Here is a 119,045-nt window from a genome sequence, read left to right on the forward strand (position 1 = left end):
GAACAGTTTTTAGTATGTAAATAATCTATGTGTTTTTTACTGGGACAACTTCACATTTCCACAGAAAGCAAGCAGATTCTTTTCCGCACATCAATCAGTTGGACCTCGTGTTTTAACATGTTTTTATCATGACAAAGGGAGAAGTGACTGTCCTCTCTTCTCATGTGGGATAGGCGAAACCACACCAGTTGACTCAATGACAGACCTTATGATACAGTGTACATGCGTTCACCATTAGGCCATCCAACCCCCACTTATAGATAAGAACTTTTGATTTATATTCGTATTTCCTATTGAAAGTTTTTGTTATTGTAATCAAAATATTGTAGGACTTGTCACTGTTATAATTGTTCATTTATATTATATGCATGATTATGTATTTTACAATGTAAGGTCAATGATAAGTAAACACTTCCAGTTGATCAGAACACATGGAAAAATCCTACCTGCCCCTTCCTAGATGGGAGTTAGGGTTAGTTAGCTGGCTCTATAATACTGACCACTCATATCTGTCATTGTTTTAAATAAGTATATACTATAATATGATACCAGTCTCTAGAGATTGTCAGAAAAGCCTACAAAGATTGATATAAATATTCACATGTTTATATTATTGTCAGTTGTGTTAGGGTAACATAAGGACCTAGAATGAGGTCAAAATTCAAATAATTCATCTGTTGAATAGATTATATTATTTCTTAATCAATTATTTAATTATAGATAAGAGATTTTGATTTATATTTGTATTTCCCTAAACATCATACAAAATTTAGTTTTTCTTATAAGCCTATATTAAACAATAATTATATATTTTTATATGCCCATATTTTTATGTTACAGAACAAAATTCAAAATTCAATATTTTCTTAAACTTGGAACATGACCGTTATGGGAATTTGAATGGGGTCAAAATTATTTCGAAAATTTCGACATACATGCATCTTGTGATTTATGGGTGTGGGGGTGGATCTATTATGCCTGTTGGTCCGTCATGCTACAAGTCCAAATTTTAAATTTTCCCTTTTCCTTAAGCTTGGAACATACCTGTTTATGGTAATTTTAATGGGGCCAAAATCTTTTCGAAATTTTCGACTTACGAACATAGAGGTTGGTAGTGGGGTCGAAATTTTTACGTGTAACCACATTTATCTTTTTTTTTTTATATACACCCACATATTTTAAAATATTGTTTAATGTAAGCCAACTGATAAGTCATCAGTTGAAATAGATTATATCATTTTTTAATCAATTATATACTTATAGATAAAAGGTTTTGATATATTTATTCGTATTTCCCATTGAAAGTTTTTGTTATTGTAATCAAAATATCTGATGTTGATATAGACAAATTATAATCGTGTTACTGCCAAAATAGTGGGTTTTATTTTTTAATGAAATTGTAGGACTTGTCACTGTTATAATTGTTCATTTATATTATATGCATGATTATGTATTTTGCAATGTAAGGTCAATAGTGAGTAAACACTTCCAGTTGATCAGAGCACATGGGGAAATCCTACCTGCTCCTTCCTAGATGGGAGTTAGTGTTAGTTAGCTAGCCCTAAATACTGACCACCCATATCTACGTCATTGTTTTAAACAAGTATATACTATAATATGATACCAGTCTCTAGAGATTGTCAGAAAAGCCTACAAAGATTGATATAAATATTCACATGTTTATATTATTGTCAGTTGTGTTAGGGCAACATAATACTTTATAAGGACAAAATTCAAATAATTCATCTGTTGAATAGATTATATTATTTCTTAATCAATTATTTACTTATAGATAAGAGATTTTGATTTATATTTCCCTAATTATTATATATTTAGTTTTTCTTATACGCCTATATTAAACAATAATTAGATATTTTTATATGCCCATATTTCATGTTACAGAATAAAATTCTATATTTTCTATTTTCCTAAACTTGGAACATAACCGTTATGGGAATTTAAATAGGGTCAAAATTATTTCGAAATTTTCGACATACCAACATCAGGTGATTGGGCGGGAGGGCGGTAGATCTATTATGCCTGTTGGTTCGTCATGTTACAAGTCCAAATTTTAAATTTTCCCTTTTCTTTAAACTTGGAACACCAATTTATGGTAATTTTAATGGGGTCAAAATCATTTGGAAATTTTCGACACACAAACATATGAGGGTGGTACTGGGGCCGAGGAAATCTTTACGCGTAGCCGTAACCACATTTTTATTATCTTTTTTTTTTTTATCTATACCCACATATACTACCAACACCACGGATGATCGCCCCTGAACTGGTAGACCAAGAGTTACCACAAGGCGATAAGACCGCCATGTTGTGCGACAGCAAGTGCAGAATCCCTTCACACAGGCATCTGAGACAGCACGTCGGACAGTGGAAACACACGGAAGACCCATCAGTACCGATACAGTGCACCAATGTCTCACCAGAGAGAAAATCCATTACCGTAGACCTTACTGTGGACTGATCCTCCCCCTTCGCCATCGACGTGACCGTCTATAGTTTGCCCAACAACTCCAGAACTGGCGACACAGGCAATGGAGAACTGTTCTGTTCACAGATGAGTCGGTATTGTGTATCAACTGCAGATGGCAGGACTAGAATATGGCGTCGACATGGCCAGCGTTATTCTGACCAATGTGTCATGGAACAAGACACATGGGGAGGTCCAAGCATAATAGTTTGGGGTGGAATCGGCCTGAACCAGAGAGTGGGTCCTGTGGTGTTCCAAAATCTTGGTCCAGGGAGAGGAGGCAGCATCACAGCAGTGCGCTACATCGATCAAGCTCTCAGACTCCACGTCTACCACATTTCACACGTCATCGAAACAACGTTTTCCAGCATGACAACGCCCCTGCCCACACCACCAGAGTTACTTGGGACTTTCTACAGCAGAATGGTGTCAACATCTTGCACTGGCAAGCCTTTAGTCTGGACTTAAACCCGATTGAATATCTTTGGGATGAAATTCAGGAGACTTAATAACGTACCGAGACCAAACACAGCCGATGGATTGCGCCAGGCTTTTCTGAGAGCATGGTTCCAGGTGCCAATGGCGTTCATCAATCGTCTGGTCCACTCCATGTACAGATGCTGCGCTGCTGTTATTAGACACACCCGATACTGATTTATAGACTGTGTACAGACTCTAAACCTTCCCGTAATGTCTTGGAATTGTGATGAATTAATCACTAATGTGTCAACATACTGTTCACAAAAAATTGCTTTGATCCATTTAGTAAGTCGTATTCTAGAATGATTTGATTAAAGTGCCAACTGATAAGTCATCAGTTGAAATAGATAATATCATTTCTTAATCAATTATATACTTATAGATAACAGGTTTTAATATATCTGTATTTCCCATTGAAAGTTTTTGTTGTTTTTGTTATTGCAATCAAAATATCTGATGTTAAATTAGACAAATTATAATCTTGTTATTGCCAAAATAGTATTTTTTTTTTTAATGAAGTTGTAGGACTGGTGTCTACTGTAATAATTGTTCATTTATACTATATGCATGATTATGTATTTTGTAATGTCAGTTGTGTTAGGGTAACATAATACTTTATAAGTACCTAGAACGAGGTCAAAATTCAAATAATTCATCTGTTGAATAGATTATATTATTTCTTAATCAATTATTTACATATAGATAAGAGATTTATATTTGTATTACCCTAATTATTATACATTATTTATACGCCTATATTAAACAATAATTAGATATTTTTATATGCCCATATTTTTATGCTACAGAACAAAATTCTAAATTTTCCATTTTCCTAAACTTGGAACATGACCGTTATGGGAATTTGAATGGGGTCAAAATTATTTCGAAAATTTCGACACACATACATGTTGTGATTGTGGGGGAGGGGGTAGATCTATTATGCCTGTTGGTCCGTCATGCTACAAGTCTAAATTTGTAAATTTTCCCTTTTCCTTAAACTTGGAACATGCCTGTCTATGGTAATTTTGATGGGGCCAAAATTAATTTCGAAATTTTCGACATCCAAACATATGGGGGTGGTAGTGGGGTCAAGATTTTTACGCCAACCACATTTATTAGCTTTTTTTTTATCTATACCCACATATTTTAAAATATTGTTTAATGTAGGCCAACTGATAAGTCATCAGTCCAAACAGATTATATCATTTCTTAATCAATTATATACTTAGATAACAGGTTTTGATTTATATTCGTATTTCCCATTGAAAGTTTTTGTCTACTGTAATAATTGTTCATTTATATTATATGCATGATTATGTATTTTACAATGTAAGGTCAATAGGGTGAGTAAACACTTCCAGTTGATCTGGGGACTTGAAAAAATCCTACCTGCCCCTTCCTAGATGGGAGTTAGGGTCATTTAGCTGGCTTTTAATACCACTCATATCTGCATCATTGTTTTAAATAAATATATACTATAATATGATGATACCAGTCTCTAGTGATTGTCAGAAAAGCCTACAAAGATTGATATAAATATTCACATGTTTATATTATTGTCAGTTGTGTTTGGGTAACATAATACTTTATAAGGAGGTAGAACGAGGTCAAAATTCAAATAATTCATCTGTTGAATAGATTATATTATTTCCTAATCAATTATTTACTTATAGATAAGAGATTTTGATTTGTATTTGTATTTCCCTAATTATTATACATTATTTAGTTTTTCTTATACGCCTATATTAAACAATAATTAGATATTTTTATATGCCCATATTTTTATGCTACAGAACAAAATTCTTAATTTTCTATTTTCCTAAACTTGGAACATGACCGTTATGGGAATTTGAATGGGGTCAAAATTATTTCGAAAATTTTGACATACATCTTGTGATTGGGGGAGGGGGTAGATCTATTATGCCTGTTGGTCTGTCATGCTACAAGTCCAAATTTTTAAAATTTCCATTTTCCTTAAATTTGGAACATACCTGTTTATGGTAATTTTAATGGGGCCAAAATTATTTCGAAATTTTCGACATACAAACATATGAGGGTAGTAGTGGGGTCAAGATTTATACGTGCAACTACATTTATTATCTTTTTTTATCTATACTCACATCTTTTAAAATATTGTTTAATGTAGGCCAACTGATAATTATATACTTATAGATAAGGTTTTGATTTATTTTCGTATTTCCCATTGAAAGTCTTTGTTATTGTAATCAAAATATCTGATGTTAAATTAGACAAATTATAATCTTGTTATTGCCAAAATATATAGTATATTTTTTTCAATGAAGTTGTAGGACTGGTGTCTACTGTTATAATTGTTCATTTATATTATATGCATGATTATGTATTTTGCAATGTAAGGTCAATAGTGAGTAAACACTTCCACTTGATCTGGGGACTTTGGGAAAATTCTGCCCCCTCCCCCCTCCCTAGCCGGCTCTCAATACTGACCACTCATATTTACATCTTTGTTTCAAATAAATATATACTATAATATGATGATACCAGTCTCTAGAGATTGTCAGAAAAGCCTACAAAGATTGATATAAATATTCACATGTTTATATTATTGTCAGTTGTGTTTGGGCAACATAATACTTTAAAAGGACGTAGAACGAGGTCAAAATTCAAATAATTCATCTGTTGAATAGATTATATTATTTCCTAATCAATTATTTACTTATAGATAAGAGATTTTGATTTGTATTTGTATTTCCCTAATTATTATACATTATTTAGTTTTTCTTATATGCCTATATTAAACAATAATTATATATTTTTATATGCCCATATTTTTATGTTACAGAACAAAATTCTAAATTTTCCTAAACTTGGAAAATAACCATTAAGGGAATTTAAACGGGCTCAAAATTATTTCAAAATTTTCGACATACCAACATTATGTGATTGGGCGGAGGGCGGTAGATCTATTATGCCTGTTGGTCCGTCACGCTGCAAGTCAAAATTTGTAAATTTTCCCTTTTCCTTAAATTGGAACATACCAATTTATGGTAATTTTAATGGGGCCAAAATTATTTTGAAATTTTAGACATAAACATATGGGGGTGGTAGTGGGGTCGAGATTTTTACGTGCAACCACATTTATCTTTATCTATACCCACTTATTTTAAAATATTGTTTAATGTAGGCCAACCGATAATTATCAGTCCAAATAGATTATGTCATTTCATAATCAATTATATACTTTTGTTAATAAGATTTTTGCCTGAAACCACATTTAATATTTTTTTTTATCCATACCAACTTATTTTAAGATATTGTTTAATATGGTCCAACTTATATCTTGTTTCTTAATCAGTTATATACTTATAAATGTATTTAAAAATCATTTACATATAAAATAAATCATTTACAAATACAATATTTCACCATTGTTGTTTTTACTGAATCTGTAATTTTGCTGTGAACAAACTGGCATTAGGTGTAAATTGAGATGCTACGTAAATTGAGATTCTAAAATCCATCCACAGGCCATTGCCGATTATGGGCGCCCCATAAATCTGAGTGACACTGTTTGCACACCCACGGCGTGATTGGTTTTATGAACGCCTCGCCAAACATGTTGTTATAAGTGCCCCCCCCCCCCTCGTAAGGAATAACATGATTACCACAACTTGATCGAGGGGGTGTCCAAAGCTGTGTGATCTGTGGGGGGCCCATAATGACATGTTTGGTGGCGCGCCTTATAATGACAATATAATGATTGTCGGGCTGCACATAATGCTGACTGAGATTGGTTGGGCGCCCACGACTTGATCAATAGGGTGCATCATCCTGGAGGGGCGCCCATAATGCCGAGATGGGTTGGGTGTCCACGACTAGATCATGGGCTCCCATAATATAATTAGCGGGGCTCCCATATTGCCGAGTGAGATTGGTTAGGCGACTACGAATTAATTTGGCACCCAAAATGACGTGATAATCTTCAAAATTCAAACAAGTCGCACTCTAATGGCGTTTTTGGGCTAGCTACGGGCCGGGCCTGAAGTGTGATTTCGGTAAGTATTTAACCGGATCCGGTAAGCTGTGGTCGATTCCGGTATATTTATGTTGGTGTCGGTCAATTACCCCTAAGTCCAAATCAAATAGTCAGTCGAATAAACCAGTCGATGGCTTATTAATGCGATAATTTCATATTTTCTAAGAAAGTCAAAACATAATTATTTCTATGTCTTTTGCTCAATAGTTTGTCAACTCATTATTATATGATCATAGGTATTATTCTCCCACTTAAAAATCTTTTGACTAAGGAAATAATAACACAATTACCTCCCTTGTTTTTCTATCCCCCCCCCCCCCCCATGGAACAGCTATCTTCAAACGTTTGAATTTAAAGTTGAAAATGATATTTTTGCAAATTTCTCAACTGACAATAGTGAATTATAGGATTATTCTTTAACAAGGTAGGACTGTTTATAGATACATCTATTTTAAGGCTTTATTTTAATAAATTTTCGAGAGATGGATAGAGAACAAGCTAACAAGAAAGCAATTTTTCCTACAATCAAGGGCTATAATTCAGGAAATTACAATTCGATATGCGCAATTATCGACAGGAACTGAGATCTTTGTGTTATAAACTTATATTTCAAGTTTCAACAAAATCGGATAAAAATTGTGACCTCTATAGGGTCCACAACCTTGATATACCATATTTTTACGCTATTTGAGAACGAACGGCAACCATTTTGTCTGTCAATTTTGGGCTGATTTTTACGAAATTCGAACTCAATCGTCCTTAGGGTGTAAAGGTGATATATTAATACGTTTTTTTAAATCGGATAAAAATTATGACCTCTATAGGGTCCAAAAGCTAAAAACTCGATTTTTCGTACAATCAGGGGCCATAATTCAGGAAGTTACAGTCCGATATGCGTGAATATCGAAAGGAACCGATCTTTGGGTTATAAACTTACATTTCAAGTTTCAACAAAATCGGATAAAAATTGTGACCTCTATAGGGTCTGGAACCTTGATATACCATATTTTTACGCTATTTGAGAACGAACGGCAGCCATTTTGTCTGTCAATTTTGGGCCGATTTTCACGAAATTCAAACTCAGCCATCCTTAGGGTGTAACGATGATATAATAATACGTTTTTTTTAAATTGGATAATAATTATGACCTCTATAGGGTCCACAAGCTAAAAACGTGATTTTTTGTACAATCAGGGGCCATAATTCAGGAAGTTAAGGTCCGATATGCGCGAATATCGAAAGGAACCGAGATCTTTGTGTTATAAACTTACATTTCAAGTTTCAACAAAATCGGATAAAAATTGTGACCTCTATAGGGTTCACAACCTTGATATACCATATTTTTACGCTATTTGAGAACGAACGGCAGCCATTTTGTCAGTCAATTTTGGGCCGATTTTCACGAAATTCAAACTCAGTCTCCCTTAGGGTGTAACGGTGATATAATATGTTTTTTTTAAATCGGATAAAAATTATGACCTCTAGGGTCCACAAGCTAAAAACGCGATTTTTCGTACAATCAGCAATCAGGGGCCATAATTCAGGAAGTTACAGTCCGATATGCGCGAATATCGGAAGGAACCGAGATCGTTGGGTTATAAACTTACATTTCAAGTTTCAACAAAATCGGATAACAATTGTGACCTCTATAGGGTCCAAATCCTTGATATACCATATTTTTACGCTATTTGAGAACCAACGGCAGCCATTTTTTCTGTCAATTTTGGGCCGATTTTCACAAAATTCGAACTCGGCTATCCTTAGGGTGAAACGGTGATATAATATTATTTTTTTTCAAATCGGATAAAAATTATGACCTCTATAGGGTCCACAAGCTAAAAACGCGAATTTTTGTACAATCAGGGGCCATAATTCAGGAAGTTAAGGTCTGATATGCGCGAATATCGAAAGGAACCGAGATCTTTGGGTTATAAACTTACATTTCAAGTTTCAACAAAATCGGATAAAAATGGTGACCTCTATAGGGTCCACAACCTTGATATACCATATTTTTACGCTATTTGAGAACGAACGGCAGCCATTTTGTCCGTCAATTTTGGGCTGATTTTCACAAAATTCGAACTCAGCCGTCCTTAGGGTGTAACGGTGGTATAATAATACGTTTTTTTACATTGGATAAATATTATGACCTCTATAGGGTCCACAAGCTAAAAACTTGATTTTTCGTACAATCAGGGACCATAATTCAGGAAGTTACGGTCCGATATGCGCGAATAACGAAAGGAACCAAGATCTTTGGGTTATAAACTTACATTTCAAGTTTCAACAAAATCGGATAAAAATTGTGACCTCTATTGGGTCCACAACCTTGATATACCATATTCTTATGCTATTTGAGAACGAACGGCGGCCATTTTGTCTGTCAATTTTGGGCCGATTTTCACGCAATTCGAATTCTGTCGTCCTTAGGGTGTAACGGTGATATAATAATACGTTTTTTAAAATTGGATAAAAATTATGACCTCTATAGAGTCCACAAGCTAAAAACGCGATTTTTCGTACAACCAGGGGCCATAATTCAGGAAGTTACAGTCTGATATGCGTGAATATCGAAAGGAACCGAGATCTTTGGGTTATAAACTTACATTTCAAGTTTCAACAAAATCGGATTGAAATTGTGACCTCCATAGGGTCCACAACCTTGATATACAATATTTTTACGCCATTTGAGAACGAAGGGCGACCTTTGTTTGTCAGTTTTGGGCCGATTTTCATGAAATTCGAACTCAGCCATCCTTAGGGTGTAACGGTGATATAATAATACGTTTTTTTAAATCGGAAAAAAATTATGACCTCTATAGGGTCCGAAAGCTAAAAACGCGATTTTTCGTAAAATCAGGGGCCATAATTCAGGAAGTTACGGTCCGATATGCGCGAATATCAAAAGGAACCGAGATCTTTGGGTTATAAACTTACATTTCAATTTTCAACAAAATCGGATAAAAATTGTGTCCTCTATAGGGTCCACAACCTTGATATACCATATTTTTACGCTATTTGAGAACGAACGGCGGCCATTTTGTCTGTCAATTTTGGGCCGATTTTCACGAAATTCACGGAAATGTGGGCGTATCCTGCCTGGCAGCCGCTGGTTATCCGATTATGTTGAAACTTGAAATGTAAGTTTATAACCCAAAGATCTCGGTTCCTTTCGATATTCGCGCATATCGGACGATAACTTCCTGAATTATGGCCCCTGATTGTACGAAAAATCGCGTTTTTAGCTTGTGGACTCTATAGAGGTCATTTAATTTTTATCCAATTTTAAAAAACGTATTATTATATCACCGTTACACCCTAAGGACGACAGAGTTCGAATTTCGTGAAAATCGGCCCAAAATTGACAGACAAAATGGCCGCCGTTCGTTCTCAAATAGCATAAGAATATGGTATATCAAGGTTGTGGACCCTATAGAGGTCACAATTTTTATCCGATTTTGTTGAAACTTGAAATGTAAGTTTATAACCCAAAGATCTTGGTTCCTTTCGTTATTCGCGCATATCGGACCGTAACTTCCTGAATTATGGTCCCTGATTGTACGAAAAATCAAGTTTTTAGCTTGTGGACCCTATAGCGGTCATAATTTTTATCCAATGTAAAAAACCGTATTATTATATCACCGTTACACCCTCAGGACGGCTGAGTTCGATTTTTTGTACAATCAGGGGCGACGACAATATACGTCCACATGAAAATGTGGGCGTATAAAAAATGTGACCTCTATATAGGGTCCACAACCTAAAAACGTGATTTTTCGTACAAACAGGGGCCATAATCCATGAAGTTTCGATCCGATACATGCCAATATCGAAAGCAGCCAAGATCTTTTGGAGATAAACCTATATTTCAAGTTCCGTCAAAATCGGATAAGAATTGTGACCTGTAGAGTGTCCACAAACAAATTGTGGCCGGACGGACAGGGGCGACGGCATAATACGTCCACATGAAAATGTGGGCATATAAAAATATGAAATTACAACTTTAAAATTTTGGAATGAAATGAAATGGGGTTTAACATCCTACTGTTTTGCTCCGAACTGGGCTAATGAAGACTGGCATACGCCATACAGTGTGCAATGAGGGGAATTTTGCCCGGACAGCGGCACTATGGCCTACTCTTATATCGAATTCCAACTGTCAAAAAATTTTGGAATAGTTTGTAATAAATATAAGTTAAAGAAAAAATGCACTAATTCCAATATCGTTTATCATTGTTTTTGTCTATTTTTTATGTTCCCTCATGTTCAAATTTGATTGTTCAAATTAAAACTTTAAGGTGTTATCTTAGTTATTGCCACCGCTGCTTAATAAAGTCATGCTTTACTTTTTCCCTCGCCATATTGAGCGACGGGTTTATTTGACTGGATTATTCGATTGGTTTATTCGACTGGCCTTATTTACGGACTCTATTCTTTTCAAGGTGGGGGAGAAGGGGCGAAAATATTAGTATCTACATAGTTCCCCTCATAAGGTGCAAAACCCTATTTTCCAAAATAATTTTTTTTTGGGGGGTTGGGGGGGGGGGGGGAGAGCACCCTATCAGCGACCCCAGAAGCCCTTGCCACACAAGTCCCCCCCACCTCGCCATCATTTTTGGGCTAGCTACTGGGCGGGCCTGAAGTGTGGATAAAGTCCTGAGAGATTTGATATTTTCCGCAAATCATGGGTCACCACGCCCCTGGATGGATCACTTATCTAGTATAAGACCACAGAGTAGTAGAAGAATGATGCCAATAATGGAATCGAGTGCCGTAGGCGCGAAAAAACTTCAGATAACAACGTATATATGTAACTAAGCTTTTAACTTTGGGATACTGGGCCTGAAAATTTTAGTCATTTTTCTGGCATTTGAGTTCATTGATGGGGGCAAATTCTTGTGAATGAGAGGATATGAAATGGGACAGAACCACGAGGCCTGCCAGACAATTCTGCCTGTTTTGTGAGAGTTGACTGAACATTAAAGTTAGAACAGTCTGTCGCCCCACGACACTCATTAGTGGGAGTAGTAGTGCCACTAGGCACTACTAAAAGGGTGGTTCACACCCGTGGAATTGTAGACCACGATGAACAGACACAGGAGTGTCAACAATTTATAACCATATTTAAATGTTGGCATATAAAAAACACAGAGGCATATCGATTTCGTCAGACATAATATAATGTACACACCACAGCTAATAAACAGTAGTATGGATCAAATATAACCAAAATACAAAATATAAACAACTATATAAATAAAACATAAAAACAAATCATCATATTATACAGATATTATAAGTAACAATATGACATACAGAAATTTGTTTGTATCATCTAGCTGCTTATGCATAATTGATAAATAACATGTATGACTCACCAATTAATAACAGTGAAGTGGAGTGGGGTGGTGTGGTGGGGTAGCTGGGGCAAATTTTACCACCATAGACTGGTAAATAATTGGCCGTATTTGCTATAATATTTCAAAAATAGATAATGTAAAATGAATGTGTTAAAAATTTCATTCAAATTACTTTATTTTGTGCAAAGTTATCATGGTTGTAGTTTTGACAAGATGTGTGAACTGATCATAACCAGTCTTACCTCGTTTCTCCATTTTTAAATTAAATCAATAAATAGCCAAACCGTTCTAATCAACTTAAAATCAGAGCTATCCATGGCATTTAGAGGTGATTATGGTCTTGTCATGTTAATAAATGTCTAATTTAAGGCCCAAAGAAAGACCTGCAATAAGCAGATTTAGCTTTTACATAATGCCTGTTTAAGCAATACTTAGAGTAAGATGCCCCCATAACTGCTTTGCTCCCAAGACACTGAAATTTAAACAGCAAAACGCTTCAAAACAGCAAAAATGTTTCGACACCAAATATGAGTTGTCAATAGGAATTAGAAATTAAGAAATATTTAGGATGCTTCTACTGATAGCTAGGGATATATTTTAGACAATTTTAACAGGAAAACAGGTCCCACACCTACAAACATTCAATTTGGCACTTCCTGTGGCAGCAACTAAACAGCACTTGGGTGTCATTACAAAACTTTTTCCACACTGCTGCGACTTTCACACCACACCACACCACTTCTCACTAAAATGCCTGGGAACTGACTAAGTTTCAATTTGTATAATATTATATGATTTCATTAAACTCTAATATACAACTGAAGAGCCCAGGGGAAGAACGATCAAAGTCACATTTTTGTCTTTTCGCATAAAAGGCAAAACAGACTTTTGGACGAGAATGCAAGACGCGAACAGAACGAGTGATTTTAATAACAACTTTAAAATGATGTTTAATATAAATCATAATTACCAGAACAACAAGGTTAAATAAAGGGTATGATGGACTTGTATTTGTTTGGGAGGCCACTTCAGAAGGGCCTTGGTTCGATGTGACTCCGATCGTTTTTACCAGAAATTGATTGTTCCACAGAAAGCTTATACAATTTGCTATCAGATGGCACCATTAACTGGGGTTCGTTGAAAAAGTGACTTAGATCGTTCTTCCCTGGGGCTTTTCAATTGCTATTGTTAATATTTTACTGTTTAGAATGTCAAATCAGCCTAACAATAATAAGTTTAACAAATCTAGATAAATTCATGTACAAATTGGCAAATAAGAACAGGTGGTAACAGTAATAATATTCAGGGCCAAATTCTTCTCTCTAGTATTGCACATAGTAAAAAAAAAAAAAACCTAACCATAATGTTAATACGACAATGCCGAGATATTAAACCACATTCTTTTTGTTTCCTGTCCTGATTAGAATGAGAAAGCATTCGGTAAAATAACAACCTTCATTATAACATCTTTTGTCTATAATTATCGACAGAAAGTTAACTGTTAACACTTTCTGGAGTTCTTTTGTTTTTGTATGTCATTATGCTGATTATCACATATGGTGTAAATAACATCCAAGCAAGACTTTTTTTGTTATTCATCTGTGATTTTAAACTACATCTTCCAGTATGGAGTGGAATTCACAGTAAAATTCTAACTCTTAACCTAATGTTCAGGCCTATGCTAATTTGCATGTATAGTCATCCAAATTACCATATTTGCATGTGTGAATGCTACTATTTGTAGGTAATAAAACTACATGCATAGCATTATAAGGTTAACGTTATGTCATGAATTCTGTTCCATATAACATTTGTTACCATTTTTCTTTAACTTTTTTATGGTTGACTATATTATTGGGCCTACATATTTATCACTAAATATTTATTTTCAGAAAACTATGAAAGAAATAAATAAACTATTTTCTAACATGCTTTCCAATGCCAAAATTTTCTAATCAGTACACTGAAGTAATGTAACTACGCTAAGAATATTTATGTCTATATCACATTAAAAACTTGCAATCTCCCTCAATAATAAATGTAATATAATTGACCACGATTTACCAATTTTAACCCATAATCTGATAGTCAATACTAGAAAATTTCAGTTAAATTACATTATTCTGAGCGAAGTTATAAGTGTTTGAAGTTTTCACAATATAGTCTTGATTGTTGAGTACTGTTGCTACGATAATAAGCAAAGTCTTGATCATCCATTTTTACAAAAAATTATTAAATGGCGATTGGGTTTTAGTCCATTCACAGCGATCTGATGTCCAGAGAGTTGATATGGACTTGTCAAGTGAAAAAATGCCCAATTTCTATAACATTAGAAGCTAGAAAAAAGACCTGGTCCCAAGTTCACAAAGCATTCTCAGGCTTAAATTAAAAATTTACTCAAAAGTGTTCATCTTATTTTAACTAAAATATAGCCCTTTATAAAACTTTTGTTTTAATATATCAAATACATCAGTAAGAAACTATGTGCAAAGTTTTGTGTTTCTGGATCAAGGATATTTCTCATTTAAACAGTGATTGAAAGTTGAGTAAATTCTTAACTTAAGTCTGAGAATACTTTGTGAATTCTGGGCCTGCAGATTTAGCTCCAACATAATGCATCTTTTTACTAACTATGTAATGTATACACAGTTGAGTAATTATAAAGAAAGGTTATAGATTTATAGAAGACTGATAATGCTGACAAGTGTATCTTACCTATTACCCTTAAAGATGCTACCCTAGGACCACAAAAGCTTCATTACCATGATCTGCTTTATGCTTTTTTAAGATGGTTTCCACCAACTAATACTACCTATATTTAATATATCAGAGATTCTAAAGAAGCTGAAAACGTAAATAGTTCATGCTAGACAAACTGATGCTGGACTAAATTAAAAAGATAATCCCTTCGAGTCATTGGCCTAGTGGGCTACAAATCTTGTTCTAAAGATGAGGTACCTAAGGATATCCTGGTCGACTAGGTATAGGGGGAGGGCCTGATTTTGTTTGTTTAGATTCAGATGCACTCGGAAGTTCATCAGGTAATAGTGGAAACATTGATTTTTTTTTTTCTGAATTGTGAAATCTTGGTTTTGGACATGGAGCTTCAGATGTAATATTTGAATCAGGTATTGCTGGGGGACTTATATCAGGACATGAGTGGTGTGGAGATAAGGGCTTAAAATTATCTGTGGAATGTGTAGGGTTGTCCTGATGTAATACTGTTCTAACAGGTATTGGTGGTGGTGGTTTATTCATGTAATGAGTTGGAATAGTACTGGTATCAAATGGATCTACTTGAGATTCTCTGCCTAGATTGACAGGGGCATCAAGGGAATGAATAAATGCAATTTTTTCGTCCATGTTGTGTGTTGAGCTTCTAGTAGGTGTTAGGCATGATTCTGATATATGAAAAGGTGCAGTACTGTTCAGGGGTTGTGAGTCTGATGTCAGTTTCTCCATACTTCGAAATCTCTGTTTTGGTACAGGAATTTTTATTGTATCAGCTAAGTTTCTATCATCAATATTTTCATCAGTTTTGCTTCTCACAATTGGTTTCTGGTCAGGCAACCCCATAGAAGCTTTAAAATAAAAAGTTTTAAAAAATCATTTATATCAGAAAGCTAATATTATCGACAATACATTCAGGAAATATGCATTATAGTTCTACAAATTGTGGTGTGTTGCATCATAACGGGTCAGGGTCAAGTAGGTAGTTCGTAGTTAATGAAAAAAAAAATTGCTCTAATCATCCTGGGAGCCACTGTGGCTCATTGAGTAATAGGGATTTTCCGGTGTGGTCCCCGTCTCCCTTGCCATTAAATGTAGTGCTGTTGTTCTGGCAAAATTTCCCTCATAGCACACTGTATGGTGAATACCCCGCTTCATTAGCCCAGCCAGAGCAAAACAGTTGGGTGTTAACCCCAATTAATTTCTAATCATGCCAAGTGATCTAGGAGTATAACTGAATATGTTACATCTGGTGTAATGTAGAAAAATAGAAACATGAAGAAAAAACGAAATAAAGGTATAAATTCCATTTGCTTGGTTTTGGTATCAGTATGTGTCTATTATTGATGTCTAGTCTCAGCTAAGACTGACAGTGGTGACAGGAAGATAAGTAAATTATTCCATGCTTGACTGCACGGCTTTTCGACAGTGATTTCAGAAAGTGACTTTTCTGCTGGTGGGTGAATTAGGCGACCTTACCCTGTTTTCATTACATTAACGATATGAAATGATAAAGTTTCTAACCTGTAGTTGGTTTTCCATGCATTGAAATCCGTTGTGGTTGAATATTTGTGCCACTCATTAGTTTTTCAATCAGATTCCGTGCTTCTGCTTCATTAGAAGCATGGCCCTGGTGCATTGCACCCATTGGAAGGCCAATAGATGTGACCTGTTAAAAAATATTGCTGTATTAGTAAGGAAATAAACATGAATTAAATAGGACTTTCTGGGATATCAAAATAGACTTCCTAAATAAGCTGTAAGTGGTATGAGGAATTTTAGGGAAATATACACCAACATCAGCTAAGTGTGTCGCTAATGAAACATTTTCAGTACACTAAAATCTGATCAAGAGTAACAACTCATTAAGTCATTATCAGAAATCATTAGAATTTGTTTGGCTTCTAGTTCTGCCCCATGCTAACGCTTAGTATACAAAACATTTAATAGAGCTGGTTCTATTTTTCTCGCGTTCTCTTATCTAATGACATTTAATTACTTTATTGAATTGTCAGGTACCCTCTTACAGTCCCATATAGCAACTTTTGGTCTTGGAAGGAATTATTAGTGAGCAGAAATTTGGCTATGTATCTGTTATCACTCGTCACATCAGTCAGTTATATAGAGAGATGACTCGTGTTTTCCTTTGGCGTTCATCACTTCCGATTCAGGAAACCTGTATTACTCAGCTATCGTAGCAATGATCTCTGTGTTAAAATTATATTTGGAATGTGTTTAACCAGCTCTATCACATATGTGATAATGACTGGCACCAATATTGTCCTTTAACTATCTATGTCACACATTACCCAGAAAAACCAACAGGTAGAATGATTGCAAGAAGTTCACTTAACCAGACAGGGGAGTTGAAAATATACAATGACAAAATTAACATACCTGTTGGCCCTTCTTCATTTTTGCTGAAGGCTGAGGTCTTAGTGGTTTGTGTATGCTGGGTGTATAGCCAGGTCTACTTGGAAGTCCTAAAGATAGAGAATATCCAGAAAATCAATTATACAACAACAAAAATTCTTTAAAATAACTACTATTAATTACTTTTCTTCCATTAATGTTTTAAGTGCCAAAAATAATTCCTCTGGATTCCTTCAAAGTTGAAAATTTAAATTAATTACCTGGTGCAGTAGATGGAGCAGAAGTTGGAGGACCGCCTGGTGGGCGTTGAGGGGCTGAAGGTTTTGCAGGTTGAGTAAATGGTCTAGCAGGGGGCTCTTTTCTAACAATCTGAAATATGAAAATATATCTGTAATGGCATTTAACATCTCGTTAATAGTTTTAGACTAACATACAATGATTTCTTTACTATGGTTATGTGTGGGAGAATTTGGTGCTCCTAATTCCAACTTTCAAGGAATCTTTTACAAATTTGTACACAATTCTAACCTCTGAAGATGACGATACCAAACTATTTTGGGATGAATCTGTCACTTGTGGTCCAATTTGACTGGAAAGGCAATTATTTGATTGTTGTTGAGTAGGTGGTCTCCCTTTTGAATCTGATGTGCCCTCATCAGATCTCGCTGGACTACTGCGACCTGTGAAGAGCAAATAAATATATAGAAAAATTACAAGACTAATTGGGGTTCAAATCTGTGTGGCAACAGCCATACAAGAAATTTTTCCACTCTCTGATAAGATGAAAGGTCATTAATTTAGGGCAAATCAAGCTTTACAATAATACACTTACACACAAAAGTTGACATTGAAAGTCTTAAAGCACTAAAAAAAGTCCAGAAAACTGAAATTAATTTTAAAGTCAAGTATCCTAACTCCTATAAAAGTGAGTTGGTGAAGAAAAGTCAGGAAAACTAAAATTTATGATTTTTGTTAAGTCCATGGGTCATAGATGGGTGATGACAATATACAGTCACATTAATTGTTGGCATATAAAACAACATTTGTAGTAGGGGCAATAACTCAGCATAAAATCGATCTATGACTCAATATGGTTATTTCTTAAGACCAGCTCAACAAGTTGGAAAAATATAAAATCTCGAAAACTAGAGCATTTACAAAATATAGGAGTATAACAGTACTAAAAATAAAAATAAAAAAAGTGAAAATCGACCCGTTATTGAAAAAAATTATGTTACAATATATAGCTTTATCTATGTAGAGTTGTCTAAAATTCAATTAAACAAAGAGATGTAAAAGCTTACCTGAAAGTGGTGTATTAGAACGTGAAGATACAGCATTTGTAACTGTTAGATTTTCACTTGAAAACTCATCATCATCATCTACTATAAAAACAAAACAGAAACCCAACATGTATATAATGCCTTGCAATGAAACCTATTTCCATTTTGTCGTCCAAGCCACAATTATCAAGAGACCCAAATGCCTTAGTTAATTGTACAAAGGATTTTCAAGGTAAGTTTTTAAGCAACCTTAATGTTTATTCATAAGTGAGGAAAACCCATTATTTTTGTTAGCTTATTTTCTGTCCCAGTTGAACTAATGGGATAGACTTCAAGTCAGACAGAAGAGTATCACAAAATAGGCTCTGCCATGTACTGGAAGCTTGCTGTTAAAAGCCAGTAAAAGTCAATTTTATTCCATTTACCATCTTCCATGCTGAACTCCTGAGATGGTACATCAAAATCATCACCCAATAAACTATATGTAAACATATTGCACATGGCTTCCGTATTTTCTGAGCAAAGCTTCATTTCTTCCTCTATAACAGCTTTCCAGTCTTCTGTACGTAATCGAACACTGATTACACCAGCACTAATCTACCAAAAAAAAAGAGGATATTAATTCCAGTAAGCAATATCAGGTAAATACTAGTTGTGCAATGGATTTTATTTCACGGGAGTTGATTTAAAACACACAGGTAAGTTTATAATAACCAAAGTTAAGTAATTTGTTCACAATCGAAGAAATCTACACTGGTTCGGACAGGTTTAATTGATTCCCATCATATGCAATATTTTTTATCCAGAAATCATAAATATCCTATTTCTATCTATGATCCGCTATAAAACTAAAAATCTCTTAGCTTATTTCTAAAAATATTATAATGAACGTTTGTCAATTTTAATTTATTTCCATTCGTGTAATAGTTTTTAAACAACTACTGTGATTCATTTTTTATTTAAACAATATTTTATTTATTTAAATTTACAAAATTTACATAATAAATACAGGATATGATAACAAGCTTTATCAGCTTATATAAAATCCATTACTACAGGAAATATTGCTTGAAACTTACAGAATTATTACTGCCATAATGTAAATTTCAGAATTTCAATACTATAATTTGATCTTCTCTTAACAAATTAGTCTTTCACTGAATATTCAAATTTTGGTTCTGAATAACCTTTGAGGCAGATGATGAGTTTAAAGTAAGGTCCTCCTAGGGATGCAGATGATGAGTTTAAAGTAAGGTCCTCCTAGGGATGGCTCAGTTACTTACCACTTTCTGGTCATATTGCAGTGCCTCAAGAGCACACCGTCCCCTACGATAAATAATCCACATCTCTTCCCCAACAAATCTGTTGAAAAAAAAAAAAATTCAACAATCTTGTTTCCATATTAATAATAATGACAGGTTTCTTATTGTGTATTAATTTTAAATCAACTGGAAAATAACTTAAACCACTAGAGGATCCACAAGATTTTTAAAAGTGATCAAGGGTCATAGCTCTGGTAGCAGTCATTAGAAAAAGCTGAAGATCAATAGGATTCTTTCTTTCATGCACTTATACTATTTAAGATAAATCAGATCATAACTTTAGCCTAGTTAAAATACAATGAATTTAGGCTCACCTGACAACAATTATTTCTCCAACTTCATTAAATATTGCAACAATCTCATCTACAATTTCATCAGTTATACTAGTTCCTGTTGCCATGGAAATAATGACAGTACCATCTGGAGGTCCTTGCTGACTAATTACTTCTTGCAATATATTTCCTTTGATTTCTTCTTCGGCTGCCAAGACCTCAATATCAAACATTGCTATAACTGGTCTGGAAAGAAAATAGTATTTCCTTAAAAATATGTTCACTCGCTAAATTTTTGTATGCATGTATATTTAATTTATACAACCCTATTGTAATTTTTCTTTTATTATCTCCTTCGTATCCCCAGTGGTACCATTCCATTCTTCTCCACTAACCCCTGGGTCCATTCAAGGTAGAAAAATATATTCAAATTGGCCATGATAAATTCATTGGCCATGTTGGTTGACAATACAAACCAATAGCAAAACAGTTTACAAACCAGTCTTAGCATTACTATTTAAATGCACAGATTTGGCAAGAAACAACAATAACTTGGTGGAGCATGTTCAGTCATCTTTCCTTGCAACAAAATGTGATATACTTCCCATTTCATTCATTTCTATTTATAGAATTTTTTGATTGGTCAATAAAAATCATATAATTATCTAGGGTGAACAAAATGAATATGTATCAACCCCATAAATGTACCCAGGGGTTAGTGAAGTAGAACAGAACGATACCATTTGGGATGGCCATGTATCCTTTCAAGATCATTGTATCTAGAATGTCTTCACAGTGGCTAAAACATTTTTCCAGCAGGCAAAATTCAATTGTAATAATAAAATTAGTACCTTTCACGAATCTTTAAATCATTTTCCATAGAAAAATATCAGGATAATAAACTATAGAAATATCAACAACCTGATTTAATCAAAACTGCAACTACAGTCCAAAATGTTATAGGTTGCCAGGACAGGCCAATTAGATATGTTGCCAGCAAGCATGGAAATAAGTCACCTGTACCTGACAATGTCCGACACTAATTCAGACTTTGTCAGACACAATCCCTCTGATGTCAGTTATTATGTTCAGCACAGATTTTTCTTTTTTTCTGTGTTTTTATTGATATTTATAATATGTGTTTGGCACAAAGTTCAAAATGTCCAGTACAAGTTCAATAGTACCTGTCATTTCGTCAGATACAACTAGCATTGTTATTTCCAGGCCTGGTCGCCAAGTAAACTATTAGTATCCACAGACAATATATAGGTAAACTTGTGTATACGCACATAAATAAAGTAGACAATTCCTTGACATAATATACCTTCAGTTCAATCTCTCTTTCATCATAGTGTGGATTTGTAAAAAGTTTTATAAATGTGAATCATAGGTGAGTTTTTAAAGGTTTTTACAGTTATCGTTCCCAATGGAATAATGTCTCTAAGATGGCTGCTAGGCTATAACTCTTTTTAGCCCTCATTTGTCTGTTTAAATGACTAAAAGTTTTATTGACCCTTGATCATATTGCCACTTTGACAGATCTAGATGTACATAACTATATGTTATTGAAATGTGAAAGCATACTCACCGATGGTCCGACGTGCGTAATTCTGCCCTAGTATATAATATTGGCTTGTCAGAGTCCAAAGAATGATCTTCCCCATCTGTTAACAATAAACATATTAAATTAATAATGGAATTTTTAACTCATTTTTACTTTAATAGTTTAATTTAAACAAGCCAACAGTGAGGCTGATGTCCCCCACCGAAATCCCAAAGTAAACAGATGATACATATGAATTATTTGCACATTTATCTTTTTCAAAAGTATCGAGTAATCAAACTGATTATCTATGCTTAGTCTAAGCATAAAATGTTCACGATCAAACTCAGGTTTTGAAGTACCTGGTAATGAAACTATACACTAAGTTTCATCACTCTTCATCAGTTAGAATCAAATTTATCTTGTCTAAAAGCATTGGCCAATGAAATTGCTTAGCTCTGCTTAGCTTTAACGGTAAATATTAATCATTGAACTCAGTCAAGAAATTCGCCTAATGAACATTTATACCAAAATAATCGAACTTAGTCAATGTATTGATATAATGAATCTATACTCAGAATATCATCGCTCTCACCCAATCAGAACCAAAGTTATCATGTTCCAAAGTCTCAACAAATCAAACTGTTTCTCTCTGCTTAGCCCTTGTGGAAAATGTACATAATCGAACTCTGTCAAGGCATTCAACTAATAGAAACCTACACCAATTCTGAACATACTACCTCAATTATTAGGCGATTTATTGTGTTCCAAAGTATCGATCAATTAGATTGAAGTCTCTACTTTGCCTAAGCAAAGGTATTGATGTAATGAAACTATATATGAAGTTTCGCCACTATCACTCAATTAGAATCAAAGCTGTCCAACTCCAATGTCTCAACCAATCAAATTGCTTATCACTCTGTTTACCCTGAGCAGAAAAAGCTCATTATTGAACTTAGTGAAGGTATTGATGTAATGAAACTATACACAAAGCTTCATCATTCTCACTTCATTAGCACTAAAATTATAGTGTCCTAAAGCATCACCAATCAAACTGCTTATCTCTGCTTACACTAAGCAGAAAATGCTCATCTTCAAACTCCATCAAGGTTTTCACCTAATAAACGACTACACATTGAACATTCTACCGCAATTCGAAGGAGAGTTATTGTGTTCCAAAGTCTTGACCAATCAAATGACTTATTGCTCTGCTTATCTTGAGCAGAAAATGCTCATTATCAAACTTAGTCAAGGTACTGATGTAATGAAACTATACACCAAGATTCATCACTATTACATAATTATAACTAAATTTATCGTGTCCCAAATCATCAACCAATCAAATTGCTTATCTCTGCTTACCCTAAGCAGAAAATGCTCATCTGCAAACTCCATCAAGGGATTCACCTCATAAACACCTACGGCAAGTGTGAACTGTAAACATTCTACCTCAATTAGAATGAAAGCCATTGTGTTCCAAAGTCTTGACCAATCAAATTGCTTATCGCTCTGCTTACCCTGAGCAGAAAATGCTCATTATCGAACTTAGTCAAGGTACTGATATAATAAAACTATACACCAAGATTCATCACTCTCACATAATTAGAACTAAAGTTATCGTGTCCCAAATCATCAACCAATCAAATTGCTTATCTCTGCTTACCCTAGCAGAAAATGCTCATCTGCAAACTCCATCAAGGCATTGACCTTATAAACACCTACACCAAGTTTGAACATTCTAGCTCAATTAGAACGAGAGTTATTGTGTCCCAAAAAGTGTGACGGACAGACGGACAAATAGACAGACAGACGGACGAACCCATTTTAATAGTCCCCTGCTTTCTTTGAAAGGCGGGGGACAATAAAACAAAAATATCAATCTTAGAGAATCTCCTGGCTTGGATTTGATTTTTCCCAACACTTAAAGATACATTATGTAAGATTTAGATAAAGAGGTAGCAGCCATTCTTGCTATAATAGTTTGAAAATAGATAACGTAACATGAATAATTAGAAATTTCATTCAAATTACGCTATTGAGAGTAAAGATATTAGCCTTTGAAGGTTTGACAAGACGTGTGCAATAATTTCAACCACCGTACTGGTTGTTCAAAGCTAAGTCTCGCTCCTCTTTTTTTTAGCTTAAATTAAAATATGGCTGAACTGTTTTAATCTATTTGATATCGGAGAAATCCGATGCCATTGAGAGTTGATTATGATCTGGATAACTTAATTAATTAATAATTTAGAAAACATTTCAGGCCTAAAGAAAGATCTGCAATAGGCAGATTTAGCTCTTGCATAATGTAAGAGCTGGCTTGTTTCTACTGTTTGTAGAGGATGCTGAATGTTTCAAAACTTTGTATGGAATTGAAACATATTTTTGAACTGATATTCCTTTCACAATATTTTAGTTTGCAATCGATTCAAAATCCCTCAAATGAGTACACATAATAGAACCCTTGACAGTTGGAATTCAAAATAATTCAATTAAAAATTTGATGATCAATTGATCTACAAGCATAAATTTGATAGAATATGTTTTTGACCAATGCCGGCCTGAATAATGATTAAAATAAATATTTACCTTGTTCAGGTAGTACATTTCTTCGCCGCCATAAAACTCTGTCAGTCCAAGCTGGTGCCCGACATTTTTCACTTGTATCATAATCATCACTAAACAGATCATATTTATAGGTTGGTGGGAAATTAGTTTTTGCTTCTTTGAATCCCTGGAATGTCTGTATTATAAAATAAACTATATATATAATATTACAATTTAACAGTTATAAGAATATGAATGTCTACAACATAAAAATCTTTAATTAATGTCATCTTTGTCCTTAATAATTGATTCTATGATTTACAAAATCTACATATGTTTTTAAATTATATTTTACTAATGTATATATAATCTTAATTAAACTTATATGTAGAAAAAAAAAAAAAAATTTTGTAACAAAGTACTGTTTAACTTTCATCAAATTGAACGGTCATCTAGGTGCTTGAACTTTATGACCTCAACTGCTTCTTGATAATATATATAATATTGACCTTTTAACTCTGTATGTTCTTAAGTCAAGATTGTCTGTGTTGTAGTTAAATATGTAATTAATTTAATATGTTATTTATGGGCTGCACATGATCTGTGTGCAACACTCGGCAGGACTTCAAAGGAATATGCACTGGTCAGTGAGCATGCCATGACAAAATAAAAGAGACAATTGAATGTATGACCATGAGCTTATCTATGATCAGAAGGTATATAACTGAAGACAACTAGAAACGATGACAGACCGAGCAGAAAAGACAAACAGAGACGGAGAGGCCGGCGTATGGACTCACCCGAGTTCAGCCGCTGCCTTGGCAGAGGAGCAGAATGGTGGAATTAACATAGTTAGATGTGTTCCTGTCGTAGACTAGTTCCTTATAGTTTAAGTTCCTGTATTGTTGTGGTATGTATGTAACTGTTATATGTTCCCGTTGTAAATAAATCCTATATTTACTAAACTGGTCTACTAGTACTGTTATCACTAAGATAGTGTTACATCTTTTCTAACTCAAAATTTAGAAATGAAACATCAAAGTTTACATAATTTTAGATCCTGAGTTGATATTTGTTTACATTTTATTTATATCTTACATCTCCTTTAATAGTGCCTAAGGTATTGCTTATAATTTTTGCAACAAGACAGCAATTACAATCCAACCCCCCACCAAAAAAAAATTGATGACACTTATTAATTACTTGCACATTTATCTATTCTTAAAGCATCAAGCAATCAAACCTGAGCAGAAAATGCTTGTTATCAAACGGTTAAGGTATTGAAAAAATTCGAAAAGAATCTAATTGTCTTCTATCAAGTTCACAATCGGTTTCAAGGTAAACAGTGAGATAACTATACGGTTTGCAATGGGAAATTTGAGATTTTTAAAGGTTTTTTTTCCTTATAACCAAAAAAACAAAACTTTCAGTCACTCTGACCTACAGACTGGTCACACGATAGTGTGGCCTAAATATCAATTTCTTAGTGTATCATATATGTAGTGCTCTTGTTTTACATAGGTGCTAAATGGAAATGTTCATTATTACTAATATTAGCAACAGCTGATGATCGGTGATTCATTGTTTTTATTTTATCCTTACATAATATTTGATTTACAATATATATAGGAATCTGGCCACCATTTTATAAACAAAATGTATTGATAAAATCACATGTTTAAACAACTCTGATTACTAAATCAAATACATGTACAAATACTACAATTAACATAGCAGTAAATTCATTATTATTCTCTCTGATTATTATAATTTTAATGAGACAAATTTTGAGTATTTTATAGTTTCATGTGTACTTCTCTTTCAAAAGCACGACATAAACATTGTTCGTTTAGTAAAAGTTTCAAATAGAGGTACATTTTTTTCATATCCACATCGACGATTATGAAAATTTTACAGATTTCCCAAACAACCTATAATTTATGTTTCAGCAGTATGTTTTTACTCTCCATGTGAAGATAAGACACAATATGTTTTATAAATTAATAACAACACTGTTACTTTAAAAGAGTTGAGGTTTTCAAATTTTGAAGAATTTCCATAATTCATTTACCCTTCCTTGTTCTCTTTCCTTATTCAGCTGATCACATTCCTGCAATGGTTCTAACTCATTATTTTTCACACATTCCTTAACCTCATCTCCTGTCATATCAATACGATAATTAAAATCTCCACACCAAAATACATAATCATGACTTTGAATCGAACGGTCCTGAAAATATAAAGAAAATCCTACAATGAAATCAATTATCAAACTATTAGCAGAACTTCAAGGTGGATTGTAAACTACAATTTTGGGAGGGGCTATTGGTCTCTTCCATGAGCTCTTGGAAGAATTTAAAGAGTTATAGTTATTTGAAGGCTAATTCCTAGAAGTTCTAAGTCTTTGTATATATTATTTGCAAGAGAATAGCATCTTCTATTCTACTGGTCAGTTCAGTGGTTTAGGCATATGTCCTTATACAGTATTCTGAAACAATCCCCAAAATTTATCAAATCTATTTAATTTTTAAAGTGTGGTGCAGGTTACCCAGTCGTTATTGTTTGTATTTTAGAGGAGAGCCAAAAAAAGCTCCCCTTAATCAACAAATTGAAAAAAATGCTTCCCTAAAAAAAAGTTCTCCCAGTTTCGATGAGAAAAGTGATTTAGAAATTAAGGAGAGTGATCTGATATAAATGAGAATGATTAGTTATGTTGTGTATGGGAAATGGTTCTGAAGATCAATAACTGCATGTTAGGGGGTCATTCCTGGTTTCATAAATGTAAAAGAGAGCGAATTTTAATTTTATGGGGAGGAGCTCGAGAGCAATCGCTTGCCTTAAAAAACAATGACTGGGTTACCCCCACCATGTCTTAGTTGTTTGTGAATAGAGCTGGATAAAACCTGACAAGGTCATTCTTTGGAACGTTCCAAAAGCATTATAAAAGGCATACTCCTCGCAGTGTTTCATTTGATTAGAGCTAATCCCACTTAACACTGCTGTAAAGGAAGCAAATTTCTGTTCCAAATTATGACTGGTCAATAGTCCGATTAACAACCAATAGCTAAACAGAGCTCCAAATTAAACCAAATATGTTTACATAATATTACGTAAATTTGGCCATTAAGCCTCCAAGTGATATTTCTCAGTCATTAGGCCAGTGATGAAGCTCGATGGAAACCACGGGGTTCCATACACTTGGTCATCTTCAAAAACAAAGACTGAGCCTCTGCCAACTCAAGTATGATCAACATGAAACTTGGCACACTTAGTGTTTGGACAATTGTGCAATGACTGACAGACTTTGATTTTTCATGATGACCTGAACCCTGATAGATGTTTCCTGGTTTATATAATGGTCATACTTGTTATTACATTTACGTACCAGTGTCATACAAATGAACTGTAAAATAGAATTTGATCAGTAGTAAACTAAATAAATAAATTTTAAAAAATAAATACTTTTAAAATAAAACCTCACCATGGGGAAAGACATTCTTCTCATTATTTCAGTATAATCAGCATTTCTATCATTCACTTGTGACTGACCAGCTGCTAAATGAGCACATACAAAACAAATAGAAGTCGAATGCATCAGAAATCGGATAGCTACTCCTCCTTTGTTGCCTGTGGCACCACCGAAACCAGTCTTGACCTTTTCTACTGCAACATCTCTAGTATAAACATAAATCGAATAATATTAGGTTTTTCCAAGTAGCAGTACTAGCACTCATTATATTATATACATGTACCAAGGAATAATAGTCAACCAAGGAATAGCATAGTCAACCAAGGAAAATGAAATGAAATGGGGTTTAACGTCCTACTGTTCTGCTCCGACTGGGCTAATGAAGGCGGACATATGCCATACAGTTTGCTATGAGGGAAAGTTTGCTTGGACAGTGGCACTACAGCATACTCTTATATCAAATTCCAACTGCCAAGGGATCTTTTACGTGCACACCAATGTGTACACAGGACCACAAATGAATAGACAACTGTCCTTGTGAGGCCACACTGGAAAATCTTGATGAACTTTCTCGGACAACACCAGGAGCGAACCAGTCAACTAAGGAATAGCATATAGTCAACCAAGAAATAGCATTCTACAGTAGATATCTCTCCTTAGGAGATATCGCTTTACATGAAACAAATCTATACTAAAGAATTATATTTATTCATTTGTCTTTTTTAATATAAAAAAATATCAACACTTATTGATAAAGTAAAATAAACTCGGCAAAGTCTCGATCTTTTTTACAATATCGACTTGTGTTGAAATTTTTTGATTATCAAAAAAGATTCGTAGGGGATTCTCTTTTGAATACAACAGGAGCACAGAAGGATTAATGTACCTCATCCATGTGGCAACATTGTATAGCATGTGTGGCTGTATAGAACAGGACATATGTTACTAATTTTGATTTGAACCTCTTGTGTTTATGTTTCAAGCCATTGTGGGTTGTTCTTGACTTTCTTGAAATGGTAAATGTCTAGACTATAATCGTGCGAGAAATCACACCTCAGTTGCATTATGTGTCGCCCATCACTTCCAGTTGATTCAGTGGTGCATTTTCATTTCCCATTGTTTAAAACCTCTTAGAATATATTTTTGTAACAAATATTTATTTACAATTATATTTTATACGTATTTTAACAACCCTTAATTTGATAACGTCAAAATGGCATTAAAATATCCTACCTAATATAAGGAGCTAAATGTGGTCTGATAAAGACATACAGAACAACACCAACTAGTTGTATACTGGTTAAAACTACATATTTATAATCACGAGATATTGTTTTCATTAATTCTTTTTGCCATTCTTGGGCATTAGTTGTACTGAAAAGAAAAATATGAAGTTAGGTAATCATATCTAAATGAAAATATATAGAACTTATATCATCAACTACATCACCCCTTCAAAAGGTTGGCCTAAAGTTCGCTTGTCATTCGTTACACATACTCTGAATAATGTGAACCCATAAAGATCAGGTTGTCGTTCATAAAAATGTCCAAGACAAACAATGAAACACAAACTGCAGTAAGTCACAGATATGGGAAAGCATCCAGTTGATGGCACGAAAAACATATTACTGTGACACCATTGGTAGACTGTTACATATTGCAATTTTAGAATTCAATAACAGTGACCATCAAATGAATTTAGTCATGTTAATATGGAAATCAAGCTTTAAGTAAGCTTATCTAGTCGTTCTGAATGTTTATTCTGTTTATATCAAAAACCATTTTTACCTTGCTTTCATGATATTGCTTGCATTGAGATCAACAATTTCCTGGAAACCTATAGCATAGATATCAGCAGGTGTAGTATAGTCAATATCGTCATCTATATCACCTGAAATAACAAAACAATAATCTGCTTATACAAAATTTCTAATGAATTTTAATAAAACATAAATGATCTAAACGTGTCAAGTAAAATGCCATTATTTTTCCTGATCATTATAATCTTGGGGCTTTGTAAAGATAAAACTATTGTCATAAGGCATAAACAACCAAAACAGAAAATTTGGGAAAAACGAATGTAGTGAGTGTTATATATGTATATAGCCCCTTTTCCTCCCTTTGCAAGGCACTTTTTATACAGAGAGAGGCATGCAGTTTGTTTTCACGTTTCAAGTCATGATTACAGTGAGTTTTACTGTGTTTTAATGTATGTAAATCAGAGCTTGAAATGTGTATTAATGAAATAAAGTAATGTAATCAGTTACAAAACACTCATCGTCACTCATTGGGTCACCAAAAAGTTCACTGAAGTATGCAAACCAACATCAAAATGTGAAGAAATTTCCTATTTACCTTGTCTGAAAGTTTCAGCTCAAAATATGGAGTTGTTTGAAAATGATCACCAAAACAGTTTATAGCCTGGGTTATTAATGCAGCAAATGGTGAATCAGATTTCGATACAGACTACAGGACAACAATGAATGACGATGCACCATTTTAATACACTTTCTATTCTACATAACATAATTTGGTGAATATAAGATGACATTTGATGGTGGTGAATAAAATAATGACATGACAATTGATGATTGACTGAAAATATAAAATAGCTTTCATAAGTACAGTCAACAGAAATTTGACTAACTATTATGCAACAATTTAAATTTGATGATAAAATGAACAACAAAGTACTAAACATTTGTCAAAACAAACTAATGATGATAAAAAAAACTGTCTATAATATATAACAATGCTAGAAGAATATGACAAACTAACAGCTAAAACACACTATTTGTCTAGTTTTTAATTTTTTGATATATACAGTTAGGAAACAATTTCCAGAATTTACAAACATATTCAACATTTGTATCAATGACCTCTCCTAATGACCACCAAATTTCAAGAAAAGATATATCTTCGTTGTTGAGTTACGGCAATAAACATTTTTTAGCGTTATGCCGTCTCACGTCAATAAATTGTATTTTGAAACTCGAATTAAGGATATAAATGCATGCTTATACAACATTTCCTACATTGGTAACTCAATTGAATTATACAAAGAGACAGTGTATGACTAAATTACAAAAACCTGTTTCTGTCAAATTTGCTGAATCACAGGGGGACATGTGCATGAAAAACACTGAAAATTTATAATAAAAATGTAATCATCAGTAATATTATACTTTTCAATGTGCAATTTTTTAAAATCTAAAATATTTTTTCTTCATTTATATTCACCTTTTTAAGGTTATGGACACTACTACATTGTAGTGTCTGTAACCATATAGTGGCCATACAGTGACCCATACTTAAAAAGTGTATTTGTAAAAGTATAAATTTTGATGATCAAAATATTGAACTATTGATACTTAGAATTGCAAGGCAATTTATTTTTTTCACCCTGATGAGACACTTTTGTCATATATTCAGTGTAAAAATAACGGTTTGGTCATACAAGTCGCAACATGACACTCATAGCATCTAAACGTAAGAGAGGGCCTTTACCGAACGATCATGTACAACATGGCATGTGCAACAAAAGGACAATCTGAACATTTCTAAAATCAATATCATAATAATTAATGCACTAAACATATAAAATGAAATCCCATAATAACCATAATGACAACAAACAAGCAGCATCATGCCAAGCAAGACTAGCCTAAGCAGATACAAGTTAGAATTCTACAATCTGTCTACTTTCTGTTATATAAAACGCAGTGAAGTTTATTTTATATATAAATTATTTATGGCCCCAATTAATCTCGTTTGAAATTTTTATGTGGCATGAAACAGAAAATGCCATAGGTCCTCAAAGACTAGGGTGGACGTTTAAACGAAAAAGAAATTAAAGACTCGAAGAAGAAGATGCTGGATAACTTGACGTTGGTGTTTGTTTTGAAAATGTCACACAGATAGTGAATCCAACTGGATAATCTGGTTATATAACTGTTATTTTAAGAATCCAGTATCCTGGCAGATAACTGGATAATTCAAATATGATTTTATTTCAGTGTAAACTAGCTAAATCGCTAATATTTGACACCTAGAAATTGACACAAATGGGTCGCAACGCATATAATAATGTAATATGAATGTATATAAACTGATTTACATTCAAATATATCTGTTTTTACTCTAATTTCAAATCAGTTATGTTAGCGAAATATGCCAGAAGTCTCAATCAAATGGCTATCCCTAGCATCTGGTTATTCCAGTCTACATCGATAGTATTTATTGCGCGTGCTTTCAAGGTAAGAATATGGCATCACCGTTTGACATGACTTGTGGAACATGTCTAGCCTCGTTCTTCGAGTCCCCATTACAAATGGCACTGAAATGCATTATGGTACAGGATTCGTGTACCAATGGGAAAATGCTTATTTTGTCTTAAATAGTGGATATCAGAAGCCCATATTTTCCCGGTAAGATCACAACATCAGTGTTGATTTAAATTGACTAATAATTTGTGTTTTTAATGTCAAAGACTTTGGATGATAATGAGGTAGAGACTTAGCTACTTTAGTGTAATAGGAATCGCTTGAATCTCTCATAGGAATACCAGTCCAAAAATGGTTCAATTCCTTTCATTATTTACAAAGATATGTTGAATTGAAATGCTGCTCTAAAGAAAAACTTTAACATTGATCAATATTATAAGGACGCCGTAAAGAAATTTGATCTCTGTCATATTTACACGATTTTCTGCCACACAACATATCAATGAAACAGGAAGTCCTGGAATGATGAAAATCAATAGCATTCATCCTCTCTGATCCCAATGCTTCACACCACCACCACATCAATTTGAAAATCAGTAGGGTTCATCCTTTCTAAGAGCTAATTTAAAAACTGTAGCCTCTATCAGTTTAATACAGTTTTCAGAGAAAGAGTGGTAAGAATGAAACTCCGGAATTGAAGGTCATGGAAATCTGAATATTGATAGGGTTTGTCATCTCTTGACCCCAATCTTTTCACCAAATTGGAAAAAAAACCTCATCAACCAATGGTTGCCAGGCAAGATACATCCACATTTTGCAAGAGATGGATAGGGAACAAGCTAAAAATAAAAGGCAATTTTTCTTACAAAAAGGGGCCATAATTCAGAAATTATGGTCTGAAATGCGCGAATATTGAAATGGATTGAGATCTTTGGGATGTAAAGATATATTTTAAGTTTCATCAAAATCAGACAAAAATGGTGACCTGTAGAGGGTCCACAACCTTCGTATTACATATTTGTACACAATTTGCGTACAAGGAGAGGCCATTTTGTTGGGCAGTTTTGTTTCAATTTTCCCGAAATTCGTAGTGAACCATCAATATGGTGGAACAGTGATATATTTAAACCGGATAAAAATTGTGACTGCTAGAGGGACCACACGCTAAAAGCGTGATTTTAGTTCAATTAAGGGCCACAATCCAGGAAGTTATGGTCTGATAAAAATTGTGACCTCTAAGGTGTCCACAAGTGAATAACGTGATTTTTCGTAAAAGTGAATAACGTGATTTTTCGTACAATCAGGGGCCATTTACGATCCGATACATGCCAATATCGAAAGGAACGAGATCTTTGAGAGACAAAGCTATAATTCAAGTTTCGTAAAAATCAGATAGAGTGACATGTAGAGTGTCCACAAAGAAATTGTGGACGGACGAACGGACAGAGGCGACGACAATATACATCCACATGTGGGCGTATAAAAACTGTATCCTCTATAACTTTAACAAGGTTTTTGGAAAAGTGGGGAAAGATCTAAATAAACAGCCTCAGAGAATGCTTAAAGTTGATAGGGTCAGTCCGCTCATGAAAACAATGCTTCACACTAAATTTGATGAAAATCTGGCAGGGGCAACAACATAATAGGCCCAAACATAAATGTGGGCGTATATAAAAATCACAACTAGACAGGGTACAAGGATACATTTGAATGATATACAATTGGTAGTTTCTCAACTACAGAAACATAGCTATACAACCAGCAATGTAATAAATGTAATGTAATAAAATACAAACCTGGTCTGGACATGGCTACAGTTTTATAAGCATCTAATAACCAGTCAGCTAAAGATTGATGTTTATAAGCTATACTCCGAAAATGTTTTCCACCATTTACGTTCCAGGTACAAACACCTATTCGTAATTTTACCGGAACTGTATACTCCTTATATCTAGTTACCATAGCCTGTATTATGTCTGAAGAAGCTAAAATAACAGAACCTTATTTATAATATGGGATGTTCACACAGTCAGCAGACGTATAAAAAGTACTACTAGATCAAAAATGTTAAATGACCCTACTACATATTTATTCTCACACATATATGCCATTACAGCACATTATGTTATCGCTTCGAGGTACAGATGACAACTGCACACTTTACCATGACAACTAAGTCTTCGGCTGCATACACATGTAACTCATATATACAAAGGTCATGAATATTCATGTTTACATAAAGCACCTGGTGATGAAACATAACGGCCTGTAGACATATTACAAGCACAGGGTATAAATAAAGGTTGGGGTTGTTTCATATCATATGCAAGATGACTTACCATGCAAACTGCGAGCCGTTAGTAATGCTCTAGCTTTATCCGTTAATTCTCCTAATAAAGTATCTCCTAAAAGCAGAATATCTATGGCTTCTTGTTTACTATTGTCTAGAAAATTATTCTGTATAGCCCTTGTTGCTGATCGAGCAGCATCTGAATACTGTAAAAGATAAAGACAATAACAAAATGAAATGGTGTTTAACGTCCTACTTTTCTGCACTGACTGGGCAGTATGCTATAGGGGAAAATTTTTTTCGGTGTCCAGCGACTCCATGGCCTATTCTTATTTTGAATTCCAACTGTCGTAGGTACTTTCATGAGCCACAGCAGCTCCTTAAAGACAATAACTGCCATACCCACACTGTGTACTATATGTGCAGTTAATCATATAATTCGGATGGGGTTAATGGCCAGGTGAAGAAACAAATTTTGTCATTTGGGCATGTTGAATGGTTATAATCAAGAAATTCTACACAATCAACATCTTTCATTCATTTGTATCGAAAGCAATATTTATGAATATGAAATGTCAATGATAATTCCAATGTTATTCATTGTTCATTTCAAATTACCCAAGATAATTATGTAACTAGTTTATGTTCCATTTCTTCATTCACAACATGTACAACCCATTAAGAAGGAAATACAACAAATCGATTAGTTTTAATAATGTTGGGAGAGCAATATGATCCTAAAATTTTTTTTATTGCAACATGAAATCATGAATTAAAAAAAAAAAGGTGAAATTTGTCCCTGTCCAGTCCCTAGGAGAGCAACTGCTCTGGCAACATACCTGCCCTATTTCATTTATCTTTAAGACACAAGAATGAGTTACCGTTTACACAGACAAGTCGGACAGAAGTCACATCATTTTATAAAGATATTTGGGTGATGGCCTAAAAACATACATACTTTTGAACGTCCACCACCTAATGCACCAGTTCCAGCATAAATTCTGCTAACATGATCTCCATTTAAACCCCATATTTGTTTGTAAACTTCTTGAAATCTTGATAACATCTGTGGTTTGTTGTCTAAACCCAAACTTTTTATTTGACTTGCCAAAATCTAAAAAAATAAAATTACTTAAGTTACATTTATTTTATTTTAACTACAGAAGTTCTTTGGGTTTCTATATCATGGTCATCTACATAATTATTGAATCCTATAAACTATTTCCAAGGAATTAATGCCTTACTAAAATTAGTGGTTGGAAGCAGTAAAAGTCAGCCCAGATCACGGGTGATACCTTATGAGTGAAAGGAAGCAGACCTCAGAAAATAATCTAAAACAAGAATCCCCTAGCAACACTCTAGCTTACAAACCTAGACAGGATCTAGGATAAGTTCCCAAATGTCAGGCTGTGTAAATGCCTAAAAACCATAGCTATAATATACATGTCGCAGGTATAAACTTAAATCCTATTAAACAAAAGTAGCGGTTATTTCCGATCAGCAAAATATTATCATTTGAAAATTTCCACAAGGTAAATTTTGTAACATTTTACATAAAAAAGATCCCTAATCAGTCATGGATAAGTTATCTTAAGTTTCAAAAGATGTTTAACAGAAATGCAAAGTGTTTGTAGTTCCATGCTAGGGAATATTTTAATAGCACTGTCAGTGTTTGTACCAGGGTTTCCACTTTAAAATTTTCACTATTGGTCACTAACGCACGAAAACTTTGCAACTTAAATTTATACTTCATGTTTTTTATTTATGGTAGGGTATCGTGAATTCTCGTGTCTTTACCACTTTGTCAGCATGGTGTACCCCAAAAATTATATGTTGGCTTATATTAATAATTTATTAATGAAATGTGCTCATTTGGCTATTTAAATAGCTTTTATTATCGAAATTTCTTACTTAGTTAAAGACAAATAAATATCAGTATTGCCCGTAGCAAAATCATTGTAGTAGCTCACGGTGTCAGAGGTATATATTACCACATGCTCTATAGAAAACACACTGACCTTGATAATTTCGAGTTGTAAGAGAATAACTTTGAAATGAATGTAAATATATAAATTATCCACGGCAAATTTCTCACATCTCTTATGGATTGGAAGTTATGGCAGTGCAGGTTGCAGAATTGTGATGCAAATTCTAATAATGAATAACTAATATCTAATATCACTAATTTCACAGCAAGTGACACTAGCGGCCCCTAGAATATTGTCATGCATAACAAGAAAAATATGCACGATATTTAAGTGACACATGAGTTATCAATATTGCTATGTGAATTATCAATATTGCTATGTGAATTATCAATATTGCTATGTGAATTATCAATATTGCTATGTGAATTATCAATATTGCTACGTGAATTTTCAATATTGGATTAGTATAATCGATTGACAGCTATGTATACAACTTTATAATACCAATCATAAGATTACATGGCTTCTATATGTGTGCATAATTCTGAACAGGCCATAAAGTTTTATAGTCACATAGCGAATGTCGATCATAGCCATGTTAGGAAATTGTCTTTTTTCAAATATGCGCTATTTTTATGGCGTGCAAAATGATTGATGGGTCAGATCTAGTTTTGGTCATTTTCCACAGCCCTCAGTCTCGACCGGCATATATGGCCGACATGGAACCCATAGTTTGTATACAGGATATTGTTTTTTCGCTACATGTAGACACCCTTTGTTATCATGAAAATAAACTTACTTCCATAGCTAACATTGCTTGAACAGCATTGGTTCTATCTAAACAATCCAAACAATTCGTTCTTATTGTACCACTTTGTTTTCTGAAGAAAAATAACAACAGCTCAAATTCAAACTGAAGAAACGTCCACAAGAAGTTAATGGCATACAGTATTTCATTTAATGACAAGTTAAACAATTTCAGTAAGTTTAAAATAAAATTTAAGGAAATTTGACCCTGTGGTGGCCTAGGCTTATACATATAAAGCCATGTACTGAACTCACTTTATTATTTGTGTTGCATCACCACAATAAAAACCAAATTCTGTTAAATACATCTGAAGTTTAGCCCTCAGTTTTTCTAAATTTTTCAAATTATTTCCTTTTATCTCAGAATGGTAGTCAAAATGACAAAATGGTACTTTATCCTTATGTGAAGATGCCATGTGATGATTCTAAAAGAAGAATAAAAATAAAGAAAAAATAGAATATAAAATGTTCAATGGTAAATTACTGCACTTATTATTGAAGTTATTATTGAAAAATGACAGAAAATCAATTGGATTCTTCCATTCAATAGGAAATGAAATGAAATAAAATGGAGTTTAATTTCCTACTTTTCTGCACCAACAGTGTTGGTAAAGACAGACTTACGCCATACAGTGTGTTGTGCTGGACAGCTTGCTATGGTCTACACCAGGAGCAAACCCAAAACCTCTTGATTAGCAAGCCAGCATCTTACGGACTCCCCGATTCAATAGAACGGTCACACAACCATTTCACATTTCACAAAGACAGGGTAAATTTGAACAAGATTTAAAAACAATGGGGCATTACTTTTAAAAAAGATTGAATTATAACAGATATTCTGGGAGTGTTGCTGAAGCAATACATAAATAACAAATTTTACAATGCATGCATCTATAAGAGGCTGATATTGTGAATTGTAGTAATATCGGACTTCCTTGTTGTGTTCCTTGTGATCATAATAAAACTACAGGTTTCTACAACTTTATAGTTAAACTGGTTGGCTTCGAAGATCCCTCGTTCTCAATAAAGCATAGATGATGGCTGCTTGGAATATCTGGGTGAGCTCTGATCAGTCTTGCTCAACACCCTCTTTTATAACCTCCTAATTTCTGTACGTTCTAGACTGACCATGACATTAATTTCCATGCCAAATATGGAATAAACATCCCCATTTCCCAAGACCAGTGGGAAAACATGACCTTATGTGGTCTACCAACCCTATGTCATAAAAATATAGAATTTGATGGATATTTTGACAATGGTTAGGATTTTACCAAAATATCACTGTTTTTTATATATAAACATGTCGTCCGCTTTTATTAGTACGTGGGATTTGACTCTATAGAAAGAGTGAACCAACAATTAGTCAAAGACACAATATGGTCTTAAGGACCAAAGTATCGCCAAAATCGGATCAACATTGTAACCTGTAGAGTGTCCACAAACAAATTGTGGAAGGACGGATGGACAGGGGCGATGTCAATATATGTCCAGATGAAAATGTGGGCGTATAAAAATCACACACATGATGATGATGCGAATGTGCCAATACAATTTGGGCATATAACAAATACATCGCGTGTATATGTACTTCTTGTACAGTACCTGAAAAGCCTGACTTAACATTCTCTCCCCTTCTTTTGATCCAAGAAGATTGACAATAACCTGTTCACCATATTGTTTACATATCATTTGGATATGTCTATCATATGCTGGTGCAGATGCTTCATAACCTCTGGACATGTGAACTTTGTGTGCCCCAACCTATCAAAAGAAAAAAAAGATAATTAGAGATATGTGATAACTTGAGTCAGTTGGAACGTAATACAAATCTGTGGAAAACACTTCGCAATTCGTAAAAACGATACCTTAGTGAATATTTTTTAGACAATTTTCTTTTTGAAGCTGCGAAGAACTATTTCTTTCTAGTTCTTTATTTTAATTACTCAACCTAATGGTGAAACCACGGTGGAACACTACGTTTTAAAACCAGCAGTTGCAAGGCAATATACTCCAACATTTTGCAAGAGATGGTTAGAGAACAAGCTAAAAACAAAAGTGATTTTTCGTATAATAAGTACCGGTACAAGAAAGTTATGGTCTGAAATGTGCAAATATCGAAAGGGACTAAGATCTTTGGGATATAAAGATATATTTTAAGTTTCATCAAAATCAGATAAAAATTGTGACCTCTAGAGGGTCCACCCACAGCCTTCGTATTACTTACTTGTACACAATTTGCATACAAAGAGCGGCCATTTTGTCGGGCAATTTCGTTTCGCTTTTTCCCAAAATTTGAAATCAACCAACATTATGGTGGAATGGTGATATATTTAAACCATCGGATAAAAATTGTGACCTCTAGAGAATCCACAAGCTAAAAAACATGATTTCATACAATCAGGGGCCATAATCCAGGAAGTTACAAGCTGATTTGCGCGAATATCGAAAAGAACCAAGATATTTTGGTTATAAACATACATTTCAAGATTCATCAAAATCGGATGAAAATTGTGACCTCTAGAGAGTCCACAATCTTGTTGTACCATATTTTTCCACTATTTGCGTACGAGGGGCAGCCATATTCTGTCCATCAGTTTTAGTACATTTTACACAAAATACGAACTGAACCAACCTTACTGTGTAACGGTGATATATTTGAACGTTTTTTTTAAATCGGATAATAATTGTCACCTCTAGAGGGAGCACAAGCTAAAAATGTGATGTTTCATACAATAAAGGGCCATAATTCGGGTAATTATGATCTGATATGTGCGAATATCGAAAGGAGCCAAGAGAGAGAGAGAGAGAGAAATGGGGTTTAACGTCCACTCAACACAAACTAGGTCATTTCAGGACTAACATGTGGTTTAATTTTATTTCAATAATTCGCTTGCGCGTAGGGGTCTTTAGCAGTGGGAGGAAACCGAAGGACCCGAGAAAACCCACGAAGTTGGACAGTCGACCCTACTCCTTGTCACGTACAACCGGGGATTTGAAGAAAGGTGCCAAGATCTTTGGGTTATAGACATGTATTTCAAGTTTAATCAAAATCGGATCAAAATTTTGACCTCTAGAGGGTTCACAACCTTGATACACCATATTTTTACACTACTTTTGTACGGGGGGCTGCCATTCTGTCTGGCAGTTTTGGTCCGATTTTCCAAAAATTCGAACTCAATCGACCTTCTGGTGTAACGGTGATATATTTCAAAGATTTTTTATTGATTTATAAGTATTTTATAAAGGTATAATACTTACATTAATACCTGGTTGTTCCCAGAACAATGGAACAGAACCTCTAGTCTGTACATATGAAGAAACCTGATCATCTAGAAATATTACCTTTTAAAATATAAAATTCTAATGTCAGTTTTTCCTTAAATTAATTGATGGTTTGACTTGTACATGGTTACATGGTTGATGATCCTACCTAGTTCAATTTCCTAGTTCTGTTATAAAACTTGGAAAGACATCTGACATGTAAAAGCACTTACAAGGTTTTGGTAACTGTGAAAAATTGGCTGAACAATCTCATCAAGTTTACCAAAAAATGTAATTAAAAACACTGACCTGTTCTGTTTCTACAAAATTTGCTACGTGACCATCATCGTTTGTTCCTCTTACATTGAAACGAGTACCAGCTCTTTCACAACTTAATCTAGATATCAGACATGCTTTGGCTTGCCTGTGGGATGCATAAATAGTTCTTATTTCCACAGCTCCACACATAATCTTTAATAACCATTGGTCACATTGAATACCATATCTTCGAAAATGAACATGAAGCAGACGATTCCTGAAAGATAAAGTTCATTTGAAAAGTCAAATTGAAGTAACCGAAGTGAATGCAGTACAGTCCAAACTAAATTTTGAAACCGTTTAACATTATCGTAACTGTTACCATACCAAACCCCCTGATATAATCTGAGCAAAAATGGAATTTGGATCTTGATCACTGTTCAAAAACTTGTTTTCTGTGATCCCAAAATTTTGAATTTTCGAAATAAATGACCAGAGATCACAATATTCTGAATTGCCATTAAGTTCCTCTTTATGCCCCAATGAACAATCGCACGAAATCTCAACAAATGTGAACAGAAAGATAACTATTGTGTTAAAATTAATGATCAGAAATTATTCAAATCTGATAGGGTTATTCCATTAGAAACTCTGTCCTGTACTGTATTCACAAGATTTCATAAATTGGGAGATAACTCAAATGAAAATTAAAGGAGCAGTGACATACATGTATATATATTTATATTCTGTGTGTGAATGGATCTTGTAAATACAAACTTTTAGTTTCCAAGTAAGTTTATCAGTAAGTCACCAAAGTTCAGGCTATAATGCCTGAATATAAACGCATCTAGTGGTCATAGTACACTGATTGTTTAATGTTTGCTTCCACAAAAGTGATATCGCAGACAAGATACTCACATCTATATACTTGGAAAAGTTATTGTGGCAAGTAATCGCCTAAATTGTCAAGTCACTCAAATAATTGAACAGCAAAATTTCTTATACATGTTACAGAACACTTGTGATCATATATTCATATCAACTAGTTTCATTTGAAACTATTAGACATTTTGGCATGTGATATTCATAATGCAAACCAACCATTACTAACAGATAATGTAGATAAAGAAAACGTAGCGTCCATGAAAAGAATACACAAATGCGAGTGACGACCATTTGCAATATCTACATGCTGCATTTTATTTCATGCTACTTGTAAAAATAAAATTGAATGTTAATTCAAACAGAGTTACTTCCCTTCTGACCAAATATATAGCTGAAAATATAGCTCACACTTTGTTACACTTTGTATTTCAAATAATTACAATCAATCTCACAATGTCATGAGCATACGATTTTTATAGGAAAAATAATGGTTATTTCTGGTTAGGGGTAGTGTTGTTATCATATAATCATTCACTGATGCATTTGCAATACATCGATGCACTAGCCTACTTGCACACAGATGCAAAAATGGAGAAAAAAACTGCAATGGACCTGCAAAACATTTATCAAAAAAGGCTTTTATAAGAAAAGATTGCTTTTCGCTAATCCACGTTTTGTCACTAACTATCACTAACTAAAGTCAAATCTTTTGTCTTTAAAGAACTAAAACTTATGTACTAAATATTGGTTATATGAGAGAGAGCTGTCAATCTGAAAAATTATATACCTACTCCAAATATAAATATATCTATAAGAAAGAAATATATTTATCAAACAGTAACATATTATTAGAAAATAATAATAGAAGTATCAACTAAGGCACATATTTACAAGTCAAAACTTCTTCTCTTGGCCAAAACAGAATTGACAGATTAAAGAGATTATTCAAATTCTGCTTCTCAAAAACCTAGTAGAAAATGAACCTCAACCTCACTTTTTTGTAAGAATTCAAAAAGCTTATTTCACGATACTTAAAATATGTTTAAAATTTTGAACTTACAGAGACTTATATTCTGAAAAAGTTGGTCATGCTCCAAATTGATGGAAGCATGATATGTACACTGAAAGAAGCTATGACATATTATGTATTACAGAGTGTGGGCGTGGGTGTTGGTTGAAAGGTTGCAATCGGTAATGTAGTAAAATGCAGGCTTCTAATCACAGTGTCTGAGGCGAATTCCTACATACCAAAAAAATCTATTATCTGATTCCTGATCTTGCTGTTTTCTCTGGGCACACAGACTTAAATCCCAAGGGGAACCATGTGCAGACCATGTGAAATAGAATGTTCCCGAACTCAACAATTTTTTTACTTCAACAACCCTATCTTCATCTGATGGTTCATTACGTAATGACAGCAGTTGGACTGCAGTTATCTTAAACACTTCTGTTTCTCCAATCTTTCCTACAGATATACAAGATGTTACTAACACCATGTATAGAATAGCTTGATTACCTGAAATGAAAGAATACAATTACTAAACCAGCTGAGTTTAGTGGTCCAACACCACGCAGTTTGGAGAACATTAGTGAGCAGCATTTGGACCAAGTTTTTACATCTGTTCTAAAATTACTTTAATGCTGTTTAAAGCCAAATACAAGAGAAGTAATCAATAGGGTTGAAAACTTCACAAGTGTCTAAGAATATACAACAATGTAGCAATGAATGTATTAAACGCAAATTTTGGGCACACTTTCTTTTACAAAAAACAAAAATAGGTTCCCATAAAACATATACCCACAGCGTCTAAGTTGTCCGAGCAGTCCACAAGGCAAAATCTTTAGGCAGTATAATATCACTGCAGAAATTCAATATGATACCAATAGGCTTTTTCATTTCTTTCGCATATTTGAATGATACACATCAATTTCATAGATTGGACGATAACATTTGTTATTATAGCGTTCTACAGAAATTGTGGAAATTCAATAGGCTTTGTCAACTCATTGATATGTTAAAATTGATAGATAAATTACATGTAGCTTGAATATGCTTTTAGTCCAAATATGTCACCACATCACACAGGTATCTTTAAATAAAGTGTACATGAATATAGTAGACTTTAGGCACAATACTTACATGTAGCCTTGACTCAATTTTATTTTCAAAGATATTTTCTATTTTACAAGCATCTGTATTCACAGTAGCATTGTATCAGACCTCAGTGGAAAATTAACGGAATCACCCTTTCCTTTTTTTTAAAACTGATTTTTGAAGAATTCGCTTTTTAGAGGTCATCTAAAATCTTGCACTGCACTCTGTAGTCCCATTACATGTAGTTTACACTGGATATAGGTGTCTACCACTCTTCGATAGCTATTAAAAATTTATTCATATACATACCTCCATTCAGATTTAACACACCTAGGCAACCATATGCATCTAAAAGCTTTGTATACAGTTTTTTCACAGTTTCTCCTTCAGAGGATGCTATAAATATCAAAGATCGGTTTTAATTAATATTTACTTAGTGTACTATTTATAAAGTAACAAATTTAACTGTCATTTCTATCTCCAGTACCCAGTTTATCAGGAAAAGCAATGTGGGCCTGCCTTTTGTGATGCTGCATAATGTCAATCTACATATAAATTTGTCTTATATTTAAAGGAACCTCTGCAAAAATTACTTTTTAAAATTACCGAATGGTTTAAAAATTAAAATGCCTTTTTGTCGGTTACATGTAAACGGTCAAATTACATAAATTTGCAGTAGACTGATTTTTCGCCGGCGAACGGCGAAAATGCGTATTTGGGAATTTGGCCTTATAATTTCAACTACTGGTAAATCATTTTTTAGTTCCACAAAAATACATTTTGGGCCATTCAAAAATCAAATACCAGGTAACAACATAGTCTCAATAAATAATCAAACCGAGCTTCCATGCAATCAGGAGTCACAGTCGTTCAGTGAGTAACAATGCTGGCTCACTAACCAAGAGATTGCAGGTGCGATTCCAGTTTAGGTTGAGAAATTTCTTCAGGATTTTCCAGTCTAGTTTCCCCCTTCTTGTCTGGAAGGAACTGTAGACTATCTAGTCATATGACGTACATGTTTGTGTGCACATAAAAGAATCCAAGGCAGTAGAGTTTGCAGAAACGCTGTCGTACTGGCAAAAATTGCTCTTACTGCACCTTGTACAACTTATTCATAGCTGTCTTCATTAGCTTGGTTCATTTCATTTCCATTTAATATAATCATAGTAAAGTCCTAATGGGGTCACTATGCAATTGTATGATTGACTACACACCAACATATTGAATTTATTATTGTCATATAAATTTCTGTCATTTCTGTTGGCTTGGGCTTACACACACAGGATAGGGGCTTTTAATTTTCGATTTTACACCCACCACACCTGCTTTTGAAAGGAAATAAAACGAAATTTACTGGGCCTCCGCCGTGGAGCACAACTACTTAAAGGACAATTTTGGTGCCAGTCATTATCACATATGTGATAGAGCTGGTTAAACACATTCCAAATATAATTTTAAAACAGAGATCATTGCTACGATAGCTGAGTAATACAGGTTTCCTGAGTCGGAAGTGACGAACGCCAAAGGAAAACACGAGTCATCTCTCTATATAACTGACTGATGTGACGAGTGATAACGGATAAACGGCCGAATTTCTGCTCACTAATAATTCCTTCGAATGATCTCTGTTTTAAAATTATATTTGGAATGTGTTTAACAAGCTCTATCACATATGTAATAATGACTGGCACCAATATTGTCCTTTAATTTTAATGATGAATGACAACCCGAATGACAAGAAATTTCTAATCAATAACTTCTCCCTTTAGGACTAGACTATTTCATGGCCCTGCTGGTTTAATAACTATTTGACATGGAACTTTATTATATTACTAGTACCGCCTTAGGATCATCGCTGAATTCAATTCAAACATTTCAATCGAATGTCAATATTATCTATGGTTCCATAAAATAATTAATAGTATTGGCCTGAAGGGAGAAGTCATTGTTTAGTAACTTCCTGTCATTTGTCAGTTGGTTATCATTACTACATTGTCATTGAGAATTAGTGGCTCCGTTAGATACATGCAGTAATGTACAATTCATACAAATCAGTACATTTCACTAAACAGAGTATACTTACTTAAGACGACTATTGCATTTGATTCAAACATCAAAGTATCTTCTTGATTCTTGTTTTCTAGGATAACACTGTATGGAGTATCTTGGTCGGGTGGTAATTTATGAAACACTCGAAATATTTTACCCATTGCCATCTCCGACTTTGGCAAGAAATCTTTTCCCCGCGCAAGTTTATAACTGTTGGCCCTCTGTCGAGTTTTTATCTGTTATCAACTGCATAAATTGTACCGGCTGAAAATAAAGCCCGTTGGTTTCAGTTTATGATCAAGTCTACAGGTGATACAAGTCCCAGGTATCGATTCCTATTTTACAACACGCATGCGTTGAATCAAACCCATCCATCACGTGATACCGGCTAAAAATCATAAAATATAATAATAACGGGGCTTGGCTATGGGAATTCCGAAGACGAGAATTGTTGTCCTGTCTGAACGAGTGGATACTAATCATATAATTATATCAGTTCTCCGAAATTTATGTCATTTGAAGCGATACAAAAAATACCGGAACCAACCGAATGGAACCGAAACCGGGTTGATATATACCGTAACCGGTAGCATTCCGATGATTTGACTTATAAATTTGCTACCCGGCTTGCTTCCTTGTGCAAGATTGTCTTTCATATTCCCTTTAAACAAATTTGTAGCTCTTCTTCCACAATTCTCGATTTTCAGTTTATTGAATTAATATATTTACGTACGGAAGCCCATTAGGGTCAATCAAATGAAAAAAAAACAGTTACCGGTATCTTGTTATTACAAGATACGAAGAAGCCCATAAGTAACTTATTTTAAGGTCGCCATACACCGATTTTCGAATAGCTAGGTCAACGCCGTACTTTATTTTATGTTACAGAATCGGCACAATCATGTCATGCTCCCATAAATATCATTCGTTATTTTCATGCCTCCATTAAAATCACAAAGTCCATACTCTCATTAACTTCATACTCCCACCAACTTCATATTAACATCATGATTCATCAATTTTAATGCTCTCCTTAAAGCCACAGAACGCTATATATATTTTTCCGAAAACTTCATTAAATTTTGATTTTTGGCTGTTTTTATTGTCTGCAGAAGTTACCGGTTTTAGAGATTTTTTACATTTCAACAGGAAATTAAAAACTGTGCGAAGTCAAACCGAACTAAAACAAAAAAACATTTTTACGGTTAATCATCAACGGCCATTGAACAGCAGATATGATTCAAATCTGTTGAAAATCGGAGTTGATTATTGTCTTGTCTAATAAATGTCTAATTATTAATATAACATTTTAGGCCTAAAGAAAGACCTCCGATAGGCAGATTTAGGTCTTGCATAATGTATGTTTTAAGGAGCTAAGTATCTAACCCAATATTTTCCATAAAATTTGAAATTAAAAACATGAATTAGAATTCAATATTAATCAATTTCAATCAATATTGATGTTGTTATATATATATATCTTGCCGTGAAACTAGAGGATCCAAATATCCAATATTTAAGACACAATATTGGGTGCCATTTTGTAATGAACAAATAAAAACATATCCTACAACATAATGTGGAAGTAATTAGTAACGGCTGATTCACAAACGACAAAAAAATAATTTTAAAAAACGTGTAGAATGCACTAAGCAGGCATAAACGACAGCCGTTCAATTTGAACTGTTCGCGTAATTCACCGAACATAATTGATTAGAAATTACAATATTTTTTTTTCAAAAATTGAATAATCACTTTTCGTATATTCATATTACATTAATATATGCTTTTAGAACCATTTTTGTCTATTTGAAGGTTCCAAATAATAGAACCATTTAAAAAGAACCCACTGCTGTATATTAAGTTAAATTTTTATCACATTTTTGGCCGTTTTGTTTTCGTTCGTTTTAACTTTACACGGTCATATAAATTTTGGTCGTTTTGAATTAGCGCCTTTTCGTCTATATCCCTTTTAAACAAGCCGTTGCCATCTTTACGTTTCACTGAACCTCTTTCATGCGCCTCTATTTAATTCGATTGAATCCAAGCCTGAAAATTAGCTATCGTTGCGATCTTGATTCTGAGTTCTTTAATAATTAATTGGTATACATTCAGGCTTGGATTTTCAAAAGTTTCTGAAAAATGTAAATGTCATTCCATGGCTTTCAAAATAAATATAACATTTTACATCCAGTATACCAGATAAAAACAAAATCTCAGTTATTCCTTAACCCTTTCATACCCAGCGTATCAGTTATGCACACCTACATGATATACATATTATTATAATCCCTATGGAATATTTTAAATTATTTACTGTTATAATATGAATTATCACTTATTCCTTGTTAAATAAAAATCGGTCACCGGGTGCCGCTGTTGTACACAACTTCAAGGACCCTGGCCTCAAGTGCCTGGGACCAACTCTACACCTTCTGAAATGTCAATTAAAGCTCTGGAATGATTTCAATTTCAAAAAATAAACAGTAAGCAAAATATCGGAAATAAGTGGTGGGGACACAGTATAGCATGTCCCCACCAATAAAAATACTGGTGGGGACGCGTCCCGGTGTCCCCACCGGGATCTGCGCCCATGACCTCAGTTCTTTTTTAATATTAACAGATTTTGATCTTTAAATTCATATCTAATTTTAACAAGCCAACGGTGAGGCTGATACGTCCCCCGCCGAAATCCCAAAATAAATAGATGACACATATTAATTAATCGCACATTTATTTTTTTCAAAAGTATCAAGCAATCAACTAAGTTTCATCACTCTCTGTCAGATAGAATCAAAGTTATCTTGTCCTAAAGCATCGACCAATGAAATTGCTTAGCTCTGCGTAGCTTAAATAGCTCGAAATGTTAATCATTGAACCCAGTCAAGACATTCACCTAATGAACATCTACATCAAGTTTAAACATTCTACCTCATTTATAAGCAGAGTTGTTATGTTCCAAAGTCTTGACCAATCAAATTGCTTATCGCTCCTTGATAATCAGTTTGATTGCTTGATACTTTTGAAAAAAATAAATGTGCGATTAATTAATATTGTGTCATCTGTTTAATTTGGGATTTCGGCAGGGGACATCAGCCTCACCGTTGGCTTGTTTATACTGGTCTTAATTTTCACATATTGATATATTGTTATTTATAGTGTTTATGCTTGATAATATTTTAGTCCATGAAGGTTTACATGTCGGTCACATTAATATTCACCATGGGTCCAACCATTATAGATGAGGTGAAATTGCTTATTAATGTTTTTGGTCTCACTGAGACACGTTTAAACGAGAATATCACAAGTGATGCTGTAAAGACCTCTGGCTTCCATGAGCCATTCAGAAAATATAATTGTTTGTGCGGTTCCTCTGGTGTTTCTTTATATGTAAAAGAATCTCTTGTCTGTAAACGTAGGTCTGATCTTGAGTATAAATTTATTGAATGTATCTGGGTTGAAGTATCTCTAAGAAACTATCTACCTATTTTAATCTGTTGTTTATATCCTTCTTCCTTGACAAAATGGCTTGTATATTTTCAAGAAATGATGAACACTGTTTGGAATCTTGGTCATGGAATTATTATGATGGGAGACGTGAACTTGACACTCTTTAAATCTAATAACTTCTTTTGGACAGATATTCTTGAGTTATATAACTTTAAACAAATATTGGTTGGCGTTCCTACACGTGCAGGGGCGGATACAGGAATTTTTGCAGGAGGGGGTTTGCCAGGTTCCTGAGACAATGTATCCCCCCCCCTCCTCCCGCATGGTCTCTATGGCCAATTTGGCGTATATACATACACATTAAGCTTTTTAAACAGAGAAATTTAAAACCTCGTTTGATGTCAATTTTTATTATGAATTAATTCAATGACTTTGTCATTCAATTTCATGGATGCAAAGCATTAATTGTGATATCACATAATGTCTATATCTTTATCTCGTGCTTTGTGTGCCCATGCTGTTCCACATCTGACGATAAAGGATAATGCACACACGGCCGAGAAACTTTTCTCATAAAAAGTACTGATTTACAAAAAAAAATATGTAGCTGAGCAGGGCGACCCCCCCCCCCTCTGGATCCGCCCCTGGTCGTGTTGCGGCAACATCAACATTAATTGAACATATTATAGTGTCTTCTTCTCGACAAATTGTGAAAATAAATGAACCAAATATAAATATATCTGATCATTTTCCATGCTACTATTTCGTAAAGGTCATTCAAAACATTCAATGAAACTGATTTCTTGAGTAATTTAAATTCTGCTCCTTTTGATAACGTTTACAATGCTTGTGATCCAAATAGTGCTCTTAAAATGTGGTATGATACGATTATCCCTGTCATTAATAAGTATGCTCCCTTTAGGACGAAAAGAGTTAAAACTGTCTCAAAACTGCCATGACTTTCTGATGAAATTGTTAAAATAATGCGTCTACGCGACCGCTTTATGTTCGACGAAGTACGCCAGAAGTCTCAATCGAATGACAATTTCTAGCGTCTGATTATTCCAGTCTACGCCGATCGTATTTATTGCGCATGCTCTCCAGATAAGACTATGGCGTCACCGTTTGACATGACTTATGGAATATGCCTAGCCTCGTTTTTCCAGTCCCTTATTACAATGGCACTGAAACGCATTATGGTAGGCAACACGATCGATTCGTGTACCAATTGTAAAATGTTTATTTTGTCTTAAATATTGGATATCAAAACCCCATCTTTTCCCGGTAAGATCACAACATCAATCTTGATTTAAATTGACAAATAATTTGTGTTTTTAATGTCGAAGATTTTGGATGATATTGAGTTAGAGACTTATTAATTAGCTTTAAACATAAATATTAAACGTTTTTATCAATGTTTATCGAAAACTTCTAAAAAAAACTTTAATAAACATATTTTTTTTACCTAACCTTTTAGACAGTACCCCCCAAAAAACGTTTTTTAAATGTTTTGTGTTTACCTATGTAGCAAATAATATAATAATATAGCCGCTGCCAATAAAATATCTATGATAATAATATGGATATTTTATAAAAATTTCCCAAGCATAAATAACCAATTGAAGCTCTTAAGCTGTGGAGATTTTCTCCAAAAAAATCGGTAGAAAAGGTTTTTTAAAAAATTCTGCATCGCTACGCTCGGCAACTTGGCGTGACGTTTCGTTCAACATGAAGTGGGCGGAAACCACCACCAGACGGAGGCACGTGTTACAACATGGCCGCATACATTGTTTTGATTCGGACAGAACAGAAGCTTCAAAAATAATATACTCTATGGCTTTACTTTAGTGTCATTAGGCTAGGGCTAGATGTCAGGATGAGTATGAAAGCTTTTGAGCTAGTGCCAGCAATAGAGCGAGGAAAACTGACATCAGACAAATTTAAAGCGCAGGTAAACCATAATTATTTTTGACTCTTCACTTAGTCTTAATCGTTAATGTTTAGAAGAAACACCTCTACTTTTGACACTACCGCCGATCACTGCACCCGGTCACTTAATCTACAAAAATTCCTGCTAAATGATTGGTGGCAGGAAGGTTAGGATCCCATTCCCAGGGAGAGTCAATGACAGATATAGGCCCATCGGTAGTTACTTTAGTAAGTAACTGATTCTTAATATGTAACAGGCATTGCCTGAGTAGAGCGAAGCTGATTATTGTCAAATATAAAACCTTCATAATTAATTTTCTCAAGTGATACAAAAAATGTTAAATAATTTAGTTTTTCCAAATTGATTTTCATTTAGATCTAAATTGTATACATTAATTTTGTTTTTAAAAAAAGAACAAGAAAGTGTGAGAATTATTTTCATTGACATCAAAAATATGTGACGTCATTGATTAGATGCGTCATAGAAATAGTTCTATGAGGCGCGTAATCTCGCTTGGGCGAGATTTGGTAAGTTGACATGCGCATTGCCTGTTTTGCCCAGTGTATCCGGTTCCGGTCTGAATTTTTTTTTAATCAACAGTCTGTGGGTGACAATTTCAGTTCCGCTCCTGTGTTACCGGAAAAGAGCTTTGCTCAAGCACCGCGCTTCGCGCGATGCTTTAGAGCTTCGCTCTATATTATCAGCTCTGCCTCTAGCTATGTCAGTGGATATCTCTTCCTAAAAATCCTATACACATCTAATATGAAAATAAGGCTTTTCACCACCTCGGTTCCAAGGCTATTTTGGAATCCTTACCGTCTATTTTTTACCGTGATTCTTCTTTGTTCGCCAAAAGGATCCTCATTTCTTGCCACGTCCGACACAAATTTATAATAATCCAACACTGTTTTCATGTAGATTTGTGTTACAAAAACACAATCAAGATTCGTTTGAATTGATCCGCCATGATGAAACTTACGTCTGCGCAAGAATTTTCGTTCACGATAACAGTCGACAGATTTTTAGATATTTTATCAAAGTGCAATGTAGGCCTACGTGTTTCTGAATTCTGGTTAAGTGGACAAAAATTCACAGATTTACGCATGTATGGTGCACGGTAATCTTGCCACGATGTTAACTCTCCGCCCAACAAGTAATATTTTAAGCAATTAAAGGTGCACACATTTCTTGTCATTTTTTTGAGAATTTGACACAAACAATGACCGTGACATACCTTATATAGTACTGTGTGCAAAAGCTGAATTATTAACCTTCCCAAAGATATGTCTTTAATCTTTCTACGATTTAGCTATCAATAGTTGTACATAATAGTTGTAAATACACAAAATAAAAGATCTATCCATGGTAGGAACTCAACATTTTTGATGTACGAAAACTTATGTTGATATCTTTCAGTTAATTTTAAAGCCTTTGAATGTCATTAATCCCATGTGAACTTACAGTATTGTGAAATTTGAATCTCTAAAATGAACATCACTTCAATACCGGATATTGAATTGACAATTTTGCAACATTTGCCATCCTCTGGACATGGTCTGGATATAGTCGAAAAAGATGTAAACCCCCAAAATTAAATTCATCTTAGTCAGAACGACCAAAAATGTGGTCTAAATTAGATCATTATTATTTATTCTCTATAAGCTTACAGTTGTTTGACTAAATATTATGTTCGTTTTGACTGAATTATGGGACTATTTGGTTTAAAGTCATTTCTTCTAGTATAACTGGTTTAAACAAGTTAACCCCATTTTAAGTTTCACTGATGCCTATTGATGGGCCTCTTTTTATTCTGATTTAATCCAACCTTGGAGATATTATATATTGTTGATATTATTTTGATATTGACATTGTAATCTTTTCTTAATTACCATACACCATGGAAATTTTGATATTTTCCGAAGAATGCAAATGGCATACAGAGGCTTTAATATAAGCTTATTTAAGCTTATTCAGTCAAGATATCGTACCTATTTAAAAAATCTTTACATACATTGCCAATTGCTGAGTTTATGGAAAAGTTTGAGTCACAGTTTCTCAAACATATACACTGTTCTGAGTTTTCTGACTTTTTGGTAACACATCAACTGCAAACCTCAGCTCAGAACTTTTTAGGTATGTTTTATGTGTATGCTTTTATTTGAGCTGATACTACATGTAAGTTACCATAAAACGACTTTAAACTTTCAACATTAAATATTTGATATCAATTTCAGATTGAATCTATTGATGTCTGTGGTAAAAATCTTTACATCGGCACAAGTGATTGGTAGGTCAATTTTGAATAAGAATACTTTCAGCTGTCCTTATTTTGGTATACATGATGTGGTTTTTAGCCCATCAACTGATTGTCGTCACTTCTGTCTGTTGTCGATTTATGAAGTGGAAACAATTATCAGTAGTCATTTCCTACTTTTTCTTCTTCCATTGATATTGCTCAAACCACTAGAGATGGAGCCAGAGCTGCTAGACTGCTTAATTTGTATGGATTGTTCAAAACATTGTGTAAATACACTGTAATGATAACCATAAATAATAAGTAATAATATACTATAGATGCACAATATGTAAAGTAATAGTTTGTAAATGTGATGAGTTCGATTCTGAACATGAAACGTCAAATATTCTCAGAGTTTTCGTTGTCTATTGTGTAAAAATGTGTTAGAAATAATCTGTGAACACTTATTGATTATTCAGTGTGACATCAAAATAAAGTAGGCCCTTGGCCTTATCGGAAAGTATTTTGATGAAATTTGGTTTGATGGTTTAGCCATAGAACAAAACATAGTAAAAGCATAAAAAATTGGGGTATATTTTAGTACGGAAACTTCCCATTTTTTTCAGTTTCATTTTCCATTATTGTATAGAGGAAAGAAATCAAGCAGGAAAAATCGCTTTTCATAGTGAAAAACAGGGACATAAATATCTGGGATTGGTAAGTTTTAGCCCAGTTTAACATTGTGAAATGAAAAGGGGTTAAGTTCCTACTTTCTGCACCGATTGGGCAATGAAGATGGCAATGTGCTATGAGGAAAATTCGCCCGGACATCGGCACTACAGTCTGATTTTATTTCGAATTCCTACTGTCAAGGGTTCTTTTTCGTGCACGCCAAAAATAAACCTTTGTTTATTAAAGTAAAGACCTACAATTCTGAATGTTTAATCAAATTATTATTGTCATCATAGAGTGTATCTGAAAACAACCCACTGAAATGTAGTGGATCACTAATCTAATAGGGTCTGACAAGATGTTAAAGTATATTTTTTGAGACTAAATTATTTGCTTTGATTTATCAAAGGCAGCATATTGTTTTTGTCTCCTTACACAAAGGTGTCTGGTGGGCATATTTTTTGTTGAAGTACAACAGTATAATATTAAACATACATTATGCAAGAGCTAAATCTGCCTATTGCAGGTCTTTCTTTAGGCCTGAAATGTTATCTAAATAATTAATTAGACCATAATCAACTCTCGATGTCAATGCTAGCTTGTGATATTTACTGGATTACGATCAGGTTTGCTGCTCAACTTTCATTATGATTTAATCATGAAATGGATAATCGAGACTATGTTTTTTATCGTACCGACTTTAGTAATGATGATCGAGGCTAGGCCGAAAGTTCAATCGCTAAAATCTCAGTTCAGAGTGGAGCAGTTTGAAATTTTCAGCAAATTCCCGTTACATTATCTAGTTTTTAACTAATCTCCCATAATGTATCTTTAAACAAACTGGACTCTTTTCAGAAAAAGCCAATAGTTCAAATCAAAGCTGCATCTGCCTTAAATCGTATAATTGTTTTATGTGATAATACTGTTACCTTACTGAACATGTTTGATTTGGAGGTAAGTTGTTTATATAAATATATAATTATACTTCTGGATCTCCCTTGCCCTTTGTATCCCACCATTAAGGTTAAGTGGTATAGTCACTTTCACGAAGAAAAAAATGAAATTATATTTATATAATTGATACAATTTGTTCATAGCTTCAGCTTTGTGTTTTTGGGTACATTTGTCGTGTGCATAGATATTGCTCTTCTTAACATACCATAATATATGAGGGATTCAATTCTCTATGTACTAGTTCAGACTGTACATTGTTATCACCCTTCATCAATACGTATATGAGGGCTGGCTGAAAAGTTCTCTAAGCCTGAAAAGGATAAATTAATTGGGTTTAAACAAACTTCTGCCACCAACAAGTACATCATTAAATGAATCATAGACATAAGAACTGCTACTGTAGTGTTATTAATCTGTTCGTACTAGACCATCTTGTGAACTTACCCATTGAAATCAGCAGAAAAGGACAAAACTGGCTATAGGGAAGTTATCAAGTACAGTACCTGCTACTGAAAGGACTAACTCCAACACATGTATATGCCGACATAGTCTCCACTCTACGGGATGAAGCCTCTGCCTTTCCACATTAAAGAAATGGGTCGCTGAATTTAAGCATGGCAGGGACAACCTTGACGATGACCTGCTTCCTGGAAGGCCATCAACAGCAAACATTCAAGAAAACATTACCCTGGTATTCCCTGGTGCATGACATAGTGATAGCTGATCTACGATTGACCACTTGACATATTGCCAGTGTTGTGGGCATCTCTCAGAGAGGGTTGTGCACATTATCGCCAACCAATTACGAATGACAAAAGTTTCTGAAAGATTGGTGCCAAAACCCTTGACTGCGGGTCAGAAAGGTGTCAGATTCCTGACATCCCTTGACTATCTGCGCCATTTGGAAGAAGATCCTGAAAATTTTTTTGGCAAGATTTTTTTTACCATGATGAGACCTGGATTCATCACTTTCAACCAGTATACAAAATTCAGTCATTACTCATTTCCCTAGTAATGATGATGTCATGTCAGCTGTGAACCATGTTTTTAAGGTGACTAAAGACAATTTCTTCCTGACCAGCATCCAACATCATTGGCAAAAGTGTGTACACCTCAAAGGGGGCTATTTAGAAATTATAAATTGAAATCATCGACTTTGTACAGGTCTTTCACAGATAGGCTTAGAACTTTTCAGCCACCACTCGTATATATTATAGTCTTTACCCGATGGAGATTGGGACTGTTAAAAATATAAGCTTGATAATGTGATAATTTTTGACAATGATAATTTCTTATCCCATGTTTATTTGTTTATTTTTTAAGCTCTATATGTACCGGTATCCCTTCAAGGTCCTGTATCAATCAGTTTGCACATTTACATTATTTTTCTCATCTTTATTTCAGCCCGTATTTTCTGGGGCTAAAATCAAGGGAGTGGTGAATTTCTCAGTAAATGATAACCCAATTAGGTCTAATCCATTTAGTGTAGAAGTAAGTAAAACCATATTTTCATCTTCAGTAATTCAAAAGTTCAACAAAAATATTTTTTAGCTATAGATGTTCCTGTTCAATACTGTTGTGCTAATAACTCTTAAATCTATAAAGTTCCTGTCTTAACCCGTTAAGTGCGTAGGTCGTTATATAATATCCTGGACAACTGCCACTCACTGTGTGTAGGGCGTAATATAACGCCTTGGAGCTATTTTCCCCAACCTATTCTTAGAACATAGTTCATCACTTGGGGGAATCCTTAGGGAATTCCCCCACGATTGCAGCATCTGTAAGACGTTATATTATGTCCTGGACAACTGCCACTCACTGTGTGTAGGGCGTAATATAACGCCTTTGAGGTATTTTCCCCAACCTATTCTTAGAACATAGTACATAGTTCTTCGTCACTTCGTCAAATTAATTACACAATAGGGGGTAGTTAATGTTTTAAAATCGTCAAGCTTAACGGGTTAATATAGATATATATCATGTTCTTAAAGGTATGTGTCGCATTAAAGAAGAAACAACTTCAGATTTACACTATAACAGAAGATAGAATTGTACATATGAAAGATTTACCGTTACCAGAGCCAGCTATTATAACTGTAGGTATTATTTTACTCAACAGATACAAACAAAAAACGGTGAAGCTTTTATTTTCATTCTCATTTAGTAGAATGTTAAACCCAATTTCATTTATACTGCTTGCTTAAAAATGTGAGCCATAACAAATTGTAGGCTTTTATTAAACCACTAATTATGCACTTGTATCTGAAGACCTAAGAAAATGTTGTTTGAGTAGAAAATTTTTAGGATTTTTCCAAATAAGGTTACTTCTTGGCCATAAAACACTGCTCTTTGTCCTATTTGTATATTGCAGGGAATAGATGAACACTATGTGTGTGCAGCTTTAAATACCCAGTATTGTATGATAGAGGTTGAAACTGCTTTCGTTCAAGATCTCTTTCCGTATGACAATGAAAATACCAACCCTATGGTTAAAAAAGTAACAAAGGTAAATACACGTAATTTAAAAAATTTTTCAGTAATATAGTTAGCAGTGCGATCAGTATGGTTCATATCATTTTTGAGCATTCTCACTGAATTAATGCCCCAGATAGTTGAGGACTTAATTATGTTTATAACAAATTTCATCAAGTTTTCATATATGATCCTATTCACTTAGTGTCCAGTTACTGTAATAATAAAGATGATGGGATTCAAAGAATAAATATGTGACAACCTTTGTTGCTTGCTCAGACGACGTAGCTGCCGTGTGGGTATGTTTTTTTGCTGTGTTTCTTATCTCTCTCCATAAGTGGGTGGGTAGATTGATGTTTGAGAGGTGTGGTGTTTTTATTTTTCTGGTACATGACAACTTGGACATTCAGAATTAACATGTATATGATCTGCTTTATTGAATCTATTTACTGGTAAACCACTCTCTGGGTATATTCTCTTAATTTCTGTTCTAGGAGGAGTTTTTATTAAGTGGACCAAATGCTCTTGGGATGTTTGTTACATCTGCTGGTATATCTCAGAGACCCCCCATGCAATGGTCAGATAATCTTATAGCAGTCAGCTGTGTCCAGCCGTATATAGTAGCCATGAATGATGAGTTTATAACTATTCACAGGTAGATTTTTATATTATCGTCACTCAGTCTAGAGGATAGAGTTATCATCCGATCCAGAGGGTTTATGTTTATGAAACAAAGAATGTGTATGAAATTCATACACATTGTTTGCATGCATGAAACGAAGAAACCTATTGATTTTTATATGTTAAGAATGTTGAAGATATTTTCAAAATAGACAAAGTCTAAATGACCACACAATGTTATATATCCAATGTTTCAAATTTATTTTGCAGTATTTTAGATCAACAACAAAAACAAGCTATTCCATTTCAAGGCGGGGTATTTATGGATGACTTTGAAGGAAGATTATTTATTGCTTCAGCCAGAGAAATTTATTCCCTTGTACCTGTAGCTTTTGAAAAACAAGTAAAATATATATTTCATTTACATGTCACTTTCGTCATCCGTAATGACTTAATATTTTGATGTGATATTTGACAAAGATAAGTGTTTGATTTGCAAATTGCATATGTGAACCATGTGCATCAGTAGATACCCTTGAAATCGTGGACACTCCTTCAATTTCACTAAGTTTTGTAGCCTCCAGGTCCCCATAATCAAAATACCTTGTTTCTAATTTCTCGAAAGGATAAATTGTAATATTACACGATGAGTTTTTGTCTACTTGCAGATTGAAGCACTATTATATGATAAAAGAGTCGCTGAAGCTTTGGAATTGGCTGAAAATGCTCACAAAACAGGAATGACAAAAGACAAATTTATGAAGGTATAAAGGATTATTGCCGTCGGGTGTAAACGACCATAATAACTATTTCATTTGTTGTCCACCACCTTAAAACAAAATTCTTTGGACATTTTTGATACCTAGTCTAAAGCTTATGCGTGTGCATGTAAAATTATCTACCCTGACGTTGCATATCTAATGCTGAATTGTAAGATATCACTTAAATTTAATAGACTGCTTGCTTTCCCTAAGGTAACATAGATTTTGTTATTATATGGGAATATAAAATTTGAATGTGAGTCAAATGAGCCTACCCATTTTCATTTATTTTTTATAAGTTCCCTAGTTAGAAAATTCTGTTGGTACTGTAGAGGTTTCAATCAGAGATCTTTATCGGATGATTATTGTCTGGTAAAAAAGCAAATTGATAAAACAATGAACCGACCACTATGGTATAATAAATCAATCTACTTCGGCTAATTTACGAAAAGTTGGTTATTACTCATTGATTAAGAAGTCAGTCAGTCAGCTAAAGGTCATTACCATCATACCTTTGTGAGAATACACCACGTGACAAAAGTACACTTCCGACATCTGAATACTACGGCATTCTGTGGAATCCCTCATCATTTTCATGTCCCGGTTTATTTCCCTTTTACCTATTCAAAAAAGTTTTGAGTAGTCCGGAATCTGAATATTCCAAATTACAACATCAATCAGCGGTCCTGTCACACGATTTGAGTTGAATTAACATTGGATAATCTGGCTATCAATCAGTGAGTGTTAACCGACAAGCAATCACCAATCAAGTATCTGTGGGCATGAAACATGTGTCGGTTTGTTGATTACCTTGATAATTTTATAATCTCTTGTAAGAGAGCGCTTAGTATTTTATAGAAATTGCCAAGATGAAGAATCACTATCATTATATTATAATATTGTGTGTGTTTGTCCTGCACAGCGTGCCCGTACGGATTTGATATTAGATGTTAAGCAGCAAATTACAGCAGATTTTGAAAAAGTTTGCGACCTACACAGAAGGAATTAGCCGTTAAGTATTCAATTGGCCGTACTACAGTATCTGACATTTTAAAGCGAAAAGATGAATTCAAACAAAAGTTTGCCGATAACTATAACAGCAGTAAGAAACGATTTTACTCACAAGTAGTTTAAGGGCATGAACAAAAACCACCTGTCAATAAATTGGTCGGCCAATCATAAGACTTGATTGACAAGTTCTATTTATTCTGGTTATATATATTCAAAGTAAATTGTTATGTACATGTAGTGTTATGTTATTGTGTCTTGTTATGCAATTGTTTGATATAATGTAATAAATTTTGAATGTACAGAAAGCATTATCATATTTTAAGTTCTGGGTATTATAATAATACTTCCAGTATTCAAGGGTACAGTAATACTTCCGTTATTGAGGCAATTGAGTATTCCGACATGCTGTGTAATCTGGCACATTGTATTGATCCCGTACGATGTCGGAATTGGCAAGAGTCCACTGTAATCTCATTCAGTTCATGATCTAAGTTATTAGTATATTTAACAATAATTTTGATATCCCCGTAAATATACAAGCTTGCTGATAATTCATAACATGTGCAGTAAATGTTTTACAGATATACAAAAGAATTCAGCAACAGGCTGGTTTTATAGAATTTAGTCAGCAACATTTTGATGAAGCCCAAAAACTATTTCTAAATGGAGAAGTGGATGTTAGAGAGGTAGATATCATGATAATGTATTAGAATAAAGTATTTTATAACCTCCGGTAATATGCAACAATACAGTATTTCTTTCGAAAGTAACTGTGCATGATTTGCACATTTTGGGAAATATCAAATTTCTCACGGATTAATCCACACTAAAATGTACTCAGATTGATTATTTAACATTTAATTCCAAAAACAAAATCAATCTATAGCTAATCTACCGGCTTGGATTCAACAAGCCCATCAATTAGATTTCACAAAACATAAAGATGACGGTGGGCTTGTTATATCAGAATTGTCCTCGGAATCTGACAATAAAAAGACTGTAGATTGCAAAACGGCGGGAAGCTCACCTTTGAAAGAAACGTATACCAGGTTTGTTGGCAGATACTGTCTAAGAAAAAGAAGTGAGAAAAGAGAAAAATACAAAAGTGTACCAGAGAGCTAACTTATAACTTAGGATTGAGACATAATCTTTTCGAGACATTTTAGTAGATTTATATTTTCAATATATTTATTTCAGATTATCTGTTTATATCCTGACCTGATGCCATCTGGTAGTAATTTCACCCGTTCCAGTCCACCGCTGCATGAAATCCCATCTGTCAGTATATTAGTAAGAAATAATGATTCAGTTATGGAAACTTACAAAAGTTTCTTGAGGTCATTTCTAGAGGATGTGAGAAATACAAAGCAATCTGTTGGATTAAAACAGGTATGTATTTAGATTAGTAAGGCTGTGCCAGATTAATTTTGTTTTGTTTTGCGGAACAGCAGACGCCCGGTTTCTTTCTTCAATTGTGACAACATTGTCAAAGACCACCTATCACTATAACTAAGGCAAACATATGACACGGTTTTCAAGACACTTATACAGGACTAGGATCAAGGTTTTAAAGGATGATTCACACCCAGTTACCAGAAAATAGATTGGATTAATCCTTTAATTACCAGGTTATCCTAACGATATTGCAAAATAAGACATTTAATAATATTTTAGTGGTACTGTATAGCTCAAGTGGAACAAATTCTTGTACTGATTTTGATTAATGATATACTATTCAAAAAAAGTAGGGGATATTTGATTTTGGGGGCATAATACTAAAATATGCAAATGACTACGAAAAAAGTCACTATAGAACCTAACAGAAGAAACATTTCCAGTTACATGTGACGCCCAAACGCACCAATAGCTACCGCATGGAATGCAGGTGATGCTTGGGATCATCATGGGGGTCCAACCCAAGATTTGCACGACTCTGACTTTGAATGTTACAGTCATTGTGGCATTGAATTCCAGGGTGGAAACATCAGTTTAATTGTTTTAGTGACCAGAAAACAAATTTTGATATGCGTCGGCTTACCCAAAATGAAAGGTTACGTGCCCTTGGCATGCTACAGATCGGCACAACACAGGCGGTTGTGGCGCGGACGATGAATGTTTCTCAGTCTGTCATAAGCAGGCTATGGTCCAGATACCGTGATACACAATCTGTACAGGACAGACCACGCTCAGGTCGACCAAGGGCGACAACTCAAGCCCAGGATCGATTTATCCGTACCTTGGCCTTGAGAAATCGTGTCATCACAGCAAATCAGATCAGCGCTCGTCTTCAAACAGACACTGGTGTGAGAGTGAGTGGCCAGACGATTCGGAATCGACTGCATAGGGGTCACCTTCGCGCCGACGTCCTCGCGTGATCCCTTGTTTGAGAGATCATCACATTCAGGCAAGACGTCGTTGGTGTAGGAATCGTCAACACTGGGATAATCGACGCTGGAGCAATGTGATGTTTTCAGATGAGTCAAGGTTCACTGTTGATTTTTTTGACAGACGTAGGAGGGTGTGGCGTCGTCGAAACGAGTGCTTCCAAGACGTTAACGTCATCAGACATGATCGATTTGGGGGTGGTTCTGTTATGGTGTGGGGAGGCATCACTGTTGCTGGAAGAACGGCTTTACATGTTGTTGCAGGGCGTGTTACAGGCCAGTACTGCCGGGACAACATCTTGGCAGTCCATGTTGTGCCGTTTGCACGACGTCATGGCCGCCGTTTCATCTTCCAGGATGACAACGCAAGATGTCACAGGGCCAGGATCGTTACAGGTTACCTCCAACAACAGAACATCACCACATTACCAATAAATCGATGAATGTGAACTTCATTTCATTTTGTCATTTGTTTCTTCGTCAGTTTCATTAGGTGACTTTAATAACACTTAAAAATCAAATATCCCCTACTTTTTTTGAATAGTATACTTCAGTTTGTTTTTTACATAATAGAAATACATATTGAAATTAATGTGAGAGAGAGATAGAGAGAAATGGGGTTTAACGTCCACTCTGTAGCAGTGGGAGAAAACCGGAGGACCCAGAGAAAAACCATGACGTTGTGTAGCCGACCCTACTCCTTGTCACATACAACTGGGGAATCGAAATCACACAAATTGACTCAATGACAGACCTTATGATACAGCGTACACACGCTAACCATTCGCCCATCCAATCCCCCGAAATTCATGTGACTGGTATAATGTTTCATTTAAAGGAGTGGCCAGCCTTTTACATATTCTGCGCCAATTTGTTTATACATGTTTGGTGTATGCACCAGAGGTTGGCCATCCCTGATTTAAAGCATTAATTTCTTCTTGCTCACATTAACATCTTCTTGTTCACATTAACTTCTTCTTGCTCACATTAATTTCATCTGGCTCACATTAATTTCTTCTAGCTAACATTAATTCCATCTTGCTCACATTATCTTCTTCTGGCTCACATTAACTTCTTTTTGCACACATTAATTTGATCTGGCTCACATTAATTTCTTCTTGCTCACATTAGTTTCATCTGGCTCACATTAATTTCTTCTTGCTCATGTTAATTTCATCTTGCTCACTTTAATTTCTATTCCCATGAATGGATGTTAAATCTAATTTGTGTGTCTCTCTCTACCATTACACATTCACATTTTTTTCTCCAGGAAATTGATGTAGCCTTACTAAAATTATATGCAGAGAAAAATTCAGCAGATTTAATACCACTGTTAGTGAGTGATACTTCATGTGAATTAGCAGATTGTGTTGAATATTTAGAGAGATACCAGCGTCACCATGCCCTTGCTCTCTTACATAAATATCATGGTGAAAATGAAAAAGCTTTACATATATGGACAAGGTAAGAGTTTTTTAGCTGTCTGTCATCTATGCATCTGTCCAGTGGCACCTTGAAGGAGACTTGAACATTTTCACACATTTTTTAAAAATATCAGTAGAAAATGACGACAGATCTCGTAAGGTGAGGTCTTGGATAGCTGGACACTGTGATCGGAGGATATCTATACTGGGATCTGAACGATACATAAGGGGTTCAGGAAGAAGACGATATATAATGAGATGTAACCAGTGTAGATTAGATGAACTCCATAGTTAGAATAAACAGGTTTATTGATTAGACGTTTTGGACAAAAAGGTGTCCTTTTTCATTAATGATTTATAATAGTAAGTGCAGGAGGACAGCACTACACGTAAAAAAAAAAATCTACGATCAACCTCGGCCATCTAACTATAAAATTCTTAAGCCTTTACAGAATAGTGTACCCATATAGAAGCCACATTATCTCATAGTCATAGAGGCAGGTGAGGTCTTGGTGATATGTAACTTGACTTTGTATTTCACATGTATTATTATTATGATTCTAGATTAGTGAATGGAGAGATACAAGATAAAAGTTTCCAAGGACTTGAATTTGTTGTGGATTTTCTTGCAAAGTAAGATTTATAGTTTTCTTTTATAAGCTTACATTGCAGGACTCAAACTAGCAGGCAATGTGGGTGAAATGGTTCCCCAATCCATATCTGACTTAGTCCTTAGTTAAAGTAGCTAAGTCTCTAACTGAATATCATCCAAAGTCTTACACTTGAAAATGCGAATTATTTGTCAATTCAAATCAACATTGATGTTGTGATCTTACCAGGAAAAGGCAGGCTTCTGATATCCAATATTTAAGACAAAATAAATATTTTACCATTGGTACACGAATCGTGTACCATAGTGCGTTTTAGGGTCATTTGCAACAAGTGACCAGAAAGAACGAAGCTAGACATATTCAACTGGAGAGCCTGCTGAATAGACTTGAATAACCAGACGCTAGAAATTGCTATAGGGTTGAGACCCATGCCTTATTTCGCTGGACATAACTGATTTGAAATTAGAGTCAAAACGGAAACAATTGAATGTAAATCAGTTTATATACAATCAGATTACATTATTATATGCGTTGCGACACTTTTGGGTCAATTTCTAGGTCCCAAGTATTAGCGATTTAGCTCCTTTAAAATTGTAGATCCGTGCAAGGGTGAACTTGGTCTTAAGAGGCTCACAATCTAAAGTAAACAAAACATAATGAGGTTGAAATGGAAGTATGAACTTTCGACACATAAAAAAACATTGATAATGCAAAAAGGAAAATTAAATTACAAGGTTTTATAAAGACAAGAAGCTTATAAATTTAGTGTTATTTAAAGAGTATAAATGTATTTATAGTAGTTGTGTTCTTCTATGTGAATCCAATTTATAAATTATAAAATGATATATATGTAATATCCCTGCTTATTATTGATTACAATATATGTCAACTTTTATAGCAGTTATATAATGATTAAGCTATGAATTTAGAATTTTTTGTGATCCAGGTTTTGAAAAAACATTGTTAAATTTTTGAGGATGATGACTCAATTGTCTGTCTTCCATCAGTCATCCATTTACATCTCCGACTTCTTCAGAACAGCTTAATTTATTTCGACTAAATGTAATAGGTATGTTGCATTAGTGGAGCTTACACAGATTTATTCAAATGACAATAATTGGCCCCATAGGGTAGGGGTGGGGAAAAGGTAAATTTAGTCAATTTCACACATTTTCAAATACTTGATGGATTTCATACATGTTGGAAAGGTGTTTTACCTTGGTGGTGCTTATTCAGATTTGTAAACATTTTCACACATTTCTTCTAGCTTCTTCTCTTAATCCACTTGATAGTTTTATCAGGTTTCTTGTCAATATTGTTTGTTTTTATTGTCTCCCTACCTTTTGAAGAAAGCAGAGGACTACTAAAATGGGTCTGTCTGTCTGCCCGTTGCACTTTTTGGGACACAATATAACTCTCCTACTAATTGAGCCTAGAATGTTCAAACTCGGTGTAGGTGTTTATTAGGTAAATAAATGCCTTGATGGAGTTCGAAGATGAACATTGTCTGCTTAGGGTAAGCAGAGATAAGCAATTTGATTGGTTGATGCTTTGGGACATGATAACTTTAGTTCTAATTAAATGAGAATGATGAAACTTGTTGTATAGTTTCATTCCATCAGTAACTTGACTAAGTTTGATAATGAGCATTTTCTGCTCAGGGTAAGCAGAGCGATAAGCAATGTGATTGGTCGAGACTTTGAAACACAATAAATCTCTGTCTAATTGAGGTTTAATGTTAAAACTTGGTGTAGGTGTTTATTAGTTGAATGCTTTGATGGAGTTTGAAGATGAGCATTTTCTGCTTAGGGTAAGCAGAGATAAGCAATTTGATTGGTTGATGCTTTGGGAAACATGGTGTATAATTTTATCACATCAATACCTTGAGTAAGTTCGATAAAGACTATTTTCGGCTTTTGGTAAGCAAAGCCATAAGCAATTTTATTGGTCGAGTCTTTGGAGCTTGACAATTTTAATTCTAATTGAGTAATAGTGGTGAAACTTTGTTTATAGTTTCATTACATCAATACCTTAACAAAGTTCGAAGCTGAGCATTTTCTGCTTTGGCAAAGTAGAGACTTTGATCTGATTGGTCGAGACTTTGGATCGCAATAACTCTCCTTCTAATTGAGGTAGAATGTTCAAACTTGGTGTAGGTGTATATTAGGTGAATGCCTTGACAGAGTTCTATCATGCACATTTTCTACTAAGGCTAAGCAGAGATAAGCCATTTGATTTGTTGAGACTTTGGAACACAATAACTTTAGTTCCAATTGGGTGAGAGTGATGAAACTCTTGAGTATAGATTCATTATATCATTACCTTGACTAAGTTCGATAATGAGAATTTTCTGCATAGGCTAAGTAGCGATTAGCAATTTGATTGGTCCAGATTTTGGAGCATTAGGTGAATGTTTTGACTAGTTCAATGATTAACATTTCTTGCTAAAGCTAAGCAGAACTAAACAATTTCATTGGTCGATGATTCTAACTGAGAGTGATGAAACTTAGTGTATAGTTGATGATCAGTTTGATTGTCCGATAACTGTGAAATTAATTGATATGTTTCATCTATTTTGTTATTTCTGCGGGGGACATCAACCTCACTGTTGGCTTGTTTTATTTAGTTTAAGTGATCATGAATTGGTGTGGAAATATTTAGACTGGGTATTGGAAAAAAATGAGGAATTTGGAGTACAGGTGAGTTAAAAATTTGCGTAAATTTAAGGATGATTACATAAAGCACATTTTTTATTGTGGGTGCCGTATATTGTCATTTTTTGACCTTTTGAAATTCAGACTTACACATTTGATATTATAACACGCCACAGCCTTGCCATCTTTCAAAATGGTGTTGGACATGTACATCTGTCTGTTGACGGGTAATTCTGTGTTTTCTGTAGTTAGAAGTAGTACACTATGCTTTGAGAATAAATAAGTATTGTGGATTGAAAGATTGTTCTACTTGCATTTGAAGGAGTGTATCTTTAATATTTTTGTTTTTTGTCAGATATTAACACAAAGACCAGCAAATGAAGTACAGTCAGAGAGATTACGACCAGACGCAGTTATTGACTACCTGCATCGATTTCCTCTGGCTGTAGTAACATACCTAGAATATTTAGTTTTTCAGAAAAAATTAGAGGTAGGTTTAACACATCTGTGCATTTGATATTTATATTTCAATGCACCAGGTTTGTTGAAATACCAAATTGTTTTCAGTGTATAATGTTGTATTTGTTACTGCTCAGGGTTCAAAATTCGTGAAATTAGAACGAAGGCACTTTTTATTTGGATGTCCGATTTTGGTAAAACTTGAAATGTAGGTCTATCTCCCAAAGATCTCGGTTCCTTTCGATATTGGCATGTATCGGACCATAACTTCATGGATTATGGCCCCTGATTATATGAAAAACAACATTTTTAGGTTGTGGACACTCTAGAGGTCACAATTTTCACCCAATTTTGATGAAACTTGAAATGCATGTTTATAACCCAAAGATCTTGTTGGCTTTCGATATGCGCGCATAGTGGATTGAACTTCCTGAATTATTGTACAAAAAATCCTGTTTTTAGCTTGTGGTCCCTCTAGAGGTCACAATTATTATTCGATTTAAAAAAACGTTCGAATATATCACCGTTACCCTATAATGTTGGTTGAGTTCCAATTTCGTGAAAATCAAACCAGAACTGTCGGACGAAATGGCCGCCTCTCGTACGCAAATAGTGTAAACATCTGGTATATCAATGTTGTGGACCCTCTAGAGGTCACAATTTTTATCCGATTTTGATGAAACTTTAAATTTATGTTTATATCACAAAGTTCTTTTAATAATCGCGAATATCCGAATATAACTTCCTGGATTATAGCCCCTGATTGTTTGAAAATTCGCACCTGCACATTTCAGACCATAACTTTCTGGATTATGGCTCCTGATTGTACGAAAAATCGCTTTTGTTTTTAGCTTGTTCTCTATCCATCTCTTGCAAAATGTGGGCGTATCTAGCCTGGAAACCACTGGTTTCAAAAAATGCCACAGTAATTCCTTCTTTACTAAGGCAGTTTTTATGCATACTAAGTCAAAACTTTTAATTTACTTTCGTCACTACAGCATTTTTTTAAATTGGGAAACTTTGATTGATAAAGATTAGGAATAATAAACCATAAAATAAGCACAGCGTTTTAATGTTTCCATTTATAATGTCTATTCAGATATATCATCATTTGACAAAATCAGTGGGCTATTAGGCGGAACTGGTACAATAAATAGTGTGTTTACACCAGGCATGCTATTTCAAAATTTTGCATGTCGGACATTTATATTTGGGGTAATTAGGTCACCACAAACACCCTTAAATTGTTTAGGGCTTTACGTACACTGGTCCATATGAATATCTTAATATGAATCTGTTTTATTACTTTGAAATCAGAAGGCCTAAAATTTCTTGCAAGCCCACGAATCTGCTTTGGCTCAGCGACTCGAAGATTCGTGCAATTCTATAATCTGTATCCATGTGAATCCCACCAGATATAAGTATCATGGTTCCAAACTTGCATTTTAAATGAATACTTCGCTGTTGAGGTGTTGAATTCCGATTCTAAAAAATCCCTAATACCGTAAATTGATTATCAAAACACGATTTCGTACCTATGCATGACACTGTATTACATACATGTTCGGCGGACATGTACCAACCCCTGGCAACCACTAGCACATGATGTTACGGTAGAATTAGGTCAGATGACTTTGGGGATATGTACTGTTTGATTTATTTAGAAATAAATAATGCTATAAACTAGTATCAAACAGATGAAAACATGCGTAGATGGTGTGAAATTCATTGTTATAAAATTGGCTGCTATTTGACTTCCAACTATCCGAGTAACTGTACGATGGCACAACTGAACGAATGCCGCGTGACGACTTGTGTTATCGGTATCTGTGTTACGTATATCCGCTAATGTGACATCACAGTAAATAACCAATTAAAACTCCACACAGTTCGATCTACTTTTAGCTGTGTGGTTCGAGATCTAACTCGATAGAAAAGTGCAGTCACAAGAACTCAGGAAAGAAACAAAACAATAAATTCCTACTTTCGATTATGTCGTAGTCATTATTTATTTTCTATGGCAATTTTGCTAAATACTTTGGCAATTGCCCTGGGTGCCGTCGTGAATTTTGACCCCTGCTTCCCATAAATAATGTGCTTTGAAATGTACGCACAATATGAGTGTATTCTTCACCGACCGTGGTCATATGAATATCCCTTAAACCCTTACACCAACTTTGTTGTTCAAATCTTCACCTTCTTGAAATGTCAAAAAGTAAAACACTCCTTGCACAATGCTGTGTTTTTAAAAAGAACCTAATAACAGAATTGTTCCGAAAAGCTTTCATAAGTTCAAGTGATTATCTCATTTACCAAATTTTTTAATGTTTTATATTTTATGTGTACCGGTACCCTGCTATTTTATTTATTTTTTAAATTTAATTGTCTTGTTTTACCAGATATTTTAATTTTTTATGATTTTCTATCTATATTGTGTTACATTGTGTACTCATATCATATATTTTTATTTTGTACAAGCGCCACAGCTAAATTTTGGTGCTATACAAGGTCAATAATTATTAATTATCATCAAATTGAGGAGCCGTGGTGATTCAGTGGGTATTCAGTATGATAAAATTATATGGTTCATTGAAATCATTTATTTATTTTTACAGAAAGAAAAATACCATACTCATTTAGCTGTATTGTACTTGGATAAAGTCTTAAGTTTAACAAAGAATCATGGTAGCAAGAAGGAAGATGTCGATATTGCAAGGTTTAGTTAACTTTAATTTTTCAAATGTATATACCATTTTATTGCTTGAATAAATTTGAAATAAATGCAATTCTAACTTCCTCTCTTGGTACATATGATTAAAATTATAACATTTATGGTCTCTCTACCTATCTATCAGCACCTTTTTTGCACTTATTTTTAAGAAGAAGATGCCTATTGATCTGTAATATAACAACCTTATCTTTTATATCTACACCCAGGATTTCAGAAATTGTGGCTCTCAGGAGTTTATTCTCATTATCAAAACATGACTGTTTAATAGATTTACTCTTGTCTCTGTTGATAAAATCTCTGTAAATAAAAATGATATAAATAGACTTCCATATATAAATTATATTTACCAATGCTTGTTTTGTTTGTTCTTGTAAGATTTATAGTTGAGTATCAAAGATGTCTTTAATGATATTTCAGATGTAAACTACGCCACATGCTACAAATGTCAAACTTATACAGGGTTCAGCTTATACTTGGAAAAACTAAAGAAACAGAAATGCATGCGGAATGTGCAATATTATATGGAAAAGTAAGTAATTATTATTATTTTCATCATTATCATTTCTCAGTCCTTTAAATTGAGTAGTGATTATTCAGTTTTGTTCGAATGCATGGTCACACAGTCAGATATAAGTTGTTTTATTGCACCTTTAAGGGGAAAATTTACCATTTGATTTTGGTGGATGTTGGCTTTTAGGTAAATGTGTATTACAGGGTTCCCACGGTCCTTTAAAATCCTTGAATATCCTTAAGTTTAAAATTTCATTTTCAAGGTCTTGAATATCCTTGAATTTCGTGGAAATAGGAAAATATCCTTGAATTTCAGTTGAGATCCTTAATTTTGTTTCAAATGTCTTCAATTCCTTTTAAATATGAGATTATAACGATAGTTGGTAATGTTTTGGTTATTTTTAAGATGAAAAATTGTAACTTTAGGCTAAAAAATGTCCTTGAAAATCCTTGAATTTGATGTATATTTACCCTTGAATATCCTTGAAAAAATGTTTGACGAAGCCGCGGGAACCCTGTATTAAATAAAACGCTAGACTCTAACAACAGGCAAATGTAAATATTGTCTCATTGTTAAAGAAAACAATATTAATATACTGATAGCCTAATCCAACCAATGATTACACCTACTTAGACTCTTACTTTTATATGTATTTCTTTTTTAGTTGGAAGAACACGACAAAGCTCTAAGAATTTTAGTCCATAAGTTAAAAGACTTTGGTGCTGCTGAAAATTATTGTTTAGTAAATTCTCAAGGAAAAGAAACAAGCTACAGAAAACGTTTATTCCATATATTACTTAGTGTTTATCTAGATCCATCTTATGAGTAAGTTTATGTCAGTCATGTTGTTTAATGTAGCTACTGTATCAGCTTCAAATTCAGTGTAGTTCTCATTTGTGCCAGTTCATCCTAAAAATGTGGCAGAGCTATATTTTCTACTTTGAGTGAACATGTCATAATTAATTAAAAATGGATTTGGATGAAATGTGGTTTAATTTAGTTTATAAAGACACAAAACCTTGGAGCACCTACCAATTTTATTCTTTCATTTTATTTGCTCTTTAAGAATCAAAATCTACTTCAGTTTTTAAACAGAGGTTTTGTTTTTGTTTTTGTGTGTTTGTATCCTTTACATAGAGCTTATTAGTATGATTTTAGTGAATAATGTATTTATTTTGTATTAATCTTTTTCAGAACTAAGGATAATTTAGTAGCCCCAGCTATGTCTTTATTAAATAGTAATGTAGCTGATTTTGATACTGTAAAAGTAAGTTAGTTTATTAGTATGTTGCTTGTTCTCTTCAGGGAACCATTAATTTTGCTAGCTTGCTTAACAATAAAAATTCATGTTTTGCAGTGTCTTAATTAGGGTGCACTTTGTAGATGCAAATTATGCATGTTTCAGTAAGGCATTAAGCTCTTCAACGATTTTTATACGCCCACCTGGAAATGTGTTTGTATATTGCCGCTGCCCTTGTCCCTCCGTCGCTCCATAGACCACAATTTCTTGTGAACATTCTACTGACTACATTTATCATCTGATTGTTTTGAAATTGATATATGTTGTTAACACTGTTGCATTGAAGAATATTATTTAATTCCAATAATTTCCATCAATTTTTTTCTGGAGTTATGGCCCTTGTTTCACTTTGTTGAACCTAGAGAATGCTCGAATAACAAAAGTTATCATCTGATCTGTATGAAATTTATATGCATCATTAAAATTAGTGATATGAAGAAACAAATTGAATTTCAGCAATTTCTGTAAATTACTTCCAGAGTTAGTAGAACCTTGTGAACTCTCAAACGACGAAAAATTTAATCTGGTCTGTATGAAATTGTCTTGTAAATGCCCCCCATTACCTCCAAAAGAATGAATATGCAACATCCCATGTTGAACTGCCCGGAGGATTTAGCTGCTGTGAATGTATGTTTAGTTGTCTGGCAACCTGTCTTTATCATTGCGGAATAGTCTGCATTAGGCTAAAGATGATACCTGACAATTTTCACAGTTTTCACAAAAGAACTTCCAAAGTTTATGAATTGATATTAATATCCAATTGAAGTCTAATTTTATATTAGGCAACACAAATAAAATAAGTTGTTTCTCGGGCACCGCCCGCACGCAAAATTGGTTGCGCGGGCGGCCTATTTATTAGTCTTGATGAAAAATAAAAAATATGTAACGCCCGCCCGAACATCGATAAGCAAGTCATAAAAAGAATATGCCGCATGTATCTACATGCCCCATACGTGAATATCCATTCAAATGTATTAAACTGATTTAGATGCAAACGCTCATTTAAGGGTCTTTTTTATTGATATCGAAAGAACCTCCATTTTTGTATCACGTGATTTTAATTACCTCCCCTTGTGAACTAGAATTTGATTCGTGTTCAACACCGAAAGTCATTGACAACAATGCAATGTATTTCAATCATTCGATCTTAATCGGCTCATTATTGCCGGCTTCAGTCGGTCCATGTTTGAAAAAATCCTACTTATAAAACAATGAATCGTAGAACAGGTTAATTATTATAACTTGTGGCTACGAATACGATACGATGATAGTCACCATACCTTAGTCAGAATCTGGGTCATTAGCATTTTTAACGGTAGTTTTGATAATCCGGAAAATAATAATTGGATTACACATTTGATGGTTTTACTGACCAGTTGTTAGTTAAATTTAAATAGTCATTCGATATAAACCCCAGATAGAACACTGAATATCCTGAGAAACACACCGAATATCCTGAGAAACAGTCATTTCCCGAATCCCGATGACACGTGACATGCATTGGTTGGAATTAGGTCAATCATTATAAACCAGCGATACTAGATTTAGATCTAAGTGTCGTTTACCGTGATGATTATTTTTGATACACATGCTGACAGAGGCTTATTCTTTAAAATATTGTCGTTATTATGGACGTCTATTAATAGTCGTACGGAATTTTATTTTAAACCAATTTTAATTATGGTTGTCACCATTACCATTAGTAAGCTACATTACGTGAATTAAATATGGAAAATTATTTTCCTTTCAGTCAGTGTTCAGTGTTTGAGTAGACTTGATTTTTGGGTTTATGTTCTAAGTATGTATAATATATAACTGAAAGCAAAACCGTAGACGAATAATGACTTTCTCATTAAAAAAAAATATAAAAAAAATACAAGGCCGCCCTCCCGCCCCAACAATTTTCAACAATAGCCAAATTTTATTTTGCACCATCCTCTAGCCAGAAATGAGGTAAACCCCCCCCCCCTCCCCCCCTATAGTTTCAGCTGTCAGTTGCCCGAGAAACAAGACATTTATTTTGTGTAGCCTTAGTTGATTGTTGTGTTATTATTGTAATCTGTGTATTGAAAGATATAATTTAAACTGTTAGCTATTTTATAAGTTTATATTTGCCATTTATGTAAAGGGATTATGGGTTATGAAAAGGGAATCATATTCTGGAAAATTTGTATGACTATCGTATGATAATATTAACATATTCTATTACAGGTTTTACAACTATTACCCGATACATGGTCTGTTAGTTTATTATCTCAGTTTTTGTCACGATCTTTACGTAAAAGTATGAATAAAAGTCGATTAGCACGGATAGAGACTATGATGGCTAGGGGAGAAAACCTCCATGTTAAACAAACATGTATAGAACTTCAACAAGAACCTGTGATACTCAATGATGATAGGTATGACAAAACAACACAAATCATTCTTGGAAACTAAACCACCTTAATGGTTTAGTTTATTATTTTCCCTGTCCACCCGTCATCTACAATTTCTTATAATACTCTAGAGACTATATTTATCATTAGATCTTTTCAATTGTTAAGAAGAAAAAGCAAAGCAAATTTTGAAAATGCCCCCTGTGTATAACCTTGTGAACGCTTTGGCGTCGACATCATTTATCATCATATATGGTTTGTGATGAAAGAGCTATCAAATTACAGTAATACTGGCCTTGATTACTTTATAAAATCTTGTGATGCAGTTTATTTGATTTCATGAAAATTTCTGTACATTGTCTTTATCAATGAGACATAAATCTATACCTATTCTGTTACATTCACAGAAATATCATTTGTATGTCAGTATGGTAGGAAAATATACAAACATATACAACATAGTAAATAAACTTATAAATTATATGCTTTATATTAAAGTGCTGATAAAAAAACATGAAACGGTCCAATATGGGTGACAGAACTAAGTTGGGGGCCAGTCGAGCCCCCACCCCCAGCCCCAACTTATCAAGCCCTGCTGTAAGGTGTATAATGTTGCACACAACAGAACTAAAATAGCCATATAAAAACTTAAGCTCTATCTTGTGTGTGTCTGTTGGAATGATGAAACTTAGGTGTTACAGGCTGTAGTGTTATAACCCCTGAGAAATTTGATATTTTGGCATTATCTGCTGCAAGTTGTGGTGAAGAATATAGGAGGATTTGATATTTTGGCTTCATTTGGTGTATGTTTGAGGGGTGGGGATGCATAGCCCCACTCGCCTCTGGTAGATAGAAAGTTTGTAATAATTACAATAACACTTAGTTTTAAATGATATACCAAGATTTGTTGAATTTTATAATTGTTTGGCCCAGGTCGATTGTATCAATGTTTGAAAATGTGTGGAAAAATATGCTAGTTTTACAGTGTGTAGATTGACCAATAGGTCCCGAAACATATTGCTTGTAGACTATTTAATTGTCCTCAAAACTAATTACCGGTACTTATTAATGTTCAGATAATCGGAACAATTTGAATTTGATGTCCTTAACCCTTAACCGGTCATTGTCGACTATAGTCACCACAACGTTATACAGCTAAGTGGTCACGGTCGAATAAAGTCGACCACAGCAAGAACCTTTTTTATAAGCCGCATTTGAGTATTTAGTTTCATATTTAATTGATATGGCCACGCATGCGTGTCAGACAGGAACTTGTCTTGTCAAGGGCATTGAGAAAAACATGTCTTTGTTCAACATTTTGACGAAAAACGTAATTCAACAGTGTCGGGAACGTTAAAGACGCTCGAAGTGGTTGAAATACTTATTAATTATTCCAAATCGGATTATATCGATGACACCGGTTCTGAAGACGATATTTCTGATGAAAAGGATTTAGAATGATTTGCAAATTATAGATCAACTTATCCCCAGCAACTTTTTTATTGGTGTCAAGAGTCTATCACTTATAATTATTCGGCAGTAGTCGATTGAAATAGGCATACAAAATATATCACGTCAGCCTTTTTATCCTGACCACTTGACGTCATAACGGCGTCGACCGGTTAAGAGTTAAATAGTCATATGTATTAAAAATTATCTTTCACTATTTCAGGAATTGTGGTGTGTGTAGTCGAGCCCTAACTGATCCAACATTTATACGATATCCAAACAGTGTTGTAACTCATGTTCATTGTGCTAAAAATAAATATGTTTGTCCAGTCACAGGCAAATTATTCAGTACACGTCCATCGTGACATAATTAGTATAGGTGTGTATGCAATTTGAGAAAATGAGATAAATTTACATACCGGTACTTCTATATGTGTAATAATTGTATCAAGACCTTCAACCATTAACAGAGATGAACTGTATTTCATGTAATAGCTGTCACATTTTCTCTGAATTCCAATAAGCAACCTTCTCACTCATAATGTCAAACATTCATAATATACCTTGCACCATTCTTAAGGTATATGCCAGAAAAGAGGTATTTCTATAAGCTTTCTATTTTATATTTCCAATTTCTGGTAGCAACTCAGTCAAAATTGATTTCACAATTTCTTAAATTGCCATCAACCATTATTAAGCTTAATGTGCTTATTCTACTAATCACGATATTACAAAATGTGACCATTTTCAAGGTAATATTTTAATGAGTGGGACAGCTATATCTATTTGAAATACAGTTATACTATAACATTGTTAAAGCAGCAATAATCCATTAAAAAAGTAAGCATCCTATATGCCGCCTTCATTACACCAGTATTCATTCTAAGCAGGAATTTGCTCCGAAGAAGTTATGCTCACTCTCTTTAGATATATACTGTTTGGTCTATTCTCATCATTTTGAGATATAAATGTATCGTACATATTAGAAAGAGGACAGTGATGCGATGGCTCATTGAGTAACACAATGTCTCTCTAGCCAGGAGGCCTAGTGTTGGGGTGGTTTCTCCCCTAGTCAGTTGTGCAGGATGGAGGACCTGGCAAGGACAGTGTCCAGTTGTTCAGAAGGGATGGAAAACCATGTTTCAGTGTACACATAAAAGAACCTTGAGGGCATGGCATCACTATCCAGGCAATATGTCTTCATAGGAGTTCATTCGTTCCTAGAGTTTTACGTCCACTTCCACCTAGGGTGATATAGACAAGGGCATAGGAGTCGCAGCTATTCATTTGACTGGAAGCACCAAAAGTTTTGTGTGATCCAGGTGTTAAAGAATCTAATAAGCTATATTTTACCATGTACATATAAACTCAAATATTTGCAACAAATATGAATTACTGTTAAAAGTCGGTATTGATAAATTACTGATCTGGTTGAATGTCCCCCTTCTCTAATAAAAGGATCACAAAACTCAATGTTCACAAACTGGGAAATATTTTATATTTCAAACCTTGGAGATAACATTTAAGTTTTTATTGTAATCCTTTGTGCTGAAACAAGCTATAAAACTGGAGCAAAATAGTCAACAAAAATTCCAATGCAAAAGGGGAGGAAGGCTATAAATAGAAGGAACTATATTCGTGGGTACTAACTTGAGAATATTCGGTGGTCTTATATCAAATAAGCCACATATAATTGTCAAAAAACTTGAGAAGATTACCGAATGCTATGGAAGGGTATCGCTGCCAATATTAAATGCTCTGGAAAATGTCGTTTCCATTGCTGGTATTAGGACTTTGTACATTGTACTTTTTACATATAATCAATGGAAACGACATTGTCGCAGAGCATTTAATATTGGCAGCGATACCCTTCCATAGAATGCATCATACTTGGTAAGTATGGGTCCAAGCTCCCAGGGAAGGAAGTACCATATTGACCAGGTGTAATGAATACAGCATTATTCCTATATTTAATATAGTCTTATTTTCACACTGTATGCACATTTATTTATTCCTTTATGTTGTTGAATTATAATCAATGCAAAGTAAATCATCATGCCACAGTCAATGATGATTATTTTGAGATAAAAATTAATATATCATTAAATTAATGCAACCGGTTGTAATAAATAAACATAAATGACCTGTTGACGAGTTACGATTTGCAATTTAATAGTAGAAAACCTCTTTGTTTACCTCATTGTTATGTTGATTATCAAGGACCATTGTTACCATTTACTTCATCATTTTATTGTTTTAAACTGTTTTTGACCTTACTGCTTAAATAAAGTAATGCCACTTACAGTAGGTCACATTTAATTTTTTTCTCATGTTAATTGCTTGTTAACAATCTTTATTAAAGTTTATTATGTAAATTTAATTAAATCAGAATCTGATTGTTTGCAATAGATGTGTCACTTGTTATACGCCCACATTTTCATGTGGACATATATTGTCGTCTCCACTGTCCGTCCGTCCACAATTTGTTTGTGGGCACTCTACAGGTTACAATTTTTATCCGGTTTTGACAAAATATAAGTCTATCTCCCAAAGATCTCGGTTCCTTTCGATATTGGCATGTATCAGACCATAGCTTCATGGATTATGGCCCCTGATTGTACGAAAAATCACGTTTTTAGCTTGTGGACACTCTAGAGGTCACAATTTTGACCCGATTTTGATGGAACTTGAAATGCATGTTTATAACCCAAAGATCTTGGTTCCTTTCGATATACGCGCATATTGGATCGTAACTTCCTGAATTATGGCCCCTGATTATACGAAAAATCGCATTTTTAGCTTGTGGTCCCTCTAAAGGTCACAATTTATATCTGATTTGTATGCAAATAGTGTAAACATCTGGTATATCAAGGTTGTTGACCTCCTAGACGTCACAATGTTGATCCGATTTTGATGAAACTTGAAATGCATGTTTATAACCCAAAGATCTTGGTTCCTGTCAATATACGTGCATATAGAATCGTAACTTCCTGAATTATGGCCCTTGATTGTACAAAAAATCGCGTTTTCAGACTGGTCCCCATAGAGGTCACAATTTTTATCCGATTTAAAAAAAAAAACGTGTGAATACATTACAGTTATACACTAATGATGGTTGAGTTCAAATTTCGTGAAAATCGGGCTAAAACTGACGGACATAATAGCCGCCCCTTGTACACAAATAGTGTAAAAATATGGTATATCAAGGTTGGTGGACACTCTAGAGGCCACAGTTTTTATCCGATTTGGATAAAACTTTAAATATATGTTTTTATCATAAAGATCTTGGTTCGTTTTGATAATTACACATGTTCGAACATAACTTTGTGGATTATGACCCCTGATTGGTCGAAAAATCGCATTTTTAGCTTGTGGATCCTCTAGAGGTCGCAATTTTTTTTCCGATTTTAAAAACTGTTTAGATAAATCACCATTCCACCATAATGAAGATTGAATTCAAATTTCAGGAAAATCAAATTGAAACTGCCCGACAAAATGGCCGCTCTTTGTACGCAAATTGTGTATAAGTATGTAATACATAGGTTATGGACTCTCTAGAGTCTAGAGGTCACAATTTTTATCTGATTTTGATGAAACTTAAAACATATCTTTATATTCCAAAAATCTCAGTCCCTTATGATATTTGCACATTTCAGACCATAACTCTGGATTATGGCCCCTGATTGTACAAAAAATCATGTTTTTTAGCTTGTGGACCCAATGGAGGTCACAATTTTATTCGAATTTAAAAAAGAACGTTTGAATATATCACCGTTACACCTTAATGACGGTTAGTTTGAATTTCGTGAAGATCAGACCAAAACTGCCGGACAAAATGGCCGCCCCCTCGAATGCAAACAGTGTAAAAATATGGTATATCAAGGTTGTGGACCCTTTAGAGGTCACAATTTTAATCCAATTTAGATGAAACTTGAAATGTATGATTATAACCGAAAGATCATGGTTGCATTCAATATTCGCGCATTTCAGATCGTAACTTCCTGAAATATGTCCCCTTATTGTACGAAAAATCACGTTTTTAGGTTGTGGTCCCTCAAGAGGTCACAATTATTATCTGATTTAAAAAAAACGACCCAAACTGACCCACCCCCACCCCCGTACGCATAAAATATGAATATCTGGTATATCAAGGTTGTGGACCCTCTAGAGGTCACAATTTTGATCCTATTTTCATGAAACTTGAAATGCATGATTATAACCCAAGAGATCTTGGTTCCTATCGATATTCGCACATATCTGAAGTACCATCCTGAATTATGGCCCTTGATGTTACGAAAAATTGCTTTTTGTTTAGCTTGTTCCCTATTCATCTCTTGCAAAATGTGGGCGTATCCTGCTTGGCAGCCGCTGGTGGAGCTACATGCTGTTATTAATCCCATTTTTTCTACACCCTGTCCCTGGTTTGTCCTCCGAGGCCACAATGACAAATCTTTCTCAAACTTTAGAATTATGGTTCTTATGAGTAGACAACAGTTGGGCTTGAATTTGATCGCAATCACTATGCTGTCAATGGCTGTCTTTTTTTTTCAAAACAACAAAAGCTTTTCTGTGGAAGTATTTCCACGCTTTGCATGGCTGTTTTCCTTATTACAAGCAGTACCAATAAAAATTTTATTCTTTACTATAATTTCAACATGGTATGGTATCTTGAGATTTTAACTTGGTATCATGAAATTTTGATTAAGTATATTGAAATTTCAACTTAATCTATTTCAAGAGATGATAATTAATGTTCCATTCGAAGAATCCCTTAGATATTGCAAGATTTATGGCCCTTGGTAACTTCATAGAATCTTGTGAACAAAAAGGTTATATGATCTATTTGAAACTTGAAGTGTTCAGATTTAATCCCTGAGTGGCCTTACCCTTTGATTATATATTAACCCCCTATCAATTACCCTATTATTTATTTATGTGTTAACAATGTTATTGAACCAATCACTTTGTATTATAACAACATAGGTCTTATGGCTTCTTTTTTTGTAACACTATAAATATTACCTTTTAATTTACAAATTATCTAAGAACCTACTCTTTCCGAGACCAGATCTGAAGCTGCAAATCTTCGAACTTTGAACAAATCCATGATCTAATGACCACGGTTGGATTAAGTAGAATAGTAAAGTAAGAGGGGGCCACGGTTAGACAGACTCGGCATCTAAACACTAAACCAATAGCAGGATAGTGAAGTAAGGGAGGGTCACGGTCAGACGAAATGAAATAGGGTTTAACATCCTACTGTTCTGCTCCTAAACTGGGCTGATGAAGACGGGCATACGCCATACAGTGTGCTATGAGAGAAATTTTGCCCGGGCAGCGGCACTACGGCCTACTCTTATATCGAATTCCAACTGCCAAGGGATCTTTTACGTGCACGCCAATTTGTACACGGGACCTCGGTTTTTCGTGCCATCCGAACGACTCGACAGCTGCCCTCCGTCCTGCATCACTGACAAGGGAAACCATGCCGGAAAATCTGGATGTTTACATGCATTGTTTACAGAAGATGTTACTGGTTCAGGCAGAATGGTGCCTTTCACTCATTTCAATACCCATTTCTCCCTACAAATACTTAACACCTTTATTTATTTTCCTAATACACAACAAAAATGTTTTAAAATTTAATTTGTTGGAAGAAAAAAGGTAATATTTGTGGCTCAATAAGTCGCATCGATGTCATCCTTATCAGTGCTTGTAGCGGCCTAGCGAATATTCACTGCTGATCAGTGTGCTAAACACTAATCCGCTAAAAAGACACCAAACATGCAGATGACCTACCAATCCAGAGACGAGACGCATATATGCTGTCTCTACAGATCAACAACCAAACAATACGGTTTTTATTAAATAAAGGGAAGAACTTCCCATTAAACCCACTCCATGGTCTAAGGCCGCAAATGGAAAGATGGCAAAATCATATTCTAAAAACAAGAAGAAGCTTCGGCACTCCCATGTCTTGTCTGCGATGTCACTTCTGTGGAAGCAGACCTTAAAGCACCAGGTAGTAGTAGTAGTTACTAATTATCATGTGTACTTGAAAACGGTAAGAGAATACTTGTTGAAACATTGTGCTATACATGTATAACCCAGTGATTGTTTTCCATAGAAATTGTGATCAGATTTAATCGATATGAAATTGGAAGGATTGTGACAGATTGAATTGGTTTTATGTATAAGATAGGTTGTCAGGCAACAAAACATGCCATCAGCAGTGATGCTCTCCGAGCAGTCTAGAAAAGTTTGGTATTGTGAATAACACATGAATTTCAGACAGATCGGATGATAATTTTCATCATTAGTGTTCACAAGATCCCAGAAACTGAAGCAATGGCCATAAGTCTTCAACTTTAGTGTAATATAGACTGTAAAGCCAAGGTGTCTTCAAAAAAATAATGGATACCAGTACTATAAAGTCAATTATTCTAAATTTAGACCTTCAGAGTGGCTCTAAAAGTACCCTATTTCACTTTTAGTGCAGGAAAATAAAATAAATAGGACTTAATTTAAAATTTGACTGGACAGGCAATATGAAAGAAATGGGCGTTTAACTTTAACATCCTACTCTGACTAGGCTAATGAAGATGGGCATACCCAATGTGTACACAGGACCTATGTTTTTTGCCCCATCCAAACGACTATGTTGTCTCTTATCAGGCTCTCTCTGCTGCACCACTGACAAGGGGAACCAGGCCAATAAACTTTCTCAGTTAACACTGGGATCAAACACAGAACCTCCAGGTTAACGTCTTACTCACTAAGTCACTCTGCCCCCCCCCCCCCCCAAAGTGATTATAGAAAACTCAATACACTAATGAACATTTACATCAAGTTTGAACATTCTAACTCAATTTTTGTGTTCCAAATATCTCAACCAATCAAACTGCTTATCTATGCTTAGTCTAAAGCGAAAAACCTCATTATCGAACTTGATCAAATTGCTTTATCTTAAACTAAGTTAAGGTATTCACCTAATGAACGAATTAGAAGCAGAGTTGTGTTCCCAAAAAGTATGATGGACAGAAAAATGGATGAACCCATTTTAATAGTACTGTGTCTTTTTAAGCATTTACTGGTAATCAGCTGTTTTGAAAATCAATATGCTTCTCTGTCTCATGAACCCAAATGCTTTATATAACTTTATTTTCTAGAGTGTCCAAAGATCTTTCAACAAGATCAAGGGCTTCTTTCTAACCCTGAAAGTAATTATTGTAAAGCTGGTGGTAACCGGATAAAAACTTAGCTGTTCAATTTGAAAATCAACAAGCCTCTTTGCCACAAATACTCTGCATAAAATTCCAAGTCAATGGATAGATTTAGTGTCGACAAGCAATGTGGGCGTATAAAAAAGGAATCCAAGAATCGTAAAATACTGAACACTACACAATGTTTTTAATTTATATTTTTATTCATAACAAAATATATTATATTTGTTCCTGGAATAGTAATTACAGTGAGCAATCAAAAGGTTCTATTGGACGTTAATTAAATAATTATAATCTATCAAGTGAAATATGTACAGTTGTATGGCATCATATAATGTATAAATATTTTAATTGTTCATTTCAATTTTACTGTCCTTAAAGTATTTAAGTATTTAATAATAATATCCAAGGCACACAATAAAATAAAAAAGGTAAGTTACAAACACAATAACCCCTCCAATACTGACCGACCCACGGTTTACACCCAAAACATAAGTTATCACTCTATCAATGCTGATGATGTTTGCACACAAAACCAGATACCAGAAATATGTAAAAACAAACCCAAAACATATTTACACTACTCAAGAGTTCGAGTTAAGAAACACATCATGACACAAAAGAAACTAGTATTGTGTTTTTCAATTTAGTTATTCAATATTAATTGTTTACTAATTTCATTTCTTTGTTATATTATACAAATGTTTCATAATTAACTGTTACTTAAATGATGCCATTAGAGTCTACTACACTTTGAGTCTTACCAGATTCGAATACTAAAGGGTAAAAAAAAAGAAATTATATATGGAATGTAGTATAAAAATCTAGAAATATTTCAACTTATATTTATATTAAATCATACTTTGATGCACTATCATTAGGCTCATTATCTACATATAGAGCAAATTACTACTATTTAATAGCTACAATACTAAAGAATATAGACATAATCAGTCGATTTGAGCTATGCACAAATTAGTCAAGTTACTTAACTAACCAAACACTTTAATCTTATTAAGGACCATAAGCTTAATAAATTCTGGAATGAAATGAGCTGTATTAGCGAATACACAATTTAGTATTTTGACAGCGTGGTTACAAAACCTCTCTGCTTGGTAAATTACACTAGGTCTGCACAAATAAAAACCGTGGTTCATATGAAATTATAATGATTACAAATATAATGTAGGACGGCTTGACAGGTATATATATATATAGAATTTCGAAAGGATATAAATGTTTTATAAGAGGACAATTTTTGTTTTTGACTTTTTATAAGCGGACATTTTATGGGGAAGGGGTGCAGGAAAATAAGCACCATTATAAATTGCGTAAATACATAAATATAAACAAATACTAAAAAATATTATGTATCAATATTAAACAAAGTGCATGGGGGTTTTAACATTTGACCTAAGATGCAATGAAATATCGAGAGAGGCACCAAATCATATCACTAATGTATGTGAAACTCATATTATATTTCAGAACCAGAATTTGACATTTTCACTTTACAAGTTAAATTATCACTGCTTTAAATCACCAATTTTAAGGATTTTATATATATATAGGTCTAGAATACTAAAATATGTGAAATAAAAAGAATTAAAAAATATATCAAGACTATTTATGCAAAAATTGTGTATGTACGATTATAGTTTAGAATGGCGATAATTATTTACATTTTCTGGAATAGTTCATATTTTTGTTTGAAATCCACTTTCTGATTGCGTGGATCCATTTTCTTTTTATTTCGGAGATATTCTAGATATTCCCGAGCCGACATGCCTTCTGGTCGACCATCACCTGCCTCAGGTGTAGGTGTTGGGGGGTCACTAACAGAACTGCTGTAAGATGTAGGTACTTCTGGTTCCTGAAATATAGAAAACCAAAACAAATTTAAACAAGCCAACAGTGAGGCTGATGTCCCCCGCCGAAATAGGAAAATAATTAGAGGACACATATAAATTTATCACAAATTATCTTTTACAAAGTATTGAACAATCAAACAGTATATCTTTACTTATAGTCTAACAATCAAAGTAGGAGAGTTATTGTTTTCCAAAGTCTCGACCAATCAAATTGCGTATCGCTCTGCTTACCCTGAGCAGAAAATGCTCATTATCAAACTTAGTCAAGGTATTACTGTAATGAAACTATACACCAAGTTTCATCAATCTCACTTAATTAGAACTAAAGTTATCGTGTCCCAAAGCATCAACCAATCAAATTGCTTATCTCTGCTTACCCTAAGCGGAAAATGCTCATCTTCGAACTCCATCAAGGCATTGACCTAATCAACACATACACCAAGTTTGAACATTCTAGCCCAATTAGGAAGAGAGTTATCGTGTCCCAAAGCATCAACCAATCAAATTGCTTATCTCTGCTTACCCTAAGCGGAAAATGCTCATCTTCGAACTCCATCAAGGCATTGACCTAATAAACACATACACCAAGTTTGAACATTCTAGCTCAATTAGGAAGAGAGTTATTGTGTCCCAAAAAGTGTGACGGACAGACAGACGGACGGACAGACAGACAGACAGACAGACAGACAGACAGACAGACGGACGAACCCATTTTAATAGTCCCCTGCTTTCTTCGAAAGGCGGGGGACAAAAATTAAAATGACATACAATACAAGAACCAAGACTGATTGACAGACAGAAATGATATGACAAAGTTTTCAGAATATGAATGCTGAATGTTTCTAAAGCATGATAATATTTAATACTCTAAATTTGACTTAAATTAAGTAATTGCTCTACGGATTAATAACAGGTTGTCAGGCAGCTAAGCATAAACCCCACAGGAACCGAGTTGTCCAGCTGTCCGCAAACATGGTAGCAATGTCATATGAAGCAATTATCCTAATGCTAACATACAAAACATGTACTGGCAATTCAAATGAAATGAAATGGGGTTTAATGTCCCACTGTTCTGCTCCGAACTAGGCTAATGAAGATGGGCATTCGCCATTCAGTGTTCTATGAGGGAAATTTTGCCCAGACAGCGGCACTACGGCCTACTCTTATATCGAATTCCAACTGTCAAGGGATCTTTTACGTGCAGGCCAATGTGTACATGGGACATCGGTTTTTTCGTCCCATCCTAAGGACTAGAGAGCTATCCTTGTCAGGCCCTCCGTCCCGCATCACTGACGAGACGGAACCACGGCAGAAAATCATGATGAACTTTCTCGGCCAACGCAGGGATCGAACACCCGACCTCCAGGCTAGCGAGCCTGTGCACACGAGTTGAACAATATAAGATAAGATCAGATTAACAAGTAGTTGCCAGGCAAAATACACCCACATTTTGCAAGGGATGATTAGAGAATCAGCTAAAAAAAAGCGATTCTGCAAACAATAAGGGACAATAATCCAGCAAGTTGTGGTCTGAAATGTGCCAATATCTAAATGGAATTAGACAATTAGGGTGTAACGCTTTTTAAAATCGGATAAAACATGTGACCTCTAGAGGGTCCATAAGCTAAAGATAGGTTGCCAGGCAACGAAACATACCCCCACAGCAGCTAAATCGTCCGGGCAGTCAACAAGTGTTGTCGCATATTTTTTTCGGATTTATCATGGATTTAGCTGTTCAGGTCATAAAAATCTACTTGTTTGTATCAAGATCTTAAACTCTGTGTATCAATCTGAAGTCAATCGAATGATAACTTTAGCCTCTAGAGCGTCACAAGATTTTTCAAAGTGATCAAGGGCCATAACTTTGGCAGTAATTATCGAAAATCACTGAAAATCAATAGGATTCTTCGTCTCATGACCTCAAATCAGATATACGACCACATTTCAATGTGGGCGTATAAAAACGTGATTTTTTGTACAATCAGGGGCCATAATTCAAGGAGTTACAATGCGATATGCACAAATATCGAAAGGAACCAAGATCTTTGGCTTATTAACATGCATATCAAGTTTCATCAAAATCAGATGAAAATTGTGACCTCTAGAGTGTCCACAAGCTAAAAACGTCATTTTTCGTACAATCAGGGGCCATAATCCATGAAGTTTAGATTCAATGTATGCCAATATCGAAAGGAACAGAGATCGTTTGGAGATACACCTATATTTCAAGTTTCGTCAAAATTGGATAAGAACTGTGACCTGTAGAGTGTCCACAAACAAATTGTGGACAGGTGGACGGACGGACAGGAGCGACGACAATATACGTCCACATGAAAATGTGGGCGTATAAAAATATTACAAGCCAGAAGTTGCTCAGTAGTATAGTATACTGTAATTTGTTACAACTTTAAACAGTACAGTTAGTGTGGGTTGTCAGTGGGTGTGTGTGTATTGACACTTCACCAATAAAGGAAGGAGGTCAACAATACTCTGGATTCAAGAAAATCTCCTTCAAAATGGCCACTAACCTTTTCATAATAAAATATTATGCTATACATTGTCCAATCTAATTTAAAATAAATTTTATTGTGTCTTTATGGTTCTGATATTCTACACTGCATAATATATTATAAGATATTGAGTTTACAACTATGTTAGTGATTAATGTTTTTCCATGATGTTAAAGTCAGAAATAAAATGTAATAGGGATTAACATCCTACGGTTCTGCACCAACCAGGCTAATGAAGACAGTCATTCAACATACAGTGTGCTATGTGGTAAGTTTTGACCGTCAAAATTTAACTGTCAAGAGTTCTACTTCTAGTGATTATTCCTTGACAGGCCCTTTGTACTGCACCCTACTGAAAATTTCCTAGGAAGTTTCTGGGCCAACATTGGAATGAAACCTGGGAGCTCCTGGTTAGTAAGCTGGCAGTTAACTCACTGAGCCAACACATGCATGTACATATCAAATATAGTATACTTACAGCAGCATGGACTGGAGGAGTTGGTTGATCTGAAAATACATACAAGGTACACAAATTAAATACATTTGCAAATTCACAATCTGCTATCTACTCATTATGGGTTTCAACCGTTTTCAAAGATAAATTTTAAAGTAATGTGATTGACGCCGAAAGCACCTTTGTTATAATAATTTTTTTTTATCATATAACTCTACAACTACAGTGAAAATCAATACTTGTTAAATGAATTAGTAGACGGAGAGAGATGCCAATATGCAACTTTTGATTAAATGTTACAATAAACCCTCTAGTTTAAAAAATTGTAAAAAAGATGGTCAAAGATGTTCTATAAATGTGGGTGAACAAAAAGGTCAAGTTTTAGTTACACATGACCAAGATTTTTGGCCTACTTTTGAAAAAAAAACCTTGATACTATATCTTAAACGTATGAAGAGAATAACAAGGTAAACAATATTAAATAAATATTTGACTATATCCTCTGTATATTCAGTATGTAAATATAGATATATGTGTATTGTATACTACTGTATATTTATCTATTGTTACAAGAGATTTTGTCAATATAAATAGGATATTCAACACCATGCATAACCAAATTCTATCTTTAGTAGCTAAATATGGGGTGTCCATCAGATTTATTTAAAACATAAGCTAGCTAAAGAATAATTTTAACAAGAGATTCAAGGGTCCATCCATGGATTTATCAAGTGTGAGTCACCCACTAGTTTAAATACAAAGGACAACTTTTGAAGGGTTGATACTAACGAATATTCAAACAATCCGAGCAAAGATGAAAAAACAATCACAAGATCTGTTTGAATGTTACTTAGCCAGACAATAAAAAGATAGGTTGCCAGAGAATGCAACATTCACCCACAGCACTCGGCACAAATTTATTCTGTTGTAGGTAATTGATAGCATTTCCAAGACACTAAAAACACTGTATAAATTTAAAATCAATTGGGAGATAACTTTGCTCTCTTGTGCATGCACAAGTTTTGTCAAAATTGTCAAGAGAAATAACTTGGGAAGTGATTAACGGATATCTTTCAAAAATCAATGAGCTAAATCATCTCATTAAATTGTTTTGAGATGGATTTGAAACCAACTTTTGATAAATTAGTTTGAATATGTTTTTAGTCCAAATATATCATCAAATCAAATAGTTTGTACAAGCAAAGACATCTTTAACATGTTTGTAGATTGAGTGGAATTTATATTGGTAAAACCCCCCAAAAAAACTGTAAATTTAAATGATAGCTTCCAACAGGAACTTTAGCTGTATAAAAATGCACACACAAAAAATGTATCCATAAAATTAAAATGAAGTTGCACCATTGTTTATGAACCAAAAACTTACAATACACACTTTTACGGCATTACTGTGAATAGACATATAATAGGTACATGTATATAAATTTTAAGTCAATGGTCTCCAAAATGATTTCAAAGCGATCAGGGGCAACAACTCTGAAGAGAATGTCAGAAATTGTTGAAAAAAACTTATGATGGAGGGCATCCACAAATGTTTAGGGATAATTAGGGATAATAAAATAGACATTAAAATGTGGGGAAAATCAGTTCACAACTCAACAGAGTTGTCAATGAATTCTTACTTTGAATGTTGTGAACCTATGTGCAGTCTTGACTGTATAATATCAACTTGTTTCTGATATTATCTAGGACTTCCATTTCTAAGGTCATGATAATATTGTTCCAAATTATATAGTTTGATGTTGATGTGTAATTGATGAATGATATATTTATAAACTGTAGAAATCAAAAATGTGTGAGCCAGCCCTAAGCATGATAAGCTAATATCACTTATGATTATGATTATCTTCCATGATAGAAGCTTATATACTTACCAATTTCTTTAGCAGGAACAGCTTCACTCTCTGATATTCTGGTTTCTGTTATGGTAGATGATGTTCCATTACTTGTCATTACTGCAAATAATTTAAATCAAGCAAAGATATATTATCTAAACACTTTTGTAAGATATAATCATTCAATGTAAAAGGCTATAAGCTTAATAAAAATAACAAAATGCAACCAAACTTCTCAACATCATAATCAAAACCCCAAAAAAGAGTATACAGTACAGCAACACAAAAAAATGAAAAAGAAAAAAAAACATCTATAAAGTCCAAAATAAATCCATACAGATAAAATAATTATGGGTTGTGAAAAGGTAAACTCCACAATTTATCACCCAACAACCATGCCTTTCAAAAGTAATGCTATGTACATGTTCAATTGACAAAAATGGGCATCAACTGGTATTTCTGGTGGTTAGTTTCCACAGTTTATACCATATTGTAATTATGGGGACTGAAGTGGGAAAAGTGAAATATTTGTGAAATTTTCCAGTGATGTTTAAAATTATGTTGCTAATAAAATTGTGTTAGCACAAGACAAGTTTGTAAATGGAATAATATAGTCCTGAAAAAAAAAGAAGAAAAACACACTACATGTATGTGACCATAACAAATGCACAATTTGATTACATTCAACATTTACATTTCGAATAGACAAGTTTTTCGCTATATATCAATTATAATAAAGTGAAAGAAAATATAAAATGGTTGACACAAGAAATGACAAGATACTGGAATGTAAATAATAAGGATCATGAATCTTGAAGAGATATGATAAATGTACATTATCTTCAAGAGTATGTCTTCACAAATAATTACAGGAAGAGATTAATAACCAAGCTCAAAGATCATTTAATAACATATGTATAGACAATCATACTGTTTCATTAATACTCTAGCATATTCCTGAAGCAATGGCCCGAGAAATCCCTCTCTGGCCATTGCTGGATTGGTTTCTGATAATTGAGCTTTTGAGGGAGTGTGCCTATATTCTTCCTGTTCAATCAAATATATCCCAAGTACAGCAACATGACAGCCCTTCGTTTAATATGGGGTCTTCCCTAAAACTCTGGACAGTGATTTAAGGTATTAAAAAAAGTGAAAGTATTGTTCGTCTCCAAACAGTATTGTTTACATTGTATCTGTGTTGATAACCTCGTTTGTCATGCAATTAGTTTTTCTGCAATATTCTGCTAGGCACTGGTTAATTGGGCATAATAAAATCTTGAGTCATGACGTAACGTTATGTAAACATATTTGGTCCAATTTGGAACTCTGTTTAAAGCATAATGATATTGTTACGCAGTTAGCTATTGGTTGTTAATCGGACTATTGACCAGTCATAATTTGAAACAGAAATTTGCTTCCTTTACAGCAGTGTTCAGTGGTTTTAGCTCTAATCAAACGAAACACTGCGAGGAGTATGATACTCTAGAGGCTAAAAACAATAGTAAAATATCTCAATAATTTGGGAATGTCTTTTTCAAGTGGACATGTGTATGCGATTGTTTCTTATAGGTACTATATTTGGGAACACTAAAAATTAAACCTTGTTTAATTTGGACAACATTTCACTAAAAAAAAAATGACTTCACTTGTCAATTTTGGCTACATGTACTTTCAGTGATACAATTTCAATAAAAAATTTGTTTATATTACTTAAAAACAAGACCATATAGAAACGATCAAACACACATATATCCACTTTCTATGTTTAAATTATTGAACTAATTAAGGAATGGAAATTATGTTTACCGTCAGTATTCTCATATGTGTGATCAGTGTAGTCCTCAACCTCAACTAAACATAGAATGATTCAAATATATTAATATAAAATTTAATGTACATGTTCAGAATCCATACCAAGAAAACCCCTGAAGAAAACTCAGATACTGCAGAGGGTTTTTCATAACAACTATTATTAGGTTATTAAACCTACATGTATATTTTATTATCTAAAATTTTATAATAAAATAAATATTTCTAGGTGTTCCCCATGTAGTAATATTTTAATAGCAGTAGGCAGTGTTACTTATCACAGGTAAATATCAAATCAACAGCTTACGAGAGAGATTATTATCTCTTTGATCACTATAGGAGTAATTATAGAATTTTACCATTTGATGGGGAGGTATCAACTATTTCTGCTTCTGGTATTGATGTTTCTTCTACTGTCTCTGTTTCAACAATTATTAATTTTTAATATTAAGTTCTTCATCAAACATAGGTTTATCACATACATATGGTAAAACTTGCAACAAAGAAGTATGATAGCTGCATGGACTAATAAACCATATCAACAAGAGACCTTAAAGATACTTTAACTAAATATAAATACAGTTTAATTTACACTAGCTACACCTAATCATGGATTTTTATATTAGAATTCTATGATCTACTTTTATAATTAAATATAATTCTAAATTTACCCGTTTCAATTATTGTTGTTTCGTTAACAACTTCATTCTCATTCTCAATATTAATGCTTTCTTCTTGAATAATGTCTACAATAATATAATGCATGTGTCATTTAACAATCTCTGATTGAAAAAACAAATGTTAGGCCAGTTGTGCACTGCATATTTTTTGGACAATAGAATACTGGATAGCTACAATGGCAATATGGCCTTCAAGTACCAGAAATGATTAATTATGACTTGCAACAAAATCATGAAATGTCTAAAACTATATTGGTCAAAACATTGGCCAATCATTGACCGAAATTAAATAACTATCACCAGCATTAAAATAGATTAATCCCTATGTTATATCAATATTGTAAAATTTGAGAGATATTTTATTATAGAAAATAGTTTTTAAACCATATTCAAAAAATGTTTTTAACTATATAAATACGATGCAGATATCCATTTAATGGTACATATCCCTTCACCATGTCACAGCAGGCATTTTCTATATTTTGATTACTTATTTGTTAGTTTAAATATTTAATCAAATGATTTTCACTACATTTTACTTGAAATCATTTTCAAGCCATGGTCAGCAATATAACGGTATAAATTTTGGCCTCAGTGAAAATGTACAACAATTTATATCCAAACTGACAGCTTCAGCGGTTATATGTGACCATGTCTATAAGCTTGCATCAGTATGAAATGATATGGGGTTTAACATCCTACTGTTCTGCTCCAACTGGGCTAATGAAGATGGTGCATTATAGTATGGCTGTTCTGTCTATCTGGTTACCCATTACAAAAGTTTGACCTGAAACTTTGCGACAGATTAAAAAAAAGGCCATTTATTTCCAAGCACAAACTTATCAATTGATACTAAAAACATTATGTCAATTACATCTAAGCATATTTTAGTATCTGTGAACAAATTATAATATACCAGTTACTACAACCGAAGTACAAGAGAAAGAGTCAACTATTCAAACATTTCTACATGGCATGACACCTATCACTACTTTAATAGTAATAATTACATAAATAAATATGTTATTCACTCATACAATAGAAAAATATTAAAAATTTTCAATTAAAGACTTATACCCAATCTAAATCAATACATCAAAATTTGTATCAGTACTTTGTATCTATTCAGTTCATTTACTTTCAAAATTCATTAGAAACAGATGAAATGCCAAAGTCCCTTATATATTTTAAGAACATCAGGTACCACTTCTCATTTATTTGGGAAGTTTACATAGCTAACACTTTCTGTAGTACTAATTATGTCACAAAACAAGCAGCCATGCACCATCACATCTTATTGACAATTCAAGTTCCTGCTGTATATCAATGAGGTCATCCCATTGTAGTGTTGAATAAGAACAAGTATTTAATCTGTTCTAACAAGTTCCCAGTAGGATGGCTATGCCATTACAACTATGGAAATCTGCAACAACCTTCTTTTAAGATCATTTATACTTAAAATAAATAATTTAACTAAAAAATCTTATATCATGTTTGAAAATTCATAAATTATTTCTGTTATAAAGTATATAACAGTTTTTGTGTCTTGTGCAATAGTTTAAAGGTGACCTAAATTCTAAAGGTGACCTGCATGTAAATTCTAATGCATCCTAATTACCTAGTACTATACATGTGTAAAAGCAAGCTATATATGAAATAAATCAACTAGGAAAGCTCACATAGATCTAAAATAAACCCAAAAAAAACAGGCAAACATACCTTGTTCCATTAAAAAGTTATTTTTGTTATTATTATAAAACAAACAGTTTTAAAGTTGAAGAGTGCTTTAAGTAAATATTTGTAAGATTAGTAAAAAATAGACAAGAGTTAGCAACAAAAAAACAAACTAGTCCCTTTATCATATTACCATAATCTGTATTAATAATCTCTGGTTCTGTCTCACCGTTTTCTATGGTTACTGAAAACATGGTAGAATATTGTACGACTGATGGTATTAAAAAATGCGGACATGATGAAGTAACCAGCGGTTGCCAGGCAAGATACACCTGCATTTTACAAGAGATGGATAGAGAACAAACTAAAAACAAAAAGTGATTTTTTGTACAATCAGGGGCCATAATCCAGCAAGTTATGGTCTGAAATGCACAAATATCAAAAGGGACTGAGATCTTTGGGATATTAAGATATATTTTAAGTTTCATCAAAATCGGATAAAAATTTTGACACCTTCGTATTACATACTTTTACACGATTTGCGTACAAAGAGCACTCATTTTGTCAAGCGTTTTTTTGTTTCAAATCGGAAAATAATTGTGACCTCTAGAGGGATCACAATCTAAAAGCGCGATTTATCGTACAATTAGGGGCCATAATTCAGGAAGCTTCGATCCGATATGCGCGAATTTTGAAAGGAACCAAGATCTTTGGGTTATAAACAGGCATTTCAAGTTTCATCAAAATCCGATCAAAATTGTGACCTCTGGAGGGTTCACAATATACCATGTTACACTATTTGCGTACGAGGGGCTGCCATTTGTCTGGCAGTTTTGGTCTGACTTTTACGAAATTTGAACTCAACCAAGATTACGGTGTAATGGCCATATCTTCAAGCGCTTTTTTAAATCAGATAATAATTGTCACCTCTAGAGGGACAAGCTAAAAATGCGTTTTTTCTTACAATCAGGGGCCATAATTTAGGAAGTTAGAATCCGATATGTGCGAATATCGAAAGTCACCAAGATCTTTGGGTTATTAACATGCATTTCAAGTTTCAATAAAATCGGGTGAAAATTGTGACCTTTTAGAGTGTCCACAAGCTAAAAATGTTATTTTTCATACAATCAGGGACCATAATCCATGAAGTTATGGTCCGATACATGCTAATATCGAAAGGAACCGAAATCTTTGGGAGATAAACCTATATTTCAAGTTTCATCAAAAATTGTGACCTGTAGAGTGTCCACAAACAAATTGTGGATGGATGGACAGACGGACAGGGGAGAAGGGCATATTACGTCCACATGAAAATGTGGGCATATAAAAAAGGAGGGGGAGAAATGACCAATATAAATCCTGTAATTACATGTAGAAATTGACTTCTTGAAATTTTTCTACTACACTGGAATTTAAAATCTGTAGGCCAGAGTATGTTAAAATTGATATAGCAAAAATCAATGTGCTGAAAAAGGAATGATGCAACCTCTTGGGACCAGAAGCTGCTAACGGTGTACTTAATTCATATTACTTAAATCGTAATTATGTGTATGCTTTAGTAACTGAATAAAATAATAAAACATTTCATTCCACAAACAACCTCATCGCCGAATTATTGAAAATCAATAGAATACCAAAGACAGACTTAAAGCTTGTCACATTTAAACATGCACCATATTTTAATGAACATGCAAACATTAGCAGAAATTATATTATAGGTTGTAAGACAAGAGTGGTTTAACTCATGTTCACCAACACACATGGATGCACACTTGTTATATATATATTCATGGTGTTGAATATAGTGGATGTTTTTTTTTCTACTAACAGTAATATTTCATGATTCAGACAGCTTTTACAAAGGTCAAAAAACATACAATACAATTTCAGGCTTTTAAAGAAGAGCCAAATTGGAAAAAAAGATCTTTTTGAACACAGGTACTCAGCTTGAGTTTTTAAACTGGAATATTTGCAATAGGTTTGTCCGTAAACAAGAAGTAAAGATAGCTTAATGAACACCAAGGTTTAAAACCCTGCTTAAATTCAGCCTATGACAACATTGCCAGTAAATTACAAATACCAGTTAATTATAAATCACTCCTGGTATTTCAGATAAATTTTTAAACAGTACAATTCAATGATACAGATGCCCACAGCAGTCATGTCGTGCAGCAAATCCATAATGCTAAAAAGTCATCAAGATTATAATATTGAAATATGATAATTTCGCTACCATAAACAAGGACAGTAACTCTAACAGTAATATCTGAAATCACTAAATTTCCTAGTCTACTGCATCTAATCAAAACATAATTTCAAGTAATTCAGATACACTTATCTGCTAGAGAAGTCAAAGAATTGTAAAAATTGGTGTCTATGACTCAATTCAGAAATTAATGGAAAGTGACAGACTTCTTAAGGCTCATTAATGTAAAAAATCAAGTTAAATCTAATATTGACTCAGTTAAAATCTAGAAACAGAGCTGGCTGTTCTTACCATAATAGTAAAAGATAGGTTACCAGGCAACGAAACATACGCCCACAGCAACTAAATCGTCCGGGCAGTCAACAAGGGTTGTCGCATATTTTTACTTTTTTCGGTAATTAAACATTTATAATACACTAAAATCTGATTAAGAGCAACAACTCACGAAGTAATTATCAGAAAACTATTAGAATTTGTTTGGTTTTTATAAAGTTCTGCCCCATGCTAACGTTTTGTATGCAAAGCTTTTAATATCATGGATTTAACTGTTCAAGTCATAAAAATTCATTGAAAATTAATATATTTGTTCGTCTCAAGATCTTAAACTCTACTCTGTGTATCAATCTGAAGTCAATCGGATGATAACTTTAGCCTTTAGAGCGTCACAAGATTTTGCAAAGTGATCAAGGGCCATAACTTTGGCAGTAATTATCGGAAATTGTTGAAAATCAATAGGAATCTTCGTCTCATGACTTCAAACACTGTGTATAAATTTAAACTCAATCGGATATTAACTTTAGCCTCTAGAGCATCCACAAGATTTTTTGAAGTGATCAAGGGCCATAACTCTGGCAGTAATTATCGGAAATCGCTGAAAATCAATAGGCTTCTTTGTCTCATGACCTTAAACACTGTGTATAAATTTACAGTCAATCGGATATTAACTTTGGCCTCTAGAGTGTCCACAAGATTTTTCAAAGTGATCAAGGGCTATAACTCTGGCAGCAAATATTGGAATTCGCTGAAAATCAATAGGCTTCTTCGTCTCATGACCTTAAACACTGTGTATAAATTTAAAGTCAATCGAATATTAACTTTCGCTTCTAGAGCATCCACAAGATTTTTTGAAGTGATCAAGAGCCATAACTCTGGCAGTAATTATCGGAAATCGCTGAAAATCAATAGGAATCTTCGTCTCATGACCTTAAACACTGTGTATAAATTTACAGTCAATCGGATATTAACTTTGGCCTTTAGAGCGTCCACAAGATTTTTTGAAGTGATCAAGGGCCATAACTCTGGCAGTAATTATCGGAAATCGTTGAAAATCAATAGGCTTTTTCGTCTCATGACCTCAAACACTGTGTATAAATTTAAGGTCAATTGGATATTAACTTTGGCCTCTAGAGCGTCAAGATTTTTCAAAAGGTGCAAGGGCCATAACTCTGGCAGTAATTATCGGAAATCGTTGAAAATCAATAGGCTTCTTCGTCTCAAGACCTTAAACACTGTGTATAAATTTAAAGTCAATCAGATATTAACTTTAGCCTCTAGAGCGTCCACAAGCAATTGTGGACGCCGGACGGACGGGGGCGACGACAATATACGACCACATTTCAATGTGGGCGTATAAAAAATAGATAATGAAAAATGACTTTATTCCAAGCAAAATTATGAGTGTTTGAAGTACTGATAAGATCTAGTGATAATAGTCTTGATTTACAAGTACCAGTAGTAAGTCTTGATTATCCATTTTACCTTTAACCAGTTTCAAGGTTTAAAAGTGACATGGGTTACCACAGAGAAGTCTAATATGGTTATAGCATGAATGGAAGAACAGACATGGATGACACCGCTACATAAATATGATTAAAGTTTCTTAACTCTTAGAACCCAAAATGCCGCAAAACCAGCTTTGACATTGTAGCACATGGTCCCGATATGTCAGTTTGAGGGGGGGGGGGGGGGGTCTTCCGATAACAGTAACAAAATAGCCAATCAAAATGCCGTTGATAATATATTCCGGGTCTGTTGTTAATAGCGACTACCTTCCACTTCTTTACATTTCAATTTTGGTAAATTTTTCGATGAATTGTCTGTTATAAATGACTAAATACAACAGATGTGCTAGCTCTTATAACGAGCGATAATGGCGAAGATACTGATGGGTCGATTTACGGCAATGAAAGTGATTTTGAAAGTGAATATGCCCTAGACTCAAGACGAAAATCACAGTGATGGTAACACTCGTACTCATAATCAATTTGTAAATAATGTTGATCTACATGGCAGGTGATAGAAATATTGGAATAGGGCGTGGTCGCGATATTAACAGAGTTCAAAAGTGTTGGCACTCCAAGGTTATGGATTGGAGATAAAATTGAATAGAAGTTAAATTTTCTGGTTGAATATCTTTGTTTCATCATTTCACACAATTATAAATACATTATATTAAATTCACACCTAACGTTTAGTTGTAATTAAAATGATGTCACTTTTGCAAAATCATGCTGCAAAGTCAGGATAGGGTATGCGGCACCCAAAATATTTTCAGGGTTCAAAGGGTTAAATCATATAAAGACTGTTACCTGGTAATGATCTGGGCGGTGTAGCCTTATATAAAACTTCTGGCAATGTACCAACCACTTGAATCCCTTTTTCTTTATAATACGCATCAGTTTTAGCGTCAACTACCAATATCCTTGCTTCATCACCACCAGAGCGGATATTTTGGATTACATTCTGGTGCGCTTCTTGTTCAACATTAGTATTATTAACTTCTATAATTCTATCATGCTCTCTTAAATCAGCCATTTCAGCAGGAGAACCTTCATCTACTTTACCAATATATTGCCCAGGTTTATTTTTCTCTGCATGCAAGTTGAAACCATATCCTTCAAAATCTGGCCATTTTCTTAAATGACACAATCTTGGTTGATATTGTGATATTGTATTATTATTTGTAGATTCCACTGGAGTAGGTGTTTCTTCTACTACAACTGTTTCTTCCTTAGTTGCTTCTACGACATTCAACACTGGTGGTTCTATAAAAACAAAAAGTAACGTATATTGAGCAGGTGAAAACAAAGTTTCATTTTCTTACAGTAATAAAAGATAGGTTAACAGAAAAAAAATATACGCTCACAGCAGCTTAGCCATCCAAGCAAAATATTGCCATAAGTGACTAACAATGGAAAGTATGTTATAGATATGCATATTCTACATGCCATATCCAAAATTTAAATGATTTCATAAAAAAATTTATAAATATATAACATTAGCTGTTCAATATACTTTTTTATCACATAAACACTGAATACATTTCAAATCCAATTAGATAATAGCTATAGCCTGAAGTGGGCCAACACCAACAATATTTTTGAAGTGATCAAATGCAATAACTCTGAAAGTAATTATCGACTTCTTCATCTCAGGAACATAAACACTGGCAATCAAACTAATAATAATTAATTGTCAATTTCATCATCAAATACTGTATCAAATACAAATAAATAGCACTCTTATTTTTCAATTGATAAGTTTTCTATAGCAAAAAAGCTAACTTTCACTTTTATATCCAGAGATTTTTCACTAACTGAATAAATCACGTTCTTTCAAGAAAAGAGTTCAAATTTGTAGAAAATGCATGCATGAATGCTTATCAAGTCAGTGACATTAACTGGATATGAATATTCTGCATCTCAAAATTTAAATAGATGTATTTCTCATAGTTTACTGAACAATGAGTTGTTGTATACATGTTATACATGTAGTAGACTACTACATGTACTCTTCTTGGATGTCTATTCAAATGATAAATCTATGTGAATAATAAAATCATGACCTAAGGCTTATGACCAAATGTTATCTGACCAATTCTTATAAGAAGCAACAACTTTATAGTCTAATTTTATAATTTTATAAAAAGTCATTAAAATCTAATTGACTTTGTTGTCTATCAATTACAAGATTTACAAGCTAAAAACGGAACATGTAACTTCAGGATTTGACAATAATTCTCATTTGCAAGGCTTGGAAAGAGGCCAAAAGGAATAAAAGATGTGTTTCTCCCATCAGTGGTTAGTTTTCCAGGGATTACATTGTACACAGAAATATTTCATCAAAACTTGTTTATTTTCATACAAAAGTTATAAAAATCAAAATATAGTTCAAAACATCAACCCCATTTTTCTCATGGCCTAGTAAATTAGTATATTTTGGTGGGGGACTGAAATCATAAGTGATTTTTTTTTTTGAAAAAGTACATTTCAGTTTACAATGTGTATTCATCTCCAGTAATGTCAATATACTTGTATCATCATGTAGATATTCTTCTAAAGGTGGATGCTACAGTGGTTCGAGTAGGACAACACTGTCATTTTGAGGTACATGTAGGGTTTTTTTTCTGCATTTTCTGCAGTCACATTAGCTTGCATTCTATTTGTTTATTATTACTGTTCGATTTATATAGTGCTTCATTACACAGGAGTACATGTATAGGTTAATTTTATTTCTTCCTCATTGTAAAGTGTAATCTAATGAGGACTTTATTTTTATGCATCATTTTTAAATTATATGTAAATGCATATTACCAGTATTCAGTGTGAAGTTTAATATGGACTTTATATGTATTAAATGACGATAAATGTAAATGTGAATATCTTGTTGTGGGTGAAATAAAGTATTTATAACTACTATAACAAATTACATGTCATAATGATAAATAAGTCGATAAAACTGCCCTGAGCTGACTGGACCTATATGTATCAGTGCCCACATATATGTCAATATACTACACAAGTCAGATAAAGACCCCAGGCAGATATTACTATCTACTGTTGATAGTCATTTTATCTATAGGCTACTTACACATACATGTACATTCTAAAGGTATATGTTATTATGTAACATTAGGTAAACTTATTTAATAGAGCTAAAGTAGCTCAACTGAATCTGGATGTAGCTCAACATGAATTAGGTAATCGTGCGTAACAGTTTTTTTTATCAAATTTGATAAGTTTTGTCATTTAAAGTAAATGTAAGCAATGCACACACCGGTACAGCAACAATTTGTTAGCTACATGTATATATTAACTCCTCAAATGAGAAGTATATAATGTAGTATCTGTCATTCTAGATAGAGTAATCATATCCTACACTGTACCTTATGTACAACAGCCATCACTATTTACAGCTCCACGTTAGTGGCTTGGTCATAGATTATAGAAACTGAAGCTACCGAGGATGACTTTTCAAAAAAAAATAAAGGTTACGGTGAATAGATAGTCACTGTCCAATAAAAAAACTCAAGTACATGTATAGTTTGGCCTGCATTTACTTAATACTACTGTATTTACTTTACATGTTCAACTTCAATGGATTTATTGTCCACTTCATCAATTCAAAAGAATCACTTTTTCTGTCCCAAAAATGTGAATCAAATGTGCAAAAGACTTACAAAGCTATATTTTAGATTTGTACAACTAATATATCAGATGATTAGCGACAGTGTTATCACAGAAATACAAACTTTAGTCTCTACATGCATATATTTTGGCCGATAGGTCCTCAAATTCCATGCTATTTCAAAGTGACTAAAAACCCTTGTCTAAAACACTTGCATAAGTTATACTCATTTGCCACTTACATGTATACAACTGAGCAGTGGAATTTTACATAAAAATGCATTACATGCATGCAAGATTTAGATAAATAGCTAGTCGTTCTTGCTATAATAGTTCCAAAATAGATAATTCAAAATTAATATTGAAAATTTCATTCATTTTCGGAGCAACTTTACTTGTTATATCGAGACCCAGCCTCGATTCTCCCATTTTAAAATTAATTCATTAAATGACGTCATATTTTAATTTGTTTACATCTGAGCATTCCAATGGTCTAGAGAGATGACATGTATAGGCTTTTCACTGAATAAATGTCTAATAAAAGTTTATATAACATTTGAAGCCAAAATAAAAATCTAGGCAGATTTAGCTCTGTTAAATCAAATCTACGGTACTGTGCACATCATACTAAGTCAGATATCAGTGTACATGTATGTACACATTATCATACTTTGCTCCTTTTGTGAACAGTACCAGTTACCATGTTACTGCATCACATGTACATTTAGGCTTTTAATAATTACAAATTCAATGATCATGCATGGGTCAAATATGTCCAACAGTAAATATTTCATAGCTGCAATCTGAGGAACAAGTAGAGGACAGTACAGAGTTTACACAAGTATGCAGTTACAAGACCAATATATTGCATAATATATACTATGTATAACTATGAACATGTAAATATACACATAACACATACTTTGTAACTTTTGCCTGCATAAAGATTATATCTATTACTAAATATTATAATATTTAATATGGTATACATGTATGCACATACAACCATATAAAACCGCCAAAAGAAAGCAAACAGAATCGCAATATAAATAATAAATGTTAAAAGAAAGTCAAGCACCAACCGACATACGTAAATAAATAATAGTCATTTAAAACTGGTAATAAGGTAATCAAATGCATGTGCAGGACAAATACAGAGTGTATTGCCCCGCCCCACCCATTCAATCAAATTGACATATAAAAATAAATTCAGTGTGACCCCTTTTCCCTCACAAGTCTGAAAATTTTATATGGCACAAGTTCAATTTAATAGCTACGATTTTCCTAATTATTGTCAGCTTATTAGTAAGGTTATTACAGGAATGTAGAAAAGTGGGAGGGGTGGGGTAACAGTACATTAATCAGCAGGCCTGTCTGTCCCGCTAATTGCAATATCCACCCGACTGGATTTCACTGCAATCAATTTTAATACTGTTTCAAGATCAAGAATTTCGAGGAGACTCCGCGAAAAGGTCTTTATATAAATTGCTTAAATTAACCTACCTTCCTGGCCAGGTCGTAATGGTGTTCTGTTATAGATAACTTCGGGTAAGTCACCTCGAACCACAATTTTTTCATCTTTATAGTATTTGTCGGTTTCTTCGTCCACCACGAGTAATTTAGTTTGGTCACCACCAGCTTTTACTCTTTGGACAACCTGTTGATGGTTTTCATTTCCAATGTTAACATCATTTACCTCTACTATCCTATCGCCGGATTTTAGGCCAGCAGAACTAGCAGGTGAATTGTCATCAACTTTTCCAATAAACTGGCCTGCCTTACCCTTTTCAGCATGTAAATTGAAACCGTATCCTTGGAAATCGGGCCACTTGATTATATGGCACAGGCGGGGTCTTGTTTGTGTATCAACGCCGTTTGACATTTTATTTCGCCAACAAGACACGAATTGACAACACCTGTTGAAAGTCTTAACACCAATATGAAATGTCTTTAGTTTAATATGGCGGCTTGACGTTTAAGTCACATGATGACAACAGCCAATCAAGACCGTTTCACCTCTGCTTGTAAGTCATCTAGCCGTAAATTAAGTCAAATAATTTTGTCAAGTGAAGTGTATCAAGTATGCCAGTGACCATTTCTTTATAATTTATGTAAATGGTAATTTTTGTGCAAGTATCAAAACAAATCAAATATAATATTTCATATTAGACATTATAATAGCGGCGAAACAACGTGGTTGACATTCTTTTTCCATGACGTGTTCACACACAGTCAAAATCGGTCCACGCCCCAGTATTTCATCTCTGTCTAACCTTGTAGAATCTCTCCCTTGAAAGTATCAAGCTCCCATTTTTAATCAAGGGATTGGGGATTATTTCAACAGAGTGTATAAGTTGGCATTTAATAAAAGTGTATACACCCACATATTAATGGTTCTTATTTGCATAGCCAACTTTTTGGCTTATGACAATAAACCAACAATGTACCAGAAAGTTCGCATTAACTTGTAACGCCTTTCACTGTATCCATATAGTTATTGTATGTGGCTTACGCTGAAGCACACGAGTAGTCATAACTTCGGCCTATTTCACTAAATTTGGTTAAATTGCAAAGGATGAAAAACGCCAATAAAACAACAGGAATAATTGTCGTTTAATTGTTCAAAAATACAAATAATTTGAATAAAGGGAAGGGCTTAAAATAAATTAATGGGTATTTTATCCCGAGGAAAATTTGCGCCCTTTCACAAAGAAAGCACCACTTAAAGAAAAATCGTGTGGAATACCACTAACTTCTAATAAGTTGCTACACAGCCAATTACCAGACTTCAAGAGAGTCAGTTAGCTGTTAATGAAAATTTGTCGGCAGAAATTCACGGTTGACTGAGATGACCTCAACAAATCAGTCACCTATTATATTATTTTTAGTAGTGTCTGCTATATTATATTTTGTCATTAAAATTAAACTAGGGTAATATCCACTGTCAGACTGTATTCATAATGAGCATTAGTAATTTATTAATTTTTCTATCTGCATTTTATTAAAATGTATTCCGATTCTGTTTACTTTCTTTTGGAGGATACGGGCCGTGGATATTTCTTAAAAAATAACAATGTATCACTATTTCATTCATTAATAACCTAGGTATTGGCTATTTACCACATGTGGTAAGCAAGAATTCCAAAATAGTCGTTCAAATACAGACCTCAATTATTAACTGACTTTAATGAAACTTACGAATTAGATAGATAGAATTTATTACATAAAACACACTTTTCGGGCAGCATGTAAAATGTGGATGAAAAATCCATAAAAAGTGGATAAAAGAGTGGACGAGATGATGTACATTTATATATATTGAGTGAGTATGTACAAGATATAAACCAAAGTTTTGAATATGCCCTAGTCGGTCGCTTGAACTAAACGTGAAGAAGAGGTCTTTGAAGTATTGGTTATTATTTTTTGGTTTATATAGAAGTGGGTTCCACATCCCTTAATTTGAAAGCATGTTGCACAAAGATGCACACTGTTTATGCCAGTGCAAACGGCGGGTTAAACATGTTTTCGAAAGAAAATGGTTAGTTTTGGGTCTCAAATGCCCCATAAACAATTGTCTTGCGCAGTTCCTCATAGCGGTTACACTCAGTGAGAAAATGGTACTCATTTTCAATTTGCTGTGGAGGGCAGTTTGTGCAAAGCCGCAGATGTGCAGGTATATTCTTGTGTCGCAGGTATATTCTTGTGTCGCTCTACCAATCTCTCTATTTCAAGGGATAGAGAGAGAAATGGGGTTTAACGCCAACTCGACACAAACTAGGTCATTTCGGGACTAACATATGGTTTAATTTTATTTACATAATTCGCTTGCGCGTAGGGGTCTTTAGCAGTGGGAGGAAACCGGAGGCCCCGGAGAAAACCCACGAGGTTGGACAGGCGACCCTACTCCTTGCCACGTTCCACCGGGGATTCGAAACTACGCCAGTCGACTCACTGACAGACCTTATGATACTGCGAGCGCACGCTAGCCTTTCAACCATCCAACCCCCCTCTATTTCAAGGGAATGTGTGCTTAGTCTAAAAGGTATAGTCCGGGAGCTAGGTGGGTTTTGTTCAACATGGAAGGTGCGGAAGGTTTGGCATGCTAGTGGTGTATGGCTGGGTTAGGAGACCCCAGAAACCCCATTCTTAAGTTGCGCCAGTGGTGGGTGTGGTAGGAGGAGCCACCCATAGTACCCCCCAAAATAGGTTTATTCAACATGGAAGGTGCAAGTTCCACTTCAATGGCATTTGAAAGAGGAATGTGCCCTGAATTAGGAAATATAACTTAAGAATGGGATTTTTGGTGGAAAGGTCACTTAAGAAGAGGTCAAAGGTCACTAATTAGCAATTTTTCGATTTTACTGAAAACGATTTTTCCATTTTCTCGTGATCTATTCCAATTATATTGCACAAAACTACATGGACATTTTTGATAGTGCTAGGAGCAAAAATATGAGACATAAAATAAATGAAGTTTTAGCTAAAAGTATGAAATAATCTAAAAAATAACGAAAATATCACTCGACCCCCATCGGTAATTAAAATGTTAATCAACATGAAAGGTGCGAGTGAGAAACCAAGCCTAAATTGTATGGAATGATATCAGAAATCATTATCATCAACTTAAGAATGACATTTTTTGTGGTCAGTGTACTTAAGAAGAGAATAATGCTGGCTTGCACCGAATGACCCCTAATTAGAAATTTAATTAAAATGAAAGATGCGACATTGGAACAAGGTATAAAATGTAGGGACTGATAATCACAACCACTAACTTAAGAATGAATATTTAGGTGGTAAATGAACTTAAAGGACAATATTGATGTCAGTCATTATTACATATGTGATAGAACTGGTTAAATACATTCCAAATATAATTTTAACACAGAGATCATTGCTACGGGAGACTTGTAACAAGCACGTGAAGAAACGGGAAGTGACACCAAACATGACAAACACGAGTTGTCCTTCTATATAACAGACTGAAGTAACGAGCGGTAACAGACAAACGATCGAATTTCATTTCACTGATAATTCATTTGAAGTTGAAAAGTTATTATATGGGACGGTGAGAGGGTATCTCACAATTCAAAAATAGAATTGGCTGTCACTAGATAAGAGACACGAGAAAAAGTAGAAAAATCCCGCGCATTCCCCCGTTTTTATTCATTCTGTTCTTAATAAAAACATGGTAATGCACGGACTTTTTCTAATTTGTTCGTTATCATTTATCTACTGACAGCCAATTCTTTTTTTGAATTGTCAGATATCCTCTCTTCGTCTCATATAACAACTGTTCATTTCAACGGAATTATCAGTGAAATGAAATTCGATCGTTTGTCTGTTACCGCTCGTTACTTCAGTCAGTTATATAGAAGGACAACTCATGTTTGTCATGTTTGACGTTATTTCCCGTTTCTTCACGTGCTTGTTACAAGTCTCCGGTAGCAATGATCTTTGTGTTAAAATTATATTTGGGATGTATTTAACAAGCTCTATCACATATTTTATAATGACTGACACCAATATTGTCCTTTAAGAACAGCAGATGTGACCAATAACCTTAAAAAATCAGTGACAAGCAGTGCAATATACCCACAATGGTATGTTTCCTCTTGATCTCTGATAGTAATACTGATACATTAATTACCGCCCACTTCCTTCATACTAAGAGTCATTTAAAACATAGATCTATGTCATGTTATTGCAGACATTCTTAAGTTATATTTCCTAATTCAGGGCACATTCCTCTATCAAATGCCATTGAAGTGGAACTTGCACCCTCCATGTTGAATAAACCCATTTTGGGGGGTACTATGGGTGGCTCCTCCTACCACACCCACCACTGGCGCAACTTAAGAATTGGGTTTCTGGGGTCTCCTAACCCAGCCATACACCACTAGCATGCCAAACCTTCCGCACCTTCCATGTTGAACAAAACCCACCTAGCTCCCGGACTAGTAGGACACTGTGGTTTTAGTTTTAAGATTTTTAACAACTTGCAGGTATGGTATTATAGGCCTACCATTGTGTTGATATTCTTTTTAAACCTATATGATAACATTAATAAGTTTATAAAACGTATACACCAGTTTGGTTGAGTGAATAGTATTGGCCTAATCAACATGACAATACATGACATTGTACACCTATAAATTCAGTGATTGGCCAGTTTACTGTGTTATCAGTTTCTAATAAAGGTCGTGTGAAAAGATTATAATGTGATATATTGTTTCAGCTAGTATTCAAATATAGGGTTTGTTAGTTTCAAAGATAGGTATATACATATACTTGATCCAGGTTTGATTTCATCAAACTGGTATTATGGATATTACAATGTAATTATATGTAAAACCACAATCACCGACTAAAATGTTGTTGATGGAAATAAAGACATTGATGATATGAAGAAAGAATTCTCCAAACAATCCGGTATTAGTAAAGCTTTAGAGTCCCAACACCAGTCCATAATTAAAGAAGAAGCACTCCAGTTGCGCATACATCCAGATTTGCCGTTCTGCCTTGGAACACAAATTTAAAAGCCAAATTAGAATGTCTATGACCAGTCGTACACTAAGTCGCAGAATAACATAAAAAAACAACTTCGTTTAGGCATAAACATGTAAAGGTTTGTATCTGACAAGTATAGATTTCCAAAATATCGAAACTCCTGACTCCTACCGGTTCCATTTTTACACCCCCACCCCACCCCACCATAGCTAACTGCATTACTAAGCTACATGTATAGGTATGAATGCGGCTAGCCAATCCATCAACTCACGTTATTATACAGATTCAAGACTAGTTCACTTGGTGCAGCTTATATGCTGGTTCCTTTTTGAAAAATGATGAATATTGTTTTAGTTGTTTTGAAAGCCTCTCTTCGCAAATAAGGTATTCGCATTCTGTTCACGACGTATACATACAGTAGCCCAAACCAATGTGAAAAAAATGTTCATATTGCCACATGATGTTTTAAACCATAATTCCCACTTCCTACCAAATTTTGACTATGAAAGACGATAACGCTATCAATATTACATTTATCCTACTCGACCTTCAAGCCCCTAATTGGGTGTTATGGTCAGAATTAATTATCTCAAATGCAGGATGATGGATTTATTCGCCGACTAATAACCTTCACATCCTGATACAACCTGCTATTTATGACCCGCTATCTGTGGAAGAAACCATTGTATTAGTGAGTGTAGCCTCAGCATGCACGTATAAATAAATTTGGCGAGTCACCAGAACACGCGTAGTTTGTGATGGTCGTCACCCTGTCCGTCGGCCAGTAGTGCCGGATTAAGGCTCTGCTGGAAGACATATTTTTTTGTGCCCTCAATTTTTGGCTGGATCTGAGGCACGTGACTTATTTACCTAGTGGTTTTCGACACCTTGAAAAATAATTGGTCTGTGATCGCGATAGAGACTATAATATACAGTTTGTGACGGATTATTTTCAAATTCGATGTGGTTATTAGAGGACCCCGACACTGGTTCATGGTAATGCCCCCCTTTTGGAAAACTTCGAAAACGCAATCTATAGTTTTTAACAGATCTTTTATAAATGTGGTGCGAGGACGAACCCTATCGATAATAAACAGTCAACAACCTTTCGTTCCGGAGTTGCCCCTCTCTACCGAAAACCTTGTCAACGCGATACGCTATAAAAATCATTTTCAAATTCGGTGAAGGGGGGGTCTGCATATTTGGGTCATGAGAAGACGAACCCTACCGATGCTCACCACTCTTTGCCAAAAACCTTGTGAACGCGATAGACGCCATAGATTTTAACATATTTTGTTAAGAATTGCGGCCATAGCAGGCCCGGCGGAGTGGGAGAGGGGGGGGGGGTATTTCTCCAGGTTATTGAGGCCCCTGGACCCACGCCTATAGTACCTAGGATGGAAGCCCCCCTCCCCCCAATCAAGAATTGCTTCCGCCGGCCCTGCATAGTCCCCTTGCCGAAAACCCTTTTGCCACCATTAGTTATAGATAGTTTTAACAAATCTTTTTCAAACATACATTATGCAAGAGCTAAATCTGCCTATTGCAGATCTTTCTTTAGGCCTGAAATGTTATCCAAATTATTAATTAGACATTAATTAACTTATCCAGACCATAACCAAACCTCGATGTCATCGCTAGTCTGCGATATTTACTGGATTGGGATCCGATTTGCTGCTCAACTTTCATTCATGATTTAATCATGAAATGGATAATCGAGACTGTTTTTATCGTACCGACTTTAGCAATGATGATCGGGGCTAGGCCGAAATTTCAGTTGCTAAATTCTCGGTTCAAAGTGGATCAATTTGACTGAACTTTTCAGCAAATTCCCTGTACATTACATGTATCTAGTATCTGACAATTATAGAGAGAGAGAGAGAGAGAAATGGGGTTTAACGTCCACTCGACACAAACTAGGTCATTTCGGGACTAACACATGGTTCAATTTTATTTCCATAATTCGCTTGCGCGTAGGGGTCTTTAGCAGTGGGAGGAAACCGGAGGACCCGGAGAAAACCCACGAGGTTTGACAGGCGACCCTACTCCTTGTCACGTACAACCGGGATTCGAAACCACGCCAGTTGACTCAATGACAGACTTAATGATAAAGCGCGCACGTGCTAACCACTAAGCCATCCAACCCCCCTTGACAATTATAGAGAGAACCCCTAGCTCTTTATCTAATCTCCCATAATGTATCTTTATGTTTGATGTTAAGCATTGGGATCATGAAATGATGAACCCTTTCCATTTAGTATCCAGCAACCCTCCGCTCTGCAACCCTCCTTCTTCTGAAAACCTTGTGAATACAATAGCTGCTACTGTTTTTAACAGATTATTTACACCCTCTTTTGAGAATACCTAGAGGACGAATCGAATAAATATTCATCTTTCCGCGAGGTACTCCATTTTTCTGAAATCCTGTGAACACGATAGAGGTCGGATTTCTTGAAGGCATCCTTATCAAATTTGGTCAACTTCTAATATTTTCTTTGGATAACCTGCTGTGAAGAAGTTATCTGCTGTATGGGCGTATTTCCACGCTTTGCGTGACTCTCATTGTAAGTATATATAAGAAATGCCCCACTGCTTCTGTTTGTTTTTACAAAGCAGTGGGGCATTTCTTATACCGGTGACGTAAAAATACAATTTTAAGCGGATATTTTTAAAGGGAATGTGTTTGTCCCCACTCGTCTATGTAGTCCTAGGTTCGATCTCGGCGAACACTAAAGTTTTGGGGACCTTTCAGCCGAGCATGCAAAACCTCGTTTGATAATGAAAAGAAATTAAATAAGATGAGGTTTAACGTCCTACTGTTCTGCTTCTTACAATGGGAAGAGTGGGAAGCATGACACGAAGCAAAATGTCCCACACAACCCAATGTATGGCATATCACTGTCTGCATACGCCTGTTAGGTGCATTCAGATTTTGAATTATCTATTTCTCTAAAATAGACTTATTTGACTGACATAACAGTAAATATTTGGCACAAAATTCGATATGTGGTCGAAGGGAAATAACCGATTTAAACACTATTTGGCAGTAAATTTACAATTTGTTGTAAAAATACTATTTCAAATGACATTTATGTTAATATACAGCTCACATAATGTAAAATGACATATGGTTGTATTTCTACTTTACGTTTGATGTAATCTTACATGTGGCCAAAGAGGGAATAACCGATGTGGTCACCATTTGACAGTTAATTTACAATTTGCTGTAAAAATAATAATTCAAATGGCATTTCTGTTAATATACAGCTCACATAATGTAAACTGACATAATATGGTTGTATTTCTACATTATGTTTGATTTAATCTCACATAAGCCTTGTATACTTTTAACAGTTTAATAGGGATCTTTTACGTGCACGCCAATGTGTACACGGAACCTCGGTTTTTGCGTCCCTTCCGAACGACTAGACAACTATCCTTGTCCAGTCTGCATCACTGGCAAGGGGGCACCACACAGGGAAATCTGGATGAACTTTCTAGGCCAAAGCAGGTATCGAACACTCGACCTCCAGGCTAGCGGGCCAGCGCCTTACCCACTTAGCCACCGAGACCCCCACCCCACTCCCTCATAAGTGGACTATAGACGAAAAGTAATGAAGCCTTAAAAGGTCTATCAATGTTAAAGTTCTAAAGAGATGTACAATTACACTTTTCCTGTAAACTGTACACAAATCCCGTATTTAAACATATTTGAATAGTAGAATTACCCATAAAAACAGTTAAAATACAACATACGTGTACATTAACAAACATAGTTGTATCAATACAGGTTACAGTAACAAAATACAGTTCTAACTTGTAAAACTACATTTTTATGGTTAATTTACCAATTATTTTTACAGTAATCTCATGTTACCGCACTAATACAGTAAATTTGTAGTATAAAAACATGCAGTGGTATTTTTACAGCATTATGTTAAGGAAATTACATATTTTTCACTGTAATTTTACATTTATTTTTAACAGTGCATCAACGTCAACCGACAACACTGCAAGAATTGGCCGTGGCACTGCAAGAGTAGTGGGTCAGATTGTCCCAAATCGTGATTGGACGGTTGATTAGGAGTATGCCACGACGAATTGCTGAATGTCTGAGGATTGGTGGAGCAAATTACTCATTATTAACACAAAAATCAAAAACGTCCATTTTCACTTTTGACGGTGTATCTCTTTGCGAGTGAAATGGGGCCGTCAGATAAGCCGCCCATATAAACTGTTTATGTTCATGTGTAGGCAATTGGCCTATTATTAAATTACCTCTAAAAAAAACGGCCGTGCATTTCCGCAGTTTTGTATTGTTTCTGAATATCCCCTACTTTTTCTGAAGAGTATATATATACAAATGTAAATCTTCATTAAGTTGAACAACAATCAGGGAAAACACCAATCTCCCAAGCAGAGTTGTCTTCCTCTGCATTTTACACTGTATGTATTTGCTTGATATAAATGTGTTGCCACGCTCAGTTCTAAAAGAGGAAAGTCTAGCATAATTTTAAATAAACATGCTTTCCTACAACAGAATGGGTCCAAGCCCAAAACATAACAATATAGTTTATGAAATACGGTTAGGCCAATTACGGTTGACCACCACCGCCTCGATCCAGTACTTATTATTATCATCGACCCCCCCCCCCCCCACCCCGATCGCATGGTCCACAGGTATCGTAAAATAACGTTTCTTTTGTCACGTTTGACCATTATATACTCTTCAAAAAAAGTAAGGGATATTGAAATGCAAATGATAGATAAATAGTCATGGACATTTGACATGCTTTGAGAGTATGTTCACAGATGAAGAACTTATCGTCCCAACAGAACCACTGAGCTGCAAGTGCGACACGCAATAGCGCCATACATATTTCACATTTTGTGTAAAAAGGCAGGGGGCCAATGGGCACCAAAATTAAACTCACCCATGAGTTAGTGATACTCTTTTTAAGTTTATCTAAATCGGATAAATATTCTGACCTCTAGATGGTCCACAACCTTGACATAATTGCTTTCATACTATTTGCGTAAAGGGGAATGGTCATTTGATTGAAAGTTTCGGTCCGATTTTCAGGAAATTATGATGTAAGGGTGGTATATTTGAACGGTTTTGAAAATAAGATAAAATGGTGACCTCAAGAGGGTCCACAATCTCAAAACGTGATATTTCGTACAATCAGGTCATGACCAAAAAAGCTACCGTCACGCGCCAATATCGAAAGGAACCCAGATCGTTGGGATATATCAAAATTGGATGAAAATTCTAACCTCTGAGTGGCCCACAACCTGGATATTACATGTTTGTAAGGGTTGCGGCCATTTTGTGGCACAGTTTCGGTCGGATTTTCACGAAACTATGGTGTAATTATGGTGTAACGGTGATATATTTGAACGGTTTTGACAATCAAATAAAAACTGTGATGTCTAGAAGGTCCACAAGCTAAATATGTCGAGATTTTCGGTTACAAGCATACATTGCCAGTTTCATCAAAATTGTATAAAAATTGTGACCTCTAGAGTGTCCACAACATTAGTATCATTATGCAAATATTTGTCAAGTTCAGCATCGCAGGAAATCACCATCGACTGTCTTTGTATGGTAAGAGATTTGAAAAGAAATAAAATTTCACTTTAATAACAAGAAATCGCTCATAAAGCGTCTCTGACGATCTAGACCCCGTAAGCTTCAGTGGCCTCGAAAACAACACCCCCCTCCCCCACTAACCCCACATCATAAATTGCTTCCGCAGGCCCGTTGGGGGGGGGGGGGTGTCTCCACTGCACATCAGTCCCTTCCAAATGTAAAATGTATCCATTGGGCTATATGGACTCACAGTGACATGGTCATAATTTAAATGAACGGTAGTCCTACACCAAATGTAACCCAGAAAATTTAAACATTCGGAGTTGCTTCCCATGCACTGTCAATTTACGGTTAAGCTTGTGTGTTATTGCACTTTACCTAATTTTCCCAGTTTACCAGATGCGAATACGTTATAGCAATTATTAAAATAACCTAAATCTTTATATTTTATTTATTATTTAAAGGGATTTTAAATAAAGAGCTGGTCGTTCTTTCTGAAATATTTCAAAAATAGATAATTCAAATTGAATATATTTAAAATTTCATTCAAATTAATTTATTTTGAGCGAAGTTAAACATACATTATGCGAGAGCTAAGTCTGCCTATTGCGGGTCTTTCTTTGGACCGTAAATGTTATATAAACTATTAATTAGACATTTATTAACACAAAAAGGCCTTAATCAACTTTCGGTGCCGATGTTTTGGATTTTCACTGGATTTGAATCCGATTTGCTGCTCAACACTCATTGATGATTTATTCTAAAAGTGTATAAACAACATTATGGTTTTTTTTATCGTACCGACTTTAGTAATGATGGCCGAGGCTTGACCTAAAATTCAAACGTTAATATCTCGGTTCAGAGTGGAGCAATTTAAATGAAATTTTCAGCATATTCCCTTTACATTATGTAGTGTTTTAACTATTAAAGCGATAACTGTCATCTCTTTATCTAATCTCCCATAATTCCCCATTAAGTGTGCATTGGTCGTAACCACTGTACTGGTCATTTGGGTCTTAGCCTCGTTTTTCCATTTTTAAAATTAAATCATTAAATGTCCGAACCGTTCTATATGATGATGATATATTCTAGTTTATGTTTAATGTAAACCTGGAAATAAGGCATTACAGACTTTGTAGGGCACATTCGGGCTTTGATAGCTACCTCCTCCCCACGCCTAACTGTCTGGTTACTGGCTATCAGAATCGTTCGCCTTTGGACACAATCTCTTTGGAGTATTTTCTTAAAGGCTCAATACCACTCTTGTTGTAACTTAATAATATGTCCCAATCTTTATTTTGGTCAACAAATTTTACTATTTTACAATATTCCAATTAATTGGTGATACAAAGTTCATCTTAACACACCTAATTTTAAAAAAATGGAAAAATTCAACTACATGTAAATGATTTGAAAAGCCTAACGTAAACCTTTTCAAATGTGACTTGGATTTAAAAATATTTTCGAACCCTCTGGACAAGTCACCAAACACTCCCCCATTCAATTCCAGAGTCGGATTAAGATTGGGTGGGACCCAGGCTCCTAAATGTGTGTGTGGGTGTGTGTGTTGGGGTGGGGGGGGGAATAAAATAGTTGATCTTAAAATATGTGCAGTCGCAAAATTGTGCATCGGCGACTAAATGTATTTTCTCCACAATAATATGTCGAAGATGTAGGTCCATGAAAATGATGTAATTATTATCCTGTTCATAAGTTGTCACAGATTAACAGTACTTTGTACGTTCTTGCAAAATTCTTAATAAATAACATAAATTCCCATGCGAAGTACTCAGTTTTACTCATGTTATAGTGTTTTCTGACCGTCAGAATTCTGCAGCCCTTCCCCCCCCCCCACCCCCAAAGTCTAGAAAATGGCATTTCAGGGACTCTCGATTCAAAGATCCCACTATAAAGCTCACACCTGTGGTGCTCGGTTCTTGGTTGTGTCACTCGTATTAGGGGCATGTGCATCAGTCTTATATTTGCTACCCCCCCCCCCCTCCCCACCAACGAAATCGATATGTACACCCTTGATGGGACCCTTGGTTGTACTACTATAAAATAATCCAGTAGTGGCATTAAAATAAATATTGATATATTTGGTGGCCAGTGGTCATATGTCTGGGTGTTCAAGATTGAATATTTATACACCTGTAAATATTTTAGATACCGTACTAGCTTTTATAAAATAAACTAACATATATTATTACAATCACCAGCTGTGTTACTGGCTAGAATTTATTTCCATTTTGTAACGTCCTTAATAACACAATAAGTCCATTATTAAAGATTATTCTCCCTATCGCAGGTTTTTATTTTGTCTTCAAATGTTACATAAATTATTACTGAGACATTTTTTTCACATTGCAAGCCTATAAACAACTCTCTAGACATCGGATCGCCATTTAATGATTAAATTAATAAATGGTAAATCGAGAGTTAGTCTCGAATAATAAGTGTATACCGTTTCTACGATAATAAACGAAATGAAATGGGGTTTAACTTAACGTCCTACTGTATGACGATAATAAACAACCTATGCCACAATATATACACCTCCATGGCCACAACTTGTCAAAACGTCAAACATTGATAACTTTACTCAGAATAAAGTAATTTGAATGGAATTGCCAATAAATACGGCACCAATAAATTAATTTTCTTCTATACAAAAGAGGTAAAAATGGCGTTTATCTTTTTCTTGTTTGTTTATTTCGCACCATTAATTCACATACGATTTATGAAACAAATGATTAGCTCTATTATACATGTCTGCGTTATTGTAAGTTCAATCCATTAGTTCCCTGTCACAGGCAAAACCTAAATAATACTGTAAGGGGTGGCAATTGTGATGAAGAGAAAAAAAAATCAAAAAATCAAATGGAGTTTAATGCCTAACTGGGATATTGAAGATGCACATACGCCATACATTATGCTAGGGGGAACTATGGTTGAAACAGCGACATTACGGTCTACTCTTTATTTTAAAGTAGCTAAGTCTCTAACTCAATATCATCCAAAATCTTCAACATTGAAAACACGATTTATTTGTCAAATTAAATCAACATTCATGTTGTGATCTTACCGGAAAAGGATGGGCTTTTGATATCCAATATTTAAGACAAAATAACCATTTTACCATTGGTACACGAATCGTGTACCATAATGCGCTTCAGCCCCAGTTGTATCAAGAGACTCGAGGGACGAGGCTATACACATTGCACCGAATCAAACGGCGTGTGTAGACTGGAATAACCAGACGCTAGAAATTTGCACTCGCTTGAGACTGCTGGCTTATTTCGCCGAACATAACTGATTTGAAATTGGAGTAAAAACGGAAACCATTGAATGTAAATCAGTTTATATACATTCATATTACAGTATTATATGCGTTGCGACCCACTTTTGTCAATTTCTAGGTCCCAAATGTTAGCGATTTAGCTCCTTTAAATAACTAGACGCTGTCCCATCACAGACCCCCCCCCCCCCCCCGTCGTGCACCACTGACAATGGGAAACAACGCTGGAAGGTTTGGGGAATTGTCTAGGTCAACACGGCGATCAAACCCCGGACCTCCGATTAGTGAGCCACGGACGAGGTGAAACCACACCGGATCAGGATCAAACCTTAGCCCGGTTGGCTAAGAACAGTAAAACCTATTTTATTGTCTATAGCGAATAAAGAAAGAAACCGGCTTTCTCTTCATAGGCGTACGAGCCAGGGGGGCAGGGAGGGGCAGCTGCCCCCCTAACTTTCGGGCAAGCTGACATTTCGGGCAGACGGGTAAAGTGAAAACAAATTTTTATTTCATCTACTTGGCAAAATAAAGTGCACGTAATCTAATAAAACACTAATTTTACGGGCTGGAATAGCAGTAAAACGCGTTTACGGCCGTCAAATATTCCAAAATTTTCTTGGGGGGTCCATATAAGGTCAGCTCCGTTTCTTCGCCTCTCGAAGAAAACCATTTCTAGTTTTGCTTCCCTGTCATCGAGCCCTAATAAAACACTAATTTTATTTTTATTTTAATTGAATACCACGAATTTGTACTGAGTTGACTATGGATTAAAACATTTTGTCTGGAGCCACTCTACTTTGTGCGACATTTTTCGGGCATCGATTATTATCTGTGAATGCAGCTGCAACAGTCTGCTTGGATGGTTGGAATTCAGAATGGGATTTCGGTTACAAAACCATTGGATACTTTTGGAATTGCTTACACGGGCTATAATAGCAGGAAACGCATTTGCGGTGGTTAAATTTTCAAAAATTTCTCCGGGAGGGTGAGACCCCCATACCCCGCGACGATTGATTGGTTGTTTGGAATTCGGGTCAGCCAGGCAGGCTATATTGGACCAAATTGAAGTTGCTGTATTCACAGGCTGGAATAGCCGGAAAACGCGTTTGCGGCAGTTAAATTTTCAAAATTTTCTTCCAACGGGCCCGTCTCCGTGGACTGTAAACGATTGATCTTTTGATTGGAATTCGAGCTAGCCATCTTAATTAGCCTATATTAGACCACTTTGAAGTTGCTTTGGTCATGGGCTGAAATAGCAGGAAAACGTGTAATTGCAGCCGTCAAATATCCCAAAATTTTCTTGGGGGGGGGGGGGGGGTGTCCACACAAGGTTAGCTCTGATTCTTCTCTTCGCGAGGAAGACCGCGCCGCTGTCTGTAAACCCGAAATTTTTTCGGTAATTTCGGGTTCCTGCCCCACTAACTGTCATCGAGCCCGTACGCCTATGTTTATAATAAACAAGGAAAACAATTTTTAAATACTTGGATCATCTCTCTTTATCAGTAAAACAGGCCTGGAAATACGTATCTTGGTGCCTTATACCCATTGCAAAAATATCAGGGCTAAGGACTAAGCTCGATTTTGCTTTTGTATTGTTTTAAAGGAAATTATGTACCAGACATACGCATACACCGATAACCCATTTAAATACAGTGTTAGGTAATCAAAAAGTCCGACAGTAACCATTATTGGGTTTACACTGATAGACGTAAATATGTAATTTTACACAAAATGTAACGGTATAAACCAGTGAGCTAAATCTGTCAATAGTGGGTCTTTCTTTAGGCCTGAAATGTTATCGAAATTATTAATTAGACATTAATTAACCTATCCAGACCATAATCAACTCTAGATGACATCGCTAGCCTGCGATCTTTAGTGGATTGTGGGCCGATTTACTGCATAACTTTCCTTCGCGATTTAACGATTAAATGGATAATCGAGACTATGCGGAAATTAAATCGCTTTGTTCTCGGTTCATAGTGGATCAATTTAAATGGAATTTTCAGCAAATTGCCTTTACATTCTCTAGTTTTTAACTATTATAGTGAGAACTGCCAACTCGTTATCGAATCTCCCATATTGTATCTTTAGTGTGTTTCCCAATCGCTAAATGCCACTTAAAGATTAGTCTTAACTTGCTTCTTGCGTGGTCTACTAAAATACAAATACCATATTATTTCAGAACAGGTGTACCTGGAACTGGACGTGTGAATTCCCATCCCACCTTTAATTTTCTTTTGAGATGTTTGCCTATACACCTATTATACTAAGTC

The 119,045-nt window shown here is 34.5% G+C and overlaps 3 protein-coding genes across 6 annotated transcripts; 1 reads left to right on the top strand and 2 right to left on the bottom strand.

Moving 5' to 3' along the window:
* Positions 1-12,140: 12,140 nt before the first annotated feature.
* On the bottom strand, positions 12,141-46,007 carry LOC126824747 (synaptojanin-1). 2 transcript variants are annotated; one of them, XM_050554099.2, is made up of 26 exons: positions 45,710-46,007; positions 43,936-44,022; positions 42,780-43,047; positions 40,698-40,923; positions 40,386-40,469; positions 38,730-38,888; positions 37,380-37,549; positions 37,117-37,198; positions 35,348-35,503; positions 34,439-34,595; positions 33,896-34,084; positions 29,665-29,767; positions 29,110-29,250; positions 27,889-28,081; positions 26,479-26,637; positions 24,450-24,603; positions 21,909-21,984; positions 20,363-20,566; positions 20,010-20,088; positions 19,152-19,323; positions 18,748-18,828; positions 17,972-18,123; positions 17,704-17,812; positions 17,468-17,553; positions 16,595-16,739; positions 12,141-15,921 (listed from the first exon to the last, which is right to left on the bottom strand). In XM_050554099.2, exons 1-26 carry the CDS (start codon positions 45,840-45,842, stop codon positions 15,299-15,301), a joined length of 4,188 nt encoding a protein of 1,395 aa, XP_050410056.2. In that variant the 5' UTR covers positions 45,843-46,007; the 3' UTR covers positions 12,141-15,298. The 2 variants fall into 2 exon arrangements, with proteins under 2 accessions (XP_050410056.2, XP_055957869.1); XM_056101894.1 differs by lacking the exons at positions 33,896-34,084; positions 34,439-34,595; positions 35,348-35,503; ... (6 more) ...; positions 43,936-44,022; positions 45,710-46,007 and adding an exon at positions 30,232-30,319.
* Positions 46,008-50,890: 4,883 nt separating this feature from the next.
* Positions 50,891-77,987, top strand: LOC126823632 (transforming growth factor-beta receptor-associated protein 1). Its single transcript, XM_050552580.2, has 22 exons — positions 50,891-51,076; positions 53,290-53,342; positions 53,918-54,008; positions 54,819-54,917; positions 56,322-56,408; positions 56,909-57,013; positions 57,289-57,423; positions 57,884-58,044; positions 58,281-58,413; positions 58,679-58,774; positions 60,364-60,468; positions 60,980-61,171; positions 63,437-63,630; positions 64,155-64,223; positions 66,828-66,900; positions 67,211-67,345; positions 69,930-70,030; positions 70,463-70,574; positions 71,221-71,381; positions 71,751-71,823; positions 74,068-74,258; positions 75,907-77,987. The coding sequence occupies exons 1-22, from the start codon at positions 51,002-51,004 to the stop codon at positions 76,046-76,048; spliced, it is 2,583 nt and encodes an 860-aa protein (XP_050408537.2). The 5' UTR covers positions 50,891-51,001; the 3' UTR covers positions 76,049-77,987.
* A 5,101-nt stretch (positions 77,988-83,088) lies between these two features.
* Positions 83,089-103,363, bottom strand: LOC126823219 (Na(+)/H(+) exchange regulatory cofactor NHE-RF1). 3 transcript variants are annotated; one of them, XM_050551877.2, is made up of 9 exons: positions 102,872-103,363; positions 98,552-99,007; positions 93,951-94,001; positions 92,075-92,149; positions 91,763-91,822; positions 91,401-91,445; positions 89,634-89,714; positions 87,766-87,794; positions 83,089-84,779 (listed from the first exon to the last, which is right to left on the bottom strand). In XM_050551877.2, the coding sequence occupies exons 1-9, from the start codon at positions 103,248-103,250 to the stop codon at positions 84,585-84,587; spliced, it is 1,371 nt and encodes a 456-aa protein (XP_050407834.1). In that variant the 5' UTR covers positions 103,251-103,363; the 3' UTR covers positions 83,089-84,584. The 3 variants fall into 3 exon arrangements, with proteins under 3 accessions (XP_050407834.1, XP_050407835.1, XP_050407836.1); XM_050551878.2 differs by lacking the exons at positions 91,401-91,445; positions 91,763-91,822; positions 92,075-92,149; XM_050551879.2 differs by lacking the exons at positions 91,401-91,445; positions 91,763-91,822; positions 92,075-92,149; positions 93,951-94,001.
* Positions 103,364-119,045: the final 15,682 nt, after the last annotated feature.

The sequence above is a fragment of the Patella vulgata genome, chromosome 6 (genome assembly GCF_932274485.2).
Source record: "Patella vulgata chromosome 6, xgPatVulg1.2, whole genome shotgun sequence".
Classification (NCBI taxonomy): Eukaryota; Metazoa; Mollusca; class Gastropoda; family Patellidae; genus Patella; species Patella vulgata.

Bases quoted from the DNA above. Each gene is read 5' to 3' on its own strand.
- LOC126823632 (XM_050552580.2), top strand. From the start codon at position 51,002: ATGAGTATGAAAGCTTTTGAGCTAGTGCCAGCAATAGAGCGAGGAAAA. The intron at 61,172-63,436 runs GTATGTATTTAG...TTTTTTCTCCAG, and splicing joins AATCTGTTGGATTAAAACAG to GAAATTGATGTAGCCTTACT. The intron at 70,031-70,462 runs GTTTAGTTAACT...ATGATATTTCAG, and splicing joins GAAGATGTCGATATTGCAAG to ATGTAAACTACGCCACATGC.
- LOC126824747 (XM_050554099.2), bottom strand. From the start codon at position 45,842: ATGGCAATGGGTAAAATATTTCGAGTGTTTCATAAATTACCACCCGAC. The intron at 17,813-17,971 runs GTTAGAATTGTG...TTCATATTTCAG, and splicing joins TGGTATCGTCATCTTCAGAG to ATTGTTAGAAAAGAGCCCCC. The intron at 15,922-16,594 runs GTTAGAAACTTT...TTTATTTTAAAG, and splicing joins GCATGGAAAACCAACTACAG to CTTCTATGGGGTTGCCTGAC.
- LOC126823219 (XM_050551877.2), bottom strand. From the start codon at position 103,250: ATGTCAAACGGCGTTGATACACAAACAAGACCCCGCCTGTGCCATATA. The intron at 91,446-91,762 runs GTAAAATTCTAT...TTCTATGTTTAG, and splicing joins TGATACCTCCCCATCAAATG to TTGAGGTTGAGGACTACACT. The intron at 87,795-89,633 runs GTAAGTATATAA...ATGTATTTTCAG, and splicing joins TGTTCCTGCTAAAGAAATTG to ATCAACCAACTCCTCCAGTC.